Source organism: Ovis canadensis, chromosome 25, assembly GCF_042477335.2.
Source record: "Ovis canadensis isolate MfBH-ARS-UI-01 breed Bighorn chromosome 25, ARS-UI_OviCan_v2, whole genome shotgun sequence".
In the NCBI taxonomy this organism is placed as follows: domain Eukaryota; kingdom Metazoa; phylum Chordata; class Mammalia; order Artiodactyla; family Bovidae; genus Ovis; species Ovis canadensis.
Genome location: NC_091269.1, coordinates 45,469,007 through 45,609,296, shown reverse-complemented (window position 1 = coordinate 45,609,296; position 140,290 = coordinate 45,469,007). Strand labels below are relative to the sequence as shown.

The window sequence follows — 140,290 nt, the reverse complement described above, 5'->3', positions numbered from 1 at the left end:
GATCTCCTGGAGAAGGAAATGGCAACCCACTCCAGTACTCTTGCCTAGAAAATTCCATGGATGGAGGAGCCTGGTGGGCTACAGTCCATGGGGTCGCAAAGAGTCGGACACGACTGAGCGACTTCACTTTCTACATAGAAGAGCACTAAACTCAATGGAGACATCTGAGCTATGACTAGTAATAATCTTCAGGCTTGACTGCATTTATTCTCTCCCTGAAATCTCATATATACTGACTTCTGCCCTTCCCTCTTCAGAGCAGTCCCCCCAGAGCTTCTGAGAGGCTGTTTCCTGAGCTATAGTCTCCAGCAGGGTCCCCGAGTAAAACTGAAACCCACAGGGACTTCCCTGGCTGGCCGGTAGTTAAGACTCTGAGCTTCCAACTCAAGGAGCGTGGGTTCGATCCCTGGTTGGGGAACTAAGAGCCCACATGCCATCTGAAACTGAAACTCACAGTGTTACACTGTGAGTTTTTCTTTCGGTCCACATCACTTAAAAATGCATCGTGGGAAATTTCCCCTTGGCACGCGCAGGCTGCCTTGTTGCTTTTGATGGCAGCCTAGTGTTCCGTCCTACAGTTGTGCAGTTGCTGAATCAGGTTACTGGAGCCGGCCTGGTCCCGGGAGCAGCCTCCCGGATGGCCGAGAAGGGGATTTTGTGAGGTTTGTGACTCTGCCTCTTTTTAGCCAGAGCAGCTCTGCGTCCATGTGGGTCTTCCACTATGGCTGTGCAAGGAGCCGCCTGAAGCTTTTTACAACATTGAATTAGGGTCTCTAGGAATATACATTCTTTTCCATTATGGTTTATCTAAGAATATTGAACATCATTGCCTGTGCTATACAGTAGACCCTTGCTGTTTATCCTTCTGTATGTAATAGTCTGAGTGTCTGTTTCTGCTCCGTAGATTGCTTCATTAGTGTCTTTTATTAGATTCCACGTGTAAGTGAGATCATACGATATTCATCTCGATGACTTCCATTGGTATGATAGTCTCTAGCTGCATCCTGCTGCAAATGGCCTTATTTCGTTCATTTTTCATGACCGAGTAGTATTCTATTGTGTATACGTACCACTTCTTCTTTATCTGTTCGTCTGTCAGGGGACATTTAGGTTGCTTCCATGTATTGGAGATTATAAAGAGTGCTTCTGTGAATGTCGCGGCACGTGTATCTTTTTGAATTACAGCTTTCTCTGGGTATGTGCCCAGGAGTGGGATTGCTGTATCATATGGTAATGCTATTTTTAGTTTCCTGAGGAACCTCCATACTGTTTTCCATGGTGTAGAGCCAGAAGTTTTGCTGCACCCCACAGTGGTGCATTAAGCAGTCACTGGGGGTAAAAATAATGAGGCTAATCTGTGTACATGCACATGAAGAAATGAATGCATTATATTGCATGAAAAAAAGTAAGTTCCAAAACAGGGTTTATATATTGTCCCTTTTTTTGTGTTAAAGGAAATAATATGTATGCGTATTTGTGTATGTATCAGATGTTCAAGCTGGTTTTAGAAAAGGCAGAGGAACCAGAGATCAAATTGCCAACATCCGCTGGATCATGGAAAAAGCAAGAGAGTTCCAGAAAAACATCTATTTCTGCTTTATTGACTATGCCAAAGCCTTCAACTGTGTGGATCACAATAAACTGTGGAAAATTCTGAAAGAGATGGGAATACCAGACCACCTGACCTGCCTCTTGAGAAACCTGTATGCAGGTCAGGAAGCAACAGTCAGAACTGGACATGGAACAACAGACTGGTTCCAAATAGGAAAAAGAGTACGTCAAGGCTGTATATTGTCACCCTGCTTATTTAACTTCTATGCAGAGTACATCATGAGAAATGCTGGGCTGAATGAAGCACAAGCTGGAATCAAGATTGCTGGGAGAAATATCAATAACCTCAGATATGCAGATGATACCACCCTTATGGCAGAAAGTGAAGAGGAACTAAAGAGCCTCTTGATGAAAGTGAAAGAGGAGAGTGAAAAAGTTGGCTTAAAACTCAACATTCAGAAAACTAAGATCATGGCATCTGGTCCCATCACTTCATGGGAAATAGGTGGGGAAACAGTGGAACAATGGCTGACTTTATTTTTCCTGGCTCCAAAATCACTGCAGATAGTGATTGCAGCCATAAAATTAAAAGACGCTTACTCCTTGGAAGGAAAGTTATGACCAACCTAGACATCATATGAAAAAGCAGAGACATTATTTTGCCAACAAAGGTCTGCCGGGAGCCAGTGTGAGGAATCCCGTCCATGACAAGGTCATGAGGAAGGAAGCTGACATACGCAAGGCGTGCTCAGACTTCAGGGACCCCTCTGGAAATTCCTAAGCATGTACCCCAACAAAAATCTGCCGGTTTTTGTGCTCTGCTTTTCCACTCTTCTGACATTCTCTGGAAAAAGTCAATTCAGGGCTTTAGTCTTCTGCATTTGAAAGAGTGTTTCAATCCAAAAGCCCCTCTGATGGCTTTCTAGCCTGCCTGCAGGACTTGTACAGCTGCGCGTGTGATTGTTTGAGGCCTCCTGACTGCAGGAGGCGCAGGAAGCTTAAAACATCCTAGGAATGTAGGGGCTTCTGAGGAGTCAAAATCTTTAGAATAGGACTGATTAAAGGTTTCATTTGTTGAGCCAGTGCTTGCTGCCAAATTTTCATATCCTTTATTTTTAGATAGAGTTGGTATATAGAAAAACAAGTAGTAGGCCTGGTATTAGCAACATTAGATTTTTGAGTTAAGTACCTTCTTTGTTATAACCCACTGCGCCTTTGTTCTATAGAGATGTAACTTTAGCGCTTTAAGGAGATGTAGATTAAAGAAAAACACTTCAGGGGAAACGAAATTATCATTCATTGAGGAAGAGAGCCAAAAAGTGTTCACAAGCCTCTTGGCCAGAAGATAATGTAAATCACCTGAGACCTTTTGTATACAAAAAGATGTACAGAAAGAGTCTGGGCTGCGAAGGCTACATAATTTTGTATTACCCATTGATCTCCATGTTTTGTCAAAAGTATAAAAGGCCTTGAAGGACAATAGAAGGAGAGCCAGTCGCTGGACTGGTTTCCCCCGTGTCTCTTCTTTACTCTAATTTCAAGCTGATCCCTTGGAACGTGGAGGCTCACTATGCCTACTTACTTGCCCCAGCTTTTAAGATCCGTAAGAGAGAGAGCCCAAGGCAGGGCACCCTTCGATATTCAAACGGGCGCCGGTGGCCTAACGTAGATGGTGCAAGCTCCTTGTCTGGAATTTTATTGGCTTTCCACGTAACCCAAGTGAATCAACCTCTTCTCTCCACTTAATTTTCTTACTACACTATTTCTTCCTAATCTAATCTTATATTAATAAATAAATGAGTTTTCCTTGTGGACTCCATCCACCCTTCGAATTCCCTGGATCCACCGGGGCTAGACCCCGGCAAAGCTCCATCTAGTCAAGGCTATGGTTTTTCCAGTGGTTATGTATGGATGTGAGAGTTGGACTATAAAGAAAGCTGAGCGCCAAAGAATTGATGCTTTTGAACTGTGGTGTTGGAGAAGACTCTTGAGAGTCCCTTGGACTGCAAGGAGATCCAACCAGTCCATCCTAAAGAAAAACAGTCCTGAATATTCATTGGAAGTACTGATGTTGAAGCTGAAACTCCAATACTTTGGCCACCTGAGGGGAAGAGCTGACTCATTTGAAAAGACCCTGATGCTGGGAAAGATTGAGGGCAGGAGGAGAAGGGGATGACAGAGGATGAGATGGCTGGATGGCATCACCGACTCGATGGACATGAGTCTGAGTGAACTCCGGGAGTTGGTGATGGACAGGAAGGCCTGGCGTGCTACGGTTCATGGGGTCGCAAAGACTGAGCGACTGAACTGAACTGAACACATGCACCTGAGTATGTCTGTAGATAAGTGTGTATGTGTGTGTGACTAAGAGGATAGTAACTAATTTTTTACATATTTAATTAGTTGGCAGTGCCAGGTCTTAGTTGTGGCACGCAGGATCTTTAGCTGTGGCGCGTGAACTCAGTTGCGGCATATGGACTCCAGTTGCCTGACCAGGGATTGAACCCGGGGGCCCCTTGCACTTGGAGCCTGGACTCTTAGCCAGATATAATGTATCCTGTGAAATTACAAAGGTTCTTTCACTTTTTACTTTCTTTTTTTTTTGACCATACTGTGTAGCTTGCTGTATCTTAGTTGCTTCACCAGGGAGTGAACCCAGGCCCTTGGCAGTGAAAGCACGGAATCCTAACCACTGGAATGCCAGGAAATTGCCCACTTTTTACTTTCACACACATCTATATTAATATATATATTTTTTACCAACAGAAGGTATTAATTTATAACCAGGAAAATGTTTAAAATATTTTCCAATTTTTTAAAGAAGAGAGATACAACAAGCAGAATAAACAACCCAGGTTCCCTTGGTCTTGTCCCACAAAGTCCGCTGCAGTACCGCTTTGGCCTGTTTGCTTCCCATTTTTCTCCTGTGCCTTGTTTAGATATCAGTTGTCATTCGGCATACATAATTTCACATCCTCTTTTTTCTCTGCCTACACGTTAGTGTTAGCGTCCCCCCCCCCAACCATGAGAAAGCCCTCTCAAAGAACACTGTAACTGGCTGTGTAATAGTCTATGACTGCCTCAGTTTTCTTCATAATTTTCTTATCGCCAGCTATTTGGATCTTGTCCAGCCTCCTGCTCTTATGACTAATGCTGTGTAAACATCTTTGTCTGTAATGCTTTCCTGCACTGGGGGTTTAGAATCCATTCCCAGTAGTTGCATTCCTGGGCCAAGTGGAAAGAATGCCTTTAAGTCCCTGGCACTTCCTGCTGAATTGCCCATGAAGGAGAGGAGACTGTACCCACTGCCCTGCACCTCTCGGAGCCTGCCCTCAGGAGGTAGCTTTCTACTTCATTTTCTAAGAAGGCCAGTTTCTTGTCTGAATCTTCTCCCTGCAAACAGACTCCGTTTCCCCTACTCCTGTCCCCCTCTCCCCATAGTTTCATTGGCAGAACAGGCGACTGTGGGTTTTGAAATCGTGTCTGGCCCCGTGACCGACTATGACTTAATGAAATCACTTGACCTCCCTGGACTTTTATTTTCCTCTTTTAGTTCCTCCCTTCCTTCCCACTTGGCTTGAAAGATAACGCACCTGCCCTTGCCTTCCAGTGATCAGGTGGGGCTGGAGAGTATTCTCTGGAACTGCTCACACCTTCTCCCCAGGTGTCCTCCGGGGATCTGGCAGGGACAGCTCTCTTGCTTGTAAGGGGCACGTTCCGGTGTCTTTTGGGCACCCCAGCAATGACCTCATACTGAGAGGAAGGTGCCCTGTCTCCCTTTTCTAGATCCTTCTGCCCAAGGCCATCCTCTCCCAGGTGGGAGAGCAGGGGCTTGTTGGCTCACAGTTCTGTTTTTCCCTTTCTTGCAAACCAATATAGAGACACTGTAAGACGACCGAGGATGAGATGGCTGGATGGCATCACTGACTCAATGGACACGAGTCTGGGCGAACTCTGGGAGTTGGTGATGGACAGGGAGGCCTGGAATGCTGCGATTCGTGGGGTCGAAAAGAGTCGGACACGACTGAGCGACTGAACTGATCTGAACTGAACTGGCATGAAATATGATGGGCCCAGCTAAAGACCTGGGACCAAATCAGCCTGGAGATCTGGGTTCAGATCCTGTTGCTGCCACTTCCTAATGGGGCAAAAGGTGCTGAGCACCTCGTCATGCCGGACACTTCTGAGCCCTGGGAATCCAGTGACCATCACAGTGGACCCAGGCCCTGTTCTCACAGATTCTTCCTAGTTTTCACAACAATGGAGTCTGCAGTGAAGACTATGCCATGAATACGGATTATGACTCAAAATTCTCTTACCTGATGTTTGTTTTTTTCTTAAAAAAAGGTGGCTTGAAAAAGGATGAATTAAATTTTGTTTTAAAAAGTGATTTAAAAGATGTAGGCTGTATGGTCTTTGTCAAGACCATCAGAAGGGATGGCCTATGTAAAGTTGTTTGTGGTGGTGTTGGAGGGGACGATGAAGATGACAGTGATGTCTGAGATTTAGGAGGTCCCAGAGATGGGCACTTGGGGAGGTAGGACATCTCTTGGTGTGCATGGAGCCTCGATGGCCCCCTTCAGAATCTCTTGAGGACAGGGCTCCACTGTACCCTCCTCTTTGTCTATGCCCAGCACCCAGCCAGCCTGCCACGTGTATCAGGGTGAGCCAGGTGGAGGAAAGGACTATCTAATCCCATCAACCCACAGCTGATTCCTTTTCCAGGGAGAAGACCTGTCTTTAAAAAAACTTGGCTGTGCTGGGTCTTAGTTGAAGCATGTGGGATCTAGTTCCGTGACCAGGGATTGACCCTAACCCTAACCCTGCATTGGGAGGAAGAAGTCTCAGCCACTGGACCACCAGGGCAGTCCCAAGAAGACCTGTCTAGTCTCCCAGTGAGTCCTGTGTCTCTAAGCCCAGATAAAGCGGCCTTGAGATAGTGAGAGAATAGTGAGGGCTGTTGCAGGCCGAAGCACAGCCTTGGGCAGGGGTTGGCCTCTTTCTGGCCTCCTGTCCCACGCCTGAGGCCCCTTCCAGAACATCAGTGGACTGAGGCCTCTGGTTTTCTATGGGAGTCAGCCACCCCAAGGCCTCTCAGGAACTGATAACACTTATCTGCTGCTGCCCAGGCTGACAATGCTGTGTCATCAGGGACCCCATTGAGGTCAGTCCACACATCTTGGGACGCGCTCCCCCGTGGAACTGAAGAAGACTGCAACAAATCGGATAACGCTGGAGCTGGCTCAGAAGGACGTATTAGGCGTTTGTCAGACTGGGCAGAGTGTGGGATTCCAGGCACTCACATCCGAATTCCTCTGCTCCTTCATTTATTCACTCAGTCATTTCTCAGTGCAGTCATCCCTCGGTAGCCACAGGGTTTGGTTCCAGGACCTCCACGGACACCAGCATCCGAGGGTGCACACCTCCCTTATGTAGGATGGAGTAGTGCACTTGAGCCCAGAGCAGCGCAGGTTACAGCTGCGTGAGTCCACTTATACTCAGATTTTTTTTTCAATAATAAATACTGTAAGACTACATGACCCAGGGTTGCTTGAATCTTCGGATGCAGAGACACAAGTATGGAGGAGCTGCACACGTGGAGGGCTGACTAAAAGTTGTATGCAGATTTTCACCTGTGCAGAGGTCAACTGTATTTGCATATAACCGTATGCATATCCTGCCCTATGCTTCATATCATCTCTGCTTATAAAACCTAATGTTAATGCAATACAATGCTATAGGTATAGTTGCCGGTGTGCAGAAAATTCAGGTTTTGCTTTTTGGAACTTTCTAGAATCCCCCCCCCCCTTTTCAGAAAACATTTGATCCTCAGTTCAATTGGTTGCATCTGTCTATTTGAAAATTGCAGATGTGAAGGGCCAACTACAGTGATTATCTGTGGCCCAGACTGGATCTAAACTGTGCCCACTTCATCTAGAGAACGTCTGGAGCATGTTTCCAGAGCACTTAGTGTGTGCCAGGCCCTGACCTAGAGGCGGGAGATGCAGCAGGATTGAAAGGGGCCTCCCCCGTCACCATGCTTGCCCCCTGTTGTTGTTTTCTCTTGCCACCACCCGTGGCTTTCCAGCAGTGCGCTTGCTTTGCAGTGTACTTGAATGTAAGCGCCTTCCTTACACTTAGGACAGCAGGGCGACAGGTATGGTGAGTGTGGAGGCTCTGTTGGTTGGGCTGGTCAGGGAGCGGACTTGAGAGCGAAGGTCTAGGGGAGAGACGTTCTAGGGAAGGGAAGTACAAAGGGTCACAACCCCCACTCTGTGGGAAGGAGCTGGGTGCATTTGAGGAGGAACAGCTGCGAAACGCCACAGGGGACATCTCTGAGCAGGTAAAAATGATGGGCATTGGAAAAGACAGGGGTCTTCACAGTTTTTCTTCACAAGCACGCTTTAAAACACATTTGAGGTCTTTTTAATCGTACATTTAAACTTGCAAAATGATGCTTTTTGTGGCTTGCTGTATGCTTCAACGTTTTAAAAATATTTTTTTTTCACCCAAACTTGGGGCTGCAGCTTCAGTTCCTTTGATTAGAGAAGTTTATCTGTCTCATCAAACTATGTCATCGCAGTCAGCCAAGCAGACTTGCCTTGGTGTCAGAAAACATCTGACTTCAGTTTTTAAGTTCAAATAAGTTTGCATCCCCATGGCAACCTTTTTGCTTCAGAGTTCTAACTGCTGGGGGGTGGCAGAAAGTAGAGCCTTGTTGGGACCTGCCCTCATTGCTGTGCTCTGGGGCCTGGGCCTGCCTCGCGGCTCTCTGTCTCAAACTGCCCCTTCCCTGGGTGCCAGGAGGTGGTCATGGGGCGGTGCTCCCCAGAGGACTGGGGTTGGAGTTGGAGAAGGACACTCAGGAATGGGCACATGGGAAAGCTGGATGGGTGGCCTTGTCCGTGCTGATGTCTTTGTGTATCCCAGGAGCCTCTGTGGGCATGGATGGCTTTTAGGGAGGGTTCTGGCAAGGGCTTTCCTGGTGGCTCGGATGGTAAAGAATCTTCCTGCAATGCAGGGGACCCGGCTTTGATTCCTGGGTCAGGAAGACGCCCTGGAGAAGGAAATGGCTGCCCACCCCAGAATTCTTGCCTGGAGAATCCCATGGACAGAGGAGCCTGGTGGGCTGCAGTCCACGGGGTCACCAGAGTTGGACTTGACTGAGCGACTAACACCTTCACGCTTTCACTTTTGCCGTCTCTGCACTGATTCACCACACCCACATTCCTGGCATGCGTGCTGGAGAACAGGCGGTCAAGCGGGGAAACAGGAGACCCCCAGAGGCCTCTGAGGCCACGCTGGGAGGGTGGGATGTGGTCTGGACTAGGGCGACGGTGGTGAGAGGTGTTTTCATTCAGGAGATATCTGGCTGCCCCCGTGCCGTGTTCTGGAGCCCGACACACCTCTCTGGAGGGGCGACTGATCCTGGGCTTTGTATAAACAAAGGGACTCAAAGCCTAATCCTGCCACTAAGCAGCTGTGTGACCTTGATGAGGCCATTTCTCTGGGGCTTATTTGTCACTTAGGAAAGGTTTATCTGACCTTGCCTAACTCTCAGGGAGTGGTAATGGTGAGCTGGTGAGGGGGCGGGCTTTGGGAGGGCTCACCCCACTTTGTGCCTCCAGGGGTTAGGGTCCCAGAGACCCAAGGTTTCCAGGACCAGCACCAAGGAACCCAGCTTGGCTCTTCCTCCTGGCACTGTCTTGAGCTTTCTCGGCCCAAGCTCACCCCTCAAGGGCATTTCCCTAGTGAGTAACCTTGCTGGTTGTGATCTGAATGGCCCAATTCATAGGTCAGAGGAGAGGCAGAAAGGAAGGGTTTACCAGCAGGCCCCAGGATCCCTGGCCCAGCCTGGTTCCACCTGTCCCCTCTTCATGGTGGCACCTCTGGCGTCAGTTTCCCCTCTCGAGGCCCTGCTGTGTGCTGGGCTGACCTCTGAAGGCACAGCATGGAGGTTCTAATGGGGAGAGTTCAGACCTGTGCTGGATGCTAAGTCGCTTCAGTCATGTCTGACTCTTTCCGACCCTATGGACCGAGCCTGCCCAGGCTCCTCTTACCATGGAATTCTCCAGGCAAGAATACTGGAGTGGGTTGCCAAGATGCTAAACATCTATTTAGGTACCTAAACGTCTATTTCTGCTTTATTGACTCTGCCAAAGCCTTTGGCTATGTGGATCACAATAAACTGTGGAAAATTCTGAAAGACATGGGAATACCAGACCACCTGACCTGCCTCTTGAGAAACCTATATGCAGGTCAGGAAGCAACAGTTAGAACTGGACATGGAACAATAGACTGGTTCCAAATAGGAAAAGGAGTACATCAAGGCTGTATATTGTCACCTTGCAATATTTAACTTCTATGCAGAGTACCTCATGAGAAATGCTGGGCTGGAAGAAGCACAAACTGGAATCAAGATTGCCAGGAGAAATATCAATAACCTCAGATATGCAGATGACACCACCCTTATGGCAGAAAGTGAAGAGGAACTAAAATTCCTCTTGATGAAAGTGAAAGAGGAGAGTGAAAAAGTTGGCTTAAAGCTCAACATTCAGAAAACTAAGATCATGGAATCTGGTCTCATCACTTCATGGGAAATAGATGGGGAAACAGTGGAAACAGTGTCAGACTTTATTTTTGGGGGCTCCAAATCACTGCAGATGGTGACTGCAGCCATGAAATTAAAAGATGCTTACTCCTTGGAAGGAAAGTTATGACCAACCTAGATAGCATATTCAAAAGCAGAGGCATTACTTTGCCAACAAAGGTCCATCTAGTCAAGGCTATGGTTTTTCCAGTGGTCATGTATGGATGTGAGAGTTGGACTATAAAGAAAGCTGAGCACCAAAGAATTGATGCTTTTGAACTGTGGTGTTGGAGAAGACCCTTGAGAGTCCCTTGGACTGCAAGGAGATCCAACCAGCCCATCCTAAAGGAGATCAGTCCTGGGTGTTCATTGGAAGGACTGATGTTGAAGCTGAAACTCCAATACTTTGGCCACCTGATGCAAAGAGTTGACTCATTGGAAAAGACTCTGATGCTGGGAGAGATTGACGGCGGGAGGAGAAGGGGACGACAGAGGATGAGATGGCTGGATGGCATCACTGACTCGATGGGCATGAGTCTGAGTGAACTCTGGAAGTTGGTGATGGACAGGGAGGCCTGGTGTTCTGCGATTCATAGGGTCACAAAGAGTTGGGCATGACTGAGCAACTGAACTGAACTGAACTGAAAGCCCTCCTGTGTTCAGAACCTGCCTGCCTATGAAGACTGCAGGTCTGGGAGGCCACACACACAAAGGCACAGAGCAACCCAGGGTAAGAAACAGATTGCGAAACCCAGTGCCAGTCAGTGTCCAGGCCGTGCTGGGGGTGGAGTTCAGGTATCAGAGCTCTGACCAGCGCAGCGCGCTTTGGGCTGGAGCTGGATATTTGAATTTGAATTCTCCTGATCTCCTGGGGAGAGATCTCGAGCCAGGTGCTTGGCCTCATCAAGCTGCTGGTGTCCCAGTCCTGCATTACAGGGATACCCCAGACGGGCCTAGAGCTCTCAGGGGGGCTTTCAGCTCTGAATGATTTCAGTCCACCGTCCTAGGCCATGTGCTACTGTCCCCTGGGACTGAGACTTGGCAGGACAGGAGCTTCAGTTTCTATTTCCCACTGGGTGCACTTCCCTATGCCCAGGGGATCCTTAGCCCCTGTGTCAATTGACGCTCTAACCCACTGCGAAGCTCAGGACACTAGGTGGGTGGCGTGATCAATGACTGATCACTCACAAAAGCGTCCTAGTCAGGATGCGAACCTCAGTGGTGCTTCGACTGTGGGCTGTGGGATCCACCCATACCTCACCTTTGAAGCCTCCCAGAAGTCCTAAATGGGGAAGGGAGATTGAAGGAGCAGCATCAGATCCCCTGACTCATGGGGCACCACAGCGCCCAGCAAGCCTGTGGGCCCTGCCCTCCTGCAGAGAAAGCCTTTTCCATAAATACCAGCTGCTCCTGGCCAAGGGGCAAGGGCGGCTCATGTCCTTCTCAACCCTGTCACTTCCAGAATCATGTTTGATAATTAGTCCTCTTCTTTCCTTACACAGGCTTCCTTATGCCTTAGACATTAAGTGAACTTGCAGGTTGGTGTTTTTAGCAGAGTGTTTGCAGGACAAAAAGGCCAAAACTGCAGAGAAAGTGCCGTCCAGGGTGTCTGGAGACTTGGGGTTAGCCTCAGCTCTTGCTTTTCTTTGCGTGGTCTTGGAGGAATTCCCCATTTCTGGGTTTCAGTTTCTCTTTCTGTAGAATGAAGATCTTGACCTCGGGGGCTCTTGGGGGTACTGAAAATTCTGTCTTAACTGATGTTGGTGTCTCAGGGTCAGGGTCTCTGCCGAGCAGAGGAGAGCCTTGCCCCATGGGTCCCAGCCAGGGCTCCACTGCAGGCTTCACTCAGGGCCCAAGGGAGGAACCAAGGAGGAAGGGAGTACAGGTTGTCTGAAAGTGGTGACATTTGGTTTGGAGACTTTGGTCCCATATCTGTGGCTCTGCACGTGACCCCAGGCCTTCTCAGCCACCCAGTAGGTCCAGAAGGGGTGAGCCTGTGGCCGGGCTTCCTACCAGAGCATGTGACCCGGTGGCCGCGGGGTGTGACTAATAGTGAACTTCCTCAAGGCTGTGATTCCAGGCCGGGGTGGAAGAGGGCCTCTGAGGGTGGGGGCTGGTCACAGCTCCTTCTGGGCCCCTCTAAGTGAGGCCTTGCTCCAGGTGAACAAAGCTCCTCTCCCTTTTTACAGTCCTCAGGAGGTATGGTTGGGAAATGACATTTACCTCCCTCCTTGTGCTTTCCAGAACTTTCTTAATTATAGGCAGTGAACATACCTGCTTTGATAATCAGGGGAGAAGCCTGTTATTATTTTAAATCCCAGTCCTCAAGCTGTCAGCAGACATTCCCCTAATTCCTCCCAAGGTCAGAGAGGGCAGGTGCAAATGCCCAGTGATGTCAGGGACACACACACCCCCGAGACCCCTGGGCTTCTGGGTCACCGGGGACATGAGAACAGAATGGGGCCTGACAGCCTGTTCCTAGCCTCTCCCGGCCCATCAGTGACAGGGACAGCACACCCGGGGATGCATATGTGTCTCCCAAGGTCCTGCAGCTCTTACGATGAGTGGGAAACAGGAACCACGTCTCCCGGCTCCTCAGGGCCCCTTCTGTGGGCGACAAGCCCCTGGACCAGGAGAAGCTCTTTGGGGTGGCAGAAGGCAGGCTCCTACGTTCCTGAGTCCAAATGTTGTCAGACATTCTCCAAGCACCTGCTGGGTGGGCTGGGGTTGGGGTGTGGGGGGGCCTGCAGGAGCACCTGAGGGTTGTGGGCAGACCAGAGGAAGCAAGGGCCCCTGCCCACAGCCAGCAAGCAAGCTCACAGGCAGCTGGGCTGGGCAGGGTTGGTGGCGGGCGGCCAGGGATCTCTCTCCTTCCCCAGCATTGACGTCACCACCCCTCCAGTTCCTGCAGGCCCCCAGGGTGAGACGCCCATGGTGATGTGGCTGTAGGGTGCTCGGGCTTGGGGGGACTTAAGTCCTGGGATGACACAGGACTGTGGAGCAGAAACAGGGCCACAGCAGGGGTGTGGAACGGAGAACAACTGCCCCCTGGGATGCACAGGCTTTGGGGCAGTTCCCTACTTTCTTTGTCCACCTGAGGAGACCTTCTCCTCCTGCTCTTAAGTAGGAGAGAAGCAACCCCCCTCCCCCAGCGCCTATACCATCTTTTTGCTTAGGGTTCCCTTATGCAGTGCTGACAAACTGTCATTCGCCAGGCCTGCGCTGGGCTCTTTGAATACCTTGATCTCATCCAGTCCATGGTGCAGCGTTCTCCCCATTTTCTGGATGGGGACACTGAGGCTTGGTAACTTGCCCAGGATTTCACAGTTGGCACAGCAGGCGATTGAGTTAATCAGTTAATAGTTTTAACCTTCTTCATCTTTTTTGAAAATGGGTAGTGCCTTTTACATGATTTCTAAATGAATTCTAAAGGAAGTTCCGTAAAAAGGTTCCTTTCCACCTCCCCTAAGTATTTCAGAGATACTCTATGCAAATATGATAAAATATGTACTGTCCCTTTTCAAACACAGATGGAGCACAGTAGACAGCTTTCCTGCGCTTTGACTTTCCACTCGCTGTCATTACACAGCTCAGCATTGCTTTCATGCCATAGGAGTCACTGGGGGGTCCCAGTGTGACTGCAGGGTCATGACCCTTTAATATGTCTCAGGAGAGGCAGGATCGGTCAGAATCTGGGAAGGCCGTAGGTCTGGTTTCTGTGACAGGGTGTTTTTGTTTGTCTGCTGTGTGTGTGTGTCTTGTAGTTAGTAGACTTTATTTTTTTTAAGTAGTTGTCAGTTAGTCAGTCAGTTCAGTGGCTCAGTCGTGTCCAACTCTTTGCGACCCCATGAATCGCAGCACGCCAGGCCTCCCTGTCCATCACCAACTCCCGGAGTTCACCCAGACTCACGTCCATCGAGTCCGTGATGCCATCCAGCCATCTCATCCTCAGTCGTCCCCTCCTCCTCCTGCCCCCAATCCCTCCCAGCATCAGAGTCTTTTTCCAATGAGTCAACCCTTTGCATGAGGTGGCCAAAGTACTGCCGTTTCAGCTTTAGCAAGTAGTTGTAGGTCTGCAGAAAATTGAGCAATTAAGAGAGTTTTCATATGCCCTTCTCTCCCCTCCCCTGTTTCCCCTATTACAACCATATTGCATTTGTGTTGTGTGTTGGTTACAATTAGTGAACCATTTGATGCGTTATTATTATTTTTTTAAAATTTCATTTCTTTGGCTGCGCCGGGTCTTAGCTGCGGCGTGTGGGATCTAGTTCCCTGACCAGTGATCAAACCGGGCCTACGGCACTGGGAGTGCAGAGTCTCAGCGACTGGTCCACCAGGGAAGTCCCTTGATGCACTATTGTTACCTAAAGTCCATACTTTACATCGGCTCCCTCTTTGTGTTGTAGTTTTGACAATCACATAACGTCATGTACCCACCATTTCAGGATCACACAGAACAGTTTCAAATCCACCTACTCACATCCCTCCCGCTTTCCCCACCCCAGGCCACCACTTATCTTTTTACTGATTCTCTAGTTTTGTGTGCCAGGGTTTTTGAAGGGCATGCCTGCCCTCTTCATGGATGATGCTCCCAGCTCCAGGGAAGGACTGGAGGTCACTCAAGGGCTCAGATCAGGGGGTCTGTTGAAAGCTGTCAAATGATAAACCTAAAACAGTTTAGTCATGTTTGAAGTCCTTTATTCAAGGCAGCCCACAGCTTAGGGGGACACAGTGCCCCACAAGCAGAGGCGCACTCTTGCTGAGGAATTTGAGGCAGGGGCACATTTTCAGAGCATTAGCAGAGGCAGTTTGGAAACAGGACAGGATTGGCTAAAGCTGATGGGTTCTGTTTTCTAGGTCCGGTGAGCTGGCTAAGCTGCCGGCTGGAGGATCGGATGGTGTACGGCAACTTTCCTAGCCAGGGGTTTCCCATCAGTAAATTAAGTAAGGCTGACCTCAGTGTAGGTTTGTGACTTGGCAAGGGCAGTCCCCATTTTGTGAGTCCTGATACACACGTGAACTTTCTCAGAACTGCCCTTGCTGTACCCCAGAGGAGCCCATGAAGGAGTCAGGTGCTGCATGGGTCTCCTGGGGAAAGGATCTGGATCACGAAGAGCATACCTTCCTAATCCTCCATGGAGAGAGGGGAGAAGAGTTACTCAGAAATTGTCTCCTCTCAGACAGGGTGGGTGTTCATTTATCCATCTGCATTCCCACCTGGACTGCCACCTCCTGAGGACAGGAAGACATCTCCTGGCCAGGACTACACATTAGTTGAGCTCGTGGCTGAATGGGCAGATCTGAACTTGAAACAGACATATGCCTCCCAGGGTTACAGTGATCCCTTCCGTGGGCTCTGCTTTCTTCAGCTGAGTTCATAGGGTGTAACAACTGTGATGAAATGACTGTGGTCCAAGGACCTGAGTCTACCTGGCCCAGTGAGAACTTTAATGTCTTCAGAGCCCAGAGTTAATGAGCTTACACACCAACTGGCAAGTTCAGTATGAGAGCCAGATGAGCAGTCTTTACTCAAGGAATAGCCCTGTCTCCTGAACGGAATTATCTGCCCAGGCAAGCAGCAGTCTCCCCACTGTGATCAGGCTGGCCAGGCAAGTTACAGAGTCTGCTCTGGGCACGTGGAACCTGAAAAGGGAAAGGTGTTGTCTGATGGCATCAGGCGCTGCTGGCCCCTGTGCCTTGAGCATTAAGATGAGTGTCTCAGCTCTGTCACTCCTAGGCAATTCTGGGCATTCTCTTTCCTTTTTAAAAAAATATTTCTTTGGCTCTGCCAGTCTTGGTCGTGGCACACTGGTTCTTTACTTATGGCCTGTGGGATCTAGTTCCCTGACCAGGGATTCAACCTGGGGACCCTGCATTGGGAGCATGGAGTCTTAGCCACTGGGCCACCAGTGGCCGAAGTCCCTGGGCTTTCTCAGTGAAGGCTGTGTGGCATTGGCCTCGGCCCCAGATTGTCTTGGGCTTGAATCTTGGTTTTGCCAGGATCAGGGATATCCTAGGTAAATCAGCCTCATGAGACTCAGTTTCTCTGTCTATAAAATGGGCATGATCCTTGATTTAAAAATTTGAGCCCATGTATGTAGAGCAATCAGGAGGGAGCCTGGCAGGTAACAGCCTGTTGGTTAATGCCAGTTGTGGTTGTGGTTGCTGTTGGATAATGCCAGATTGCCTTTTTGATTCTTCTCTCCTGCCTCCTCTAAAATCCAAGTTCATTAGGAAGCTTCACTTGTTAAAGATATGCTAATGTACTCAATATGATTATTGAACAGTTCTTGCTTTCCTTTCAGGCTCAGGATCTAACTCTTAAGTCTAATCTTATCTTTGTTATTGTTCACCCTCCAAAACTGACCTGGAGCAAGGGCTTGTGGGTATTCTAGATGTCGGAGGAAGAGAATGATGCCCGAGGCTGGAGGGAACTGGGACACTTTCCAGGAGGTGAAAGGCAGGTGCTTGGGACTGAGATTAAAGTGTTCAACCAGGAGGACTGGAATGGTCTGGTCCCAGCTCCGTTCCCTACTGGCCTTGTGACTTGTCCTGTCACTTCCCTCTTTGGGTTTACTATAGTTCTCATTCTGACATTCACAGATGGACAGTGGAGGTCTGAGAATCTCCTGAAACGAGTGCAAAATGTTGTGTCTCAACATTTTTTTTTTGGCAGAGTGCTCCCAGCTTTCAGCAGATTCTCAAAAGGGTTCCAACCTCTTGGGCTGGCAGACTTTATCGTGGTGACTCAGCTGTCTCTCATGGGCTCCGATGCCCGCAGCTGACTCACCAATGTGAGCTCTTAGCAGCCCCCAGGCCAACTCCCCACAGAGCACCCAACTGGCTCAGCCAGGCACGGTCCACTAGACTATACCTGGGAGCAGAGCTCTGGGGCCAGGCTGCATCCTGGGGGCGGCCAGCCTCCAGAGCAGATTGGCTGCCTGGAACTGGGCTCATCTCCAGCCCAGAAGGTGGCAGAGCCCCAAGGTGCCAAATGGGACCTGTGCACCAGGAACCTTGAGAGAGCCATGCACCCAATGGGGCACTCTGGCTTTCCTGGAGAGCGTGAGATAACATCAGGCCCTAAGTGTGGCTTTTCCATTCAGTCTGTATCTTTCAGTTCAGCATCCACAGCCTCTGGTATATACTAGATGCTCAGTAAAAGTACTGCTGAAAATAACAAGACAGCTGCTTGAGGAGTGGATCAAGTACCGAAGGGGCAGGAGGGAGCCTTGGCCACCTCCTACAGCATAGAAAAGGCTTTCCTCTAGGAGTATCATTTTAACTGAGTTTTTTTTTTATTATTTTTTTTAATTTTAGTTTTTTATTTTTTAAATTTTAAAATCTTTAATTCTTACATGCATTCCCAAACATGAACCCCCCTCCCACCTCCCTCCCCATAACATCTTTCTGGGTCATCCCCATGCACCAGCCCCAAGCATGCTGCATCCCGCGTCAGACACAGACTGGCGATTCAATTCACATGATAGTATACATGTTAGAATGTCATTCTCCCAAATCATCCCACCCTCTCCCTCTCCCTCTGAGTCCAAAAGTTAACTGAGTTTTGAAGGTTAAATAAAAGTTCCCCAGGGAAAGAAGTAGAATAGGGAATTTGAGGTGAGGAAGTAGGTGTTACTGGGCACAAAGATGTGAAACCACACGGGTTATTCAGGTAACCCTCGGGGTGTGGGGCAGAGTGGCTGGGACCATGCGAGGGAGGGGCAAGGCTGGGATTTCAAGGGAGCAGATTGCAGAGCTGGGTTAGGGCCAAGGCTTGTGTTCTGAGAAGAAATGTCAGAAGGAAGAGGACACCCAGAGCAGGGGTGTGAGAGTGGCGCTGTGCACCCCTAGATCTCCCGTCAGGACCGAGGGACTGTTAAGCAAGCCCTGAATGGAGTCACTTGTGTTAATCCTGGTGGCTCCAGACTGAGACTTTATTACAGTATTGGATTTTCCAGAAACGGAATCTTTAACCAGTCATTCGGGAATCACCTAGTGAGCAATCAGCATTAGGTCAGGTCATCTGGCTGATAGACTCCTGACATCCCGTAAAGGAAAGTGACCTTGCCATAGCCAAGCTGCTTGTCTTCACTTAGGCAGACTTGACCTAGTATAACTTCTTTGTTCCTACTCCCTTCTGTTCATTAAAAGTGTTTCATTTTGTACAGCTCCTCCAAGCTCCTTCTCATCTGCCAGATTGGATGCTGTAACAATTCATGAATTGTTGAATAAAGCCAATAAGATCTTAAAAATCTACTCAATTGAATTTTGCTTTTTAACAGAACTCAGTTCCCTTTTGCCTGGAGTGCAGCCTGCTAAGGACTCACATCTGCAAACTGCTCCTCATCAGCTTGGGCTGCCACAGTGAAATAACACAGAGCAGGGGGCTTAAACAACAGACATTTATTTTCTCACAGTTGTGGAGGCCAGAAGTCTAAGAACAAGGTTTCTGCTGATTTGGTTTCTGGTGGAGACTCTCTTTCTGGCTTGCAGATGACTGCCTTCTTGGTACATGTTCACATGGCCTTTCCTAAGTGTGTGCAGTTGGGGTTGGGGGTATGAGGTACAGGGGGAGAGCAAGATCTCTGGTGTATCTTCTGATAAGGATGTTAATCCTGTGAGATCAGAGGCCCACCCTTATGATCTTATTGAACCTTCATTACTTCCTTAGGGGCCTCATCTCCAAATATAGTCACTGCATGGGGACTGAGCTTCAATGTATGAATTTTGGAGCAGGATACAAACATTCAGTCCATACTGACAGATGAAGTGAAAGTCGCTAAGTCGTGTCCAACTCTTTGCAACCCCCCAGGCCAGAACACTGGAGTGGGTTCAGTTCAGTTCAGTTCAGTCGCTCAGTCGTGTCCGACTCTTTGCGACCCCATGAATCGCAGCACGCCAGGCCTCCCTGTCCATCACCAACTCCCGGAGTTCACTCAGACTCGCGTCCATCGAGTCCGTGATGCCATCCAGCCATCTCATCCTCTGTCGTCCCCTTCTCCTCCTGCCCCCAATCCCTCCCAGCATCAAAGTCTTTTCCAATGAGTCAACTCTTCGCATGAGGTAGCCAAAGTACTGGAGTTTCAGCTTTAGCATCATTCCTTCCAAAGAAATCCCAGGGTTGATCTCCTTCAGAATGGACTGGTTGGATCTGCTTGCAGTCCAAGGGACTCTCAAGAGTCTTCTCCAACACCACAGTTCAAAAGCATTAATTCTTCGGCGCTCACCTTCTTCACAGTCCAACTCTCACATCCATACATGACTACTGGAAAAACCATAGCCTTGACTAGATGGACCTTAGTCGGCAAAGTAATGTCTCTGCTTTTTAATATACTATCTAGGCTGGTCATAACTTTTCTTCCAAGGAGTAAGCGTCTTTTAATTTCATGGCTGCAATTACCATCTGCAGTGATTTTGGAGCTCCAAAAAATAAAGTCTGACACTGTTTCCACTGTTTCTCCATCTATTTCCCATGGAGTGATGGGACGGGATGCCATGATCTTCGTTTTCTGAGTGTTGAGCTTTAAGCCAACTTTTTCACTCTCCTCTTTCACTTTCATCAAGAGGCTTTTTCCTTCCTCTTCTCTTTCTGCCATAAGGGTGGTGTCATCTGCATATCTGAGGTTATTGATATTTCTCCCGGCAGTCTTGATTCTAGCTTGTATTTCTTCCAGTCCAGTGTTTCTCATGATGTACTCTGCATATAAGTTAAATAAGCAGGGTGACAATATGCAGCCTTGATGTACTCCTTTTCCTATTTGGAACCAGTCTGTTGTTCCATGTCCAGTTCTAACTGTTGCTTCCTGGCCTGCATACAGATTTCTCAAGAGGCAGGTTAGGTGGTCTGGTATTCCCATCTCTTTCAGAATTTTCCATAGTTTATTGTGATCCACACAGTCAATAAAGCAGAAATAGATGTTTTTCTGGAACTCTCTTGCTTTTTCGATGATCCATCGGATGTTGGCAATTTGATCTCTGGTTCCTTTGCCTTTTCTAAAACCAGCTTGAACATCAGGGAATTCACGGTTCACGTATTGCTGAAGCCTGGCTTGGAGAATTTTGAGCATTACTTTACTAGCATGTGAGATGAGTGCAATTGTGTGGTAGTTTGAGCATTCTTTGGCATTTTTCCAGGGGATCTTCCCAACCCAGGTCTCCTGCATTGCAGGTGGATTCTTTACCAGTTGAGTCACAAGGGAAGCCCATACCGATGGATAGACCCTGTTCAGGAATTGCCCTCAGCCGAAGGGAGCCCCTGGCCCAAAGTTCTGCCCCTCCCCGGGATACTGTTATGCTGAGGTGCAAGGGCCATCCCTCTTGCACCTCAAGAATTGTCTTGAGGACAATTCTGCAGGGCCATCCCGACAACACGGGGGTGGGCTGAGGCCTCAGTGGCACCTTCACTGGAGTGTAGTTTCCCCCTCTGCCCTGTCTTGCTGCCCTCATTGCCTCACAGGTGTGATTCTGGGAGCATGTGCTGAAAATTCCTGCCCACACATCTCAGTCTCAGAGCCTGTTTCCCAGACATGTGAAGGATGGCAAGTACATGTCAATCCACAATCCAACTTTGATCAGCTGGTCCTAGCAGCTGGAGTACTGAGTTGAACAGGCTTCAAAGTCAAGTTCTTCTAGTGATGTCTGTCTTGGGTGAGGAAGCAGGCATGGGGACTTGTGTGCTGGATGTCCAGCATTCCGCGGAGAGCTGTGGTGTTACGGATGCCGAGTTGGGAGAGCTGTAGGAAGGAGGAACAGACCGACAGGGTCAGAGGCTAAAGGGAATGAGAAGGTGCTGTTGGACTTTGCATGTAGAGATTTACCATTTTACTTTCAAAAAGCCATTCCATGGAGCAGTGGGCAGGGTTATGGTCAGTCTGGAGGGCCAGTAGTAAACGATGTAGGTGACTTTCAAGGAGCAAGGAAGTGAAGGGAAGGTACGAGGAAGTAGCTGAAGTGAAAGTCAGGGGTGATATTTCTTTTAGGCTAGGAGAGCCTTGTGTATATTTATAGGCTGAGGGAGAAGAGTCAGTGGTGAGGGGGAAGACTGAAGATATTAAAAAGAACAGGACAGTTGATGGAGCAGAGCACTCAAGGGTTGAATAAGAAAAATATTCGACAACTGGTAAAGTATGAGGAACAAAGAGAATGAACACACCTAAAACTAATGTAATATTGTAAATCAACTATACTCTTAATTTTTAGAAAGGAAAAAATATATTAAATATAAAAAAGAATGGACAGGGTATCAGTTCTGCCTCATAGGGATCAGTCATAGGAGCTGATCAGCAAACACACAGGAGGGTTTAGCAGCTACAGTCTGGCCTCACAAAAAGAAGAAAGGGCATTTCCTTTTCAGAGATGGAGGGAAAGAGGTAAAAATAGGAATTGAGCATGAAGAAGACAAAGGTGCGGTTGGGACTTGAGCATTGTTGAAAAGATCAGGAAGATAATAAAAACTTGAGATAATGAAAACTTAAATGAGATATGGATGTGTTTACATAAGTAGTAAAGGTGGATAGTACTTTAGTGGAAGTGGTAAATAGTGGGGGATAGTAAATAGTGGAGGTGGATAATATAGAACAAATATAATTACCAGGGATCCAGGTTCTTGTTGTTTTGTCATCCATAGCAAGGCTTCTACTTCATGGCCCAGAATGGATGCTTGAGCTCCTGCCATTGTGTCTGCAATCCAACATAAGAAAGGAATTTGCAGCCACAGCTGACATTTAGCTGGTACAAATCAACAGCATTGTTTAGGAGTAAAATTACTGAAATACTTCTGTTGTTGTTTAGTCACTAAGTCATGTCAGACTCTCTTGTGACCCCATGGACTGTAGCCCACCAGGCTCCTCTGTCCGTGGGATTTCTTAGGCAAAAATACCAGAGTGGGTTGCCATTTCCTTCTCCAGGGGATCCTCCCAACCCAAGGATCAAACCTGCCTCCTGCATTGGTGGGTGGATTCTTTACCACTGAGCACTAGGGAAGCCCCAAATACTTCTGTTTTGTTGTTGTTCAGTTGCTAAGTCGTGTCTGACTCTGCGACCCCATGAACAGCAGCATGCCAGGCTTCCCCGTCCTTCACTATCTCCCAGAGTTTGCTCAAATTCATGTCCACTGAGTTGGTGATGCTATCTAACCATCTCATCCTTTGTTGCCCCCTTCTTCTTTTACCATCAATCTTTCCCAGCATCAAGGTCTTTTCCAATGATTTGGCTCTTCATATCAGATGGCCAAAATATTGGAGCTTTAGCTTCAGCATCAGTCCTTCCAATGAATATTCAGGGTTGATTTCCTTTAGGATTGACTGGTTTGGTCTCCTTGCTGCCCAAGGGACTCTCAAGAGTTCCCCAGCAACAAAATTTGAAAGCATCAGTTCTTCGGCGCTCAGTGTTTTTTTATGGTCCAACTCTCACCAACTTCTGTACCACCTGGTAAATAACTGCTGACTCCCTGATGCCCATTACTCTGCTTACTCACCCTCTGAGACCACCCACCCCTCCAGGACAACACCTTGGCTCAGCTGGGATCTTCCAAGACATTCCCCCAACAAAATGGTCAGTGTCCTGGCAGTGAAGGTGAAAGTTGTAGTCACTCAGATTTGTCAAATATTTGCACTGGCTGTTTCTCTTCCTTTTAAGAACAGGACCTTAAAGTCACAAAATTGGCACGCGTTCTTTTATTTCATTGGCCAGAATGAAGTCCTTTGGCTGCAAGGGAGGTTATGAAATCTCTTTTTTCTGGGTGGCCATATGTGCAGACAGAGGTAGGGAGTTTGATTACTAATTATCAAGATCAAGGGAAAAAGAGGTGAAGGATATTAGGAGACAGTAGTAGACTCGGCCACATGGGAGGGCCAAAAAGGTGCCACGTATTAATAGCACAGAGGAATTTGTGAGCCTCGCTGACACAGTTGATTTCTCCAGCAGTCCAGGGTTGGCGGGAAGAGAGGAGAAAGATATCAGAGGCTAGGAATTGGTCGGGGGGAGGTAGGGTGCTTTCAGGATGACGGGGACCCAGGGTGGAGCTTTGGTGCCAGACAGCTGAGCTGGGCCTTCCCAGTGGATGCCTCTGTTCTGTCAGCTGGCTTGGCCAAGGGCTGTTTCCATTGTAGAAACAGTGACACATGGATGCTGTCCAGGGCCGGAAGGGGAATTATTCATCTTATAGCTGGGAGTCTCACAGATCTTAGGCCCTAGAAGTGAGGCCTCATGAGGAACTGGGACCCAGAACTGGAAAGCCGTTAAGAGCCCCACCAGGATCTCCAGAATGGCTCACATTTCTGATGAAAAATATCTTTACAGTTTCTAAAAACTTGAGCTCATAGTAGGGAGGGAAAGAAGGGGATTTTCTTTTACCTTTTAAAATTTTCCCATACTGTTTAAAAAAAAGTATAAAATAAAATACGGACATGGCAATGAGTGAAATAATGTAATGATGGGTACAACCCAAAGTCAAGGCTCTTTCCACCTCTGATTCTCTGTTCCTCTCCTGAAAATGCTGCCACTTCTGAGAGAGAAGGGCATGCTCCTGCTCCTGCCTCATGCTTCAAAGCTGCTTCAAGTAACATTGTTTTGTCCAGGCCTATTTCCTTAGCTAGCCCATCATCTTTCAGCATTTGAAATCTTTCCAGTTTCCACTGTTACAAAGGGCCCTTCTGTGAACACTTTGGATAAAATACTTCTTAGCTCTGGATTATTTCTTTGAGAGGGGTACAAAGCTAGGAATGGTATTATAGGGTCAAGGGGTCCAAATAGCTTCATAGCTCTTGTTGCCTACGCACAGATGGTTAGGAAGGTATTTTAAGAGGATTTAAACATCTACTGATTTGGTAAAAAATGATCATAACCCACTTACTGCTTTTATATTCTTTATTAAAATCCTATCCTTACAGGGAAGAGGGTGGATTAAGGAACATATTACTCTTGTGTTCCAGGTGTGCAAATAAAAGGCATGAAAAGTTCATCGCAGAAACACTGACATATCCCTGTGGTTATCAGGGAGGTGGGGTATTAAAAAAGAGTTATGGTTGGTTCTGCTGCTGCTAAGTCGCTTCAGTTGTGTCTGACTCTGTGTGACCCCAGAGACGGCAGCCCACCAGGCTCCCCCATCCCTGGGATTCTCCAGGCAAGAACACTGGAGTGGGTGCCATTTCCTTCTCCAATGCATGAAAGTGACAAGTAAAAGTGAAGTCGCTCTGTCATGTCTGACTCTTCGAGATCCCATGGTCTGCAGCCTACCAGGCTCTTCCATCCATGGGATTTGCCAGGCAAGAGTACTGGAGTGGGGTGCCATGGTTGGTTCGGGCTCTGTGAGCGCAGTAACTCCAGCAAAGTGGGAGGCTGTGACCGGTCTCCAGGTTTCCTCTTGGCTTGGGGTCTTGTAACCTCTGCATGGAATGCTTTGCCTCCTTCACTGATGAGGAGCTGGGGACCAGGCTGTGTCCTGGGACCCCACATCCCTTGCCCTTATCTGGCTGTTTGGGTGATGTGCCCCATGCTGTGCCTGGACTTAGGAAGCCTGTGGATGGGGGCAGCCGTGCAACCTCCATCTTGCCACTGAGGCCAGTCAATGAGGCATCCAGTTTAGACCAAATCTCGTCCCAACTTTACTCAGCTCTTTCACATCACCCACTGCAGTGCTCACTTCCCCATCCCGCTCCCCAGTGGGAAGTAAGAGCCGAGGTGTGGGGGTGGCGGTGGAGGTGAGGCGGAGGAGGTGGGCCAAAGGCGCCGAGACCTCTGTCTGTGGCCTGTTCCTAAGATTGTCACAGATGGATGGGACCCTGGGTCTGCCCCTCCCTGGTCAAGTGTAACTTTGGATAAATGCCCTTCCCATTCCAGGTCTGAATTTCTCATTCGGTACGATGATGGAATGAGACTGAAAGATCTTTAAGGGTCTGCCCTAAAATTAGGCTGCGATTTCCTTCCCTTCCTTCCTTTGAACTTTCAGGTACTTGTCCTTTGGGGGATGGTGAGGTGAGGACCATCATCTCTGTGCTCAGAACCAGAGGGTCAAGCATGGGTAGAAGGCGAGGGGCTTTGTGGGCCACCCAGGCCTTTCTCATTCTGGAGTAAGATGACAGTCGAGCACTAGACAGGGGGGCGGGGGCTGCTTCCTTCTCCCACAAGGCCACTGGCTGATTTTTAGCCTGGTTCTCAATTCCCGCTTCACTTCTAGTTCCCTTCTCCAATGACTCATGCGTTTCCTATCCTCCCCCATCTCGCTCCTCAGTCCCTTTGCTCCACTCCCTCCAACTCCGGGACAGACCTTAGTAGGGCCTTGGGATGGAGTGTGTTTGTTGGGAAGGGGAAATTTTCCCTTCCCTTCTTTGGTTCGTTTTGATTGGTCAGATAATTAAAATGATGTAAGGCAGATTAACAGAAAGTAAAATTTAATTTCATATGTTCAGGAATCCCACAAACAGGAGCAGGTCAGAGACAAGTAAAATGAGATATATACCCCATCTTGAGATAAGAAACAGAGTAGGGACCTGGGGCTTCCAAGGACAGGAGGGTCACCCACAGGCAGATAAGAGTAGATTTTTTGGTAATTAGGGATCTGCCCTGCCATATAGATGGAGGTCATGTAGATAAAATGTGTCCCTGGTAATAACTCTCTGGGAAAATATTCCCAATTCATTTTATTTTTTAAATTTCCGATTTAAATTCTTCTAGGTAGTTAAGCAAGAAGCAGTAATTTCTCTCAAGTCCGCAGGGTCTCCATTGCCTTTAATTCGAAAGACAACTGTGTTTGTGCTCAGTTGTCTGACTCTTTGCGACCTCGTGGACTGTAGCCCGCCAGGCTCCTCTGTCCATGGAATTCTCCTGGCCAGAATACTGGAGTCGGTTGCCATTTCCTACTCCAGGGGATCTTCCCAACCCAGGGACAGAACCTGCATCTTCTGTGTCTCCTGCATTGGCAGGCAGATTCTTCGCCACTGCGCCACCTGGGAAGCCCCTTATTACCCATTGTATGTGCGTGTGCTAAATCGCTTCAGTCCAGTCCGACTCTGTGCCACCCCATGGACTGTAGCCCGGCAGACTCCTCTGTCCATGGAATTCTCCAGGCCAGAATACTGGAGTCACTTGTCATGCCCTCCTCCAGGGGATCTTCCACCCAATATCAGTTCTCATTCAGCCAACCATGTTTTACTTTGTTGACATGGTGACAGTCGCTAGTCAAAAATAGTTTAAGACCTAAGAGGGGAAAAATGAAATAGAAAACCACTGTATGGCATTTCTTAAACTAACACGTTGGGTGGGCAAAAGACTCACATGCCAAAGTGGCACATCTGAGACCTGCCGTGAAACCCTACAGATCTACTATCGTGAGTCACAGGGAGAAGGGATGGTGGATGGGAGATGTGAAGAGGGAAAATCAGGGACCAGAATGAAGCTACGCGCTAGCCCAGCCACTTAAAGACCATGAATGTCAATTCAGGAGACAGCTTTGGGTCAGGGGGTGAGTTTGAGTTCTGACTGTGAGAGCTTAGAAAAAAAAGTAAGAATTGAAACCTTTTCAATTTTCGGCTGAAAAATGGCCCTAATAACAGAAAATGGCACGTCAGAGAAAAAAGGTGAGGCTTGAAAGATATTTTATATAAATAATCCCTCCCGTCTTCAATGATGTATTCTTTTTTGATGACCCCTCCCTCCTTCCGCCCCGCCTCCCCTCCCCTCCGCGCAGGCGCCCTGTGTGGCGCTGAGTCAGGCTGCGGGGGGGGAGGCGGGAATTCGGACCCGCCCGGCGGGGATTGATCTTGCGCTTGCGCAGTGGGCGGCTCTGGGGCGGAGCAGGTTTATATTCGCCGAGAATCAGCTGACGCTCTGCATTGTAGACTGCGGAGTCCGGTGGCGCCATGTACTCGTTCTTCGTCCTGGCCAGCCTCCTCGGCGGGGGTAAGCCCTGGGAGCCCCACCCCCTCAGCCTGGGGTAGGGGTCCCCCGCAGAACGCGGCCCGCTGGTCCTGGAGCGGGCTGTACCGGGCCTCGCCCCTCCGCGCTCCGTAGGGATTGGCTCGGGGCGCGCACCGCGCAGGCGCGTGCGCAGCGCCTGGTAGCTGCTGAGCGGCGGAGGGGCTGCGGGAGGCCGTTGGAAACCTGGTTGCTAAGGGTCTGGGGTCCGGCGGGTGGGGCAGGGGAAGTAGCGTCTCCCTCAGGGCTTAAGTGGGCGTGGCTAGGACTCACTGGGGCCGTCCCTTAAACTCCGTCCTGCTCTCGGGGTGGGCTTGTAGGGTGACCCCCCTCCAGCAGCTGTGTTCTGCTTCTGCTGGGCGCACGTGATCGAGATGGACTGGAGCCTCAACTTCTGGACAGATTTCGGCCGTGGGCCTTTCTTGCCCCAGTTTTTAAAAGTATTGAAGTTGTAGGAAGCACAGTTTTATGAAGCTTCTGTGTTGATGCTTATCTTTGTATCCGTGTTTACTCTTCACCCTACATCTCGAAGATGGTATGAGGGTTTTGTTGGTCGCAATGGAGCCCTCCTTTCATCTTGCGTGGCCATTGGCCGGCTTTGGCAGTGGCCTTTATTTTGGTGAAAATGTAGGTACCTGAGAAGTTGGCGCTACACAGCAGTATTCTTAAACCCACAAATTGTCCTGAAGTAGTACTAATGGTTGTTAAAATCTCTACAGGGCCAAGCTTGAGAACTAGCTGCACTGCCTTCCTGGAATTAGAAAGAGCCCTATGCCCTCCCCACACCCTCAGCCTTTGTCTTCACATCTTAACCTCATTTAAATCATCGTGGCAAAGGGCACGGAGTGAGATAAATAGAGATTTTAATTTAAATACAGAGAGGTGCTTTCACAAATCCGGGTGTTTTCAGATAATAGCCCACTGAGGGAAATAAATCGGATCTTTACAGCCATTCCCAGTTTCTGTTTCTGGTGAACTGTAATTTAAGGGCTCGCTTCCATTTTAACTCATGCAGCAATCCAAGTTTAAATTAAACCATAGCAGAATGGATGACAGTTGATGGAAAAATCAAAGAAGTAAGTTACTTATAGGTGAGATAAATTTAAGGTGTATTTCCTCATGTTAGCTTTCAGCAACTTCCAGAAATGTGTCTTAACCTTAAACCAAGCTCCTAACCTTGTTTTACTTGTGGATTATGAAAGGCGATCAGTTTATAAAGATTTTTGGTTTATAATCACTGAAGAAACTTTTTCTTGCTGAGGTTGATACTGCTTGTTATTCCATGGTGTAGTCTCTAATTTATCTATACTGATTGAGAACAATTATTTCGTTTTTCAGTGTCCAATTTTTCTTAATGGCAGTGAGTCACTCCTCACAAGACCCTTAGGGGTTCTGAATCACACCACACAAAGAGGAAATGTAAAGTCCTCCTCTGGTACAGTATATATGGGAGTGTGGCTAGCCAGACAGTTAACCTAGACACCTTCTTCCCAGAGCACTTGGGAGATAGGAGTGTGTAATAATGTGCTCTAACCTTGCTGCCCAGCCTTCAGGATTACGGCAAGGTCATGCTCTGAACTGGAGAAGGAAATGGCAACCCATTCCAGTAGTCTTGCCTGGAAAATTCCATGGATGGAGGAGCCTGGTAGGCTACAGTCCATGGGGTCACAAAGTCAGACACGACTGAGCAACTTCACTGGTTCATACTCTGAACACAATGTGTGAATGCCTGCTTGCTTTGACAGTTCTGGCCTCAGTGTAGGTTTTTGAAAAGATAAAAAATGTTTAGGATTGATGTTGAGCTTGTTAATGTAGGTGCCTGGTGACGGCAGCCATCATCTGCTCCCTGAGAGCGTGTCATCTGGATCTGCAGAGGCTTTCTGCTTTGTGTTTCAATGATGTCCTGGTGGTAGAGATGTTTGCCTTTGAGTTACTTTTCCAATCATCCTGTTGCCTGTCCTTTTTCTCCACCTGGAAAAGAAATGGCAGTGATGGTATACTGAGAGAAATGGAGAGTGCCTCCTCTGACTGCTCAGAAATGAAGATACCGAGGCCCCCAGAAATGACTCCCCCAAACCGTAGGCCATTTACTGGGGAAGTCAGAATCAGAACCCAGGACTCCTGACAGTGCTTGCCCTTTGTCTGTCCTTCCATCAATGTGAACTGCTTAATTCTTTACAAATTTACTGGGCTGTAATTTACACCCAGAAAACATGCACATTTTAAGTGTACAAATTGAGGTATTGCTGCCCGTGAGCAAGCCCACTCCAGAAGCCCCTGTGCCTCCCATCTCTAACTTATCCCAAAGGAAACCACTCACTTAGCTTCTAGCACTTTGATGTAACAACCCAACTGCTGTTTTTGAGGTTTTTATACATGGGATCATAGAGTGAGGACATACTATTGGGTGATTCTTCTAGTGGAGAAAGGCAGGCCCAGCGTTAATGAGGTGAAAAGTATAAGACCTGTGGCTTGGCGTCTGGGAGGTGGTACATATTCCCTACAGCTTAGCTGCCTGTTACTGTCACTTGTGTGCAGGCTAGCCACCTGAACAGTTTGCCCAGCACTGAGGCAGGTAGCTCTCTAGGGATGCTTATGTATTATGTACAAACTTATATTCGTTTGATAGCTGCTCTAAAAATCTTTTTTCTTTATCGTTGGCCTTGCTGGGTCATCGTTGCTGTGCTCGCTTTCTCTAGTTACAGTGTGGGGGCTTCTCACTGTAGTGGAGCACGGGCTTTGGGTGTGGGAGGGCTCAGGAGCTGTGGCTCATGGGCTTAGTTTCCCCACGGCAGGTGGGATCTTAATCCCCAGGCCAGGGATTGAACCCATGTCACCTGCATTGGCAGGTGGATTCTTAACCACTGGACCACCAGGGAAGTCCCGTGACAGCTTATTTTTATTAAGATGTTGTGTGCGTGCATGCTCAGTCAAATCTGACTCTTTGTGACCCCACAGACTATAGCCCACCAGGCTCCTCTGACCATGGGATTTTCCCAGCATGGATACTGGAGTGGGTTGCCATTTCCTCCTCCAGGGGATCTTCCCGACCCAGGGATTGAACTCGCATCTCCTGCATTTTAGCAGGCAGATTGCCACTGAGCCACCTGGGAATCCACTTATTAAGATGCAAACGTGATTATGGGATGCCTGCTGAATATCATCAGTTCCAGTTTTCACCTGTCAGAAGGTGAAAGTGTTAGTCGCTCAGCTGTGTCCAACTCTTTGGGACCTTGCTGCCGGTTTCTTCTGCCTATGGGATTCTCCAGGCAAGAATACTGGATTGGGTAGCTATTCTCTTCTCCAGGGGATCTTCCTGGCCCAGGGATTGAACCTGGGTCTCCTGCATTGTAGGCAGATTCTTTACTGTCTGAGCCACCAGGGAAGTCAGTTCCAGTTCTCACCTGTCAGGAATTTGGACAGTTTCCCTGTTTATCAGTTTTTAGTCAGAATCAACATTCATAGTAATATGAATATAATTTGTGAAGGGGTTATTTGTATTAGCCAATCAAGGATTTAGTAATGCTATATTTAGTTGCATTTGACAAGGTGTATCCAGTACCACCAGTGATAGCCGAAGTGTATTGGATCAGGTCGTCTGAGTTTTCCTAAATGAGGAAGGGGAACTTGGTCCTACATTTTCTTGAGATGTGAAACCGTGGAATGGCTGGCCTGTGGCTTGACTGGATTGGGAAGAGGAAGGGCAAACAGGGAACTGCTGGCTGGGGAAAACACCTAGTAAGGCATGGGACATTCTCAAGACCAAGACCTTGCCTCGTTGGACCGGTGTGCGCTGCAGCTTCTGGAGGCAAGTCTTCTAGCATGCGCATTCTAAACCTAAGCCTTGGTCCTGACACCCATGATTTGGGTCTTCCTCCTGGATGGAGGGTCTGGATTTTTCTTGCGCTTTTTTTTTTTTTAATCCTTTAAAAACTGATGGTGAATACTGTAGTGATTGGGATGAAGCGTGCGTGATGGTGAATACTGTAGTGATTGGGATGAAGCGTGCGTGATGGTGAATACTGTAGTGATTGGGATGAAGCGTGCGTGATGGTGAATACTGTAGTGATTGGGATGAAGAGTGTGTTGGCAAAAGCACTCATTTCTTTACTTCTGTTTATTGAAGTTTCAGAAAATAACCCCTGAATTGTGACCTTGGGTAATGGCCTGTGCACTGAAGAATAATCTCTCCAAATTTCATGTTTTCTTGTGGAATGTGTAGTTCTTTAATATGGGAGTGAGGTGATACTGTGGAATTGAAGTTTTAACCAAGCACACCACTGCCTGTATGACCCTGGGCAGTTTTCTTAAACTGCCTCCTCATCTGTAAAGTAGGACTGGTAGTCATTCCTACCTAACTGGGCTGGAGTGACGCTTTCCTAGCTTGCTGAGGGACAGGGCCCAGGCACGGGGCGCTGTGAGCTTTGTTGTCACGCCATGTACGGAAGCAGTGCGTGTTTGGTAATGTCCTTGTTCTGCCGGCGCAGCGAACCCTCTCATCTCAGCCCTTGATTTTGTGATGTCTCGTGCCTCCTTTCATTTCAGAAGATGTTGTAAATTTAACAACAAACAAAATTACATTGACTTGTAAATGTGTGTGTTGGTCATAATGACTGGGTCAGAAAACAAACCAGGGTAGGTAGTCAGCCATTAGGAAGGAGGGGGGAAAGAGTTTGGCTCGGCAGCCAGACTCTCAGTTTATGGATCAGTCTTTAACAGAGCAGCCCAGCAGATCAGGTTGGCTCCTGGCAACCTGACTGCTCAGATTCTAGGCCCATCGTCACTAACCATGGTCCCCAGAGCCTGTTCCACACCCCCTCTGCGACCTCTCACCCCCAAGTCTGGTTCCCTGTCCATCAGTGGAGGTGAACTAATTAGGTAATAACTGCATATCACAGACAAAGGGCAGAGAGAAAAGTCTGTCTCCCTCCTACCACCTTCCCCCCCACCCCCACCCTCGGGCCTTTCCCAGACGCACCCTGGTACCAGCTTCTTTAGGAACCTCCCTGGTTACCTACAGGTGACTGGGTGTATAATTTCCCTTCTGTTTTTCTTTTTAACACAAATACATATTACACTGACTGTTTGCTCCTTGCTCTTTTTTTTTTCTTTTCCATCATGGAGCATCCTAGACATCCAGAAAAGTAGAAGAGTAATTATAATGAAGACCCGTGTATATTTGTTGTTGTTGAGTCACTAAGCTGTGTCCGACTATTTGTGACCCATGGACTTCTGCACTCCTGTCCTTCACCATCTCCCAGAGTTTGCTCAAACTCATGTCTGTTGAGTCAGTGATGCCATCCAACCATCTCATCCTCTGTCATCCCTTTCTCCTCCTGCCTTCAGTCTTCCCTGGCATCAGGATCTTTTCCAGTGAGTCAGCTTTTTGTATCAGGTGGCCCAAGTACTGGAGCTTCAGCTTCAGCATCAGTCCTTCCAATGAATATTCAGGGTTGATTTCCTTTAGGATTGACTGGTTTGATCTCCTTGCAGTCCAAGGGACTCTCAAGAGTCTTCTCCAACACCACAGTTCTAATCCCCTAGTTAAGATACAGAACAACCCACCTCCTTCCATAGATAACTGCCTTCCTGAGCTTGGTGTTTATCATCCCCCTGAAGGTCTATCTTTATACTTTCATGCATGTAAGTGTGATTTTCAGCAGGTATGAGTAGTATTGTTCTGGATATTTTAAACATTTTATAAATAATACGTATTCTTGGCGGTTTTTTTTTTTTTTTTTTTTTGGCTAGTGAGGTTCATTTTGAAAATTTAGGTCTGTTTCATTCATTTTCACTAAAGTAAAGTATTCCATTTATATGATACTTATTCTCCATTCTGTTGCTAGACATTCAGATTATTCCAGTTTTATTTTTATGTTGTAAATAACTGCTGTGCACATGAATAGACACCTCCTTACAGGATATACCTAGGAACATAATTGCTGAGTTGTAGAGTATATCTGGGCTTCCCTGATGGCTCAGATGGTAAAGAATCTGCCTGCAATGCAGGAAAATGGGACTTGATGCCTGGGTCAGGAGAATCCCCTGGAGAAGGGAAAGGCAATCCACTCTAGTATTTTTGCCCGGAGAATTTCATGGACAGGGGCGCCTGGCAGGCCAGAGTCTATGGGGTCATAAAGAGTTGGACAGTATCTATTTCCATCTTAATTAGAAATTGCTGAATTAATTTCTAAAATGATTTTAGGAATTTTTCCCACAGAATATGCAGTTTTTAGTTATGTTATTAACATTTGATGTCAAACTTGAAATTTTGCCATGATAAGAGTAAAAAAATGAGGTGGTTTTGTATTTCTATTTATATCTTTATATAATATCTTTATCTTTATATCGTTATATCTTTAGAGTATACAGATCTATACTAACCTTTCTAAATTTTTTTTTAAAATTTTGGAATAATCTTAGATTTACAGAAAAGTTGCAAAGCTAGTACAGTGAGTTTCTGTACAGCCTTCACCCTGTGTGCCCTGCTGTTACCATCTTGTGTAATCACTGTACACTTGTTAGAAGTAAGAAATTAAACTGTTAACTGGACTGCATGGGCGTCCCAGGTGGCTCAGTGGTAAAGAGTCTGCCTGCCAATGCTGAAGACTCGGATTCAATCCCTGGGTCAGGAAGAGCCCCTGGGGGAGGAAATGGCAGCCCCCTCCAGTCGTCTTGTCTGAAAAAGCTCATGGACAGAGGAGCCTGGTGGGCTACGGTCCACGCGGTCGCAGCATCGGAGACAACTGAGCGCTCATGCAGATTGCACACTTTATGTGGATTTTACCACTTTTCCCACTAAGCTCGTGTTTTTGTTCCAAGAGTGGATCCAGAGTACCACATTGCACTTCAGTTGTCCTGTCTTCTTAATCACTTTCTGCTTCCCAGCTGTTTAAAAAAGTAGCTGCAGCGTATTTTATTGTATAGATGGTTCGATTTGGTTAAACCTGTTGATGGACATCTGTGTCCCAGAAAAAGTGAGATGGGTTCTAAATTTTAAATTTTAAATTTAAATTCTAAATTCTAAATTTTAAATTTAAATTCTAAATTTTAAAGTTGAATTCTGGTCATATTTGGATAGATACTGCTTTTGAAAGGTAAATCTTTACATGACAGGAGATGTTATAGAAAGTTCTTTCGGCCAGTCTTTGTGATGTCACTTATTACAGTAAAAAAAAAAAAAAAAAAAAGATAAAAGCCAAAACGAAACTCCTGTAACAGCCATGCTGGGCTGCTGTCCTGCGTGTGCAGGCGCTGACGCCAGAGGGCCGTGTAGGGGGAAAACCTGCAGTTTATCGTGCGCGGTCACGTCTTCTGGTCCCCGGATACTCTGAAGGGTTCTTCTCCCTCTCCTGTCAGGTCAGGGCTGCTGAGTTACTGTTGCTCAAAATTTGTGCGTTTGTGTTCTACCGGTCTGGGACATCTTCCTTTTCAGATAATCGTGTGGTTGCTCTCTGCTGAGCTGTTGTCCATTGCTCTGTCTGAAGTGGCTGTGCCACCTGCCCTCGTCTTGCTTTTCCTTAGCTTCATTTCTCTTCGTAACGCTCAGCTCTGCCTGGCATCATGTGATGTGTGTGTGTTTGTTGTCTTGGTCACTTATGGATCTGCAGCATGTATAACGGTGTTCAGCACTTCGTAGGTGCCTCAGCACTGCTGGACTGTGGTGTGAGGCAGCGAAAGTAGATGTCAGCTCCGCAAACCTAAATGCTGGTAGCACCAGGTCTTTGTCACGATTAAGCAAAGCATTTTCTTTCATTAACTGAAACTAATTTTGAGACATCGTGTTTAGGAGTTGCCAAATCAGGAGTGACTTTGGATTCAGGTGATACTAGCTTGTGTCCAGACTAGAAACTGCCCGTCCCTTGTCCCCCAAGCTTGCTGGAGAGGATTTTGTGTAGGGACTAGGGACACCAGAGCCGAACATGACTTAGATACCCTTGGTGGCCCTGATAATTTCTGGAAGTTATTTCCCCTCCTTTTGGTTCCAGAACTTGATTGTTTATAAATGTTTTAACGCAGTGGTTCTCCAGCTTGTTGGTCTCAGGATCCGTGTGTATTCAGGAGACATTGAGAGACCCCCAAAGAACTTTTCTTAATGTGGATTATATCTGTTGATGTTTATCATCTTATAAATCGACACAATTTAAAAAATAATGCTTAAAAAAATAAATCCATTACATGTTAAAATACTGTGGTTTTAATGAAAAATAGTTCTTTTCCTAAACATAAACATACTTAGGGAAGGGAACAGTTTCTTTCACATTTTTGCAGTCTTTTTAACCTCTGGCTGGACTTTCAGTTGCTTCTGCATTCATTCTTTGCACTGTCACATGTCACATATTTCTGGAAAAATTCCGCTGCTCCTTTGTGGGTGAATGAGTGAACAAGGCAACTAGCATCTTCATATTACTCTTATTATGAGGATTTTGACCTCACAGACCCTCTGAAAGAATCTTTGAGACCCTCAGGGTTCCATAGACCATGCTTGGAGTGTGAACCACTGGTGTAGCTGATTTGCAGGAACTGCGGGTGTCAGAGTAGGTGACCCTTCCCGAGAGTTCACTGTGTGCCCAGCTCTCTTCAAGGAGCTTTTTGCTTAGAGTCGATTTTATCCTCCCAAGAGCCCTCACAGGTGAGAGCAAGTAAGTCAGAATGCTGGGGGCATTCTAGTGTCCTGCCCTCATCCATGCTGTGGTCTGAATTTTAGATTTCCGCATTTTCAGTGAAGGTGGTATTCTTCTTAAGTGTCAAGTAAGTGAAACTTGTAGACACACACGTGTCTGACACTTTTGTTTTATGTTACATTTAATTTATTTGGCTGCGCCAGGCCTTAGTTGCAGCCCGCAGGATCTTTAGTGGAGGCATGCGAACTCTCAGTTGCAGCGTGTGGAATCTGGTTCCCCACCCAGGAATCAAACCCAGGCCCCCTGTGTTGGTAGCGTGGAGTCTTAGCCACTGGAACACCAGGGAAGACCCTGGAACTTTCTAGTTAATAAACAATCAATGTGGGATAAGCCCGGAACACTCCTTTTTAGTGGAGTTTGCATGAAAATCTTTTTTTTTCTTTTAAAGAATATTTTCTTCTTCGGGGTGCCGAGACCACCTAGCTGATCAGCAGGGATGGGGTGGAGCCTGGACTGACTGCTGGCTGAATTGACTCCTGGGCCGTACTCTGGGCCACGTGGATGTGCATTTTTGACCCCTGCTTACACCCATCTACCTGGCTGGGTGTTAGGCAGTCCTGTCTGGCCCTGCGGCATAATCTTACCTAAGGTGATTTAAGTTCATCTCTGATCATTAACCTGATAGGTTGACATGTTGGAAGAGCTTTTGCTGATAGTTTATATTGCACTAGAGTGCTCTTTTTTTTTAAATCTCTTTATTGGAGTATAGTTGATTTGCAGTGTTGTGTTAGGACTGGAATGGTTTTAAATGAAGGAGATAGGAATTTCTCTTCCCCAAATTAAGTATGCCAAGTTGAATCGTTCTTGTACAATCTTAAGATCACCTTGCCCCTCAGTGTGTGTTGCCACACAGGGCCGTGTGCCCGAGCATCCTGTTGCTTTCTTCACGAGGATTAATTTCTTCCTAGAATGATCTGGCTTATGAGGAAAATTGAGAAACATGGCGGCAGCGCGAGAGGAGAAAGAAGGAAGAAAGAACCTTTGTCTTAAGAATCAGAAATAATAGCTTATCTGGGCCAGAGGTAACGGCATGTCAGCCTAGGGAGCTTGAAGGCTTTATTGCCGCAGATTGCTTTTGTGATAAGAGGAATATTTGGACCTTACTTCCTCCAGATCAAGGCAGGCTGCCTCTAAGCTAATGCCATTCTGAATGATTAAATGGGCAGTGTTTTTATTCAGCTCTGTGGAATGTTCTCCAAAAGCAAGATCCTATAAAGAAGAGACAAATGTTCTTTGCCATCGAAGTTATTTGTGACACCAGCTGTTTCATCGAGTAGTCAGGGTTGACTGCGTTGTATTATCTCCTTGCTCTTAGGGAATCTAAGTGCACAAACCTGAGGTAGATGCTGCCCCTCCTGGGGTTCATCTCTCTTGGTTTCCTAGCAACCTGCTTGTTGCCATGGCAGTGCATTACCCAGGCATCAGATCCACTGCCCTGTGGAATGTGTGCTGAGTGTTCTGATTATTGATACAGGGAGGCTGCTTGCATTTTCTGTAACACCCTCCCCCCCCCCTTTTTTAAAATAATCTCACTCGAACAGTATTTAGCATATGTTATCGGAAATATTTAAAAAGAAAAGATTTTATATGGCTAAAAAGACTGATTGTTGTAACCAATAGGGCATAAAATACACATTCTAGGAATAATTATCCCCTTCATTCTCAGGTTGTTTTTGAAAATCTTTGTCAATTATGTTGTGTACATGGATATTTAAATATCCTTAATGAAGTTAAGCCTTAGTAAAGACTTATCATTTGGAGACTATTTTGGTGAGTTAGGTAGATGATTAAGCTGCTATTAAAGTTAGCTGTCAGTTAACTGCAGGCAACAGAGACCTAGAATAATGATGGCTTAAATATTATTGAACTGTTCTTATCTATCATAGTAAGTTCAGGAGCCAGGCAGTCTAGGGCTGGTATAGTGTTTCTACTTCCAAAAGAATTCAGAGACCCACATTCTTCTAGGTTAATGTTCAGCATCCTTGAAGTTTAGCCCCTTTCTTTATGGCTCATCCTGGCTGCCAGAGTTCCTGCCATCACATTTGTCTGTAAAAGTTCAGTAACCTCTCCTCACATCCACCCCATCAGCCACAATATGGTTTCATGGCCAGATCTTGCTAAAAGGGGAACTGGGAAATGTGGCTTTTAATTTTGGCAGCCTTATATGTAGCTAAGAATTTGTAGTTCTGTCCCTTTGAAACAGGTGGAGAATAGATACAGGGAGCAACTTGTGGTCTTTGCCACACTGGGCGATAATTGTTCCCTATAACAGGTTGTAAGATTTAAGTTTTTTTCTGATTTTTAAAGGTAACATGAAAAAAGGTTAATTTATGCCAAAACATAAAAATTAGAATGTGACCGCCTCCCTTTGTCGTCTCCCCCTGGTTCACCATGAATAACAAGCTGGTTTATAATCAGCTGAGCTTCTTAGGCCCTAGGCACTGTCAGTGCCTCTTCTGCTTTCTCATTAGTCTTCACAGAATTCCTGAGAAGAGGGCACGCTTGTTTTCCATATTTTGCAGGTAATTGTGGCATTAGTGAGTGGTCTGAGGCTTGGCTATCATAGACAGCAGAGCAGGGGTTTCTTCAGGTCTGTCTACCCCTGATCACCAGGGCAGTGATCATGGTGCCACACTGCTTCCTGTCCTTCCAGAAAAGGAAAGGTTTTGAAAGGGCTTTTTAAAAAGGTGGGTTCCAAAAATATTTTGAACAGTGGCAGCTTTCTTGGGATTGGAGGGCAGTCAGCCTCTGGCTGCAATTACATGAATTGCGGAAAGCATTTCGCTGGTGCTCTTACCGGTATCTCGCTGGGCACCTCTCGTTTTTGTTCATGCAGGGCTTCTTGTTTAATCCCTAGATACGCAGTGTCTGCCCCTGGGCTCATTAACAGTATATTCTGTGCTTCGCTCTCCTTTTGATTTCTGGGTCTTAATTTAGCAACCAGCAACTTCTGAGGTTGTTGGGGTGCAGCTCTCCAGGTCGTTGAGGTGCCGTTTAATGACCTGATTAAATGTAGAGAAAGCATACTGAACAGCCTTGATTCAGCTGTTTGTGGAATGCTTGTTCTGGGCAGGATAGTGGACCTGAGAAAGATCTGGTTACTGCTATGGACAGTAATAGTAATGGTGCTCGTTGGACTTTCATAGCTTGCCAGCCCTGCACTAACTTTGTTTTACAAATAGATTAATTTTTACAAATCCCCTGAAGTAGGTACTCGTAAAAGGCCCATTTTGCAGATTGGAAGACTAAAATTCTGACAGTCATGTGACTGGAAGTAATAGAGCCAAGCTCTGAACCTTCACTGATTTCAGAGCCAGTCTGGTAGGGGATAAATTAAAGATTTATCTGTAGATAAAGATTCCAGAGAGATGATGGTAAGGAACAACGGTTGAGAGAGTAGCACTCTGGCAGTTGAAAGTGCATAGTTTTGTCATCCTGTTTCTCAAAACAACCCAGTAAAATCCTCACTTAACAGATGAAAAACAAACTCAGAAGGATAATGGTTTGCTTGAGGTCATTTGGACAGGTCTTGCAGGCAGATCTTATTTTCTTTTCAGTATACCACGTTTTAACTTAGACAGTGGATAAGTTGCTTTAGAAGCCTCATTCTAAACTCGGGATTTAGTTCCTTCTCACTTAAGAAGTCATAGTAAGAGCACCTGAAACATACATGGCTGTGGTGAGCTCTCACGACCCCCCCACCCCCACCCCCACCCCAGGCTCACTGAGGATTTTTGGTCAGAGTCTAGAGCTGCCACAAGCAAAGCCCATGGCTGACCGGCTCGTGGCAACTGTTCTCAAGACAGTAGAATTCCATTGCAACCCATCTTTGATGACTTACATGTGGAGTGGTTTAGAACACATCTGGTTATTTTCTTCTAAGCCTGGGGAGTAAAAAGGGAATAGCATACCCACCCCTTTCCTAAGGAAATAACAACTGAAGTCGTTGAAAAAAAGCAAAACCAAAACCCTGTTCTAATAAAATGGAACTTGCCTGTGGTGTTTAGTGACTCTGAGGCCATTGTTGGTCTGAATTCAGCCCACCAGTGCTTGTCACCAAGGGCTCAAATGCCAGGCCCTTGAACTAAGTGCTGGCCTCACCCTGAGCAGTGATCCTACTTAATATGACTGACTTAAATCAGAAATCTCCAGGGGGTCAGGCAGACATTCTAAGAACTTTCTTAGAGTTCAGCCTGTTGCCTCAGAGAAGGAAGTTGGTATTTGGGGGCAGTGTGGGAAGATCAAAATAGAGATGAAAGCTTTGCTGGGAACATGTTTTGAGAAATAACACCTAAGAAAGTAGTTTAGGGTAATTTGAACATTGGTTATATGTAGATACTGAATGTCATTTGCCTCGTTATTATGAGAGTGAAGACTTGAAGCCCTGAGAGGTCCTCCCCGCTCACCACTCAGGATCCCGCTTACGCAGAACCCCTCACAGGTTGGGCATTTCCTTTGCTTGGTTGCTCCTGCGCTTGGCTAGGTCATCATGTAATGAGCCAACCCACTCCCTTTTTACGTCCTGTGGATGTTAATGTTTCTTACCTTGAGCTGTGGTCTGCTTCCCTTCACCTCTCCCCACTGCCCTGAGGCCTGAGGCCTGGGGTCCGGACCCACTGCTCAGAGCAGGTCTGCCCCCGTGTCCAAGGTGGAAGGTGTCCTTGGCCTGTGGCGGTAACTGTGCACGTCCTGGAAACCTTCCGTTTCCCAGCTGAGCGCCTCCAGTCTCCCAGGGGCCTCACCTTCCCACCTGTGCGCCCCTCACTGTCCCAGGAAGTAGGCGCACACCCGTGTCCTGCCTGCCTGTGTACCCGGGTCCTGACCGCCACCTCTGTCCTCGTGCTGTTGGCTCTTGCTGCCCTGTTCTCTCTCCCAGCTGCACAGACTTCAGATTTAAACCTAACCCAGAGGGTTTTATTTGTCCAGCTGTCCCCCTCATTCCGTGCTGCCCCGCTCCCTGCTTGGTCTTTCTGGGTGGAGCCTTGCGCTCCATCAGGTGCCCGTCATCCGGATCTCCCACATCCCACCTGGTGGCACTAGCGTGTGCTGTCGCCCGCAGGATGACAAGGGTGCCAGCTGGGGTCCTTCCCAGTGGGCCTGAGGTCTGCTTCTGCCTGGCTCCTGAAAAGAGAAAGCCCGGTGCTTTCCCTTTATAAAGAGCACTGCCCTCCCCCCCCACCCCGCCCCCGCAAACACACACCCCGTCTCTCCTTAGATAGTCTTTGAGGTGCCACTTCATTTTTCAGTTTTGAAGAAGCCGCCCCTGGCTGCCGCAGGCAGTTTGGCATCCTCCTCGCTGCTCCCAGGCCTGCACTACAGTGTCTGTCCCTTCTGCTCTGGGGTCCAGGAGTCTGTCTGTCTTCGCCTTGACATCCCACCCAAGGGCCCTGTGCTTGTCTCGGTGGGGCTAATGATTACATCTTCATTTTAGTTGTCCCATTTCTGTGGAGAAAAACCATGCTTACCGCTAGAGCTGGCTCTGTGCACAGCTGTTGAGAGCCCCTTGAAGGGGTGTGAGGGTTTTGTGTACAAGAGCATTTTCTGGGGAAAGGATCTGTGTCCCAAAGTTGTTCTGACCCAGTGTTTGGTTCCAGGAGACCTGCTCCGGGAATAAGCTCTGAACCTCAGCAGGCAGCTTGCTGGCATCACCAGGCTTGTTTCAGCCTCGTTACCAACCTGAGAAAACGCAGCTGTTTCAGGTCATTTTAGGAAATCCCACCACAGGCCATTTTAATAATATGCTCCTTTGTAAATTTGGCTTTAGGTTGGAGGTAAATGGGGATGTCTAGCTGAGAACTGAATTTCTAGGAGCTGGGACTTCAGTTTTCATTTCTCAGTGTCCATGAAGTCTCTTAGGTGTGGATTGGGTGACCTCTTAGGTCTACCAAATGGGCTACCTTGCATCTTTTTTCTCTGTTTCTGAGGTGCAGGCTTTTTATTACTAACTGTTGGAATTGGGAAATGACCTTGGGTTCTTGGTAGCTTGACCAATATCAGATAAAGGGGGCTACTTTTTTAGTCTAGAATGGCTTGGCCGAAACAAGTAGGAAAGTCTTAAGAGCAGGTGGTTACTGCTTCAGGTTCCTAAGGGAGTAAACAAGTTCCAGAGCATTCCTGCTGCTCGGGCCTGTGATGGTGCATTGTGTCCCTGAAACCTGATAGATAGATTCCGGTCAGTTCCCAGCTGGGACAGTCGGGTGAAAGTTGTCCGGGACTGTGTGTGTGTTGGATGGAGAACGGTGGTCGGGCCCTGTGCAGGCAGTGCTGTTCACTGGCCCTGCTTTTATCTGCTGAGGTCCGTCCTGCTGCTTCCCTGGACCACTGTGTGTTCCTTTGCGCAGAGACTCCTTTTGCAGACTCCTGTTGGTAACTGGCGCTCCCTGTGTGGAGATGGAAGCAGGCCGTGTGTCTTGGTGGGTGCCGTTCAGGAGAACCCCGAGACCGGTGCCTGGGAGGAGCGTGGGAGGTGCTAGTGGTAGCCGCCAGGTCTGGGGGTGTCTCTGTGGCTTACTCACTGCTCGGAGCCCTTACCCTCGCGACCCTGCCCGCTCCGCCCGCCGCACCTGCAGCTGAGGGCCCAGCCCCGCTCGGCTCTGTTAGGGTTCACTGTCTGGGGAGTGCGGGGCTGTTGTGAACCTGGCACGTGTCTTCCCACAGAGACCAAACCAGGCCAGCAGCTTTTGGCATGCAGCCAGTTCTGTTGAGCTCATGAACTGGTTGCAGGTGGTGATGTTTTGCTCTGAAAGGTCAGAGAGGGCTGTAATCTGGCCCACAGATTGGGAATTCGTTCGTTGGTGTCGGCAGGGGCGCACGTCATCTGACTCGAGCTTTCTGGTAATGTGCGACTCCCATCTTGGCATGAATAGTTTGTGGAACTCTAACTAGGCTTGAATGCTAGTAAAGTGTTCGAGCAACGGCATTTCCTTTCTCCTGGAGGGAGGGCACCTGCCACCCTCATTGTGTGTAGCCCATGGTGGGAGGGTGGGTGTGTGAGACAGGTGTCTGTGGAACTTGCCGTGCCCTCCCTTGGGTTACTGGGTGAAGCAGCGTGATGCCTGAGGTGCTGAGTCTGTTTGTTTACTGGCTCTGGGGTTTTCTTCCCAGACCCCCCCCCCAAATGCTTTCTGTCTGCAGTATCAGTTAGCTCAGCCCTCTCATGACATATGCTGGAATTTGAGCCCTGGGCAGTCGTCCACCTACGGGCAGCCTGATATAACCTGTAGTTTCCTAGTGAGGTGTGAATGTGAGAGTTTTCTTGCTGTTTCTCAGTTACAGAATTAAGGAATACCATAGACCTGTTTTAAGAAAAACACACAAGTGCTCTCAGGCACTTTATAAAGTGTTGTTTAAAAATTACACACAACATGCCGTTGGGAATTAAATAATTTTGCCAACCACATTGTTTTATTTTCTGATTTTTGTAAAACCCCAGTATCATATTCTTTTTGAATTTTTTTCTGTTTGACATATGTTATCTTTATAAGTATATTTAGCAGCTGCATATTTTGGTAAGAATATCACTAGTTTCCCCCGATTTTTTGACCATTCGGCTTACATCTGCCTTTTTTTTAATATCGTAAATTTTACTTAATATGTATACTTATGCGTGTCATATTTTACCTGTTAAGTTACTGTATTTCCCGACAGTGTCTTATTAGAAGTGGACATTTGAAGAGGAATTTTTCTCTCCAGTTCTTAAAATACATTAATACATTTTGAGAAGTGCTTACCAGTCACACTGCTGTCAGCCTTATAATAGTGCATTTTCACCACAAATTTGTCACTGGTTTTTGACCAGGTTTTTGTTGCCCCTTAGCTGTTCGGAAACATGGTACCTTCTCGCTTTAACCTGCATTTCTTTGGTCCCAGGTGACCGTCTTTTTTTTTTTGCTAATCCCATTTCCGTGGCTGTGACTTCCACGGATTACTTCCCTTGTTTCCCCATAGACGAAACTCCGCGCGTGCGACTGGCTTCAGGTGGACACACGTGCACTTTGTGGTATCTCAGTGGCTATGCAGTCTTGTTTTTTGCTAGTTGATTTGTTTATATGCAGAAACTCACCCAGTTGATTTATAAAGGGTCTTGTCTACTACAACCACATTCAGTTCAGTCGCTTAATCGTGTCTGACTCTTAATTGTGTCTGACTCTTTGTGACCCCCTGGGCTGCAGCACGCCAGGCTTCCCTGTCCATCACCAACTCCCGGAGCTTGCTCAAACTCATGTCCATTGAGTCGGTGATGCCATCCAACCATCTCATCCTCTGTCGTCCCCTTCTCCTGCCTTCAATCTTTCCCAGCATCAGGGTCTTTTCCAATGAGTCAGTTCTTCGCATCAGGTGGCCAAAAATATCGGCATCAGTCCTTCCGATGATGCAAGAGCCGTTGTTTTATAGGCTATGAATCTTGGTGGTCTCATTACAGTTTTTTAAGCTTTGGCTATTTTTCATTCTGTAGAAGTTTGAATCTTGTTTTTAAACCTGCCAGTCTTTTATTTTTTGATTTTCTTTTTACACTTTGTGGAAGTTTATAAAGATTAAAATGACTGGTCTGTTGCCTGATACTGTCCTAAAAATAGTGGTAGAGGAAAACCGTTATTGAACCAGTGAACCAGATGGGTGGTCCCTCCCCCTGGGGACACAGGTGGCAATGCAGCTCCTTGGCTATGTGACTCGCGCCTCCTGTAGCTGGTGAGGGGCGGCCGAGTGTCCCCACAGAGTGCCAGGGCCCTATCCCGGGGCAGCGAGGGAGGCGGGCCTCGTGGGAGCGGGCCGCATGCTCACGCCGGTTCTGCTTGCAGCTCTCGCCAGCCCCGTCCTGGGCCTGAGGGAATGTACCAGAGGCTCGGCCGTTTGGTGCCAGAATGTGAAGACGGCGGCCGACTGCGGGGCCGTGCAGCACTGCCTGCAGACCGTCTGGAGCAAGCCTACTGTGGTGAGTGTCTTCTGGAACTGCCGCCCTCCACGAGGCGCTCTCTCCTGCTTCCTCTTGTTTGCTCCTCCTGATGACCCTGGGGAGGCAGGACCTGTTTGTGGTGGGGCGCAGATACCCTCAGGGAGGCCCCGCTCCAGTCACCCAGTGTCTTCATGCGCAGACAGGGCGGGCGGCCTCCGCTGTGTGCTCCACTCTGTCCTCTCTGCCCCAGATAAGGTGTGGCTGCTGTTCCCGGGGCTGCACCCATGGGTACAGCTCTGCCCTTGCCACTCACGCAAAGTAGATGCTAAGCTTTTGAAAATCTTTTCCCCTTCTTTTGGTATTTTCTCTCTCTGCCTCTCAAACAGGCACATCATTGATTCAGACCCTAGAGCTTGGTACCTGTCGAGAATTTTATTTCCAGCTATAGCCAACCTGGAAAAGATGCCACTGATTTTTCCTCTGAGCAGTGGTAAATATATAGCACATTAATGTGGGAAAACTCTTGAGATGTGACAGACCTCAAGTGCGCACTCCACGCAGTCTGAACCTTCTTGGGAGACGCCCAAGCTCTGCTGGCTGAGTCAGCCGACTCCGGGAAGTGCTTCCACCCATGGTACAAGCCGCGTTTGACTGTGTGGAGCTTGAAGTCTTAAAACTTGTCAGTGGCTCCTAGTACTTCACATAGAGAAGAACTAATTAAATAAGACTGCTCTTTAAGTTTCTGAATTCACTCTTGACCTGCCGTCTGTGGCCAGAATTTCAGATTTGTTTCTCATTTGCTTCTGGTCTTGTTTTTAATACTGCTTCCTCTTTTGAAGGTCAGTGTGTCATGGGGGGAGCTTTTTAGATATCTCTCTCTCGACAGGACAGTCTTGTGGACACCTGAACCTCGCGGGCACTCATTCGGGATGCCCGAGTGGCCCCATGCATGGGATTAGCGTGATTAGGCCCGAAGGTTCAAGGCGGTTTCTCTAAGTGCAGCTGGATTCACAGGTGTTCCTTTATCTCACCTGTGTCAGTTGAGACATGTCAGTTCCTTCTTCATGGGTCGAGAATCCGTTAACATACAGAAGGGAACACGGCACAAACTTTGAGGACTGGCTAGACTTTCCATGGTCCTGGGCCACGGAGGGATGCCAGGTTTTCCGTCTCTGAGCTCTGCAGTGGTGACACGTGGCCCCTACTGGCGTGCAGCACGGCCCAGGAGGTGGAAAGCAGGTGAAGGACTGGCAGTGGCGCCGGTGTGAGTGTGCAGAGGGTCTGGCTGGGCCTGTTTCCCTGCCTTCCCCTCCTTTCTCTGCATCACAGTACCAATTTTCTCTGACTTTTGCTACTCTGATTTCCAGTTGGGTTTTAAAAATAGTTGTCTACTTAGGCTTCCCTTGTGGTTCAGCTGGTGAAAGAATCCGCCTGCAATGCAGGAGACCAGTGCAGGAGACTGGGTTCAATCCCTGGGTTGGGAAGATCCCCTGGAGAAGGGAAAGGCTACCCACTCTAGTATTCTGGCCTGAAGAATTCCAGGGGCTGTATAGTCCATGCAGTCACAAAGCGTCGGACACGACTGAGTGACTTTCACTTCACTTAGCCAGGTCTTAGTTGCAGCAAGCAGGATCTTCAGTGGACGCGTGCAAACTCTTGGTTGTGGCATGTGGGATGTGGTGCCCTGACCAGGGGTCAAACCCAGGCCCCCCTGCATTGGGAGCATGGAGTCTGAGCCACTGGACCACCGGGGAAGTGCCTCCAGCTGGTAGATTTCGAGCCTCAGTTTCCTCACAGACCTGCTGTGAGCAGGTATATGAAATGTGGCTGGCTCCAGGTGCACTGAGCGAGGTGCCGAGGGGTGGGGGGCACTCTGTACTTCCTGCAGGAGCACGGAGTAGTGATCGGCCACACTGATCCTCCCCTGCGGTGTCCAATGCTTCTCACCTAGGTTGGGGACTGGCCCGTGCCGGTGTGTCAGAGGTGGCCCTGGCTAGATGGAATGAGAAAGAAGGCCGCGGTGATTTTCACCCGTGAGCGATGTGAGTTTTGTCCTACAAATACGGATCTCTCTTGTGTTCTTTCCTCTTAGAAATCCCTTCCCTGCGACATATGCAAAGATGTCATCACTGCAGCTGGTAACCTGTTGAAAGACAACGCCACCGAGGTGAGCCGCCACCAGCGTGTGTGACCGTGTGTGAGTGGCGGCTGTGTGGCCGTGCATCGGGTCCTCACAGAGCTGTGATTCTGGGGTCCAACTAGGAATGGTCCAGGCCCAGGTGGGAAATAATTGTCCCATGGGCCACAGACTGTTTCTGTCACGTAATCCCCCCACCCCGGTCCTTTAGAAATGTAAGAACCTTTCTTAGCCGCAGGCTGTACAAAAACAAGCTGTGTGTGGTAGTTTGCTGACTCCTGAGCTCAGCATTAAATGCCCACGGTTGACAGGGATTTTGTATCACATGCTGTTAACCTTTAGGTTCATTTTTGGTGATTTCTGCTCAGAGTTCCCTGTGCCTGTGAGACTGCAGGTCCAAACATCTCTATTTTGAATAGTGCTTGCATCTGCTTTCTGCCTCGTTGTTCTAACGGAGCCACGGCTCCTCACTGGCCCTCTCCCATGTCCTTTTCCCTGAGGGCCGCTGGAGCTGGAGGCCTCTTGCGTTCAGTCTGTTGGTGGAGAAGAAGTCCATTCTGGTCTGACTCTTGCCTCTGTCCTCTCTAGCAAGAGATCCTCGTGTACTTGGAGAGGACCTGTGACTGGCTCCCTAAGCCGAACATGTCTGCCTCCTGCAAGGAGATCGTCGACTCATACCTCCCAGTCATCCTGGACATGATTAAAGGACAGATGGTACATGATGGAGAAGAGCCTCTTTTTTTAGGGCACCTCTGGAGCCAGGGGAAGTTCCCGATCAGATTATAATGACCACGATGGAGAGTTCATTGATAGATTGGGATTTTGTCAACAGATCTTTTCTACAGTTGTAACATCCAGAATGGCTTTGGCACAGCAGGCCGCTCAGCTTGTAATGTTCAGGGGTTGGGGTGGGGGGAGTATAGGAAATATGGGAACTCATAGAATTATTGAGGGAATCTAAACTGGTGTAGCAGTTACAGGTGTTGATTTGATAACTTACGTCAGCCATAAGGATGCTCGACTTTCAGTTAAGTATCTGTTATGCATAAACCAGACGTCATAGGTTGGGTTTTCAGCAAGGAACAAGGAGCCAAGTTTGTGAATTTGGAAAGACTAAAAACCTCTAGTGGGGCAGGGGTGTCCTGGGCGGGGGTCACCACAAGACCTCGGGCCATGTTCCAGCATTGCCAGTGCAGTGGGGAGCCCGGGGAGGGGTTCATGGGCGAAGCGGCAGGATCCCTGTTCAGAGGGGTTGGTCTGGGTCCCACCAGTGGGGAGCTGCAAGAGGGGAAGCTGGCAGGACGGTCAGGTATGAGATGGGAGGCGGGTAGGGGAGGCGGAGAGCTGCACATTGTCTTAGAAGATAAACGGACTAGGCTTGCTGGCGGATGAGACTGCAGGCAACGGAAGAGTTAGTCATGCCTTCCAGGTTTGTGGCCTGTGCCTCTGGGAGGATGGTGGTAGAACCATTTGTTAAAATGGAGCTGCGGAGGGTTGAGTGGTTTAGTTTGAGGTGCCTGTGAGCTGGGCACGGGCACGTGAGTCAAGCCAGGAGATAAGGAAAGGGATAATTCTGAGGCTCCAGGTGGCCTGTTTGCTTCTGGGGCAAGGGTTTCCATTTGGGCCTCTTTCCCCCCAGAGCCATCCCGGGGAGGTATGCTCCGCTCTCAACCTCTGCGAGTCTCTTCAGAAGCACCTGGCGGAGCTGAATCACCAGAAACAGCTCGAGTCCAATCAGATCCCAGAGCTGGATATGGCGGAGGTGGTGGCTCCCTTCATGGCCAACATTCCCCTCCTCCTGTACCCTCAGGACGGCTCCCACAGCAAGCCCCAGCCCAAGAAGGTGAGGCGACGGGCCAGGCTGCCCAAGGCCCTGTTTGGGGGTGGGGTGGAACCAGAGCTGAGACACAGAAGGGGCAGTGTGTACAGTTCTGAAACTGGGGCCTCATTCCTCCACCTGACTCCACAGTCACACCAGCCACCTTTCAAATGGTTGAGCCACGGAGATTCTGAAGAACTGGGATGTTTCACCCGCCCCCTTTCCTGTTAAGTTTCACTGTAATAAATGCCCATGTGATTTTAAACTTCAGTCTCTTTAGCACCTATAAAAGCACATCAGGAACTGTTCAGGGACTCACTGCTGGTACTATAGTATGAGCATGTAGGAGTCTGAATACCCTGAGCTGTTCGAGGAGGGTGTATAGCCTAACCACCCGTCTGTCTAGGCTAACGGGAACGTCTGCCAAGACTGCATTCAGATGGTAACCGACGTCCAGGAAGCTCTGAGGACCAACTCCACCTTTGTCGAGGCCTTGGTGGACCACGCCAAGGAGGAATGTGACCGCCTGGGGCCCGGCATGTCTGACATGGTGAGCCTTGCCTCCTGCATCGCAGGATGTTCTGGGCCAGGGAGCTGGGCTCTGGAGACAGGAGTGGGGCAGCCAGGAGAGCTCACTTCCGGGGTACCACTTCAGGTTCCACCTAAGGGCCCCGAGGAAGAGAGTTTTCTTCTTTTCTCTCAGTTGCCACGTGTGTGAGGAACAAGAATAGAACCACGTAGAACCCTGGTTTGAAAGGTTGGGCTGTTGTATGTTCATAATTTTAACTGCTGTCCCTGCCACCAGCAGGGCGGTTCCCTGGGGGAAGCTCAGGCCCCTGGCTGGCAGGAGGCTCGCCCGGCACCCCTTCTTTAACTCTGGAGGATGTTGGTCCTGTGGACTCAGAAATTCTGTTAGCTCCACGAAGGTTTTATTTCTTGGACCCTGCTCACATTAACCACACTCAGGAGATTGACATCTAAAACCAAATGCTGTTTAATGCCCGGCAACTGGGAAACTAAACCTCTGTTAGACCTGGGCTCCCGGGTCTGGGTTCTAAAAGCACCTTTCTAGGTGGAGCTCTGGAAGCCAGAGGTCCCTTTCTGTCCACTAAAACCTGGGACTCTCTTAGCCTCATTGAAGAGTCTTTGTGTATTTGCTATGTCAGTTGGCTTCCCCAGGCTAACCTCTCTGAGGGCTGTTATATCACCCTCCGTTTTCACACTTATAGACACTTCACAGTCATGACCAGAGGGTCTGCAAGAAATACCTAGATATTTATGAAAATCATTATAACTTAACTGGATTATACTAGATTTAAACTTTATAATCCTAAGAATGTGTTAAATAAATTTGGGAAGTAATCTCAAATTGATCGTGTATCTCACACTTAGCCTGAATTGCCCCTGAGTAGTTGCTGTGTGACCTTGGGGAAAGCAAGGGCCATAAAAGGAGATTGGAGGACCTCATCTCTAAGGGCCTTTGGAAAACATTTTCAAAACACTGTGGCATTTTTTGTCTTATTGAGGCTGCCCAGAACAGACATTGATAGGATTCTGCTCTTGGAAAGTTGCCTTGATATTTGCATATTGACACTGTCGGAAAGGCTGGGGTGTTGGTGTATTGCTGTAGCAGTTTCACTAAACGTCTGTTCCTGTCTCCCCAGTGCAAGAACTACATCAACCAGTATTCGGAAATCGCTGTCCAAATGGTGATGCATATGGTAGGTGCTGGGGGAAGCTCCTTGTTGGTGTTCCTCTTTGTCTCAGGTGGTGATTTCTAGGATTTTGAAAATTGTGCAGTTTATTTTCCCTTTTTTACCTTTGAGTACTGAATTAAACCGAAAGGAGCCCTCTTTGAGCACCTGCAGTTGAGTACCGCCCCTCGCGTTCCCCGGGCTGGAGAAAGGCGGAAGCAGCCTGACCCTCAGGAGTGCCACGATGGCTTCCTGGCAGTTTGTCTGCCTCTGTGTCGTGAGCCGGCCATGAGATTTCTGGTATCTCGCTTTCATTCTGGGACCCATGGGAATAGTCTGCTCTGTAGCTCGGCCAGCCTGAGGATTGCTCTGTTGTAGCCTGAGTTCTCAGCGAGGAGAATCCGCCTCCCATGGTTGGTCCTCACTCTGCAGCAGTGTTGGCTGTGGCTGCTGCTTGAGCCAGTAACCGCTGCCCTTGCTTCTGATACATCCACGTGGTTGGGGCTGGTCCTCCACTATTAGAGGCAGAAAACATCCATTGCGTGGAGGGAAGCCAGCTAGCTCCATGCAGGGAATGGTACAGAGCAGGGTGGTCTGAAGGCCTCCTCACACAGGGAAGATGCCCTGGCCTCCTAGGATCTGATCTGTAGCGGGTGAGGGGTGGGTTGTATTCAATACCGCATTTCTCTCTGTCATGCTAACTTCCTAACTGCGTTGAGATTGGCCTACAGTTCTCAAGTTTGTTTTCTAACCAGGGATCAGAAAGCTATGGCCCAGTAGTTTTATTAGAATATAGTAATGCCCATATTTGCACTAAAATAGTAGGGTTGAGCAGTTAAGAACTTAGGGCCTGTAAAGCCTAAGTGAGTTACTTTCTGGTCTGATCTGACCACTCAGGGATTCCATCAGGCACAAAAGAATTTTTGTGGAAATATTACTCACACCCTGCCTTGTTGTAAAAATAGTTTAAAGGCAAAAGGCTTTTGCACACAAAGACGTGCTGCTAAAGCCGGAAAAAATAAGCCTTTGATGTGACGTCTAGTTAAGTGCTTCGTCATAGCTAACAATATTTTTATTATTTTTAAAACTCATGCTACATAGACATACTTGGAAATAGGGATAATTACCCATATTTTTGCATTTTTGTCTAAACTTGTCTTGGTCGTTAGATATTCTGCATGTACAATTGTTAAACGGCTGCATAATATTCCATTGTATAGATAAAATTCCTTATGGCTGGTGTTGAGATTATTTTCAGGTTTGCTCTTAGGATAAAAAGTATGATGAACATAGAGAGCCAAAGAGATAGACATGCTCATCCCTGTTTTTTTTCCCTCAAGATAGGTAAATGGTAAGTGAGACTGGAAATGCTGAATAAAGGGCAAGGCTCTTGGTTCACAGGTTTGCCTCAAAGATGCCACAGGTTTAGTTTTAGACCACTGCAGTACAGTGAATCATATCACAATAGAGTGAGTCAAACGAATAATTTTGGCTTTCAAAAAAATGTCATTTGAAATTTAATATGAAAGTTAGGTTTGTACCATACTCTGAAGTAAGAAACAATGTATATACCTTAAATAAAAATACTTTATTGCTAAAAAATACTATCATTGAAGCCTTTGGTGAGTCATAGTAGTAACATTAAAGATTATTGATCACACAGATCACCTTGACTAACTAGTAAGATAAAAAAGTTGAAATGCTGCAGGAATTACCAAAATATGACACAGACATGCAGTGAGCAGGTGTAACAGGGGGGTCAGTAGACTTGCTTGAAGCGGGGTTGCCCCAAACCTTCAATTTGTGTGATCTGTGAAGCTCAACAAACTGAGGCATGCCTGCATTGTCAGACCAGCCTTCTAGGCTGGCATTTGGCTGCCTGGGGGCAGTCTGCCCTGAGACCTGGGCCAGGGCTCTGTGACCTCTCTGGGTGTATTTGATGTTCTAAGACGGTGCTCTTATTTGAGCAGCCCTATGTCTTGTTCCCAGCTGCGAGGGCCTTGCAGGTGAGGTGGGCTTGGCTTCTGAGCGAGAAGAGCCCTTCATAACTGGTGCTTTCCGGGGACTTGCTGCTCAGGGTTCTGATTTGGTGTCAGGGACAAGGGGACGGTGCACAGACAGGCTGGACAGTGTGGTCTGACTCGAAGGGAGAGCAGCTTTCAGGCCCCCATGTGCAGGCAGTAGTAGGAGCAAGATAGGTTGTTGAGAAGATGCCTGAAAGGGCATTTCCCCTAAACTGCTGGTGACAGACGTTTTTACACCTAGTTAACTGCTTGATTATTGTTTTAATTTTTTCTTAACTGTTGTGTCCTTTCCTTTCTCTTATTTTCATCTCCGATTTCCTGTTTGTTTTTTGTTCAACAGCAGGATCAGGTATGTGATGGGAATTTGCTTGTAGTAGTGGTTTGCTGCTGCTTGTAGTTATTTCGCTCATCTTTTTTTGTATGGCGTAATTAGCTCTGACAGATACAAGGGATGATTGTGACAGGTAGGCTCCCTCTCTCTGTTAATAAATCGGCTTGCAGGGGGAGAGTCTCCATCTCTCCTGTGTGATTCAGCACTGGAGGGGTCAGGGGTTTCGTTTCCCCTGCAGGGGGACCAGAAAATGAAGCCTGCAGAGCCTTATGCCCTGGTCAGATGAGGGAGTAGCCGGCCACGTGCAGGCCACCCGTGGGTGGGGAACCGTGGCTGGCCTCTGGCCCCTGCTTTCTGCAGTGCAGGCCTGACTCCAGTGGGACACCTTGTTTCTGTCAGGCCTCGGGGGAGCATTGCATGTCACAGTCGTGTTTTTCATCAGCCCGGAAATGCTTCTGCTGCATGAGTGAGTCATTTGCAAATAGTGAGCAGACTGTTCCCCTGTCTGTCGGATCCAGAGAATTGGAAACAATCTCTTGATTATAGCTTCTGCCTCTCCGGGTGATGGGGTCCTTTGGGTTCTGGAGCCCCATGAGATAGCTTGAGAGCAAGGCCACTGGTGGCAAAACCTGGGGACCGAGCCCCCCGACTGGACTTACTGAACCAGTGCCCTTTCAGGGTTGTACTGAGCACTGCCCTCATCTAGTTCCAGAATTCCAAGATTTTCAAAGGTATTGTGAAGTCTAATAGGAGAACACCTTGGTTGAAATAGCTGAATTTTCACCTAGACCTCCTTGAGGAGTTAGTATAGCAAAACTGGTCAGAGACAAAGCAGCCACACCTCCTGATCTTGGTCTTTTTTCTAAAAAGCTTGCTCTGTCTCCAGCCCTTTTCTGATTTTTTTTCCCCCCATTCTTAAAGCCTGTCAGAGATAGGATACCATGAGCCATGGCAGTGGGCTCGCTGTCTCCCATTAACAGGGCTTGTTTCTGTAATCCTCTTCTCGCTGCTTTATGGTTTGGTGGTGGGAGGAAGACGCCATCAGGCTAGAGCAAGGTGCTGAGCGCATGTGTTTACAAAGTATACCCAGCACGTATACTTTACTTGCTCCTGGCCACCTTCATAGGGAAATGGTTAAGGTGTTGTCCAAACTCTAGTTCTCTGTGGTTTGGTGACTGGAGGGGAAGGGGATCAATCTGTGCATCTTCTGACTTGAACAGCTTCATCACTTGGGGAGACTGGACTTTGGTGTGTGCTGTGTGTGTGCCATTATGAACAGACTGATTTTATAAAAAGTCAGTGTTTCCCCTTAATGCATCATTTTTAACGGTCCTGCCACTGAAAGATCTGGTATGGTTTTATTTGTAACACTTGGGGCTTTGTTAAGTCATGGGCATGCTGGTTCTTCCTCCAAAAAGAACATATAGCTTACGTCCTCCTGAGAGCGTGCCAGCTCAGTGGGAAAACAGGTTCTAGAAGAGACCAGGTGGCCTTGGAGAGGATTCGCTTGCCAGTGAAATGTGCCAGAGGTCGTGCTTCCCTGGGTGCTCCCTGGCTGGAGCGACATTGGTTGCTGATCTCCCTCTAAAGCTTTGCATGGCCTCCTTGGTACATCTGTATCTGCACAAGCCCCTTAGATTTAATATGAGTCTTTGTCTGACCAAGCTTTGACACTGGGTCTATGATGTTCCTCTGGTACCCTGACCTTTGTGTGTAAAGCGTGGAACAGTGTGTGTGGGGAACGCGTGCCTGCTTCTTAACAGCTGCTTCTGTGCTCTTTTCAGCAACCCAAGGAGATCTGTGTGCTGGTCGGCTTCTGTGACGAGGTGAAGGAGATGCCCATGAAGACCCTGGTCCCTGCTGAGGTGGTCTCGGAGAACGTCATCCCTGCCCTAGAGCTGGTGGAGCCCATCAAGGTACCTGGTGCCACTGGTTTATGGTGCCCGGCCACCCCACGTGGTCACGCCCAGCACGGCACACACGCCTGTGGTTCCCTGCTCGGTTTCTAAGGTTACTTGAGTTTGAGACCATTAGTTCACAGCATTCCCCTAAACTCATGCAGCACCCTCATTGCCATATGTTTCTTTCCACCAGGGAGTTACACTCCCTGGTGCTCATGGGATCAAGTCTGCGTTTTTAACACACCATTCGAGGCCACTTTGCAGGCCTGGCTCCAGCCAGACCTTTCTGATGTGCTTTCTGTGGCCGCTCCCACATCCTTCCCCACGCTGTAGCTGGGGTCCCAGCTCTATGTTCCCAGAACACTCTCGGGGTCGGTGCAGGAGCTTCTCTGGGTGTTGCTGCTTCTGTTGTGTTATTTCCTTAGCATCCTCCACTTGGTGAAGATCTCCTTCCTTCCATAACTGACTTCTGTTCAGCCCTTCTTATGGGCGAGGCAGTGTTTTAGAGATTGAGGCCTACAGTAGTCCGTCAGCAGTGAACAGAATCATCCTTGTGTTCAAGGAGCACCCAGGCGTGTGTGCACACGGTGTGTCTCACCACACGGCACGTGTGTGCACTTCTTGTTCTGGAACTTTCCGCGTCAGTGTCGCTTGACCGTTGGTGGTCTTGTCTCCTCCTGCAAGCTTCTCAGCATACGTATGCCCTGCGTGGACCACCCACGGGTGAGGCGTCTGACTGCCCTTCCGCCTCCATGGTTACGCTGGCCACATTTCAGGTGCTCAGTAGACACACATGGCCAGTGGCTGCTGCACTGGATGGTACAACTAGAGAAGGTTGTCGTAGAAAGGTCTGTTCAACACTGTTTTATCAAAGATCGGCTCTAGAAAAGCAATCTCAGGTGCTGAGACTTGAAAGTCAAGAGACGATCTCAGATGGGTTTAAAATAGTAAAATAGTGGATCCTCTGTTCCTACTGCCTCGTTCATCTCCCCAGAATGAATGCTGAATGATGAGGTGACTGGAACCAAACAGATGTTGAATGGACAGCGCTCTAGGGTTGGGGGACAGTTCCTGCTTCTCTTCCTAGTTTTGGGCGGGAGGTGGAGCATGAGGGAAAGGGCCGGGTTTCCCACTGTACAGGAACAGCAGGGCCCAGGGCTCAGACATGAGGAGGAAGCCACACCCTGTTTGGAAAGCAGCAGAAAGTGGCTTCTGGGCGACGCTAGCCCGTCCTGGGCGCGGCCCCCTTTTAGAGGAGCAGGACCAGGGGTGAGGTGAGGCTCTGGGTGGCAGTGTTCTTCTCCTGCCCTTTTAACAGAAGGACCCAGCCCCCGCAAAGGCTGACATTTACTGCGAGGTGTGCGAGTATGTGGTGAAGGAGGTGGTCAAGCTGATTGACAACAACAGGACTGAGGTACGTGGATCTGGGGCGTCTGCCGTGGCAGAGGGACAGCTTCTCCTGGCCCTGGAGCCAGAACGGCCTCGTGGGAGGGCCCGTGGGCTTGGCCCTGGCGGGTGAGGGGCACCAGCCGGGAGGTCGGAACACCCACTCCCCACCAGCAGGTCCCTCTGGGCTAGGGCTGGAGGCGGCACCTCCCTGCTCTGAGCTCTGACCTTCGAGGGAGAAAACAGCACTTTGCTTGTTGGCAGGTTTCCTGGTCCCATCAGCATTTTGAGTCTCTTCACCCCCATACAGCCTCCCATCTTTTCACTGAGCCTCTCTCGTGTTTCAGGAAGAGATAATTCACGCTTTGGACAAAGTGTGCTCGAAGCTGCCCACGTCCTTAGCTGAGCAGTGCCAGGAGGTGGTGGACACCTACGGCAGTGCCATCTTGTCGATCCTACTGCAGGAGGCGAGCCCTGAGCTGGTGTGCAGCATGCTGCACCTCTGCTCCAGCCAGGGGCTGCCGGCCGCGACGGGTGAGCCCTGGGGCGGGTGGGGCTGGCCAGCCCTCCTGGGTGAGGCGGGGCCTCGCCAGCTCTGAGCCTGGGCTCTCTCGTGTAGTCCGCGTGATGCCGAGGAAGGACGGTGGCTTCTGCGAGGTGTGCAAGAAGCTCGTGGGCTATTTGGACCGCAACCTGGAGAAGAACAGCACCAAGGAGCAGATCCTGGCTGCCCTCGAGAAAGGCTGCAGCTTCCTGCCGGACCAGTACCGGAAGCAGGTACGCCGTGGGCTGCTTTCAGCCCAAACGTCAGCACCTGCTGGGCGCTCACTGACTGTACCTCTGGGTGAAGTTGTGCCATTTCTGCCTCTGGCATGGAGTCCACTGAGGTTTTCTTAAAGGTGCTCTGTTGGCTCCAGTGGAGCCACCGGGAGGAAAATGAGCAGGTGTGGGTCGGTAGTTCACCTGGGCAGGGAGGCTGGCAGGGCCAGGAGTTGTGGCAGAAGAGCCTGTTGAGCGCCCCTCGCCTGCCCGCGCTCTGCTTACACTCACCCAGACCCACTGCCGTTTCCCTAACAGTGTGACCAGTTTGTGACGGAGTATGAGCCGGTGCTGATAGAAATCCTGGTGGAGGTGATGGACCCTTCCTTCGTGTGCTTGGTAAGTCGTGTGCTAGGCTGGTAGTTTCCTGGGCAGTGCCACCTGGCAGGGGAGTGCTGTGTGGACCCTGGAAGGGTTCCTCTCAGATCTGGGGCTGGAGGCAGAGTCTGGGGACAGTATGTGAGAGAACCAGGCTTCCAGGTCCCACCACTTTACCGAGCAGCCTTGCCTTTTTGGGAAAGTGCTTATTAGAGCTCTGATTCTAGTTGCTCCTAGCAGCTGATCATCTCAGTTTTGAAAAGGATTAGCTGAGCAGACCTAATACTTTCTGCTCCTCTTGACCATATAGAAGATTGGAGCCTGCCCAGCAGCCCGCAAGCCGCTTTTGGGAACTGAGAAGTGTGTCTGGGGCCCGAGCTACTGGTGCCAGGACATGGAGTCGGCAGCCCTGTGCAACGTGAGTGACTGCTCTGTGGGCGCGCCTGCCAGGCCCGTGCCTGCGCTCCGGCGGAGCGTGTGGCGCCGAGGAGAGGGAGGCTCTGCTCTAGCAGGCGCCTCGGCGCTCAGCTCTCTACTTTGTCTTTGGGGTTAGGATGGGGGCACAGTAAGGCTTACGTGCGGTCACCAGCAAAGGAGGGCTCCCTGCGTGCTCGTCTCTGAGGAGCGATGGGTGGCGGGGGATGGTCTCCAGTGCTCTTTGCTTCTGCTTTCTTGCTTTTGCCTTCGGTTCCCTTGTGACAGGGTCGGGTTCATAGGAAGTCGGTCACCCGAGGGATTGCACAAGGCCTGCTGGATTCTTGCACAAGGCCTCGTGTCCCTTGGCTCCCTCTTGCCCTGACTGGAGCCTGGCCTGGTTCTTCACCAGGGCCTGGCAGAGCTCTTCTCGACCCACCCTGGGCGCTGGCTCCCAGCTGGGCAGCCACTCCTGGGTGACTCGGGCTGCTTTCCTGGGTGGGGACGTGTGTCTCAACTTCTGTTACCTGGTGTTTCTTTGCACAACTTTCTCTTCCTCATGGGGATTCTTTCAGTGAGCCAGTGTTGGGGGCGTTGCATCACCTTGGACCACGGCAGGGAGCGTGTGAGGCCCCCCCACCTCAAGCCCCTTGCCCCAGTACCCTGCCTTGGCAGCAGTCAGCGGTGGAGTAGGATCCCCTGCTCTCCTGGGTACCTGGGCCAATTCTGAGCTGGTGTGAGCGCTGACTGTTGGCTGAGTTTTGCCTTGGAGCCCTCTGTGCAGTCAGAGGGAGGAGTCCTGGCCCTACCTGCAGGGGCGCTGTTCACCCAGTGTTCTGGACTCTTGCCTTATGAGTCTTAGAACCCCACCACATACTATGCCTGGGTTTAAGGGAGATAATGACCTGGGTTTTCAGCATGTGGTGCCCTCCGGCTGATCTGGGCCAGGGTATCGGGTCCCCTTTCTAGGTGGAAGTCGGTCTTGAGTCTGTCCCTGTGTGCGGTTATGCAGAGGAGAGGGGCCTCTGGCTGGGGGTGTGAGCCGAAGCCTCCGGACAGAGGTGGTCCGTCCTCCTAGCTGGGCTTTGGGTGCTGAGGCCTCTGCCTACTCTAATGAAGAAGTAGAGTCACCATCCCCTTTTGCGGGCCTGCTGGGTGCTAAGGGGCTGCGGGTGGAGTGTGTCAGCTGCAGACTAAACTGTCCCCTCTCTCCTGTCAGGCCGTTGAGCACTGCAAGCGTCACGTGTGGAACTAGAGGCACGTTCCATCCTGGAGAAGCTGCAGCGTCTTTCCCTGCTCATGTCTGGGGAAACGAACACAGATCTGTTGACTTTGTTATAGAAATAGGACCCCTCTCCCTGAGTCCCTCTCTTCTCTCCCTCGTTGTGGCATTGCTGTCGGTGGCATGCTGACGTCGCTGCTTCAGTGTCCCTTTCTCTCTGCTAGACAGATGCCGACATACACTGGAGGTCTTCTGAGTCTGTCCCTGCGTGCAGTTATGCGGAAGAGGGGGGGACTCTGGCTGGGGGCGTGAGCTGGAGCCTCCGGACAGAGGTGGTCCGTCCTCCTAGCTGGGCTTTGGGTGCTGAGGCCTCTGCCTACTCTAATGAAGAAGTAGAGTCACCATCCCCGTTTGCAGGCCTGCTGACTGCAAAACAAAGGCAGTTTTATATGACAGATGAGCGACTCTGAATAATGAGGCTTTTTAAACAATGCGGTTCTCACTGTAATAGAGCTGGTGGGGCGGGGCTCGCTATCGCTGGGTCAACCTTCAGTTCGGCTTTTTTGTCTTTGCTGATGGATGTGGTGTTTGGAGTTCTCTGATTCTGGGTGGGAGGGGAAAAAACCAGTTCACCTGAATGTACCCTGCTAGCTCTTTGTGGAGGTCCTGTGGGCCTGCTTGTGTGCGTGTGTGCCCCCTGGTGACGCCTTCTGCCTGCTCTTGTGTCCACCCTGCTCTGGGCAGGACAGCCCCTCCCCTGCGACCCCCATCTTGTAGATGTTCTTTTTGACCTGTCAATAAATGTGGATGACAAGCTCCTAAGCCTCTGGCTTCCAGGTAGAAAAGGTCTGCTGGGTGTGCCGTCCCGGGGCCTCGGCTGCCGCCCTGCCTTCTTCTCTCCCGTTTGGCTGCATCTTCTGTTCCACTTCCGGTTGCCAGGAGAGAGCAAGACATGCGGTTGCTATTAAATGAACTTAATGATTTTTTGGTTTGTTTTGCACTAAAATTTCTGTGATTTAACAATAAAGTCTGTCAACCAGAGCCTGAGTGTGTGTGATACCTCAGCCAGAAGAGTTTGCCTTCTGAAGGGCTCCTGAGGCTCTGAACCTGTAAGTGCCCAGCAGTCCTCAGGCCCCGTTTGGCCACAGGAATGAAGTCCCATCTCTGGTTCTCCATGGCAGCCAGTGGTCAGGGAGTGCCCCCGAAGACGGGTCCAGCTCTGGCCCGTGCTCACCCCCACCGCCCCCCTGCCCCAGCCCAGTCCCGCGGGTAAGTTTACCAGAGCAACATGCCGGTTCCTTGTGAGTTGCTTTTCTTTTTAAAATTCAGACCATTCCAGAGACGTTCAGTGCGTACCAATTGAACAAAACCAAGGGTAAAATATTGAGGGAATAACTTAGTTTAAAAGGGGGATACACACGAACATTCTACATTCAGAACCCAAGGGAGCATCAGTCATTTTCTCTTTATGAGCCAGGGACGTTTGGGAAGCCAGTGAAATGGAGAGAGTGCTGTTTGCTGGCGTTGACTGTGTCCGTGTAGGGAGACAGGGAGGACTCCCTGCCCCCACCTGCATGTCCAGTCAGGGCTGTGGCAGAAATGTGCTGGGACTGAACTGGAGTCCAAGAGTCGAGGCCGGGCAGGGCATGCCTGCGCTGGGCTCCTGTGCAGTGGGGCTAGGGTTGGGGGGACAGGGCTGGGGGGGGAGAGGGGAGAGGGCCGGCTTGGCCTCTTTCAGCTCAGCCTAGGCCAAGTTGGATCAGACTCCTGGGCTCTTGGTGACCCTCCTTATCTCATCCTTAGATGCTTACCATTTGTTTGGTTTTCTTAAAAAAATAACATTTTATGAAGGTAGAGATCAGATGCCGCATGAGCGTCTGGCAGAAGTGGAATCCGAGCAGCTGAGGCAGGCCCTGCTGCTGGGCCAGCCCAAGGCTGTGTGCCCATAGCTGCCCCCAGAGGGGCCTGCACCCTGGAGGTCCTGCCCCTGCTCTGGCCCTGGGGGGCGCTGCGCTGCTCATACCAGGTGGGCTCCCTGCATCTAGTCAGAGCTCCGTGATCTCCAGGGGGCTCTCCATGATCACGTCGCGAAGCTTGTGCAGGGGTGTGGATTTGGCGGACTCTGTGCGGGCGTTGCGCTCGAAGGCGCTGGCCTCAGCTGTCGTCAGCGTCTCCAGGGAGCGGCCCAGGCCCTTCTGGTCATCCTCGGGCAGGCTGTTGAGGTCAGTGGCCAGCAGCGTGCCCGTGCTCCCGTGCATCACATGGATCCCGTCTGGCCCTCTGAGCTCGGTAGGCGGCTTGTGGCAGAAACGCAGGCTGCCCTGGCCAGGGCTGCGCTCCCCTGGCTCCTCTTCCAGCTCGGTCTGGATCAGCTGCAAGAGGCGGGACCCCCACATGCTCAGGGCCTGCCCGTGTGCAGGTCGATGGCCCCAGAGTCCTACCTGCTACGGGCTTGTTTTCTCCCTACCGCACACAAGGAACCCTGGGGCTTGAGTCACGGAAGCCTGCGCAGCCTATGACCATGTTGCTCAAACGGTACAAAGGAGAACCATAGATGCGTCTGGTGCTACAGGTGTGTTTCTGCAGAGCATGGGGTTCCTGTGAGAATCTGTGTAAGTTCCTGTATTCACTCTGAGGCCTATGAAGATCCTGTGACTGCAACTCCGGAACCTGGGCTTGTTAGTGGGCTGGCCTCAAGCAGGATCAGCTCTCACTGTGGCAGGTGGGAAGTGTCCACAGTGGAACCTGGAGGGGACTGGTAAGGTCGAGCAGAGACAGCGAATGGTGCTTCTGTCCTGTGTAGAGCGTTTCTGTTTTCACCTCTGGCAGTGGGGAATACTGGCCCAGCTGGGAGTCTGACTTTTTCAGATAAAGTCTGACTGTTTAAAGTGATTGGCATGGCACTGCAGTCAGTTTCTGAAACTGACATCATCTCTCAAGGATGCCTTCTTGGGGTTTCTCAGATCTGAGAAACACTGCCTCAGCACCCACCCATCCCTGGGAAAGCCCACTGCAGGGTCCAGAGAGCAGAACCCAACTGTCTTGACGCCCTGGACCCCCACCCACTGCAGTCTTGGGTCCTAGCTGCATCTCAGAGACTCCGAGGAGGATGAAAGAGAGGGAGGGAGAGAGCACCCCCAGGGCTGGGGCACAGCACACAGCTCCCAGCCCACCCGCTACCTCGGAGATGGAGGAATGGCAGGAGGAGGCTTTTTGCACCATCCGCTGTGCAAAGAGCTTTTTGAGCCGCAGGTAATCCTCCAGGACCACCTTCAGCAGCGAGCCCTGGGGGAGGGAGAGGGTTAACCCCCACCAAGGCCCTCCCCTTCCTGCCCCACCCCCCACTCTCTCTCCCCTGACAGGTGGGGGTAATGGAAGGTGACTCTGGGCGTCTGATCCTAGGGTAGAGGGTGGGAGCAGAGCCTGCTGACAGCGGCCAGCTGGACCCATTGTCACCGGAGTCCTGGCCTTGAGGCCACTGGGGCTGAAGCAGCTCATCAGCCCAGGGCTGCTCTCTGTTCTAGACCCCCAGAGAGTGGATCTAGCTGAGGCCCCAGAGGTGGAGGAAGCTGTTTCCCAGGACCCTTCCCTGTCCCTGCATCCTCTGGAGTCCAAGCCCAGCCAGGGGTCTGGGTGCAGGAGGCTGCTAGGACGACTCACCTTGATGGGCCCCTCCCGAATGATCTGGCCCAGCTTGGCAATGTTATCATACTCCTGGATGGCAGCCCGCAGGTACCGCTCGTCGTCAGGCTTGACTGCTGCTGGTTCTCGCCCGAAAGTTCCCTGGGGAGAGGAGGCGTTCGCTGGAGCAGGAGTAGGCGGCACGCACACGTGTCCATGCGTACGCACACGTGTCCATGTGTGCACACGCGCATGCCCCTGCCCGCTCTGGCCCAGGCTCACATGGGTGCGGGTAGGGCTGTTCCACAGGTCAGCGACCTCACTCAGGTTCTCCGGCAGGTCATCCTCGTGCTCAGCCTGGGCGGCCAGCTCCAGGTTCCGGCAGAAAGGATCCAGCCACACAGGGTTGGCCCTGCAGATGGAGTGGGGTTGGGGGAAGGCTGAGAGAGGAAGGCTGGAGTGGACGGACACTTTTGATGGCCCCCACTGTTTCCTCAGCAATATCTTGTCACAGGACTGGGGGTTGAGGGTGGTAAGAAATGCCCCTTGCCTGTGGCACCTGTGGGTGCATCCTCCCCTCAAAGATCCCACAAGAACCAGGACAACATCCCCATCTGGATCGGCTTTGGTGTGGAGGCCTCCTCTTGCACCCGGTACCCATGCCTCCCTGGAACTTGTGGCCCAAGCAGGTTGGGGAGCCCAAGTCAGGGTGGAGAGAGGGGTGTTTGGGCCAGCAGGGGGCACCCACACTCCAGGTTTCAGCCAGTCCATGATGCCCTCAGGGCCTGAGAGGCAGTAGAGACTTTACCCCAGTTTGGTCCAGGGTGGGGATGGAGTTTCCCTAAAGTGCACCCAGCAGGGTTCAGGGACCCCACTCACCCATCGAAGGAATACTTGTTGGTGTTGGGCATGTCCATGATGTCAATGAAGCCACGATTCCCTGTAGGAGAAGGGTTGGGGTGTGGGGTAGAGGGGTACACCCTGCTGGGGCTGGGGAGCTGGGCCTGAGCCAGCCTTGTGAGGCCCTGGCGGTCACTCTAGGCCCTCAGGGGCCCCTCCTATCTCCCCACCCATCACAGCCCTCTCTTACCTGCAGAGCCAGCCACGATGGCTTTGAGCTTCCTCTTGTGTCTAGAAAGAAGCAGAGGGGCTGGTGAAGGAAGCTGGGGCTGGACTGGCACCTTAGGGCCTAATGGCCCTGCCTGCCTCCGTGACTGTCTGCGGTCAGCCTGTCTCAGGGCAGGGCAGTAGGGGTCACTCACACGGTCCTGTAGTACCAGTTCATGAGGATGAAGAGCATGGCAGCCAGGAAGAGGAGAATGGCCAGGACAATGATCGCCATCTAGGGGAGCAGGGTCGGGCCTGAGTGGGTGAGAGCACCCAGGGCAGCACGGGGAATGTGGGGGTGGTTGTCACCTGGGGTACCTGCAGGGCGGACATGTCATCGGGCAGGCGGACAGAGATGGCGGGCTGCACGTCCAGGACGTTGTAGTTCCGGAACAGATTCCTTAGTTGCTCCTTGTTTTCGTCGATCATCTGGATCACCCTGGGCGAGGGGGCAGAGGCATCAGCCATTCCTCGAGAGCTCGTCCCACTCAGGCCAGTCTGCCCCCAAATTCACCCCCCACCAAGCCTTGTGAGATTCAGGCCCACCCAGCTTGGATAACCTTGTATTTTACAGCTTCACCATCCCTTCACATAAGATCCTGCTTGATCCTCACAATTGCTGTAATAGTCCCATTTCACACATGGGAAGAGTAAGGCTCAGGGGGTGGATCTCTGTTCACACACCTTCTCTCTACCTGCCCTGCCCACCCCTGGGTGAGAGCCTCCTATACAGCAGGCATGATGGTGTTACCCTGCTCCCAAACTCCAGGGTCAGGGCAGGCTGACAGACCCAACTCCAGGGCAGGGAGCAGACAGACAGCTGAGCACAGACGCACACCCACCGGTCCACATCCAGGATGCGGTTGGTGTCGCGGTTCACCACGTGGATGAGCAGCTCCGTCTGTGCAAAGTTCACCCGGCCCTTCTTGTCCACGTGGAACTGGGTGAGAAGGGCATCATGGGAGGCGTGGCAGGAGCAAGGCATGGGAGGGGCAGGCCTCTTCCAGCAGCCCCTCCTGCCCTGCCCTGCCCAAACCCCAGCACTACTGAATGCTCACCAACGGTCAAGCTCGAGGCTGACCACTGAACTGCACTGGGCCAGACACTATTATTAGCCCCAGTTTATAGAGGGGGAAACAGGCCCAGAGAGCTGTAAGGACCATGCTCAGGCAGCTAAGAAATGACTGATCCCTTTCATACACCCCAATCTCTCTGCACTGCTCTGTCCCTGTCCTGGCCCCTCTTCTTGCTCCACTGCCCCTAGACCCAGAGCAGGTTCCTCAGGGTACCTGCACGTCATCGGTGTTGACGATAGCACCGGTGATGTTGGAGAGCAGGCGGATGAACTCCTCCTCAAAGCCACGCACACGGTCGGGGATCTCGTTAATGACAATCTTGACCCGCTGGTCGTCCCTCAGGATGTAGATGCCGATGACAGCTGTGTCATTGTGGCCTGCCAAGTCCCGGGCCACGATGTCCACCACAAAGTAACCGGGGCTGTAGGCCATGAAGAGGTCGAAGGTGCGCAGGATGCCATCCACGCTCCCTGCAGGGAGAGCCCATGGCTGGTGCACTTTCTCTAGAGAATTCTGTTTTATTTAAACACGTGGCATACTAAAAACACAACTTGGGCTGCACTGGCCCAAGGATGACAAGCTGGACCCTGCCATCCCACGCTGGGAGGCTGCGGAGCACTTCTGAGCACCCGCGTGTCTGTTTCTCACACATAACACATGCGCCTTGGAATTTCACAACCACAGCAGAGAGATGACCGGCGGTGGTACGGCACAGTCTTCTCTTAAAAGACTGGATTCAGAGACTTAGATCTGGGTTCAACGTCTGCCACTTTGTAGCTTTGTGACCTGTAGCAAGCTGCTTATTAGTTTAAGAGCAGTGGGAACTCGGAGGACAAAGCGATGTTGTCCGGTGGTGTGGCTGGAGGTGGCGGCATGTGAACTAGACCTTAGAGGGTGGTGAGGGGAGCATCCTGAAGGCAGAGATGAAGGTCAGGATGGTGTTCCAGGAAGTGAACACAAAGGGATCCAAGGCCCAGGCAGGATGGTGTGAAGCAGGCTGAAGGAATGGTGAGTAGTTCAGCCTGAGTGGGAGCCGTGCCCTTAAGGGTAAAAAGGGCTGTGGAACCAGAAAGTGGGATTAGAAGGAGGAGCTGATGAGCCTAGAAAGCCAGGTCAAAGAACCTGAATTGATTGCTGTGGGCAGCAAAGTGCAGGGAAGGGGCTGGAGCTGGAGGTTTGATTGGGACACCCACTGGGACACCTTCTGGAACCTAACCCAGAGATGCTCAGCTCTCCACACAGGCAGATGCACAAGCAACCATGCACACTTTTAGGCTGAAGTGTGCCTTTTGAATTCTGGCTCCCCAGTTCGTACCTAGTACAACGCCTGATGCAGGGGAGAGTGAGGTGCACAAATGGAAAGATAGGAGGATATATGGAAAGGCGAATGGGGAGATGGATGGGCAGACGAATGAATGAAGATGAATGAATGGATGCATGGGTGGATGGATGAGGAGCTGGGAAGAAGAGAAGAAAGTGGGTGGGTAGGTATAGAGATGGATAGGTGGATAGCTGGATGGGTGAATAGAAGGACTGATGTGGCTGACTGGCCACCTACACCCTGTGGTACCCCCACAGACCCTATTTCGTCCAGACCTACAGGCCATGAAGTGGCTGGAGCCCTTACCCATCGTGAAGACCTGGCCCACGTCCTCAGAGTCATTGGCCAGGGCCTGGAAGTAGTGGATGGCCAGGATGCTATAGAAGACAAGGCTGTTGTTGCCAATGTCTGCGTCCAGGGCCAGCACCTGGATCAGCTCCGAGCCCACTTTGGCGTCAGTGGCCACTCCTGCAGGATATAGGCAGACGAGTGTGAGCAGCAGGGGAGAGGCCACCCCACACCCTTGGCCCAGGCTCTGGCCCCTGCACCTGCGGTGTACTCAGCCTTGGTGAAGCGTGGCGGCTGATCGTTGATGTCCTCCAGCACGACACGCACTTCCTGCAGGGTGAGGTCAGAGACCAGGTCAAAGGCTGGGGAGGGCCTGCGGGGAGGTGTCCAGCTGCGATTGCTTGAGGCCTTGACGATGAAGGAGAAGACGGCTTCGCGCTCCCTGTCCAGGTCCTTCAGCACCAGCAGACGCCCGTCGGGCTGCAGCTGGAAGTTCTTCTCTTCGTTGCCGGCTGAAGGGGACCGTGGCACAGCATGAGGGGCCGGGAGGGGCACATGTGGGTCGTCTCCAGCCCCAGCGTCGGTCGGGAGGCACCACCCTGCCAGGCCCCACCTGCGATGAAGTAGTACACGATGGCGTTGGAGCCCTCGTCTGCATCCACAGCGCCTGTCACGTTGCCCACAAGAGTGCCACGTGGTGAGTGCTCGGGCATCGTCAGCAACTGGTACTGGGGGCTGCCTTTCTGCAGGGGGAGAGGGAGGTCATGGGAGGCCAAGGGAAGGCCTGAGCCTCTGCTCCTGCCAGAGGGCACTGGGCAGTGCCTTCCTGGGTGCTGAGGGAATTTCCTGCCCAGGCCTAGAGAAACTACTGTAACCTTAAGGGAGCAAGCGTTGGGCTGGAGAGACCCCTGCTCTGCCCTGAGGGAGTGTCACCCACGACTTCCTCCAGGAGGGCAGGGCTGGCTGGGCACATTCTCCAAGGTCTCCTAGGAGCTGATGGATGTTTGAACAAGGGGGCTTGCATGTGCACACATACACACTCTCACACACATACATGCAATCTCCAGGAAACATCACACCGTGTGCACACAAGATGAGAAAACCGCCAAGTTAGAGAGTCTGAGTCCACACGGAGAGGCTCAGCCTCAGCTCACTAGAGCAGAACTGATTTTCAGGCTCCTTTTGTGAGCGTGTATGCAGACATGGGGACGTCAGCTCCAGGAGTCAGGCATTTCTGCGTGCATTTTGACTGCTGGGTAGTGCCTTGGCATAGTAGCTGCTCAGACAATATCTGTTCTGTGAAATAACGGGCAGTTTCCACATGTAACCACGTGTGTCTACAGCAGTGTGCAGTGTGACCAGCGCAGGGGAGGGGTAGGCTCACTGGCGGCCTCACGAAGAGGGGTTCATTGTCGTCGATGTCCTCCAGAGCCACCTGCAGCGGCTGCATGGTCTCATAGGGCACCGGCTGGCCCAAGTCACTGGCCACCAGGATGAGCTGGGGGAGGAGAAGTTCCGTCAGAGCGGACGAAGGGCCCCAGGCGGGCGTCCCCGGAAGACAGGTCACTACCCTCGCAGACATTCTAGGTGGGGACGTAGTGGTCCTGCGCCCGTAAGAAAGTCTCTTTCTCGGCCGGCCCCGCCCCCGGTACTGGGCCCCGCCCCTCTGCCAGGCCCCGCCCCCTTACGCTGTACACCGCCTGCTTCTCCCGGTCCAGGCGCTGCGCGGTCTGGATGAGGCCACTGATTGGGTCGATGGTGAAGTATTCCCAGTCCCGGTTGCCTGTCGTCTTCAGGAAGCTGTAGCGCACGGCCCCATTGAGGCCCTCGTCCTTGTCCGTGGCGTAGACCTCGTACACGTTGGAACGTAGTGGGATCTCCTACAGGGGGTACAGATGGAGGCATCCTGAGAGAATCCCAGCTCCCAGAGCAGAACGTCCTTGCCACCTTTCAGCATTCCTAGGAAATGCCTGTCGGCTTGGCTGGACTCTCCCGGAGTTTGAGCACCTGCTAGAATGTTCTTCACCCCCAACCCCAGCCAAGGCCACTGCCCACAGACAGTCCAGCCTTGGAGCCACCATGTTCCAGACTCTTGGGGTGACCACCCTTCCAGGGCTATCCCATCCCTCCATCCCACTGCATGCTGAGGTTTAGAAGACCCTCAGAGCCACCCTCTGTTTCTGGGCTTACTTCCCCAATCACAGGAGCTCTAGGTATCCCCAGAGAACACATCCACCCAATGGGGTCCCTGAAAATGGGGAGGGCATGCAGGGAGGGTGATTTGGGGGCTAGAGATTGGACATTTGGGTCCAAGGCTGTTACTAATTCACTCTGTGACCTGGACATGCCACTTCTCTTCTCTGGCCCTCAGGCTCCCAAGTCCCATAAGTCTGAGCTATCAAAAAACCTAATAGACATCAACATTGGCCCATGAAAAGGTTGCCAAGGGCACAAGAACAAGTTTTTGGCTTTCAGTGAAAAAAGCATCAGCTGAGCATGATTTCACTGTTTATCTCCTTGATCATGACAATCAGAAACTCCAACTGGCAGTTACCTCTAGATTGAAAGGGGGATGACAGAGGTAATTACTTAACAAATGCTGGGTGTTCGAGAAACATGAATCTTTCAGATATGGACCCCTTGAAGGAAAAAAAAAAAAACTTTGTAAAAGGGGCCCTTTGGTGTGGAAAAGAACTATGCTCAGTTGCTCAGTTGTGTCTCTTTGTGAGTCCATGAACTGTAGCCCACCAGGCTCTGCTGTCCATGGGATTTTCTAGGCAAGAATACTGGAGTGGGTTGCCATTTTCTTCTCCAGGGGATCTTCTGCACCCAGGGATTGAACCTGGGTCTCCTGCATTGCAGGCAGATTCTTTACCATCTGAGCCACCAGGGAAGTTACAAAGAACTAGATTATTATTAATTTATACGCTGCCTCATTCTGTAAAGAAGATTTGAGGTAGTGGACAAGAATGTACAAACTATAGTAAGAGTGAATGGGTTAAAAAAATCAGAGAAAAAAATGATTGGCAGGAAGATGGAAACAGGGATGGGAGGGAAGGCGTGAACACTAACATGTACATCAATCAAGGTGGGCTGACCGCTCTGAGCTCTCTAGTGAACAAAGAAAAGAGGGCCGCTGTATCACTGCAGTAGACACGGGTTAAAACAGCAAATCACAAGGTAAAAGTGTAGTGTTTCCTAGAGCTCAGCCCTGGGAGAAATTCATCCTGTGGGACCTCAAGTGAAACAGAGCGACAGTGAGGACTTAACACTAACATTCGGAGATGTGGAGAGATGCTGAGCCCACTGGCTGATTTTCATCTGGGGAGAAAAGAACAAGTGGGGGACACCCCAAGTATTCTTTCAAGGAGCATTTTGGGCTTTGGTGCTGAGAGGAAGGAGGGGAAGGGCAGGAGTCCTTCCCTATCTTTATAAGACATTTGAGAACAAGGCATGAAAGAAGAATTGGAAATAGACGCTCAGCCACTTCCCCTTGTTTCTTATTTTGATGATCCTCCTCAGGTCCCAGGCTGTCTCCAACACTGGTATCAGCAGGAACAACAGACAGACAGAAGGGGCTGCGTGTTTATTTTGAGACAAGTATGGGGGAAGTGACTTGTGGGGAGACTGTCCTTGGCAGACATTTAGGAGCGAGAGATGGGACACCTACTATTATTAGTCCCACTCTGCAGACGAAAAAAAAAACCTCAGAGAAGTCACTTGCTCAAGGTCATCTGGCTGGTAAGTGAGAGAGTCAGATGTGGATCCAAGAGCTTTGGCTGGCACAGCCCTTCTTACTAACCACTGTTCAGCACTGCCCTGTGTGGCACTGAGCCGGCTGGCTCCCTACTCTGGCCTCAGTTTCCCTGCATTAGCAGTGGGGGCCCCTTCAGCCTCAGGCTGCAGAATATAGAAGCAGGCTGGATCCAGGAAGGGGCTGCAGGTGGCAGGGGGCCCTGGGGACAGCAGTACCTCTCTGATGTGGAGGACAGTGCCATTGGGTGGGCGCACAAAGGTGGGGCGGTTGTCATTGACGTCGATGACCTCTACCAGGAGCACGGTGGTGCCCCAGAGCGGGGGCTGCCCGCCGTCTGTGGCCACTACGGTCAGGCTGAAACTCTCGTAGGACTGCAGTGGCCGCTTTGTGGTCACCAGGCCCGAGTCCATGTCCACGTGGAAGGCCTCTGGCAGGTGGGGTAGGAGAGCAGGGCATGTGTCTGCTACCCTTTCCATCCCTCCTCCACCCCCTACCTTCTGCCTGGTCTGGGGCCGCAGCCCCTAAAGCACCCTGGGAGCGGGGAGCAGGCTACGTACCCACGCCGGGGCCCTCAAGTGAGTAGGCCAGCTCTGCATTGGAGCCCTCATCCTGGTCGGTGGCCATCATGGTGATGACGGAGGTGCCTGCTGGCTCATTCTCGTACACGCTCGTGCTGAATTGGAGCTTGGAGAACTGTGGCCGGCAGTCATTGACGTCTAGCACCTGGATCACCACCTGGAGGGGGGTTGTGGTCAAAGGTCAGGAGCATAGTGGGGCCTGCTTCAGGTGACCCGGTCACACAAGAGTAAGCTGGGGTGGATAGTGCCCACTGTTTAGTCTGACCTCAAAATATGTCCTTAATCCCTTGAGCCTTGGTTTTCTTATGTGTACGTTGGGGACAAGGAGATCTCACCTCTCAGGGCTTGTGAGGCTCGTCTGTGATGGTGCACGCACAGTGCCTGGCCTGAATAAATACTCAGCAGCTAGCACTGTGGTTAGCAGGTGGTCTGGAGTCTGGGTCCTGCAGCAGGGACCCCTCCCCGCCGACCTTCTACTCTGTCCTTCGTCCCTTCCCACAGTGGCCCCATACATCTGCCTCTGATCTCTGGACCTTAATGCAGGACTGTGCTGCCTACACTCCTGAGGGCCCCTCTTGACTGGTGTTTGTGTCTGGCCTGGGACTTGGCTCTGTCCGCTGACCCCACAGCCCAGGGCAGGTCCTTTAGCTACACCAGGAGGCCTTTTTTCCCCTCCTGGCTGCTGTGGCCCTGCCTGACTGCACCTGTATCAGAGCTCTTCATAGCCTTGACACCAAGAACCTCTTTCAGTGCACAGAGCACTTTTCTACCTCCCGTCTCCTTGTCCCGGCGCCCCTCTGGGAGGGAGGCCTCCCCACGGCCGTCCCTGCCGCTCCTTCCCTGCATTGCTGACAGCAGAGGCTCAGAGAGGTTACATGCAGTGTGCTGCTAGCTAGACTCCTGACTACAGATACGTGTTCTCCCCACTGCAGCACCTGCCTATGTGACAGGCAAGAATGACGGGATGTGTGAGTGCTCCCAGCCCTGCCCCCTACCTGCTAAGGAGAATTTTCCTTTGCCAACCCAGCTTCTTACCTCCCGACCATTCAGGAGACTTTTCTTTGGATGGTTAGGTTACTATTGAGAAGTGGAAGAAGTGAATACAGAAAGACAGGACTGGAAAGGCCAGAAAGAACAGCCAGAAAGAAAAGAAAGCAGAGTCTTGAGGAGAAGGACTCTGGATCGAAATGGGGACAGAGCGAAGGTGGGATGCTGGCCCCCCCAGAGCAACTGTGTGGACGCTAGACCTGGACTGGGAATGGGGTTATGAATTCGACCCCTCATTCATGTTCTCTGAGACATTAAGTAAATATAAATGCTTTATAATTATGTTTGGTTGCTGGACTGTGTTTCTTTCAATGGGACACCATGGAGACACTGGGCCATGTCGAGCCCCAGGCTTTACTTGGTTTACACCCAGGTATGTTGGGGCTTCCTTGATGGCTCAGATGGTGAAGAATTTGCCTGCAATGCAGGGGACCTGGGTTTGATCCCTGGGTCAGGAAGATCCCCTGGAGGAGGAAATGGCAACCTACTCCAGTATTGTTGCCTGGAGAATCCCATGGATTCTCCATGGATAGAGGAGCCTGGCAGGCTACAGTCCATGGGATCACAGAGCTGGAAATGACTAAGCAACTAACTCTTACTTGCATGTATGTTTAGCTGCCTTAGTAGGGCTCTGACACAAGCAGTCTCTCCTGCAGAGCGCCCGTCTCCCTGAGCCACAGCCACTGTGAACCCCGGCGAAGCTCCTGCGTCTCCCTCCTGCCACCACAGCTCTCGGGGGCCAAGGCGGCCCCGCTTCTGCCCTGCAGCACCCATCCTATAAAGGCTTTGCCTGCTGCCTCCACAACCACATCCTTAGTGTCCACGCCAAGGTCCCTCACCTGCACCGAATTTTCTCGACGGTTGCTGGCCACGTCCCCAGGGTTGTCTTTGGCCAAGGCAGTCAGGATATAGTGGTCCTTCTTCTCCCGGTCCAGAGGGGACAGCACGTAGATGTCACCCTAGGAGGGGGAGGGTGGAGTCAGGTCCTTCGTCAGTTCGGCAGGTATTTATTGAGCGTCTGTGAGTGCCGACACTGTTCCGGGCTCTGGAGATACAGCACTGAAGAGACAACAGCCCCGGCCCTGCGGAGCTCTTGTTCTAGCGGCTCTCCTTGCCTTCACTACTCCAGAGTCTACCTGGAGGTGGGGTAAACAGCCCAGGCTGGAGCTCACTACCTGGCCAGGTACCTAGTAATGCCCCCCCAAGTATTCACAGTCATAGTGCCAGGCTGGGAGTACGTCTTATTGTTCACACCGAGAGGAGGGAGAGAAACCCGGCTGAAAGGGCAGAACGCAGCGGGATGTGGGCAGGCAGTGGGAGGGAAAGTCCAGCTTCAGCCTCACAAGTGGGGAAGGCTCCGCCTGGCCAGCCAGCCCCAGGCCACAGGGCTCTTTCCCTCCCTCCTGTGTACTGAAATGGCACATTTGAATCAGTTTGCCGACACTCAAAATCTTGAGCTTCTTCATTCCCACAAGACTCATGGGAACATGAGGGCTGTGTGGTGGGCACTTCTTCCCTCTCCCAGCACTGAGAATAGGGCCATGTATACAATAGGTGCTCAGCTACTGTGCCCACTGTCTACAGAGCTTCCTATGCCTCTCTTGGGCAGTTTCAAAAAGCAGTCTCATGGACTTGAATCAAGTCTTCTAGTCTGGTGGAGACAAATCTCAGATTCTGTCCCACAAGGGGCAACTTCCAAAAGACTGCCCACTTCCTTCCAGGTCTGCTGGGACAGAAAGGCCGCAGTCTAAGGATGTCTGGGACTCTGAGAACAGTGCTTGCAAACTTGACTGGAAGACCTCTAAGGCTACAGATGTCCAGGTGGCAGGACCCAGAAACAGAGGGCTGACTGCAATACTTCTGGTGGCTTCTCAGCCTATGACCCTGGGCCCTTCCCATTTCCCATTCCCCAAACCCAGGCCCTCCATTGCCCACTTACTGTGGTGGGGCTGATGGCAAACTTGCCCTCACCATCCACAAGGCTGTACTCAATGAGGGCGAAGCTGCCTGAGTCAGCATCAGTAGCAGTGACTGTCAGGATGACTGTGCCCACAGGAACATCCTCAAAGACAGCTTCCTGGAGCCCAGTGGGCAGAGAGAAAGCATATGCCATGGTTAATCTAGGGTCTCTGCCCTTGCCCAAGAAACTCACTGATGCAGACAACCCGGAGCATCAAGCTACTCATGGATGGTCATCCCCACAGGACTTGAAGGCCAGCAGGGTGGGAGTGGAAGGTGCCCAAAGGTCCCAAGGAATGGGCATGGGTCCCAGACCCAGTGTCTGGCCACCCACCTGGTAGGACAGCTGGTCAAAGATGGGGTTGTTGTCATTGATGTCCACAATCTCCAGGTAGACAGGGATCTCAGCTGCCCGGGGTGGGGACCCATTGTCTGAGGCCCTCACGGTGAAGTTGAGCCAGTGCACTTCCTCATAGTCCACTGTCTGGTTGGCAATGACCTTCCCTAAGACACAGAGACTCTCACTGCCATCCTGGCCACCCCTCACTCGTGGAAGCTCTCTGAAGTGGGAAGAGAAGGATCTGGGGCTCTGAGGATGAGCACGGTTCACTGAGGGAGAAGGATGGCTAGGCATCACTGCCCAGCGGCTGGCCAGAGGGCAGAGAATAACTGGTGTCTAGCTCTTCTCCTCACTGGAAGGGCGAGAGAGCTTTTCACAAGGCAGAGAGGAACTTCCCTGATGGTCCAGTGGTTAAGAAACCGCCTGCCTATGCAGGGGATATGGATTCAATCCCTGCCAAAGACAGGGGATATGGGTCTGCTAAGATCCCACGTGCTGTGGAGCAACTGAGCCTTGCACCGCAACTCCTGAGGCATACTTCGAGCCTGTGCTCTAAAGAAAGCCACTGCAACGAGAAGCCTTAGCACTGTAACTAGAGAGAGTCCACGCACACCGACCAGGACCCAGTGCAGTCAGAAAGAGGAAAAGAGGGAATAGTTTAAAAAAACCGTGTGTGGGGGGGATGTACAAAAACAAGTTGAGGACACTTCTCTCTTGGCCTACTTGTCCCCTGAGTGATACTAATTGTGGAGCTTGAGTGGTAGAGAGGGTGAGGGACTATTCCAGGTTTCCAGCAGATGCTGAAGGGGGCTTCCATTCTAAGTGAGAGCGAGGCACCCCAGCCTTCCTCTGGCAGACCTTCCCATCTACCTGCTGAGGAGTCTTCCAGCTGGACATAGCCCGGGGGCATCAGGTTCAGCAGGGTATAGGTGATCAGCCCATTGAGACCCTTGTCGGGATCCACAGCTGCCACAGCGATGAGTGTGGTCCCTGGGGTGGCCCCCTCCAGGATCCGCTCTGTGTAGTAGGTGATCCCGAAGGGCTTGAACTGGGGTGTGTTGTCATTGACGTCCAGGATGTTGACCGTCAGCTTGGCTGGAGTGGAGGCAGCAGGTGAGAGTGGCATGAGGGGGCCGCGGTGTGGCTGGGCCAGGCCTTCCTAAGTCTCGGCCGAGCCCAGAGAGCATGGCAGCATCGTATAGACCTCCCGGGGCTCCCTGAAGCTCGGCCCTAGCCTCGGGCGGTGGTCTGTGCCCCCGGACTCTGGTCAGGCCGCTCACTGTTCCATAGGGAGAGGGGCTTGGGTTCTGCCAACTGACTGGTAACCTTGGTGGAAGCCCTGGCCATCACTGTTGCTGTTTCCTAACTTGTCCCAGGAGACAGAACTCGGATGATCTGTAAGACCCTTTTCCATGATTCAACCTTTTGTTTCCCTCTGAGTTGTTCCCTTTGCATAACCAGCCTGGGCCCTTTGCTCTCTGAGCCTGGGACAAGTAGCAGATGACTAGGTCCACCCTTCCTGAAAACTAGGGCTTCTGGGCTATAAAGATAAGCAGCCAGTATCTGCCAAGCCCCAGCCAGTATCTCCTCCACTCCAGGGGTCTCCGCCTCATGGCAGAGGCCACGCCATCCATAAATCCCCCTCCACGCTCCCTGCTTGGCAAGGTTCAGTGCCTCTGGCAGCCCCTCCTGGCTCATGCCGCAGGCAGGACAGCCTGTGCCCAGCCACAGAGGGCAGCCTGCATGCCCTTCTCTTCTCCGCTGTGGTGTCTGTGGCTTCAAGTCACCTTGCCTTTTTCTTTGCTGCCTCTGGCCTGACCATGTGGCCTCTTAGCAGATCTGAAGTTCCTGTCTCACATCCCAGCTATACCCTGGTTACCAGTTCTGACAATGGGATTTTGATCTAAGTCTCCATCAACCCATCCTTTTCTCAGTCCCCTTCCAGTGTCTACCATGCCTCCTTCCCACTCTGAGGCTTAGAGTTCAAGATCACACACAGCTCTGGGCTTCTGGATCTGCCACTGCTGAGCTCTGCCTAACAGTGGGGACACAGGGCCACCCCTAGCCCCGCGGTAGCTGCCACTTTCCCCGGCCGCCACCCCTCCTCATGCAGCCTGACTACTGGCAGCCCCTGTAGCCGGTCCCCTGCTCCCTCCCAGGACCAGGCCTGCCTCTCTATGGGACCATGTGGGAGAGGCCTTACCATTTGGCACACTGACGGAGTGCTCTGGTAGGTCGCTGGCATTGTCAATCACAGAGAGAGTGACCTCATAGGTGGCAACCAGCTCCCGGTTCAGAGGGGATTTCACCATTACAGACCCTGTAGACCAGACCAAGTCAGGTTCAGCCCCAGGGGAACCCCTTAAAATCTAGGCATTCCAGGGGTGCTCCTGGCCAACCCTCCCAACCCCCACCATGGGCAGTGGGCCCTAGTGGATCTGGAACTTGCTGGTTTCCTCTGGCTGGGTGAGACCATAGCCACCTGCAAGCTGGGGCACGTCACTCTGTCCCTCACTCAGCGCTCGCCAGCCTGGCAATTATCTAACCTCTCTGCACACCTGTGTCCTCATTTGTGAAATGAGGACAATTACTGTACCTACCGCAGGGGGCTATTTGGAAGATTATAACAATTAAATGAATTTAATATATTTGTAAAGGGCTTAGAACAGGGCTTGGCATATAGAAAGTGCTATGTAATTGTTTGTTTAAAAAAATGCTTGTTGGAATTTCCTGGTGGTCCAGTGGTTAGGACTCCATGCGTTCACTGCCGAGGGCCTGGGTTTGATCCCTGGTTTGGGAACTAAGAGCCCACAAGCCACACTGCATGGCCAAAACAACAACAACAAAAAAAGCACCCTGTATTCCACAATGACATGAATAAACTGAACCACTGAACTTACAGTTAAAAATGGTTACGATGGTAACTTTTATATGTATTTTATAACTTAAAAAACACTTGTGTTCTAGGGAGATCAAGCATAAAGGAAGGGCAATGCATTGAAAATCCCTTATGGGGGTCCCTGGAAGGGACAGCAGTGGCACAGTTGGACAGTAAGGCCCACCCCCTTGTCATGATAACGGGGTCAGGGGGCAGGGCATGGCCGCCCGAGAAAGGAGCTGTACAACAAAGAGCTGTTTCCTTCCCTCCTACCCTCTGCCCCCAAGCCCTAGCCTGCTCCTGATTCACAGAGGAGCCCTCCAGAAGTTTGGGCTTGACCTGGACAGACTGAGTTTTGCCAATCTCAGGCCTGGCTCTGTTGGGACCTCTCTTCTTCCTGCCAGTGTGAGGGCCTGGTGGCTCTTCCTCCCATTGGCCTCATCCTAGGGTGAAACCTCCTCTCTCTCCCAGCACCCTCTCAGGCACTGGGGTGTCTGGGACTCCCTTCCCCCTTGGCAGACTCCCCCTGCTGAACTCCTGTCCTCCGCGGGTCCCCCACGGTGGGGCAGTCACTTACCCTGGGCCGCTGCCTCCTCCTCCTCCTCCTCTTCCTACTCTCGCTCCCCGTCCCCGAGGCTGGGGAGCGAGGATGGGGAGAGGGTGGCTGCATTCAGTCTGCAAAGGCTGGGCCACGGCCTTGGCCCAGGTCCCACGGGATGGGAAGGGTGGTGGGGGTGCGGTGGGTATGGAGGAAGGCGATGGGGTGAAGCAGAGAAGAGATGAGGTGAGAAGTGACAGAGAAACAGAGCTCAAACCTGTGGGCCTGCCAGCCATGAGGAAGAGAGAAGAGGGTTAACACCAGTTAGTTCAGGGTGCAGAGGGGATAGAGCAGAGTAGGGCATGGGGGACTGAAGGGCTCAGCGCTGACCAGGGCAGGAGGTTTGGGAAGGATGGGGTGGATGGGAAGAGGCAGAGGGGCAGGGAGCTAGGGGAGCAAGGGGGAGCCTAGTAGGAGAGGAGCACCCAGCGGGCTGAGGCTCTAGCAAGGAGAGAGGTGAGCAAGGGAGGAGGAAAGCATGAGAGAGAGGGGCAGAGAAGACGCTGGAAAGGAAAACAGAGAGAAGAGAGTCAGCTGGAGAGAGAACAGGAAAAAATGGTAGAGGCAACAGTATGCATACAGCTGGGCGGGGGCACGGGGCAGCTCTCCATGGTCCTGAGAAACCACTGCAGTGGGAATTTGGCTAACCTGACTCAGGACCAAGGCATCTAATTCCTCCTAGTGGCTCATGGTTTTCCTGTCTTCTTTTTTCCTTTGGGCCTCAGAGGCATATTGAGTTAATCATACTCTTTAGTTGTTTGCACATGCTGGTCACTGGCATCACTCTTGTTTCATATATGTTATCTTTTCCCTTCTGTTCTCACATTCCTCTCCCCGTCTCTCCTCCCCTTGGGCAGTGTATTAAAGCGTATTTATTGAAAGTGTTCCTGCAAATCATGTATTGTTTTTGTATATGTATTTTATATTTATGCAATGGGATGTGAGTTTATATTTATGTATATAACCCATTCTGTTTCTTATCATTTTCACTAAGTACTTGATTTTACGGTTCCCCGCCCTCCACCTCATGTTTCTCTGTGTGAGCCTAATCTATTGCTTCTAAGCTGCCTGGTATCCCATGATGTGCACCCACCACAGTTTACTCTCCAATATCCCAGGGATGGATGCCTTGGTTGCCTCCAAGCTCCTGTCACCAATAACACTGCAGTAAACATCCTCAAATAGTCTCATGATCAACCTGAGAGCTTCCTCGGGACATATGTCTAGGAGCAGAATTGCTGGGTCATTGGGTATTGCTGGACTGCTGTCTAGATATGAAATTAGTCAAAATTCCTGCGTAGTGTATGATGTTCCCACATTGTCACCAATACTCAATACTGTCAAGCATCCTAATGTCTGCCGATCACATATGGAAAACCAATATCTCACTGCTGTCTTACTATGCATTTCTCTGAATAACAATGATTTTTAGCATTTCTGTCACTTCTCTGGGCCATCCAAGGAGTATACCTGTAAGTTAGTCCTATGTCTACTCCTTAACTCCCCTCAGAGGCAAAAATGCTGAACTTTTGGAAAAATAATGAAATTAAAGTCAAAGTTATAAGCTGCAGAAATTGTAATAGACAAGCCACAGTTCCCCTTTGTTTTGTGATAGTGTAAAAAAAATCATTAAGGGTATACATACACACACATATAACATAGAAATACATATGTGTGTGTACCTATATATATGTGTGTGTGTGTGTGAAACTTAGAAAGAAGTTAAATGGCCTGGATACATATGAAGAAAGTGTTCAGCTACTCAGTTATTAAAGAAATGCATATTCAAAAATGCAATTTTCCTATAATATTTAATGCTATCACGGGTGTGGTGAGATGGGCACCCTCATACAATACTGGTAGAGTAAGATAACTAGGGAGCTGGTCAAGGGAGAAAGAAGAAGAGAAGGGAGAAAGGAAAAGAGCCAGGGGAGAGATAGCAAAGAGAGGGAAGGCCGTGGTGTCAGTAGGAGGGAGAAGAGAGGAGGAAGGAGCAGCTGACGGGTAGGGAGGAGCAGAGGAGGGGAGCAGCAAGGAGGAGGGTAAGGGAGAAAGCAGAGAGCCAGCAGACTGGGCAGGGAGTCCGGAGGAGGGCCGGAGGGAGCAGGCCTTTGTACCTGTGTTGATATTCACGGCAAAGGCGTCCTCCTGGTCAGGCACCAGGCGGTCAGTGTCATCCTTGGCCACGATGCCGATGATGCGGTACTCCAGCTTAGGATTGAGGTCACGGTCAATGGCGGTGACATTGGCAATGATAGTGCCTGGCTCAGCTGACTCCAGCACGCTCACCGTCTGGATGGGGTTGAGGAACTCGGGGCGGGAGTCATTGATGTCATCGATAAGGACAGTGATGATGGCTGTGCCCGAGAGAGGGACGGTGCCCCGGTCGGTGGCCACTACTGTTAGCCTATACGATTCCTGCTCCTCCCTGTCGATGGTGGCATTGCCGACGCGGATGATGCCGGTGACTGGGTGGAGGATGAAGCGGTCCTGAGCCCCAGCTTCTATTCGGTAGATCAGCTCCCCATTGAGGCCACTGTCCTCATCTGTGGCTGTGATCTGAAGGACTGAGAATCCTGTGGGGGTGGGAATGGGGAGCAGCTGAACAGTTACCTTTTATATAAAAACATTACACTGAGATACTTTCCTTGGGGGTCACAAGGGCCTCTTCCCACAATAGCCTTGCTAGCACCTATCTTTGTTATATATTTATTTTTAATTGAAGTATAGTTGATTTACAATGTTGTACTAGTTTCAGATGTACAGCAAAGTGATTCAGTTATATATACATAATATATATTCTTTTATATTATAGGTTATTGCAGGAATATTAAATATAGTTCCCAGTGCTATACAGTAGGTCCTTGTTATCTGTTTTATACATATTCGTGTGTATCTGTTAATCCAGAGCTCCTAATTTATCCCTCCACCCCCAGCTTCTTTTGGTAACCATAAATTTGTTTTCAAAGTCTGTGAGTCTAATTCTATTTTGCAAATAAGCATCCATCTTTTATGCATTTTTTCATCTGCAATTTTCTAGGAAAATGGTGTCCTATTTTATTTTGCTTATTTATTTTGATTTTGTCCTATTTATTTTGATGATTTGAGACTGAACAATTTTTTAATAATTCAATGATTAGTTGTATCTTCTCTTCTGCAAAGTGTCAGTTTTGGTCCTTTGCCCATTTTTGGTCAATTTATACAAATTATATAATTATAATAACTTGTGATAAACATCTTTTGTTCTCAGTTTTTAGTTCACCTTTTGATACTGGTTATATGATGTAAAGAAGTTGAAATGGTTCATATGTACCAGAACTTAATATTTTTCCCTTTTTTATGTTCTTCTGTTTCTTAAATGCTTAGAACCTTATCTCTAAAGCAGATAAATATTCACCTGAAGTGTCTTCTCTTATTTTTGCATGTTTTATACTCTTTTGTATTTTCTTTAGGGTGTCTTTGGGTTTCTTTCTGGTGTCTGATATGGGATGAGAATCTACACTAAATAGGAACAAATGTTTTGCACACTAAACGGTTTTCACTACCGGTTTCATCGTTTCCTATATGACATAGTGTTACATTTCTTAATCTACCCATCACTGTTGCTGGGCTACTTTGTCTCAGAGTCCTGTGTTCTTATCATGTGGTTTGAAATACTGGTAATATGTTGTAAAACCTGGTAAGACAAATCTAGCTTTATTACACTTATTTTTCAAAATGCTCTTTAGAATCAAACTTGTCTCCCAAATCATATTTGATTTTGATGGAAATCATGTTAATCCTGTTTTGACTTTGAAACAATCAGTCTTTCCATGTAGGAACATGGAGGGAACATATCTTAATAATCTTGTTTTGTACACAAGACACTGTAGGTCTGAGAAAAGAAGAGAGGGGGACTCGGGTCTCCTGACACCCTCTCTGCCCACCCTGCTGCCCATCCTTCTCCCCACTGGAGGTGACTTCTGCCTCCAAACTGTGAGGCTCCAATCCCCACACACGACCAGCTCCCATGTGGGGGCTGGGGACTGGGGCCTGACCCCTGCCTACCTGGTGGGCAGTTCTCCAGCAGGTGGACGGTGACAGCGGCAGGGCTAAAGGTGGGCCAGTTGTCATTGTCGTCCAGGATGGTGACAAGCAGGTCGGCGGTGCCATTGAGCAGCCCGATGTCCTCAGCCAGCAGCAGCAGCTCCAGGACGGGGGGTGAGAAGGCCTCCCGGTCAATGACGATACCTGACCTCACTGTCACCACACCTGGTACCCAGCACCACCAGCCAGGGAGATACAAAGGATAAGGGATGTGGTGGGGAAACCGAGCAAGAACCAACCCGGGGGCGGGGGGGGGGGACAGAAAAAGGTAAGGCGTGATGGCAACAGAAATGAAAGAGTTCTCCACAATGACTTTCTTCTGCCAAGGTTCAACGACCAATGTTTAGGGAGGCCCCCTCCCCAGGTGTCCTTGGCAATTCTCCAGAGCTCTGCCTGAGATGAGCCTCAGGCTGGAGGGCTGAGCAGCTCTTCTGAGAGAGGCGCCAGCACATCCCTCCTTGCCCCTGCCACCACACTGGCCAGGCCCAGACTGACGCAACACAGGAATTTTGAGTCTGGCTTGAGGATGGTTTGCTTCCTCTGGAAGACTAGGGGCCCCATCCTCCAGGCGGGGGAGGAGAGAAGAGGGAGTGGGTTTTGGGGGCTCTTTACTGAGGCTGAGTTTATGCGTCTGCAGGTCACTTCTGTTGACCCCGAGCCTCTTTCTGGTTCTTCCTCGCTGGCCCCTGGGTGGCCTAATCCAGCTGTAAGATGGGGGCTGTGAGGAACGGGGTCCCTCTGGAGAGCCTGGACCCAGCACTGAGAAAGGAGACCCTAGCTCTAGTGGTGGAGACTGGAAGAAGGAAGCCTTGGAGCTGGGCTGGGAGAGCTGGGGGCGCGTGCAGAGGCCTCACCGGTGCTGTTGTCAATATCAAAGAGCCCGCTCTGGGCGCCCAGCAGCTGGTAGGTCACCACAGCGTAGACATCCAGGTCTGCATCCAGGGCCAGGATGGGCCCGTTGAGCACCGTCAGGGAGGTCCCTAGGCCGGGGGAGAGGGGTCACTGCAGGGCCAACTTGAGCCCCCGCCCACCCCTCCCCCGCCCCGCCCCGGTGAGCCATGGCTGACAATGGATGAGAGGAGGGGAGGTGAGGCGGACAGGTTGGGGGGCCCTGGGCCGGGCTGCGGCAGCCTTGGCAGACTGACGCAGATGCTTGGGGAGCGGCCTCAAAGCCCTGCTGGGGAGAAAACACAACAGCGGTGAGCAAGCCCCTCCGGCCCGCCCGGAGCACGCCGGCCTTCCCAGCAGCCTTTGAGGCTGGCCACCGCGGGAGGGTCTGGGGGCTCCCTGACGTCCCCTCCCCGTGTGGGGGCCCTGTCTAGGTATGCACCCCCAGCCCAGTCTGCCCACGCGTGTGTGTACACAATGCTCCCAACAGCTGCCTGACCACTCAAGGCTAGGAACCCACATGTGTGCCCCGGACTCTGTGTTTACACAGCCATGAGCACTCACTCTCTAACGCTCACAGGCCTGGGAGGCCCCTGGCTGTGCATTCTGCCCCCGCAGGCGGTTATATCCGCACATGGAGTGCATCGTGCAGGCACCCCTGTGTATCTCTGCACACGTGTAAGCTGCACACATGCCTCACATGGGCGTGCACTGGCACATGTGTGAGCATATACACAGGTAGGTTTAAGATTCATATCCCTACAGGGGAGACAGCCAGCCAGAGACAGGGAGTATCCCAGCTCACCTCTTCCCAACTTAAGACTCCAAGCCCTGGGGGCTGGGGAGGCTGGAGAGGGAGTGAGAGGATGTCCTCGGGGAGGCAGTGAAGAGGAGACGCAGTGCACGTGTGTGGGGGGAGAGCCACACCGATCTGTGAGGGGCCTGGCCCCCCTTCTGATTTCAGATGCTCCCTGAGCTCTCAGAAGCCTCCCGGAGGCCCTATGCTCCTGGAGCTGGGGGAGCACGAAGAGTGGGCTTACTCCCCTCCTGGGTAGCTTTATGGCTAAATGCCCCTCGAGGAGGGCAAGTGGGGCTCTTCTCAGTCTTGGGGACCAATGACTGCCTCCAACCAGACCTGTGGCCTCCTTGGTGGCCTCTAGGAGCCTGGCAGCCCTGGTCCTCCAGCCCTTCAGAGCGACACTCGCTTCTCCCACCACACCCTTCTGCACTTGCCAGCTCTGTGTTCAGCCAGGCCTCAGCTGGGCCCCCGAGCAGGCACAGGAAGTCCTCGGCATCTGAGCTCAGGGGGTGCCTGGTAGCAGCAGGGGTTCCCAGGCGGGCCCAGCACCTACCAGCAGGAGAGTTCTCCATCACCTCCGCCAGGTAGGTGCTCTCAGTAAAGAGGGGGTGGTTGTCATTCTCATCCGCAAGAAAGATAAGCAGCAAGTCAAAATCCTGTGGGAGGCACAATGGGAGGACAGGCTGTAGGCCATGTTCTGGTTCTGGCAAAGTGCTCCAGGGGAGGAAGACTGGGAAGTGGGGTGGGAGGAAGGTCAAGGAAGAGAGGTAGATGATTAAAGAGCCCACACCATGGGTCCAGAGACCTGGGTTCAAGCCCCAGCTATGCTAGCAGCTCACAGGGTGGCCTTGGGCAAATCTTTTCCCTTCTCTGGGACTCAGTTTTCCAATCTGATGAATGGGGATCTTAACTCCTTTTCACAGAGATGTGTGAAGTTCACAGGAGAATGGATGTAAATGGTATTGAGTCATGTTCCATCTCATGATAAGGAAGAACTTCGGCCAGGAAGATGAACCTTAGTTTCCAGATCCTCCTAGCTGGCTTCATACCCTGGTCAGAGTTCAATCTGGTACTGCACTTCACACCTTTCAAAAACCACAGGTACAATCCTTATCTCTCGGAACCTCCCAGTACCCTAGAAGCTTCTTCACCATAGACATGGGGGAACCAGAGAGGGCAGTGACTACTCAAAGCTGCATGGCAAGTTAGCAGCAGGATGGGGCCCAGCAGCCTCCAAGCTTCCTTCCCTTCACTCCGTGCTGTTCCTCTCCGGCACGCCCCAGGCCCTCCTAAGAGGGTAGGTGTCTGTGGGGGAGGAGGAGGGCGTGACAGCAGGAGGAAAAGGTAGGCGTGAGAGGAGGAAGGAAGAAAGGGAAGGCACATGGGATGAGAATGCTGGCGGTCAGCAAGGACCTCCAGCCTTAAGGCTCCTCAGCCCGTACAGACACGAAAACGAAGGCCCAGAAAGGGCTGAGCCATCAACTAGTCAGAAGCAGAGCTGAGATGAGCCAGACCCTAGGACTCATGTCCAGGACCCAGACCTCATGGACAGGGAAGAGGGCTGACCCTACCCCTGAATGCACCGTTTGCTTTGCAATACCCATCTCCTCTTAGTAAAGAGAGACAACTCTTTGGCTTTTGAGGGAAAGTGAAGTGAAAGTTGCTTAGTCATGTCCGACTCTTTGCGACCCCATGGACTGTAGCCTGCCAGGGTCCTCTGTCCATGGAGTTTTCTAGGCCAGAAAACTGGAGTAGGTAGCTATTCCCTTCTTCAGGCTCAGGGAATCAAACCCAGGTTTCTCAGCTCAGGAATTGAACCCATGTCTCCCACATTACAGGCAGATTCTTTACCATCTGAGCCACCAGGGAAGCCCTTTGAAGGAAAGGCCACCTGGAAAATGTAACCCTTTTGGAATCCCAGAGTACATGCTGTGAGTACATGTACCCCCCTGCCCTGCCCGCACCCTCCCCCTACCCTCAGTCCTGTGTGCCCAAGTATCAGTGGTTTGAGGAGAAAAGATGATAGCTGGTGTTTACTGAGTGTTTGCCATGTGCCAGGCACTGTGCCAAGGACTTTACAGATACTGGCTCCTTCAAGACCGTGATTTTGGTGTGTGTTCATTTAGCAGAAGAGAAAGTAGAGGCTAAGGAAAACTGACTTGCCAAAGCCACACACCCACTGATAGGCGGAAATGGGATTTGAACTGAGCACTTGCTTACTGTAATTGCAGTGCATCTAAGCCTGGGCCATGCCACCTGGATAAATCCAGCAGAGCCGTGCCCGCCCCCCCCCCTGCAGTCTCACCCTCCTGGCTATGCGTGGGTTCTCTGGGTTGTCCTTCACGGAGATGGTCAGCCTGTATTCTGGGATCTGCTCGCGGTCCAGGGGCCGGTTCACCGTGATGATCCCTGTCTGGGATGTAGAGACTGGTGAGTTGAGGGGTGACTTGTCCTCCACTTCGGGCTCTGGCTCACCGAGGCCCAACTGCTCTGCCTGCAGGAGTGACTGTGGATGACCTCCCTAAATTGCTAAAGATACGGTCTGGACAACCACAGTGGGTGAGCAGGGTCCCGCTAGGACAAGAGTGCCCCCCTTCCTGAAAGGGATGGTCCTTTGGAGGATTCCACAGGGTCAGCAGCTAGTAACACTCCAAGAGGCCATGTGAGGACTTCTTGGTGCACCCTGATGCAAACAAGGGGCACCAAAGCTCTGGTCCCATCCCTGCACGTGACAAGCCTTGGGGTGATGGGGGTCCCAGAAGTGGCTCACTTAGGAATCCAAGATTCCAAGCTTTCCAGAGACCCCCAAGTGCCAATGGAGGGCAGAGACTTCAGGAGTAAGTGGAACCAGCAGAAACCCAGACAGCAGAGTAGAAAAGCCCCTAGGGCAAGGTCCTCTCTTTTAGCAAAAATCCTGGGGGCTTCCCTGGGGTCAGACTTGGCCCTACCGTGGCATTGATGGAGAAGGCCCGCTCTCGATTGCCTGCAGTGATGTTGAAGGTGAGGAGGGCGTTGCACCCGCTGTCAGCATCGCTGGCCAGGATATGAGCGACGAAGCTGGAGACGGGGCTGTTCTCACTGATGGTGACGTTCATGGGCAGGTTGAGCAGCACAGGGTCATTGTCGTTAATGTCCAGCACCCGGATCCCCACCAGCATCTGAGGCAGGTCAAGGGGGAGGAGGAGGTGAAGGAGGAGGACCAGGAGAGAAGGGGGCCTGGGGGAGATGGAGGGAGGGAGAGGAGGAAGAGAAAGGGACGGTGGACACGGTGGCCAAGGAGACAGCGGAGGTGGGGGCAGGGGGGCAAGATGGCAAAGAGGGGGCCCCTGAAGAGGGAGAGGCGCATCTGGCCACGGGGAAGAAAGAGGAAGACAGGGAGGTGATGACACAGGGGGCAAGCGGATGCCAGTGAGGATGGGAGGGAGGCAGGAAGGTACAGAGGCAGAGGCAGGAGGCAAACAGCAGAGAGACAGGTGCAGAGGCCTGGCTGACGGCAAAGTCTCCCCCGGGAGCGCCGAGCGGCCACCACAGGTGAGCCCAAGGACTCGAAGGTCTGTTAGGGGCCCTGACGGCCTGGACTGGCTCTAGGGCAGCCTGAGGCCGCTCTGGGCCTGAGGGTGGCAGTGTTTAGAGGAGTCTCTGCGGAGAATTCGGGGGTGGGGAGGTGAAGCCAGTGGAGCAGGGCCCCCAGACTCACCGTGGAGCTGAGTGGGGGCACGCCTCTGTCTCGGGCACAGACGGTCAGGTTGTAGAAAGCAATGGCCTCCCGGTCCAGCTCCACATCCTTCCGGACCCGCAGCACCCCCTCCACGGGAGAGATCAGAAACTCCCCTGGGAGTCGCCCAGGAGAGGCTGGAGTCAGCAGAGAATGGCCGGGAGTGGTGGGGAGCCCAGGCCTCTTTCCGCTTCCTCCAGTGAGCCTTACAGTCAAGGCAAGGGGCCTTCAGCGCCCCCAGCTTCAGGACCTGCCAAAGGCTGGGACACGCAGGCAGAGGGAGCAGATAACTGCTAGGGTACAAGCAGACAGGGGCCACTCAGGCCCTGGCAGCCCTGACCACCTGGGGTATGATGGTTATGCTGAAAAAGTGGGGGCTCCCTTTCTACACAGGCATCCGCTTTCTCTCCACCCTTGATCAGAAATCAATGAATGAAGGTATCGGAAACTTCGTAATATGCTATTCTTTCCAGATAGCTCATCTTGCAAAACAGGATATTGGGGAAGGGCAAAGCTGACCACAGAGGAGCACCCTGCCAGTGGTGAGGCACCAGGGAGGATGGAGTGGGAGGGACTGAGGACAGGGAAGCCCCCAGCTGCCTTCCATTCAGCCCTGGTACTGAGCCAGGTGGCGCGCAGCCAGGGTTCTCCTGGGCCTGTGGCCACCCCTCAGGCCCTGGCTGGCCCTGACTTCCTTTCTCTGAGGTTTCTGAGGACCCTCAGCTGGCCCTGTGGCCTCAGTCCTTGTCTTGGCCTGGCTGAGGGGCCAGATGTCTGGAAATGCCTAGAGTAAGAACCTCAGATTCTCAGGCTCTGAATGGGAAGAGACCTCAGACACCATCCGGTGTCCTTTGGCAAACGAAATGGGAAAGAAGGCTGATGGTTGGTTTAAGCTCCCACTGCCAGTTAAAAACAGCACCCGGACTCAAACCCAGTGCTCTGCATCTCAGCTCACTGCACACGGGACGGAGCACTCAGAGCTGGCCAGAGTGGGAGGGGTCAGATCAGGGAGGGAGGGGAGGAGAAGAGCAGGGTGGGGGAATGCCAGGGGCGTGAGTGGGGTCCCAGCTGGATGGGAGAGCTCAGGGGGCTGACAGTGAGAGAAGATGAACAAGGGAGGAGCAGCAGAGACCGTGAGGAAGAGGGGCTCCTCTCCATGCACTCCCCCAGGAAATGGGGACAGGGAGAAAGTTACTTCCTTCACTTTCCCTTTTGACATTTAGGGGCAGAGGCTCAGGGTGGGGCACTGACTTGTTCAGACACACAGCCTCAGGGTGCGGTAAGGACAGAGCCCCAAGCTTCCCAACACGTTGCTCTGCCTGCTCCTCCACATCCTACCTCATAACTCTCTGCCCCCAGCTCCCACTGCTCTGATTCACCAAAACAGCCCGTCTGAGGCCCACCTGCAGCTGGGAGTTCCCACCAGCCCTTCCGCTCCCAGTGGCCCTATGGGCTACACCCTGCTTAGGGGGGCAGAAGCTGCTTGAAGCAGGATTTCCTGAGCCTGATAGTCCGAGGTCTCCAGAGGACTGGGGATTCCCTTTATAGGGGTTTCCCAGCCCTGTCTCAGCCCCTGGCCATGTGCGAGCAGACGGCCAGCTGCCTTCTTTCCAAAGACAGCAACCCTCTGGAAGAAAGGGAAGAGGTTCTGAAGCTCAGGGGAGCAGGCTTGAGGTGATGGGCGCTGGGCCCAAGCTAGAGCCGCACAAGGGGAGCTCAGTGAGGCAGTGGGGAGGTCAAAGGCCCCCCACATTGCAAGTTGCCCTCCTCACAGCTTGCCCTGGGGCCTGAACTCCCCATCACTCCACTGCTTCTGGAGACAGAGGTTTAAAAGCAGAGGCTTTCCAACAGTCATATCCAGGTATGCATGCTGACTCACTCCTATGTGCCCTTGGGCACACGATTAAATCTCACCTTCATGTTCTCATCTGAAAAATGGGCTAATAAGGACATGCCATTGCAGGGTGGTGCTGGTGCTGGACAAGGCCCAGTTCACCCTGTGTGTCTTGGACCCATGGCAGCTCTTTATATCATTAGGGGAACCCTGAAAGGGAGCCCAGGCATCCCTGTGAAGAAGCTGGGGGCTTACACAGAAGATGAAGATGTATGAAAAGGGTCCCAGGAGTGGACCTACCACAAGGGGTAGATGCAGGTTCTGAGAAGGCTGGGGCTGGTGGCAGAGGCACAAGTGATATGGCCTCTTTCCCAAGTGCTCTTTGACCACGTGTCTCCTTGCAGCTTAGTGGGGCTCGAAGAGCTCAGGCAGCCTCCAGTCTCCCCCCAGCAGGAGCCCCCTCCACGCTCAGACTGCAGTGGTGGGAAGGTGACCTTGAAGCTTGGTGGCCTGGAGAGCATCCCTTCACCCACAGTGTCGCTAAACCTGCTCTCTGCGTAAAATAGCACCCACCCCCCGATTTACCAACATGGTGTCAGTGAACCCAGAGGTGAGGTGAGAGATGGGGAGGGGATGTCGTGACCTGTGCCAGCTGCTCCAGCAGGGCACTGTCAGCCTCCCCACCCCTCCCAGCCTCTGCTCACCTCCTCTGGAGTGGGGGCTGTGTTCAGTGACTCCCCCAAGTTATCTTTGGGCTCTGAATGTCTACTCTTGGCCTGCCTCCATGAGGCCCCAAGTTCCTGGGTTGGCCCCAGGGAACAGTTTGCTGGCCATGTGTGTGAGCCCTGCACCCTAGAGGTGGGTGCAGAGAGGGCCCCTGCCTGGGAGGGGGCGCAGCTGCCCACCCAACACCCACCTGTCAAGCAGGCTCTGGCAGCCTCCTGAACAGGAGCAGGACTCCTGTTAAGTGACAGCACCTCTGTGTGTGGCAATAGCAGAGAGAGGCCCAGGCTCTGCTGGCTGCAAAGCAGGAAGGCACAGTGCTTGGCCAGACAAAGGACTTTTTGGGACATGACAGAGTGACATATCAGAACCGAGTGACCCATCACAAGCTCTGGACAGAGGGGCTGCAAGTCTGGCCCTACAGAAGTAGATTTGCTTTTATGGTCTCTTAATTGAAAATTCATCCCAGGCTCTATTCTCCTCTGTCAGCCATCTCAATGCACTCCTCTCATCTCATGCCTTCATTTATCTCTGGGGTGACTACTCCCAAATACCTCTCTCAACAGCAGACTTCTTTCCTGAACTCCTGGTTTGTATACCCAAGCCCTATCTGACATTATATCTGCTACTGTGGGCAAGAATCCTTTAGAAGAAATGGAGTAGCCCACAGAGTCAACAAGAGTCTGAAATTCAGTACTTGGATGCAATCTCAAAAACAACAGAATGATCTCAGTTTGTTTCCAAAGCAAACCATTCAGTATCACAGTAATCCAAGTCTATGCCTCAACCACTAACATCAAAGAAGATGAAGTTGAACTGTTCTGTGAAGACCTACAAGACCTTCTAGAATTAACACCAAAAAAAGATGCCCTTTTCATCATAGGGGACTGAAATGCAAAAGTAGGAAGTCAAGACATACCTGGAGTAACAGGCAAGTTTGGCCTTAGAGTACAAAATGAAGCAGGGCAAAGGTTAACAGAGTTTTGCCAAGAGAACGTGCTGGTCATAGCAAAAACCCTCTTCTAACAACACAAAAGATAACTCTACACATGGACATCACCAGATGGTCAATACCAAAATCAGATTGATTATATTCTTTGCAGCCAAAGATGGAGAAGCTCTACAGAGTTAGCAAAAAAAAAAAAAAAAGACCTGGAGCTGACTGTGATTCAGATCATCAGCTCCTTACTGCAAAATTCAGGTTCAACTTGAAAAAAAATAGGGAAAACCTTTAGGCCATTCAGGTATGATCTAAATCAAATCCCTTATGATTATACAGTGGAGGTGACAAATAGATTCAAGGGATTAGATCTGGTAGGCAGAGTGCCTGAAAAACCATGGATAGAAGTTCATGACAGTGTACAGGGGGTGGTAACCAAATCCATCCCCAAGAACAAGAAATGCAAGAAGGCAAAGTGGTTGTGTGAGGAGGCCTTACAAATACCTGAGAAAAGAAGAGAAGTGAAAGGCAAAGGAGAAAGGGAAAGATATACCCAACTGAATGCAGATTCCCAGAGAATATCAAGGAGAGATAGAAAGCCTTCTTAAGTGAATAATGAAGAGAAATAGAGGAAAACAACAGAACAGGAAAGACTAGAGATCTCTCCAAGAAAACTGGAGATACCAAGGGAACACTTCATGCAAAGATGGGCACAATAAAGGACAGAAATGGCAAGGACTTCACAGAAGCAGAAGAGATTAAGAAGAGATGGCAAGAATACACAAATAACTGAATCAGTTCAGTTCAGTCTCTCAGTCATGCCTGACTCTCTGCGACCCCATGAACCGCAGCATACCAGGCTTCTCTGTCCATCACCAACTCCTGGAGTTTACCCAAATTCATGTCCATTCAGTTGGTGATGCCATCCAACCATCTCAACTTCTGTTGTCCCCTTCTCCTGTCCCCAATCCCTCCCAGCATCAGGGTCTTTTCAAAAGAGTCAGCTCTTTGCATCAGGTGGCCAAAGTATTGGAGTTTCAGCTTCAACATCAGTCCTTCCAATGAACACCCAGGACTGATCTCCTTTAAGATGGACTGGTTGGATCTTCTTGCAGTCCAAGGGACTCTCAAGAGTCTTCTCCAATACCACAGTTTAAAAGCATCAATTCTTCGGCATTCAGCTTTCCTTATAGTCCAACTCTCACATCCATACATGACGCCTGGAAAAACCATAACCTTGACTAGATGGACCTTTGTTGACAAAGTAATGTCTCTCGCTTTTTAATATGCTGTCTAGGTTGGTCATAACTTTCCTTCCAAGGAGTAAGCGTCTTTTAATTTCATGGCTGCAATAACCATCTGCAGTGATTATGGAGCCCCTAAAAAATAAAGTCAGCCACTGTTTCCCCATCTATTTGCCATGAAGTGATGAGACCAGATGCCATGATCTTCGTTTTCTGAATGTTGAGCTTTAAGCCAACTTTTTCACTCTCCTCTTACACTTTCATCAAGAGGCTCTTTAGTTCTTCTTCACTTTCTGCCATAAGGGTGGTGCCATCTGCATATCTGAGGTTATTGATATTTCTCCCAGCAATCTTGATTCCAGCTTGTGCTTCTTCCAGCCCAGCATTTCTAATGATGTACTCTGCATATAAGCTAAATAAGCAGGGTGACAATATACAGCTTTGACGTACTCCTTTTCCTATTTGGAACCAGTCTGTTGTTCCATGTCCAGTTCTAACTGTTGCTTCCTGACCTGCATATAGGTTTCTTAAGAGGCAGGTCAGGTAGTCTGGTATTCCCATCTCTTTCAGAATTTTCCACAGTTTATTGTGATCCACACAGTCAAAGGCTTTGGCATAGTCAATAAAGCAAAAAGAGATGTTTTTCTGGAACTCTCTTGCTTTTTCGATGATCTATTGGATGTTGGCAATTTGATCTCTGGTTCCTCTGCCTTTTCTAAAACCAGCTTGAACATCTGGAAGTTCATGGTTCACGTATTGCTGAAGCCTGGCTTGGAGAATTTTGAGCATTACTTTACTAGCTTGTGAGATGAATGCAATTGTGTGGTAGTTTGAACTTTCTTTGGCATTGCTTTCTTTGGGATTGGAATGAAAACTGACCTTTTCCAGTCCTGTGGCCACTGCTGAGTATTTGCTGACATACTGAGGGTAGCACTTTCACAGCATCATCTTCTAGGATTTGAAATAGCTCAACTGGAATTCCACTTGCACGTAAAGGTAAGAGAACCCCAAGTAAGACGGTAGGTGCAGAGAGAGGGCATCAGAGGGCAGACACACTGAAACCACAATCACAGACAACTAGCCAATCTAATCACATGGACCACAGCCTGGTCTAACTCAATGAAACTAAGCCATGCCGTGTGGGGCCACCCAAGATGGATGGGTCATGGTGGAGAAGTCTGACAGAATGTGGTCCACTGGAGAAGGGAATGGCAAACCACTTCAGTATTCTTGCCTTGAGAACCCCATGAACAGTATGAAAAGGCAAAAAGATAGGACACTGAAAGATGAACTCCCCAGGTCGGTAGGTACCCAATTTCCTCACTGGAGATCAGTGAAGAAATAACTCCAGAAAGAATGAAGGGATGGAGCCAAAGCAAAAACAACACCCAGTTGGGGATGTGACTGGTGAGAGAAGCAAGGTCCGATGCTATAAAGAGCAATATCGCATAGGAACCTGGAATGTTAGGTCCATGAATCAAGGCAAATTGGAAGTGGTCAAACAGGAGATGGCAAGAGTGAACGTCGACATTCTAGGAATCAGTGAACTAAGATGGACTGGCATGGGTGAATTCAACTCAGATGACCATTATATCTACTACTGTGGGCAGGAATCCCTTAGAAGAAATGGAGTAGCCATCATGGTCAACAAAAGAGTCCAAAATGCAGTACTTGGATGCAATCTCAAAAACGACAGAATGATCTCTGTTCATTTCCAAGGCAAACCATACAATATCATGGTAATTGAAGTCTATGCCCCGACCAGTAACGCTGAAGAAGCTGAAGGTGAACAGTTCTATGAAGACCTACAAGATCTTTTAGAACTAACACCCAAAAAAGATGTCCTTTTCATTAGAGGGGACTGTAAAAGTAGGAAGGGAATGCAAAAGTAGGAAGTCAAGAAACACCTGGAGTAACAGGCAAATTTGGCCTTGGAGTAAGAATGAAGCAGGGCAAGGGCTAAACAGAGTTTTGCCAAGAGAACGCACTGGTCATAGCAAACACCCTCTTCCAACAACACAAGAGAAGACTCTACACATGGACATCACCAGATGGTCAACATCGAAATCAGATTGATTATATTCTTTGCAGCCAAAGATGGAAAAGCTCTATAAAGTCAACAAAAACAAGACCGGGAGCTGACTGTGCCTCAGATCATGAACTCCTTATTGCCAAATTCAGACTTAAATGGAAGAAAGTGGGGAAACCACTAGACCATTCAGGTATGACCTAAATCAAATCCCTTATGATTATACAGTGGAAGTGAGAAATAGATTTAAGGGACTAGATCTGATAGACAGTGTCTGATGAACTATGGATGGAGGTTCATGACACTGTACAGGAGACAGGGATCAAGACCATCCCCATGGAAAAGAAATGCAAAAAAGCAAAATGGCTGTCTGGGGAGGCCTTATAAATAGCTGTGAAAAGAAGAGAAGCGAAAAGCAAAGGAGAAAAGGAAAGATATAAGCATCTGAATGCAGAGTTCCAAAGAATAGCAAGGAGAGATAAGAAAGCCTTCTTCAGCCATCAATACAAAGGAAGAGAGGAAAACAATAGAATGGGAAAGACAAAACATCTCTTCAGGAAAATTAGAGATACCAAGGGAACATTTCATGCAAAGATAGGCTCAATAAAGGACAGAAATGGTATGGATCTAACAGAAGCATAAGCTATTAAGAAGAGGTTGCAAGAATACACAGAAGAACTGTACAAAAAAGATCTTCATGACCCAGATAATCACAATGGCACAATCACTCACCTAGCGCCAGACATCCTGGAATGTGAAGTCAAGTGGGCCTTAGGAAGCATCACTATGTGCAAAGCTAGTGGAGGTGATGGAATTCCAGTGGAGCTATTTCAAAAAACTGTATAAAAAAGGTCTTAATGACCCGGATAAACATGATGGTGTGGTCACTCACCTAGAGGCAGACATCCTAGAGTGTGAAGTCAAGTGGGCCTTAGGAGCATTACTACAAACAAAGCTAGAGGAGGTGGTGGAACTCCAGCTGAGCTATTTCAAACCCTTAAAGTTAATGCTGTGAAAGTGCTATACTCAATATGCCAGCAAATCTGGAAAGCTCAGTAGTGGCCACAGGACTGGAAAAGATGTTTTCATTGTAATCCCTAAGAAAGGTAATGCCAAAGAATGTTCAAATTATCGTACAATTGTACTTATTTCACATGCTAGGAAGATTATGCTCAAAATCTCTCAAGCTAGGCTTCAGCAGTGTGTGAACTGAGAACTTCCAGATATACAAGCTGGATTTAGAAAAGGCAGAGGAACCAGGTATCAAATTGCCAACATCCATTGGATCATAGAAAAAGAAAATTCCAGAAAAAGACTAAAGCCTCTGATTGTCTGGATCACAACAAACTGTGGAAAATTCTTAAAGAGATGGGAATACCAAACCACCCAACCTGTCTCCTGAGAAACCTGTATGCAGGACAAGAAGCAACAGTTAGAACTGGACATGGAACAATGGACTGATTCAAAATTGGGAATGGAGTATGTCAAGGCTGTATACTGTCACCCTGCTTATTTAACTTATATGCAGACTATATCATGCGAAATGCCAGCCTGGATTTATCACAAGCTGTAATCAAGATTGCTAGAAGAAATATTGACAACCACAGATATGCAGATGATACTACTTTAATGGCAGGAGGTGAAGAGGAACTAAAGAGCTTCTTGATGAAGGTGAAAGAGGAGAGTGAAAAAGCTGACTTAAAACTCAGCATTCAAAAAACTAAGATCATGGTATTCAGTCCCATCATTTCATGGCAAATAGATGGGGAAACATTAGAAACAGTGAGAAACTTTATTTTCTTGGGCTCCAAAATCACTGTGGACAGTGACTACAGACATGAAATTAAAAGACGTTTGCTCCTTGGAAGAAAGGGCAAAGAAATGACAAACCCAGACAGCATATTCAAAAGCATAGACATCACTTTGCTGACAAAGGTCTGTATACTCAAAGCTATGCTTTTTCCAGTAGTTATGTGCAGATGTGAGAGTTGGACCATAAAGAAGGCTAAGCACCAAAGAACTGATGTTTTCGAACTGTGGTTCTGGAGAAGACTCTTGAGAGTCCCTTGGACAGCAAGGAGATCAAACCAGTCAATCCTAAAGGAAATTAACATTGAATATTCATTGGGAGGACTGATGCTGAAGCTCCAATACTTGGGCCACCTGCTACACAGAGCCAACTCACTGGAAAAGACCCTGATGCTGGGAAAGATTGAGGGCAGGAGGAGAAGGGGGCGACAGAGGACGGGATGGTTGAATGGCATCACTCACTCAATAGACATGAGTTCTAGCAAATTCCAGGAGATGGTGAAGGACAGGGAAGCCTGTTGTGGTGTAGTCCATGGGGTCACAAAGTCGGACATGACTTAGCAACTGAACAACAATCTGACATCTCAAACCTAACCTCACCTTTCCCATTCCCCCAACCCACCTTCCCTGCTCCTCCTGCAGTCTTCCCATCTGCTGAGAGCACAGTTGCTCAGGCCCCACTCTTAGTGTCGTCCTTGAGTTACATCTCACATCCTGTTGGCTGTCTATGAAATATACTAGAGTTCGCACCATCTCCAATGCCGCCTCCCTGGTTCTAGCTTCACATCTCTAGCCCGAGTGACTGCAAGCGGCTCGTATCAGTCATTCCTTAACCTCTTTCCTCTGTTCTGAGCTCAGGAACTGGAGTGCTCCTATTGAAATTCAGGTCAAATCATATCCCTCTGGTGCTCAAAGCTCTCTTCTGCTTCCCACGTCACTTGGAGAAGAAGACAAGTCCTCACAATGGCCTGCAGGACCCAACAACATCTGGCTCTGTTACCTCTCTGATCTCATCTCTTCCTACTCTTTCCCTTGCTGGCTTCATGCCCATCACTGGGCCTTTTTGCTCCTCTGTGAATAAGCTAGGCACACCCCAACCTGAGAGCCTTTACACTTGCTGCTCTCTCTGTCTCCCATGCTCTTCCCTGGATATCCACACGACCCATTCATCACCTCCTTCAGGTTTTTGCTCAAATGTCACCTCCTTGCACAGGTCTTCCTTGAGCATTCTCTCTAAAACTGTAGCCGTTACCCTCAGTTCAGTTCAGTCGCTTAGCTGTGTCCGACTCTTTGCGACCCCATGAATCGCAGCATGCCAGGCCTCCCTGTTCATCACCAACTCCTGGAGGTCACTCAGACTCACATCCATCGAGTCAGTGATGCCATCCAGCCATCTCATCCTCTGTCGTCCCCTTCTCCTGCCTCCAATCCCTCCCAGCATCAGAGTCTTTTCCAATGAGTCAACTCTTCACATGAGGTGGCCAAAGTATTGGAGTTTCAGCTTCAGCATCATTCCCTCCAAAGAAATCCCAGGACTGATCTCCTTCAGAATGGACTGGTTGGATCTCCTTGCTGTCCAAGGGACTCTCAAGAGTCTTCTCCAACACCACAGTTCAAAAGCATCAATTCTTCGGTGCTCAGCCTTCTTCACAGTCCAACTCTCACATCCATACATGACGACTGGAAAAACCACAGCCTTGACTAGACGGACCTTTGTTGGCAAAGTAATGTCTCTGCTTTTCAACATGCTATCTAGGTTGGTCATAACTTTTCTTCCAAGCAGTAAGCGTCTGTTAATTTCATGGCTGCAGTCACCATCTGCAGTGATTTTGGAGCCCAAAAATCCCATTACCCTGGCACTCCCCATTCTCCTGGATTTATGTTTCTCCATAGCACTTAGCACCTCCCAATAGACAAAGTCATCTACTTAATCAGTTATGTTCATGGCCTATATCTTCCAACCAGAACACATGTTCTATAAAGGTAGGGATTTGTGTCTGATTTTTTTTTTTTTACCATTATGTATACTCAGCATCTGGAATGTGATCAGCAAATATGGTCAATAAATATTTATTGAGTAATCAATTAAAAATTAGGATATTTCACAACAATTTGGATTTCCATCATTTCTTTTTAAAAACGGGAAGTCCTCACCCCTGGGTCTGCATTTCAATCTGACCACCATTGGCTGCCACAGCCCTCTGGTTCCCTATTCTCTAGCCCAGACCTTTCCCCCGATGTATGCTTCCTGTATTGCCCCAGTAGCCCTTGAGTTTGGGATTCCTACTCCACAAAAGTGAGTAAAAACTATCTTGAGAAACTGCTCTGGCCAGGCAAACACTGCTCTTCAACTGAGGGGATCAGCCAAGGCAGCTGTGAAGGCTATTAGGGGATGATGATGAGGTGTGCAGAGAAGTCTGGGTGCTCCCTCAGGTGTGCATTTGGGGGGTCCTGAAGGCCTGGGCAAGCATGCTTTTCTTTCCTTCTTTCCTCTTCCCTGGAGCCTTTACTCTGGGTATGACCCAGGGTGTTTTCTATCAGATTCTCAAAGGAGACTGTGACCTTCCAAGGCTACCAGCCTCTGCTCCCAGATTTCAGGGTGTTCGCACCATATTCCTGGGATGAGTTTATTTCCATTATCTTATGGATGGGGAAACTGAGGCCCAGAGAGTGCAAGATCACACAATGCGGGGAAAACTACCATTAGCAATTAGAAAGACCTCCTTTCTCATCCAGTTCCTGAGTGGGGTCAGGGAGAGGCCCACTGGGTCATGCCACCCTCATCACCAAGCTCAAGCCCACTCACCCAGAGGGTCTCCATCCACGATGCTGTACTCCACCTGCCCATTGGGGCCTGAGTCTTGGTCACGGGCTAGGAAGGTCCACACTCTAGGTCCTGGCTGGCCCTCAGTGACATCAAATGGCCCCTCGTAGTCTCTGGGGAAGGTGGGCACGTTGTCGTTGATGTCATTCACGTTCACAAGCACCTGAGATGACGGGCGAGCTTAGTCAGGGCCGGACCCCAGGCAGCCCTGTTTATCTGTAAACTAGACCTGACAATTCTGCTTCCCAGGCTGATGTAAGGATTGTATTGGTTAATGGGTGTGGGAGGGTCTTTGAAGCTATACATGTAGATAAATTATTGTCATTGTCAAAGTCTTTCTATGGGCAGAATAATATTATGAATAATAATGCTATGAACTTCTACTTATTGCTGTACTATTATCATTTTACCTGGTCTTATTTTCTCCTCCCATACTCTGAAACAGTGTATATTATCCCCCATTTACAGAGGAGGAAAGTGAAGCTCAGAGAGGTTGAGTGACTTGCCCAGAGTCACACAGGAGGTAGAAGACCAGGAACATGAACCTCTGTGGCTTGAGCAGAGTCTGTGCTCTCCCCAGGAAGGGGAGAAGGCAGGCATAATCGCCTGTCTCACAGCTGCAGCCACAGAGAGGTGCAGTCATCTCACAGCCACAGTCCAAGTTTGGGTGAGTTGCAGAGGCCAGGACAGGGCTTGTGGATGGAGGTGTTTCTCCTGAATGATCTTTCCCTACCCTGTTTGCCCATGGAGCTGCCCAGGCTGGGGCTGTGTGCCACCCACCCATCCACCCACCGTGGTGGTAGAAGTGAGGCGATGTGACAGGAGGGGGCACTGGTCCGTGGCAGTGACAAGCAGGGTGTAGTGCCCATGGCTGATCTCATAGTCCAGCTCCTTGGCAGCACGGATGACGCCCTGTGGGACGTGGAGAAGGACAACGGTGGGTCAATGGGTGGCGGGTCTGGGGTGCCCTCTGGCCACCCTAGGAGCTAGGCCCTGACACCCTGGCTGTGACAAGGAGCCCCTGCTATCCCTGCCTTTTCATCCTCCTGCACACGCTGCCGTCCTGTTTTCCTCCTGGACTCCATCTTTGCTCTGCCCCCACCCCCACGATCTTGCTGAACTTCCCTCCAGTCCCTTTAGCCAGTATACCCTCTTCCTGGCCCCTTCCACCAGCTGCTGACCGTGTGTCTGTTGATATGAAAGGTGTTGATGATGTTGCCTGCCACGATGGTGTAGGTAACTGTGCCATTGGGCCCTTCATCTAGGTCCAGGGCCTGGATGGTGATGAGGCTGGTGTTGACTGTGTCCGGGCCCTCATCCAGTAAGATCTCGTAGTGAGGCTGCTGGAACACGGGCGCGTTATCGTTCTCATCCACGATGGTCACGTACACGTGGGTGGTGGCCTGTGGAGAAGAGCGTGATTAGGTTCCTCGGTCAGCTGGCTGGGGGGTGTGAGGTGGAGCTAGCTGGACGCGTTCCTAGGCTGAACTTCCTCAATGTGATCCAACATGGTGAGGTAAAGAGAGAAGGATGAGAGGGAGTGAAGTCACAGGCTGATCGAGGAAATCACAGAGGCTCCACTGAGAGCCAAGCTAGGTAACTGCTTTGGTCCAAGATGGTGCTTGCACCACCACTCAAGTCCATGTCAGTGGCAGACATCACTAATCAACCATTGCACTGCTGAGGCCAGATGCAACCTCAGGATCCTTGTCAGAACATTGATCTAGTGATTGACACTGGCACGTGAGATGAACCCCAATAACTGCCTTCAGCCCAGAGCTTTGACTGGGCCAGGGCCTTACTTACCCTGGACCTCCTTGTAGATCACAAAAGGCAAGAATGTAACGTGTACAGTCCAGGCATTTTAAACTTCACCCACTGTTCAGGTCAACGGAAGAAATGCCTATTTTCAGCACTTTTGAGAGGCAGGACCTTGGGTTTGGGGCAGTTCCATGGACAGAATTTGTAGAGTTGTGAAAAACAAAGCTAACAGCATATGACTTCAGTGCAAGAACAATTTCACACCATACTCTCCAGTGACTGGCCATTTTTGATGGATGTTTGGTCCAATCAGACCACAGGTAATAATTAGCCAATCAAAACTCAGCAAGCAGCACCCAAGAACCACTGAGAAGTGGTTGATGTGGCACTTCACAAGCAGAAGCGGTAAGCGGAAGAAAGAAATTAGCCATGCACTGGTGTTCTCTGTCCCACGGCATCCCTCCTCCCTTTTCTGCTTCTCCACCTGGAGCATGTCCTCTGTGGACTGCCTTACCTGGGCTCCCTTGCCATCTGGCTTTCACATGGTTTGGCCCATGGGAGGCCCAGGCAGAAGATGGGGAGCGGGCGGGGGCGTTTCTATTCCCTTTCCTTCGCTGCAGTTCTGCCACAGGCAGTGCTTCTGCTGGGTGGCCCCTCTTCCATGGCTCTGGCCCTCACTGGGCTCCGAATGCCTTGTCCCCCTCTTGCCTTCTGCACCCATGGGTGGAAATGGCTTCCTGCAGTGTTTAGCGTACAGGTGCTTTACCGGCCCTCTGTAGACAGTCCCTCCATTAAGCTCTCTTCAGTTGAGCCCTTTCTGAGCGGGCCATCTGTTTTCTTCCAGTACCCTGACTCATACAAACTATAAGTAGTGACTAATATAAAATACAATAATAAGGTTATAACCACTTTCAAAACATCTGGCTAGAGAGAATGTGACCAGGCAATTGTCAAGGGCAGGGAGTACAAAAAGCTGGATATAGACAACTCATGTGCACCTTTATTGAGGGTTGAGTTGGTTCTGGAATCACCTGTGGAAGGACAGATGGACAGGAGACCTGCATCCAAGAAGATGTCACTGCCCCTGGGGAGGCAGGGACAGCTGCAGCTCTGGATCTTGGCAGGGGTTGGGTGGGGTGTGTTAGGCGGTTGCTAGAACTGTTTCCAAAGCAGGTAGTGTTGGAAACCTGGAGATGGGGCTCGGTGACCTTGGACATGTCACAGAGATCCTTTCTGGACCGTTTCTGTCTGTTAGTGAAGGACCCGACTTGTTCTTTAACATCCCTTCTGGTTCAGACATTCCAAGGAGCTGATCTGGCACCATCAGTCTGAACCCCTGCTCCATCAGAGAGATACTCTTTTGGGTCTTAGAGTCTCAATGACTCTTCATAAAAATTACAATCACACAGTGAAGGAAAATGCACTGTTTTGACATTTCTCAGACTTTCTCACCAGAGTGGAACGGGGACTTGCACTGAACTGGGAAACACCCCTGAAGCATTTATCCCAAGAATGAAATATCTTTGAAATCTCTCCCATTGAAAGCTCATGTAAGTTTCACACTTTTTATCCCCAGAAGGTGTTTGTTAGTTTCCATTAAAAATGGTGGTGGAGGGCCCAAATCTTTGAGTAAAGATAACTGTCAAGGAAGGATACGGTGTGATCTGTGGCTCCGCACACAGATGCAGCTGCGAGCGCTCACCACCAGCGAGGAGCCTGGCCCCTCATCCTTCTGAGCCCCTTTTGCCACAAGACATGCCAGCGCCACCCTGCAGCCTCACCAAGAGGGTGGTGGTACTGACATTGCCCATTTTCCCAGACTCCTGGAAGTGGCTCTAACCAGTGCAGGACTGAGAGTCAGGGGGGGCTCTCACAGAGCTCCTCTGTGGTCCCCTTCTCTCTAAGACCAGGCCGGAGCTTGGAGGGGGAGGTGGGTCTGACTTCCCCTGGCCTCTAGTGTGAGGAGGAAGTCGGTGCCCCCAAAGGCCCTCTCAGCCAAGTTCTTCTGCCCTGATACTGCAGAAACAGTGCCTGAGGTTTCTGGACCATGCCCACACCTTGGGCAATGCCTCTGTGTCTCACCCTGATGCAAACCTAGAAGGCTCACTGGGGTAGGGGGGAGTGTGGTGGGGAGGAAGCAAGTGGAGGGCAGGGGGACTGGGCCCAGCTCAGGTGTTCTCGCCCTCTAGGTAAGGGGTTGGCAGAGCAGTTGCTCCTCTCCCCCAATCCCAGCCTCCTCACACCCACCTTCTAGGTCCTGGGGCAGAGGGAGTCTGGTTTCAAGGGTGGTCAGGGCCAGGCCAAGCCAGGAAGGGAGGAGGGGAGGGAGAGCAGGTGCTCCAGGGTCTCACCCTACAGTGACCCCACCTCACTTCCACCGGACGATGGCCAGGGTGGGAAGGGCGCCTGGTACCCACCTGGTTTCAGTTGGCTTTGTAACTTCCCTGGGTGGAAGAACTCACACTCTGACAGGAAGAAGGGCCCAGGCTGTCCCCTAAAGTAGGGTCACAAGATCAGGACTGTGACCAAGAACTTGGATTATGTCCTGGAAATCACTGGGACTCCCATCCCAGGGGGAGTCCCTGGCTTCAGGGAGACTAGGCCTATGCCAGTTCACATAGTAATAGCATGATGCCCACCCTTCCTCTGTTGCAGCTCTCCCTACCCTGGGAGTGAGGGCTGGAAGCATTCAGAGAATCTCTGACTTGGACTAGTCTGCCCATGGGATACCCAGAGTTCCTGGCTTTCCTTGAGTCTCACCATCCTGACCCACACAGACTCTGACTGTACTTTGTCTTTCAGCCTGGGTGTTGCTTGTGAGGTCAAGACCCTTAACAGGTCGGCAAAGCCTTTGGAAGCTTCACCTAGGCGGGGGTAAACAGAGTACAGTGCTGGGCTCTCCCTCTCCCCTGATCCCTGGCCCTTACCATTGTCACCTCCACTTCTATTTGGGAAATCACTACTCACTCACACATCAACTTATCCATTCAGAGAAGTGTGTATCAAACATCTCCCCTATGCCCAGTTTTGTGCCAGGGACTCGGAAACATCAGAGACAGACCCTGGTTTCCAAAAGCTCATAGTCTAGCCCAGGAGGGCAAATGAGCCTGGGGGGAGGCCAGATATTTGGTAACACCAGGCTTGGTGTGGTAGACAAAGGGGTTGTAGACTGTTTGGAGACCTTCAGGGGAGATTCAGGGTGCTTTGTAAAAGGAAAGAGCCTGAGTTGAGCCCTGAGCGATAAGAAGAACCTGGAAGAAAGGAGAGAGACATTGCCAGGAGCGCCAGTACTGGGTGTGGTGCAAGAGCAGAGGGCTAGAGGTGGGCACGTGTGAGAGCGTCCTGCAGACATCTGAGGTACAGGGAGTAAGAGAGGCTGCAAGGTGGGAGGTGATGCTGCGGCCTGGGCCAGGGGAGTGCTGGTGATTTTCTATGGGACACACTACCCAATGTTGTGTGCACACCCCCCCCCCCCCCACAAGTGTCCCAGTGTAGGGGTGTGCCAAGCCTGCACCTATGCATGGGTACATACATGTGCACAAGAGTGTTGCAGGCTCTGGAACCTACAGTCGAGCCTGCTCCAACTCACCCAGCTCTTTACAAAAGTTAGATCCCATCCATCCATTCCACTACTGGGAGTGCCTACTACATATCAGGACCTGGGCTGGGTTGGAGGGTGATCGGTTCAAGCCCCTGCTGGTGGGTGAGGGCTGATACAATCTATGATGAGGATGCTAAGTTAGACGTAGATGTACTTCTCAGGCTTTGCACCAATACTAATCCTCTGCAAACAGGAATAGAGGAGAGAAGAAAAGGCTTGAAACTAGCAATCAAGCTGCGCTGCTGACTCTCTGGGATACTGCCTGGCTCCCCCACCTTACAGGGCCAGGCCGTGCGGGACAGCGGGAAGTCCCTCCCGTGGAGCCTTGGAGAGGCAGTGCCCTCCATGGCCGCCCGGGGGTGCTGTGGGGCCCCCGGAGTGGGCGGCCGTCTGCGCTCACTTGTTCGACACTCACTCGCCTGGAGGTTTCCCCGCCGGCCGCGTCCCGTCCGCTCGCTGCGAACCAGGAGTACCCTCTGCGCGCCCCTGGGCTCCGCTCTGGCCCCGCTGCGCCAGACGCAGCTCTGCCCGACGGCGACATGGGTTTTCCCCCAGTCCCGGAGGCTGGCAGCCGGCGCTGGAGGCCTGTGCTCCTCGCCTTCTTCCTGGCTGCCTCCCGAGGTAAGGTTGGCGAGCCTGGGTGCGGGGGAGGAGCACCGGGAGAACACAGCGGGCAGGGTAGGGATCACAGGTCAGACGGGGGTGCCCTGGGAGCCCCCTTCAGCCGCCTGTGACCCACCGCACCCCCCGCGGCAGAGAGGCTGCTAGGACTACTTGGCAGCGGGCAGCAGCTCTCTGCCAAGTGCCCTGGCTGGGTGATGGGCACATCTGTTTGCTGACAGCTGCCTAAGCGGCTGCCTGTCCAAGCCTTCCCAGCCCAGAGAGCCCAGGGCACGAGCACCTTCTGCCGAACAGGAGGTGGACCCGGTGGAGACAACCCAGTGTGTTCTAGTGAATGCCCCTAGCATTTGACACCTGCGGCATCTCCCTGCCCCGCCTTAGGGCTCCAGGATCTCACACGGTAGGGGAGTTGTATACTCACAGCCACTGTCCTATACCCTGGTGACACTCACGGTTGACTCTTGGTGGGCACTGGTCAGTGTGGCCACTGGTCTACTGCTGGACATGCACACCCCTCTGAGGGTCTGAGTGCTGAGCGGTTAGCCGATTCCCGGCATTCTAGCAAAGCTGCCCCCGGGGGGACTGGGGAGAACATGGGGGCATTTCCCAGCTCAGTTATGAGCCCCTTCTAGGTCTTTGGATAACTTATAGCATCTTTCGGGCCTCAGTTTCCTTAGCTCAAACACAGAAGCCATACACGGGAAGGTGTCACTTTCCTCTTCCAAAGTCCAGACTTTCACAGCTCTAAGTGGTATGCTGGTCAGGACACAGGGGCTCCCTGAGTTGGGGGGTGGGCAAAGGAGGTCCTGGCACCCATAGTCTGGCCGACAGTTCTTGTCTGTCTAGGATTGGAGAAATTGCATCGTGAGGGAGGAGGGGACCAGCAGGCAGCCTATGGAACTCAACTTTTAAACTTTTTCCCTGGGAAGGCGGAGGGAAAGTGTGAGTCATGCAGGGAGTCGGAGGAGGCAGGAGGGAGCTGGGGAGCTTGGCATGGGACCCAGTGGGCGAGTCGGAAGAAGAGGAGGGAGCGGATGACAGGGTAAGAGCAAGAGGAGGAGCCTGAGAGAACCTGGAGAACACCTCAGAAACTGAGGGCAGGCAGGCTCATGCCATCTCAGCGCTGGGAGGCTGGCCTGGCCTCCTATGAGGGGGAGGGAGCCCACACCCCGCAGACATGGCTGCCTAAGCCCTCGACTGGGTGCTCCCCAGGAAGAGTCCAAGCGGGTGGGGGAGCAGTCTCAGCACCAAGGCCATGGCTCGTGGCAGACATGGTTTCCCAGAGGAGCAGGGGATGGTGGCAGGCAGGAAGGCCAGCAGCCCGCTGGCTACAGAGCCCTGCCCTGTCCCAGCCTCTCCAAGTGACCCTGAGAGGCCGTCAGTTCTCTTAGCCCTGCCCTGGGTCCTCCTCTGGCTGGTCTGCTCTCTGCTCAGCAGCCCCAGTTTGGGAAACTGAACTCCAGAGGAGGAGCGCACAGAGCACTGGCTCACGAGCAGCCAGCAGCACGGAGGCTCGGAGCCCCTCGCTTCGTGTTGTCTACACAGCCCGGAGACTTCCCAGAGACAGCTGGGTACTCCATCTCTTCCTGGGCCCAGCTCAGGGCGATAATTAGGGTTTGAAGCAGTCTTCCACTGAAAGGAGCCACGAGAATTCTCTTAGGTTTGAACTAGTCTGGGACTCAGTATTCCTAACTGTAATATGGGTGTGCTAATGAGTATTCATGCTGCTACCTAGTAGAGTGTGCAACAAGGGGGCTAAGAGATGGGCAGGCCTAATTGCAGGCATGGTCCAGAGGGTCTGTGAACTGAATAGACCTGCTTACCAGCCCGCTAGGTTCCTGCCCTGGGCAGGTTTGATGCTTACCAGCCCGCTGAGGTGCTGGGTTGCCCTGGGCAGGATTGATGCTTTGGGAAGGTGAGGTGGGGTGGCTGGTGCAGACCTGCTCTCTAGCTCTTGGGGCCAGGCCAGCACCGTGGAGAATGGTGGTGGTGAGCCTGATGCTTAGGAGCCCAGGAGAAGTTGCAGATACCCCTTTCCTGGACCTGACTCAGGGTGAGATGGGTGGAGGGAGGTACCTAGGAGGCCAGGACCCAGAAGACCCCAAGGATGGCAGAGCCTCTTCTTCCTCTTTGGCATCCCTAGGGCCTATGGAAGTTATTGACCTTGCCATGACCTCACAGGCTGACCCAGGAGTCTCCAACTCTGGGTCTAGTCCATGGAGGTGCACTGGGGAAGGAGGAGCCCATCCTTCCCTGTATGGTAAGCAGTGTTGCAGGCCCTTGTTGAGTAACCCAATGGTGCAAGCCTCTGACACAGCAAAGACTAGTCTTAGGAAATCCACAATCCTCTGCCCAGAAGCCCTGGGGTGGAGAGAAGCAGCCTTGAGGCCATGGAAGGGGTCCCCAGCTATATTGGGGAGCCCCTGGCTGGGCTGGTTGCTCTCTTTTTCTCCCAAATGGGGCAAAGGTTCCCTGCTTGGGTCTGACCTCCAGGGACAGGGTGGCCCCAGTGGGAGGTACACTGCTGAGGGGTGACCTCCCTATATGCAACACACACAGGGGGTCTTAGGGCCAAGCAGACTGAGGGAAAGAAGAGAGGGAGGAAAGGGTCCTCAGTGCCCATCGGATATACTGGCAGTGACCCCTCAACCAGCACTGACCAAGTCCCAAAGACTGAGTTTGAGGCTCCAGGTTTTAAGTCAGCTGTTCATCCAGGAGTAGTCTGGCCTCACCAGGGGAGGGGGACCAGGAGCAGCGGGACAGCTTCTGATAGAGCCTGGGGACCCCTCAGTAGCAGTGCTGGCACATGCAAGGCCTTCCTGATGCCACCATGTGTGAGAATGGAGAATCTAGGGACTTGGAGTCGTGTGCGCTGCCTGCCAGGGTTTCTTGTACAACCCGTTACTTAACAGTCCAGCTCGGGGAGGCAATGAGCCCTCCATTCACCTCTCAAGATGGCCTTGTACTGCTCTGTGATTTTGTGCATTGCTCAGCATGCTTGAGCAGGTTCTATCATCTCTCCAAGAGGCACGATGACAGTGCCTCCCCCAGAGGCTGTGGCGAAGGGTACACACACAATATAGCACCTGGCACCTGCTTCTGGCTGTGTGGTATGATTCTGTCTCCTGGCTTTTGACGGCTGCATGCCACTGGCTTACTGTCTTAGCTCCTTGCTGCCTTAGCTCTTAGCTAAGCTCCTTAGCGCTCTTGCTGTCCAACAGAGTGCCCAGAGCATGGGAAGGCACTGACTGGCTTCCCTGGGGCAGGGCTCTCTAGAATCCTGGAGGTCTGGGGTGCTGAGTCCAGCCCTTTGTGCCACCTCTATGCACTTTGAGTCTGAAATGCCCATGCAGGTACCTGTAGAGGCTCCTCTTAAGGTTCCCTGGAGATGGGGACTCTGCAATTTCAAGGCAAGCCAGGGTTTGCTTGCCTTCTTAGGGTCTTGTAACTGAGCTTAATGTTCAGCCTATTTTACTTTGGCTGACCATCCCCAGGGAGAAAAACAATGGCCACCTTTGTGCACACCAATAATTCAGTAATGAAGCTGCTCTGCTCCTTGGCAAGCCAGTCTAGTCTCTTAACCCTTCTACATAGGATCTTACTTCTCATGGGGACCAGGGGGTCAAGTCCTGCCTCTGCTGTTCACTTACTATGGGACCACAAACACACACTCCCTCTTTATCTGAGCCCTGAGTAGGCTGGGTAACAGGGTCTCAGCAAAGCTGAAGACATGCTTCTGAAGGGTAATTCCATGATGGTGTTTCCTGACCTTCAGTCCATTTTCTTCACCACCTTGGGGATTTCTACAGTGTCTGCCTATTACCATATGTACTTTAAAAAATCTACTCATTTCTTTTACTTAGGTAAATAGATTTTAAAAGGAAACTGTATATCACTTGCCATAAATGGAAAGCCAGTGTCACTTGCCATAAATAGAACAAAATCATAAAAGTGTGTAATAGGAAAACCAAATATGGTAAATTCTGATTGGAAACTATAGCCTGGAGAAGGCTCCAAGCCTGCTGTACCTTGCAAGGAAAAAAAGACGACGAGCTTAGCATATAATAGAGATGTTTTGGAGATACACTGGTATCAAACTAGGACTTTCTCTTTGATGTAATCAGGACTGAAAGAGAATTGAAAAGGGAATAGCCTTCTCTCTATGTGATTCAATGTTATTTAATGCCATCAAACTGAAAGTAAAACTCCTTATGCTGATGCCGTGAGCGCCTCTCCACTGCAAAAGAAAACTCCCCACTGTGCAGAGTGGCAGCTGGTGGCAGGGGCCAGTTTAGCTCTCCTGGAAGAAGGGAGGGAGGGCAGTTTCCCATCCTAAGAGGCCAGGACAGGGTCAGCAGGCCAATCTGGGCTTCTTCCAGACCCCAATTCTCCCCGCCCCCCCCCAACCCATTGCCTTCTCCAAATAAATACAGTGGCTCTAGCTGGGTCCTCTTCTCATGCTGGGACCAGCTGGCTGTCCCAAGAGGGAGCTGGCAGCCCCACTGGCCAGGTCACACTGTACGTCTGTAGGAAGGAGGTGGGGACTGTGGTTAATCCTCGGCTACTTCTACACTGCAGATCTCAGGAGCCAGATGATCTGGGCTCAAATCCTGGCACCACCAACTACTATTTGTGAAACTCTGTACAAGTTACTTAGCCTCTCTGTGCTTCAGTTTCCTCATTGGTAAAGTGGAGATGGTCACAGTCCTACCTCACAGAGAGCGGGGATTCAATAAGTGAACCAATGTAAAAGTGATCAGAATGATGCCTGGCACAGAGTAAGCACCTGCTGCTGCCATGACCACCAACCCTCCTGCACTGAGGGGCAGGCACAACGAGATATGAACCTGAACCTCAGGATGTCCTCAAAGCACAGGATCTTGAGGGGAGCTTGCTGGAGCTGGCAATCTGGGCTACACAGAGCCGTCCTCAGGGAAGGCCTGGGAGAGCTGAGGAAGGAGCCATCCAGAGGAGTGGTCACCGGCGCAGCTCTGGCCAGCCCCAGGCTCTCCCTGGGGAGGTGTGCTGGCCAGCAGCCTCCAGCCCCAGAGGCAGCGATGCTTTCCCAAGGTGCTGGAAATGCCACTTCCTCCCATAGAGCCTGGCTTCCCCTTCCTAGACTCCTTGGTCTGATGTGAATGGACATTTCCTGCAGGAGGAGGTATCAATAAACACATCTGAGATGCCCTTTGTCCTCACCGGCTACGGAGGCCCATGGGCGGACCTGCCAGCTTTGGGCCCTCAGCCCCTTGCCCTGGAGCTACTTCCTGGAGCTTAGCGCTGGAATCAGGACCAGTCCTGATTGGTCCTTACCTCTGTTGCCCTCTGTGCTCGGCATCTTGATAAAGACAGAGCCTGGCCTTTCCTTACGCCCTCATGGACTGCCCTGGCAGGGTCCATTTGGGGTCCGCTGTGAGGACCTGGCCTTTTGCATCTAGCACAGGGCCAGCAATAGCAGGCCATGAGTAACTGTTTACTTACAGCCCCTAGCAGCTAGACAGAGTCTAGCTGTTTGGGTGGGGCCTTCTAGGCCTGACTAATTGAACCAGGGACCCACCTCCAAAGGCCAGGGTGTTGCCTTGGTGACTGTGGGCTAAGTTCATGCCTGGTCAGGGAAAATACACACGCCTGTTTACATGCCCTCCCCCCCACCCCCACACCCATCCCATGCACACCCAAAGGGTTTCACGAGGTGCCTGCTTGCGGGGGAAAGGGGTCACAAAAACTAGCATCTTGGGATGAAGCCAAACAAGAACTTTCTCTTAGACTAGAGTAGAAGCTTTTACAAGAGGCTCAGCCCCTCTGTGGCTGAGGGTCCCATTGCTAGAAAGTGGCAGAAGCAGGACTGAATTCTGAGTGGAAGTTCCTTAAGGAACTCTGCACCCCCATGGCCTCTCTGCATTGGGCCTGGCTCAAGTTTGGACCTTAGTAAATATTTGTGGAATGAAAGAATGATGTTTTTGCTTTGGGTCTGAGGCAGAGCAAGGATGATTGCATGGAGAGCGCAGAAGTCAACTGGAGGTCAGTTCACTCTGAGTAGCTAGAGGATGAAGTGTTAGCTCCACCCGCTGGAGGGGTGGAGGGCTCTTCCTGTCTGCAGCGTTGGCTTGTCCAAGGTGTGGGCCTCTGTTCAGCCACATAGGGCTGTGTGGCCTTGGGCAAATCGCTTCACCTCTCTAGTTCTATTTCTTCCTCTTTAAAATGGGGATAATAAGAGCTACATCAGAGGTTATGAGAATTAAATGAGTGCCAAGTGCTCAGCAAGTCCTAACATGTAAGAAGTGCTCATAAATGCCTGTGGTCATCTTCGTATTGTTGCCCATTCTTGTCACCCTTCTCTGCCCTGAAGAAAGACAGCCTTTCTCACCTGCCACAGGGTTTCAGAATTGGAAGGTGGCTAGGAATGTGGGGAGTCTCTCAAGATAGGATAAAGCAAGGGAAACCCAGAGAAGGATGGGACCTGCCCAAGGCGCACAGTAAGGGCATGGCTAAGTGGGGACTGGGGCCCAGGGATCTGCCCACCCAGGCTAGAGTTTTAATCCTAGACCTAGAATTACCCCAGGGTCACAACATTCTTCCTGCATGTGCTTCTGCAAACTCACCCAGCAGCAGGGTGGTGGGGGTGGGGGGTGGGGCTGGGCCCTAAAAACAGCACAGTGATGGATGGTTCCCACACAGGCACAGGCTCAGCCTAGGGCCTGGGGCCTTTTCCTGTTCCACATGCTCTCGGCCACCCTGGAGCCAGGGGCCTTCCTCCCCAGTCTCCGACAATGCCCCAGGTGTCCAAAAGGATCTGCTGCTTACAATAAGCAACATCCTCTGACCAAATAATTATAATTCCAGCTGGGCTATTTATAACCCCTGATAACACACATGTGTATGTGCAGTCGTGGAAGGCATGGGGCACGTGTGTAGTTTTCCCTAACACCGTGCCCTTGCGAGTCCACCTAAGGACAGGCTGCCCCTAGCCTTATTCTGGTTGGAGTCTCAGACACAACAAACAAGATGTTTTCTCTCCCCCAGGACAAGTCCTGTGGACATCTGGCCCACACCGTCCAGTCCGTTTGCTGGAACTGAATACTCTCTCCCACACCCAAACCTAAAGCCCAGTGTAGCTTCTCCTTTTTCTAAAAGGGGAAGAGGGCCTTCTGGGGTGCTTGGGGTGTCAGGAATTGAGCAATGACCCTCCCCAGCTCTGTCTCTGAACCCCACTTCTGTGTTCCCCCGTGAATCTGCAAAGAAACTGCCTCTTGGGCTGAAAAGCACGTCCCCACTGCTTTTCTGGGGAATTCTGTGGTCCCTAGCATCACTGCTTGGACCAGGGAGGCCCTGGGCTGGTGCCCCATTGGAGGCCCTGCTGCTTGCTCCCACCCTGCCCCGTCACCCTGTGCTCACAGACACTTATCCTGCCCACAAGCTAGCCTCATCTTGCCTACATATTCGCCCCACCCCATCCACACCTCTGTCCACTTGACAGTCCCCACCCTGCTCGGCTCTGAGCTCCACTTCTTGCTTCTGCCTCCACTCACCCAGACCTGCGGCCCTGGCCTCCACTGAGCCAGCCTTCCCCTGGCCCCCGGGTGTGCATGCTCCTGCCAGTACTGCTGGATCTGGATTCGGCTCACACCCTTGGGGGTAGTTCTGGGGCTAAAGATAATGTTGGGGAAAGGGAAAATGGGGTATCAGTTGGGAGAAGTGCTGGTGGGAGCTGTCACATGGCTGGCTGGGGAAAAGGGGGAGCACAGGGCAGAGCTAATCCAGGTCCACTCTTTGGGTGGGTTTTTGTTCTTCCTCAGAGGGCCCTTTCTGTGACTACTTCCCACTGTCATTTATTGGCACAGCCATGACTCAGTAGCTCGGTTTCCACTGGGGGCCTTGGGTGGATCACTTTCTCCCTGAGCCTGACTGTTATATCTGTAGGACAGTGGGCTTGGGGAGTGGAATGCCTCCCTGGTTAGAAACCAAGGAGCCCACTCACGGACCAGAAACTCAAATGTCTGTGGGACACTGATGGGAAGAGAGTGAAGCAGACTAGGGGGAAACATTAGGGAGAGGTGGGGACTGCGGCCAGCTAGAGCACCAGGGCCCCATGGGAAGAGGAGGCTGCTGCTCAGTTTCAGTTGACAAGTGCCTCACAGGAAAGCTGTGTGTGCTTGCGCTCAGCTGTGTCCAGCTCTTTGTGACCCCATGGACTGTAGCCCACTATGCTCCTCTGTTTGTGGAATTTTCCAGGCAAGAGTACTGAAGCGGGTTGCCATTTCCTCCTCCAGAGGATCTTCCTGATCCAGGGATCAAGCCCAGGTCTCTTGTGTCTCCTGCATTAGCAGACAGATTCTTTACCACTGGTACCATCTGGAAAGCTGGGTTTAGTGTTAATGTTCTGATTTTCAAAGAGAAGCTGGAAGTCAGAATTTTCGTATCAAATTCTTGGTCTTTAAATTTTGGCAATCTCAAAAAAAAAATGTAAAATACTTTGAGGTTCAAGTAAAATATATTTGAAGGCTGAATATGGCCTGTGGGCTGCCAAATTCTGAATTTTTTTCTTTTAGTACAGTGTCTAAGTGCTTGAGTTTAATTCTGACTCTGGTATTTTCTCTGTGAACTTCAGTGAGTTACTTAACATCTCTGTGCCTCAGTTTCCTCATTGGTGAGACAGGAATAAAAATAACACCTGCCTTACTGGGTTGTTGGCCATGCCCATCCTACTTATTATTCTTCTAGTCCTAACTAGATCCTTCTTTACCTGAAGCCCCCATGCTTCAGGTTCTGAGTTTATACCCTCCAGAACTTCAGGCAAACCACTTTCCCTTTCTTGACATCTACATTTCTCCCTGAAAAGGAGATGAGCATCTTGACTAAAGTTCTGACGTTTTTGCTCACCTTGGCAATGACTTCCCAAAAATCTGAGATTCCTAGACATGGCTCCCTCTCACATGCAGGTGCCAGGAGTGGGAGGCTCTGGTGTGTATCTGTCCTTTTTACCCTCTGGGGCTTAAAACTCCACCCTTGCAGACATATTCTTTGGGGGAAATGTCTTTCTGCCTCCTCACACTCTGCTTTAAATATGTAAGCATGCCAAGGCTGGGCCACAGCTGTTATCAGTCATTCACACTTTGGTGAGAAAGGATTCAAAGCAGGCTTCTCTGTTCTATTTTCACTCCTAAGAAATGTCTTTTGAATTGCAGAAATGACTTAGAGACCTATCTAGCTCCCAGGTATCAAGCCCCAACTTTCAGAGCATTTCACATAAATTATCTGTAGTTTTGCCTCAACTCTGGCAGGGAGCTGTTCCACTTCTGTGTTTTACAGCGAGGCATCTGAGGCTAAGAGTCTATGTAACTCCCAGCTATTCGACTCCTTTGCAGGCTAAGCCCATTCCAAAGCTACGGCGGCTGCCTCTCTCCTGACTGGGCCAGGCTTTCAGCTCCTCTGGGGAGGGGTAAGGAGACAGGCTGTAAAACAGGGAGAGGGCGTCTGGAAAGAAGTGGCATTATTATCTTGGGTTTAGGCAATGGCAACAGAAGGGGCATATCCATTTGCATCTTGTACATATTTCCAAACCCTCCTTCCCTGTCGGCCCACAACAACCCCTGAGATGCCAAATAAAATGAAAACATCGCTAATGTCTAGTAACTATAGCTATCGCTCCGCTGTCTGCAGAGGGCATGAGAGCTCACATAGCGTGTTCTCCACTTTCCCTCATTCTGTCCTCTCACAACCCCACTGTAGCTAATATTTTCCTTCCTGCGCACATGAGGAAACTGAGGCTCACAGCTAGACAGAATTTTCTGTTAAAGGGCCAGTGCTTTGGGGGGTCAACATGGTTACATGCTGGGAGACGGAGGTAGGGTCAAGAGGACCCTTCATTTGCTTATTGAAGCAAAATGAATGAGAAAATGTGTCTAAGAAGACCAGGTGGCAGGCAGGCACCTGGATGAGATGACCTTTTCTTCACACCTGTCCTTGTCCCTGAGACACCTTGGGTATTTCTGCTTTACTGCCTCCCAAGTGCTGGGCTCCTGTCTGTCCATCAACCCCAAAGATTCTCCTTCCTTTAAGAAGTCTCCTGACTATCCCCAGGAAGGTCATGTCCTCTTTCCTTCAAGTGCCCCGAAGGCTGGTGCGGCTTTGCCCTTTGTCCTGTGGGGTTACTTTTTCAGGATGTAGGACCTGTCTAGCCAGCTAGGCCATAAGCTCTCACGGGAGCCTCTGTCTTCAGCATCCAGGTGAGATAGAGCCCCTGGCATAGGCCTCACATGGGCAGATGCTGCCTTAGTGCTCACTGATGAGGGGGGTGTGGGGCAGGCTGGCCCCAGGAGTGGCAATAGATGCCAATGGCCCCCAGAGGGGTGGTCCAGGGCAAGGGGCTGCTGTTCCCAAACTGCCTTCTGCTTCTCCCACCTGATATGTTGAGCACGGGAACTGCAAGTGCCAGGGGCCAGGTCTGGGCAGAGCTATGGTGCCTGCAGTGAGGGGACGGGAGCTGGGGTCAGCACACGTCCCTGGAAGAGGGACACTGGGGGCCCGGCCCACCCTGCTGCCTGCCTGGTGTTTCGCCTATGCCTCATCCAGCTTTACCTGGGGAGGCTCCTGTGGCTCCTCCCACACAGCCTGGAGGGAGCCGGGTTCACGAGCAAAAGAAGAAGCTGAGGCTTGAGGAGGTCAGCTGACTGGCCCTGAGCTTGTGGCTGGGGAACCCATATCTTTGAAGCCCCAGGCTGAGGTTCTTCCCTACTCGGGTGGGTACTGGGAGTGTTGCCGGCTCAGGTGGGTGACGGGCTCTCGTCTCTCTGAGCAGGCCTGGTGACAGCGTTCAAGATTGCCACGCCCTATTCCCTGTACGTGTGTCCCGAGGGGCAGAACGTCACCCTCACCTGCAGGCTCTTGGGCCCCCTGGCCAAAGGGCACGATGTGACCTTCTACAAGACCTGGTACCGCAGCTCGCGGGGCGAGGTGCAGGTCTGCTCAGAGCGCCGGCCCATCCGCAACCTCACGTTCCAGGACCTCCACCTGCACCACAGCAGCCACCAGGCCAACAGCAGCCAGGATCTGGCCCAGCGCTACGGGCTGGAGTCGGCCTCCGACCACCACGGCAACTTCACCATCACCATGCGCAACCTGACGCTGCTGGACGGCGGCCTCTACTGCTGCCTGGTGGTGGAGATCAGGCACCACCACTCGGAGCAGCGGCTCTTTGGGGCCATGGAGCTGCAGGTGCAGAGAGGTGAGCCCCTCCTCTGCGGGGTGGCCGGGGGCGGCTGTCACTGTGGGGATGGTGTCTGAGCTTGTCTGGGAGGATGAGCAGAGGACCGAGTGACTGGTAGGGGGTGGCGCGCGCTGTCTGGTGGTGTGACACTGTGCCGGGGGTGTCTGATTCTGTATGGGTGGCGCTGGTACTCCAGGGGTGGTGGACGGGGTGTGAGGATGTGGAGCTGTGAACACCTCTTTCTGGGTCGCTGGGTGTGATGGAGAGGAAGGGCATACAGGACTCTGTTTAAGACAGTGGGGTTTTTTGATGGGAGAGAGTATAGGAACTAGTGGAGAAGGAAACGGGAACCCACTGCAGTATTCCTGCCTGGGAGATCCTATGGACAGAGGAGCCCGGCGGGCTGCAGTCCATGGGGTCGCAAAGAGTAGGACACGAATGAGTGACTAAGCACATGAACTTGGGCTGGGAGTGTGTCTGCTCACGACAATTCCAGGGCTGTGATATATGACCTGCTGTGTGAGTTAGGGGGTGGGGTGGGGGGTGGGGTGTGTGTGTGTGTGTGAAGACAAGGGGCAGTAGACTAGACAGAGGTGTGGGTGTGGGCAGGTAGCCACACATCCATGGGGGTGTCATGGCGATGGGCAGGGCTTGCCTGGCTGTGCAGTGAAAATATGCCTCTGTGTGTGTGTGTGCAGCTGGGCCAGCGCTGCCAAGGGGACACGAGCAAAGGTATCTGTGACAGGAGCAGGGCACACCAGCCTGGACAAGTCTTCCTGGCCGCCAGGGTCTGACGCCCACTTAATGACCCTTCTCTCTGCTCCCACAGGCGAAGAAACACTATCCAAGTGCATCGCGTACCCACCCTCCTCCAATGAGAGTGAAAGTAAGGAACCACCTCTTGGCTCCTCTGGAGTCTCTGTTCTTCTCTGTCCTTACCCTGGACCCAGACCTCATTCTGAACTCTGACCTCATCACCCCAAGCCCACGGAACCCCATTCCTCCTCTGTTGCTGCCGCCCCTCCCTTTTGCTTCCTCCTTCACCTGAGCCATTGGGCTGCAGCCCCCAGAAGCCCACGCCCCTTCTAAGGCTTGAAGTTTGAGGAAGCTGGCTTCTGAGTCCTACCCCTGACTCTTGGGTGAGGCTGTGCCCTGGCAGTGACCTTGGGCCAAGTGCCCCCATGATAGATACTGGGTGCCACAGGCTGCCGAGCTTGTTTTCAGTGGGGACCACTCCTCTGCCACATGGGAAGGAGGGCGGTGTGTGTGTGGGTCCTCCTGGCTTGGACTCAACCTTGTTCCATGTGTGTGGAGAGGGCGGAGGGAGAGGCTGAGGCAGGGGAACAGAACAACCTTTCCTAAAGCTCCTACTATATCTCAGGCAGTGTGCCAAGTCCTTCTAAGTATTGGTATCTCAATGGCTTCTTACAAGAACCCTGTGAAGTAGGTGTCACCAACTTCATGGCACACTCATGGAAACAGAGGCCCAGAGAGGTGACATTGCTGGCCTCAATTCACGCATCTCACAAGGAAAGCACAGCTGGCACTGTGCTCACCCCGCCTTCTGGAGGTGAGGTGCGCACAGCTGGGGAAGGAGATTGGATGCACAGGGCGGTGGGTGGCAGTCAGCCCCCTGGTGTTTGGCCAGAGGTGCCCATGGAGGGCAGGGGCATTACTCCGAGGGATGCCTGGGCACTAGCAGTCCAGGTGAGAATACCCAGCAGCTTGGAGACAGCAAAGGGGAGATGTCTTAGGGGTGCCCTCTCTTCTGACAGGAGGGGTTCTTGGCTTCCTCAGCCTTCTCTCCATTAGTATTTATTTGGCATCCAGTCCGGACCAGTTCCTGCCTAGGTCCTGAGACACGAAAGTGCAGGTCTTCTCCCTGCCCTCCAGGAGGACATCCATCACAGCTGAAGCCAGGAAGCTCAGCCAAAGCCAACCCCCCAATCAAAGGCCATGGTGACTTTCTATTCAAACTACTCTTTTTTTTTTTTTTTTGAAACAACAAACAGACTAGCCAGGAATAAAATTAGAACACACTTTTGGTCTGAGCCAGACCCACATGGAACTAAGAAACTAAGAACAAGCCTCTTCGCCTGCACACCACAGAGCTCATGTGTGGCCTCGCACCAAGCTGCTGCCTTCCTCACTTCCTCCACTGGTGGCTCCCTGGGGAGGGTGGAGAGCCCCCCCCCCCTCACACCCACCCTCGGCAGCCCCTTCCTGCCCATGCAGCAGCCTCACAACTATGTGTGCACACACGTGCTGTGCACAGGACAGGGTAAGCCTCACCTGGTGGGTCCCTGAGTGTTCACTTCCCCATCACCCCTTCTACTATGAGCAACCCCCCAGTCCCACTTCTGCCTCCAGGGGCTCCTGCAGAACAACTCTGCCACTGCTCCCATTTCACAGATGGAGAAACTGAGGTTCAGATGGATGAAGTGAGTGGTTCTTAGTCTCCCAGAGCCAAGAGGAGAAGCCAGAGCAACCTGGTTCTCAGTGTGCAAACCCTGCCGGAGTACTGGGGCCCTCCCCTCTGAAAGTCATTCATTTTCAGAAAAGCACTCATTTTCTGAAAGTCAGCTGTCTTGGAGACAGTGACAAGAGATGCCAGAGGGGACAGTGTCAGAGAGACCAGGTGTGAAATGGAGAGGGAGTGGCGATCTGGGTCATTTTTCTTGCTCTAGACTCGAGAGCAGCAGCTGCTGGAGTTAAGGGAACAGAAGTCACCTGGGGAGTTCCAGGAGTCTGACTGATAAGAGCCCAAGGGTGAGGCAGAACTTGATTGCTGAGAGAAGGTCAGGCTTCCTTTGCTGGGCACCTTGGCTCTCAGGATTTGACATATTCCTTCCTCTCCAAGTCATGGGATGTGCAGCCTCACTCGGCTCCCTGCTTCCCTGAACTACTGTCTGCAGGGAATTGGCTTCTTAATGGCCACAGGCACACGTTCGCTTCTGTCCCAGTTGTCAAGGGCAGGGGTAAAGTGTCAATCTGAAAGCTTCTTAAAGGCTGGAGTCCCCTTTCAGAGTCTGGGTTCTGGCGGTCTGGAGACGACAGCTGTGAGGAGTCTTGGCACTAAGGTGGAAGTGGTCTCAGATGAAAGGAAACCCAGCTATGCTCTGGGGTGGGGTGTGGGTGCTTTGACAGTGCTTCTCTTCTCTGGGTACCATGTGTCCACTGAGCAGCGGGAGCACGCGTGTCCCTTTCCAACTTGCAGGGAGGCAGCCCATGTTATCAAAGGTGCTGAGTCAGGGGTCCAAGACTGAATGCTCACAGGGCCAGGGAGCTTGTGGGGAGGACAGTACGGAGCAGCAGAGACTGGTGAAAACCCAGCTGCCAGTTTGTACGTGCAGTTCCAACTGTCACACGCCAGGAGAGGGGCCCAGGGTTGCCAGAGTCACTAAATTTTCAAGCAAAGTCAGAAGTCCAGATTTTACTTGAGCTCTCAATTTTAAACTGTTGGCAACTAATAAAAGAAAAAAAAAGCTAAGTACTGCTGCTGCTAAGTCACTTCAGTCGTGTCCGATTCTGTGCGACCCCATAGAAGGCAGCCCACCAGGCTCCCCCGTCCCTGGGATTCTCCAGGCAAGAACACTGGAGTGGGTTGCCATTTCCTTCTCCAGTGCATGAAACTGAAAAGTGAAAGTGAAGTCGCTCAGTCGTATCCGACTCTTAGCGACCCCATGGACTGCAGCCTACCAGGCTCCTCTGTTCATAGGCTTTTCCAGGCAAGAGTACTGGAGTGGGGTGCCACTGCCTTCTCCGAAGCTAAGTACTAAGCTGGCCATATTTGCAACTTGAGTCTATTCTAATGAAAGGTAGTGTGGTGAAGTGGTTAAGAGCACAGATCCTAAAATCAGTCAAGTTGCTGAACCTCCCTGTGCCTTGGTTTTTTCGTCTGTAAAATGGAGATCATGGTTGTATGTATACTTTTAAGGTTGTTCTGAGGCTAAAATGAGGTACTCTGTGTAAAGAAAGCACTAAGAACCATGCCTGGCACAGAGTAAGTGCTGTGTATGTGTTGGCTATTATTACTTCTAATGTGCAGTTCTAGGCCTGGCTTCCCAAATCATCTCATCCATTCCCCTGTACCAAGGCAGGATGGCAAGTAGATGGCAGGTGGACGCATATCCTGTTTTCTAACAGTGTGAAACATTCGCCTGGTGATCCATGTGCTTAGGAGGTCCCAGGGCTGACTGCTGGGTCCTGCCCTCTGCTGCACTTATGTTTGGAAAGACCCCAGTCCCTGCTATAAAGACAGGGGCTCCACAGCCAGCCTTGGTACCAGATCAGTTAATGATGCTTCCAGCCAAGAAGCTCTTCAGTTTCCCTTCTCTAAGTGCAGTCCGTGGGGTTGCAAAGAGCTGGACGTGACTTAGCAACTGAACAGTAACGACAGCAGCAAACTGCAGCCCCAATTTCCTAATATCTTGGGGGAGGAGGAAGGTAGCTGGTGCATGAAATCCCCATATCAGCTTGAGGCGGCAGGGGAGGTGATAAGAGAGGAGTGGGATGAGGAAGCCGGTACCGAAGGAGCCCAGGAGCCCCGAGCTGCTGAGGGGCTGTGGTTTTTCACTGAACCTGCGCCAGGAGGCTGGACAGCCCATCTCCCCGAGAAGCAACCTCTCCACCCCGCAGCACAGCAGATGTATGCTTTCATCCAGCCCCCTCCCCGGAACCAGGCAGTCCTGCTGAACTCCTTCCTCCGTAAACACCCTTGGGTACTGACAGGCCCTGGACAAAGCCTCGCTGAGCAGGCTGAGCCCCTTCTATCCCACCCCGCTCTGTGAGGGACTGGCACACTGCTTGGTGCTGGCTGGGCAGCTGCCTCTGCCAGTGCCCGATCACCTTCTCGGCATGAGCCTGCCTCTGGATGACTACAGGACCAGACACCTCCCCAACTCTGCCCCAGGTACTGGCCACACATGGGGGGCGGGGTGGGGAGCTGCGGCGAGGCTGTGCTCTGCAGAGGAGCCCATGGTCTCAGAGGGCAGCTGGCCCACAAAACTCCAGCCAAACCCTGCTCCCTGGGCCTAGCCTCAACTCCCAGCCCAGGCTATAAGGAAACCAAGACCCGATCCCCTAGAGGGGCCAAAGAGAGGGAGTCTTTGCTTGGGGACCGCAGTCAGGAGAGAGGTTGGGCCAAGATGCTCAGTGGTCACCAACTGGCTACACCGTATGCTGCTTAACGCCAGTCTGGAGGACACCTGCTTTGATGACCAGAGAAGGGTGCTTTGCAGCCGTTTTCTCAGTGCCCACAATAAGGTCCTGTGATGGAGTTCGGAGGTACTCAGATGTCTGAATTATAAAATGTTTTACTTTCAGTACTCTGCATCAAAGTGCAGCCTTGCTAAGATACGTGGGGAGCCTGCTTTAATGTGGAGCTGAACTTGCTTTGTAACAACAGAGCAACTGTCCCTGTACCAGCGGGTACTTCTAACGCACCTGAAAACAGCTTTTTCTCTTCCGAGGTCTGAACAAACCCTCTGAAAGCTTGTTTACACTGTGGGGTTGTTCAGTAATACAATGAGATAAAAAACAAGCCTTTATACCCAAATAAGTAGTGCAAAGGCAACAATGAGCCCGTTCACCTCCCCAAAGCTCCCAGGGTCAAGCTGACGCTGTGACAAGGTATTCTACCCCATTGTTTTTTTGTCAGAGGGAAGGGCTAAAATTGGGAAGGAAAAGCACTTACGCTGGTTGTGGTTCTGAGGGCACGTCTGTTCCCAGCTAAACTCCTAGAGTCAGCAGATGGACTCAAATAAAACCTCCCATGCTGTGGATGGGACCATGAAGTGGTACAACTATTTTTTTTTTTTACAAGACAATTTAGCAATAGCCTAAAAAAAAAAAAATACACATACTCTTTGGCTCAGCACTTTCACTACTAGGTTTTATATAGTGATGTACTTGTCTGAGTGAGCAAAGATGCCTATACAAGTTCATTGCTACATTATTAGTTATGCTGAGAAATGGAAGCAACCTACATATGCACCAGTAGGGGACTGTTTCAATAAACTTAGGTGAGCCCCGTGATAAGCCCTAGGCGGAATGAGCTAGATCTCTGTGCCAATACAGCTAGATCTCGGTGTCCAAGCTGTGCTAAGTGGGAAAACCAGTTGTCACATGATCCCATATATGCTGTACATGCGGAGAATGTATCTAGATTATGTCTCTGGAGGGGGCCCAGGTACAGGTGGAGAAAGAAAATGTTGAATTAAAAAAAAAAACTTGTAAATTTGTGTGCGTGTAATTTCAAAAGCTTAAAAACATTTAAATTGGACAAGGATTCACATTTCCCTAGTTCCTGCTCCAAGATGTTTCCCTGTGAACTGTACATGTGAGATCACTTTTAGAGGCCCTGTCCTGGAGCCAAGGGGTCTCTCAGGGGATAAACAGGGCTTTTCATTCATTCATTTTTCATTGTGATAGAACATACACAACATAAAATTGCCATTTTAACCATTTTTAAGAGTACGGCTCAACGGCACTCATTACGTTCTCGTTGTGTAGTCATCGCCACTCATCTGTTTGCACAAGTTTTTTATCTCTCGGGCTTCCTTCAACCTTGAGCTCTGTGACATGGGGCCTGTGAAGGGCCTGCTCTCCTCTGTAGGGAGCAACCACCTGCCCCAGGTGGTTGAGATGTTTCCTGCAGGCTGTGAGGAGGTCCCTTCTCTTTCTCCCCTGTAGCTGCTTCAGCCGTAAGCGCCTGGCCTGAGCCCTGGGTACTCTGGCCCTCTTGGGGTTCCCACGCCTTCCACGCCTCTGCAGGTCACTGCGGGTCTAGCTGTGGGGCCTGGGTGAAGGCGGGCCCCCATCCTGCTGGGCCTTCCCTCTCTGGGACTCAGTTTCCCTCAGGAGGAGTAACGGGACTGGGGCCTCACTTGGCTGCCTCTCTGTTCATTCAGGCATCACGGCTGCTGCTCTGGCTACGAGCGCCTGCATTGTGGGTATTCTCTGCCTCCCCCTCATCCTGCTCCTGGTCTACAAGCAAAGGCAGGTGGCCTCCAACCGCCGTGAGTATCCCCGTCTGCCTGGGCTAGGTGGGGTGTGAGTGACCTGCCCCAGTGTCCCGCTCAGCCACAGGGAAGAGCCAAGGCAAAAGGCTGACCCAGTTCTGCTCTTCAAGAGATAAGAGCTGGGCTCCGTGCTGGCGAAGAGGGGACCCACTGGCCCCTGGCAGTGCTGGCTTGATACTCAACAGGGACCTGTTGAATGAATGAGCAGTCTTAAGGAGTAGCTGAAACTTGTTTATGAAAGTGGTGTCACTCGGAGATTGTTGGGGGACCTGCTTTAACATATAGGTGGGTTTGTCTCTGTAGCAACAGTTGGGACAAAATGACCTTTGGATTATCAGAACTGGGAGGGATCTTCGAGATAACTCGATTCAACTCTTTCCTTTTACAGGTCACAAACCTAAGATCAGCAGGGTTAAATAACTAACCAAATGTTATAAAACTTAGTAAGACTCAGACTCAAAGCTTTTCAACTCAGTGGTTTTCAGGGAGCATAGTTCCACCGCATAATAAAAACACTCCGCATGAGCATCGTAGCTGAGGACCCCTAACTAGCAGGATTGCTGTGCCAGGTACCATGTCCAGTCTGCTATGTACATTCTCTCGTGTGCTCCTCCTAACAGAGTCTAGTCTTACTACTGGCTCCGTTTTAAAGCTGGGCAAACTGAGGCACAGAACAGCTAAGGAGCTCCCTCAAGGAACCACTTATGAGCACGTGGTGGAGCCAGGTTTCCAGCTGTGATGCCTTTTCACTTGTCTCTTTGGGTGACAGTGCCCTTTGCCCTTCCTTCGACTCCTCCCACAAGCCTTGGCCAGCCTCAGTCCTCCTAGAGCAGGAGGGGGGGGGCCTTGCCTGGCCTCCCCCATCTCTTCCCGCACCGCCTCCCACCCCTGCTGTCTGCAGCAGGAGGTAGCTGAGGGGGGCCCTGGCTGGACTGGAACAACTGGATATCCCTCTGTCCCTCTTCAGTGGGTCACTCTCCCCCACCCCTCAGGAGGCCCTATTCCTCTCACAAAGCCTACCACAGTTGATCTACACAGACACCCCAGGGTTGGGGAAGGTGAAGAGATCTGGAGCAGAAAGAGGAACCCAGCAGATGAACCAGGCAGAGGCGTGGCTACAGAGCCGCCCTCAGCTCCTGCTCTTCTGTGGAGTGCTTCCATGGAGGTGGGGAAGGGATGAGGAGGGGCCGTGCTCAGGCAGGCTTGGCTCCCAGCAAAAGAGGTACTTTCTGTCCCCTCTTACTCCAGACCGTAGGTCCGCCTCCATCAGGGAACAGGAAACTGAAAGTGAAGCTGCTTAGTCGTCTCCGACTCTTTGTGACCCCACGGATTGTGGCCCACCAGGCTTCTCTGTCCATGGGGTTTTCCAGGCAAGAATCCTGGAGTGGGTTGCCATTTTCTTCTCTAGAGGATCTTTCTGACCCAGGAACTGAACCCAGGTCTCCCGCATTGCTTTACCCTCTGAGCCACCAGGAAGCCCCCAGGAACTGGGAAAACAAATTCCCGGCAGAGGCGGGCACGGGGCAGGGGAGGGGCACTGCTGATCCTCACGGGGGCCCCCAGGGGTTGGGCCAGGGCTCTGCCTGTGTCCCAGGCAGGAGGATGGAAAACCAGAGAGGGGACACCCCCAGGCCGGAACGCTGTGGCCGTGTCCTGAGGACACGGGCAGCCTGGGGTCAGCCCCCAGTATCTCCTGCTGCAGGTACTGGGAGACCTACAGACTGAGGGCTTCACAGAGAAGGGACAGATGAGCTGGGCGCTGAAAACCTGCAGTGAAAGAAAGCTCGAGGGGGTGCGGTGGGCCAGCCAGGGCTATGCCATGACCAATGACGAGCACGCCTTCAGAAACTCTAAACAAATTCCATTTTCACGATGGACGACGACTTCATAGCATCTTATCCCCAGATTTAATACATGCAGTAACAGGAAGGTATCAGTCATTTATCTCCTAATAAATATTTTTGAGGCCAGTCCTCTGTCCTCTCCAAAAAAAGACTTATGTGGTTGAAGGTTTAGAGACAGACACACGTGATGCCAGAGGGGACGATTCTAGAAAAACCAGGTATGAAATGGAGAGCAAGTGGAGATTCGGGTCATTTTTCTTGATCCAGATTTTACAGAAGCAGCTGATGGAATTATGGCAGCAGAAGTCACCTGGGACACAGCAGGAGTGTGGCCCCAGGGTAGAGGCTGAGTGGCCTGGAGCACAGGTGGTGGCTCAGAGATGGAATGGATAGGACTGTGTGTGGTGTGCTCCAGGCAGGGTGCTGCCACAGAGCTGGGCATGGAGGGAGTGCTTGGGAGTAAGCCACACTCAGAAAGAAGAGAAAGAGCAAGGCTTGGGAAATTAAATTAAATTAAAAGATGCTTGCTCCTTGGAAGAAAAGCTATAACGAACCTAGACAGCGTATTAAGAAGCAGAGATACTGCTTTGCCGACAAACGTCCGTCTAGTCAAAGCTATGGTTTTTCCAGTAGTCGTGTATGGATGTGAGAGCTGGACCATAAAGAGGGCTGAGCGTCAAAAAATTGATGCTTTTGAGCTGTGGTGCTGGAGAAGACTCTTGAGAGTCCCTTGGAGTGCAAGGAGATCCAACCAGTCCATCCTAAAGGAAATCAATCCTGACTACTCATTGGAAGGACTGATGCTGAAGCTGAAGCTCCAATACTTTGGCCATCTGATGCGAAGGACTTACTCACTGGAAAAGACCCTGATGCTGGGGAAGATTGAAGGCAGGAGAAGACGACAGAGGATGAGACGGATGGCATCACTGACTCGATGGACGTGATTTTGAGCAAGCTCTGGGAGATAGTGAAGGACAGGGAAGCCTGGCGAGCTGCAGCCCATGGGGTCGCAGAGTCGGATGTGGCTGAGGACTGAGCAACAGCAACAAAGTGCTGGGGGCACTGAGGCAGGCAGGGTGCCACAGAGGCCCACGGGCCCGGCAGCCTCCCTACCATCAGGCAGACTTGGTTTCTTCAAGGGCAGAGGAGAGGATGAGCTCAGGGAAGGCAGAGGCCTGCAGGAAGCTCCACAGAGTCGCCCTGGTAAACAAGCAGCCATGATTCCGATACCACGAGATTTCAGGAACTTGTATGCAACTTCCCACACAGAATCGCCCTGGTAAACAAGCAGCCATGATTCCGATACCGCGGGATTTCAGGAACTTGTATGCAACTTCCCGTGGGTACTCTGTTGTTGCGCCCCTCCCCCACCACTTGTTTCCCCATCGTAATGCGCAGCAAAACTCTTCAAAAAAAAACAAGAAGGGTCTGTGGGAGTACGTGGGGAGCTGCCAGAAAGAGGGAAGTTGGGGTAGCTGCATCTGGTTGGTGGCCGGTTTGTGGGATGGGGAACCTCCACAGCGGGGCCGGGTGGCAGCAGCTTGACTGCAGGGTAGAGAGTGGTAGCCCGGCTGAGAACTGATGAAGTCTCAGGCCCTCTAGGGTTCCTCTGAGAGATGTTGACCCTATTAGGCAATGCAGAGGACAGAACAGAGGGGACCAGGAACTCTTAATTAGGAACTGACCTTGCAACACTCCTGCCCAGTAAATCATGGCTGACGACCAGAACGTGACAAATGGCCACACAGGAAACAACAGTTCAGGAGCCAGGCCTCTGGTTGATCCTGAGTGCCTAACATCACCACCGCTGCCTTTGGTTTCCTAGCTGCCCCACACGCTTGTCAAATGCATCCCAAGCTTAATTTATCATGGGTCAACACGGGCCGCTGAGCAAGGCCCCACCTGCTGGGTAGACACACAACACTGACCTCCTGGCTTCGTGAGGGAGCAGAAGTGGGATCCGGGGCTGAGCACGGCCCTGCCCAGGTTCACTCCCATTCCCGAGGGGTGTCCGCCAGCGAGGGCCAGGATGCTGTCTGGGAAAGCCTTCCCTCTGTGACCAGCTGCTCTGTCTGTCCCTAGGTGCCCAGGAACTGGTGCGGATGGACAGGTAAGGCCCATGGAGACCTTCCTGCGGACACTTGCCACAACTGTGCCATCCCAGTCAAAGTCTGGCAGCCTCTCTCCTTGCCTTCCCTGGGCTGTGGTCTCTGCTGGGCGGTATCTATCTACACCCAGCTTCTTATACAGCAGTTAATGCGGAAGGGGTTGGGGGAACTTTATAGCCAGGACAGACTGATTCTCCTGACTCCACTAGGTTCTTTCCCCTCTCCTCTCTGGTCACTGCTTATATCACAATGGGGCTGAGAACACAGACATGGACTTCCTGGTCCTCCCTGAGCTCTGGGCCAGCTGTCAGGAAGGAGGTATGTCCGTGCAGTAGGGCCCCGGTTTAGCTGCCTGGCACAACTGGTTAGAAGAGCATTTGCCTGCCATCTGCCATCTGTGCCGACTGGCTGTTTGCCCTGCCACCCCTCACCCAGCTGGCTGGCTCCAACGCTGCTTGGATGAGCAATGCACCTACCTTTGGGCCTCAGTGGTCAGCTGGGGTGGGGAAGGGGAGGAAGCAGCTGAACCCAGGCAGACCCTGAAACATGCAAAGGAGGTCAGCACATGTGGAGTTGAGGCCCCAAGGAGTGCAGGGCACCCCAAGGAGAAAGCAGTCAAGCCACAAGGGCAGAGGCTGACCTAGCTCAGACGTCGTGGTGGTGGGAGGGCAGCTTGGGGATGGAGTGGATGGGGAGTGTGTGTGGTGTGCCCTGGGCAGGAAGCTGGCATTGCGCCTGGCATGGAGGGCATCCTTGGGAACAGGACATGCTCAGAAACTTGGCCCCAGTACACGTAACACCAAATTCAGAGCTCCTCCCTGGTGTCTGAAAGGGATGATATTTAAGACAGGTCACAGGAAGTCCTAGCTAGATCCTGCTAGCAGCTCAGAATTAGAGCGGTCCTCAGAGGTTGTCCCACTCCTAGGGAGGAAAAAGGTCTCCCTTTAGCTCAAGACAAGCTGTGGGGACAATCAGTCCTAAGGCCATTAATTCTACTGACCAAAGAGAGACTTGTCCCCTGATTCAAGAAGCCAGAGTCCTAGAGCTGCTCTTACCTGGGGCTTCTTTCCTGGGCCTGGGGACAGATGGTCAAATGCCCTCAGCTCAGGGCAGGTGGGGAGTGCAGCCCAGCTTTTCCTCCCTGGCCCTGGAGCCTCTCTTCCTGCTAGGAGATGCTTCCGAGGCCTAGGGTGGGAAGGCAGGTGAGGGGAAGGGTGGGGAGGTGAGGGGAGAGAAGTGAGGCAGGCCAGGTGGGAGGTCAGAGGCCTAGCCCAGGCAGCACGCATGACCTCCTATCCTGCTTCTCCAGCAACAACATTCAAGGAATTGAAAACCCCGGCTTTGAGACCTCTCCACCTTCCCATGGGATGCTGGAGGCCAAGCCCAGGCAGCCCCTGTCCTACATGGCCCAGCGGCAGCCTTCTGAGTCTGGGCGGCACCTGCTGTCTGAGCCCAACACTCCTCTGTCTCCACCGGGCCCTGGGGATGTCTTCTTCCCCTCCCTAGGTGAGTGCTTCTCTTCCCTAACAGCACTGTGACCAGCAGTGTACCGGCCACACTCCCCACCTTCCTGGGAATCCTCACAGCCTCAGAGTGTGGGATTGCGGCAGGGGTGGGAGGGGGGAATGACAGATAGAGGAGCCCCCCTTCACTCTGCTTTTCCTTTCTTTTGCAGACCCTGTCCCTGACTCCCCAAATTCTGAGGCCGTCTAAACCAGCTGGGGGCCCGTGGGTAGTTGTGGCTGGGCCTGGGGCAGGGGCATTTGAGCCAGGGCTGGCCCTCGTGCTGGTCCCTTTGGCCCTGGTTTCTTCCCTCCAAGCTGTAAGCTCAGACTCTTTGAAATACTCCTGACGGCCAGATCTTCCACCTCTCTGGATGGCAGAAGGGAGAAGGTGCTGGACAGTCCAGCCCCTCTCTCAAGGATGGTGAGAGGCTTGGATCCCACCCCAGGGACCTGAAATTCACCAGCTACTGATGCCAGATGACCTCTGTTCTCAAAGCCCCAGGACTGCCAGCTCCCGTGGCAGCCTCTCTCTCTGGGACATAAGCCCTGAGACCTGAGAGTACAGATGCGCACTGGGCAGACCTCCCAGTGCCACGCTCCAGGCCCGAGACACAAGATGTGCAGAGACTCTTCCCACTGCGGTGGGCCTGGCTCCCCATTCCCGCCTGAGACTGCTCATCCATCAGACTCACTCTCTGTAATCATGAGGCTCTGGGGCTAGGCCTGCCTGACCTGGCTGCCTTCTAACCAGCAGACTCTCTGAGGGGCTATCAACTGGTTAAACAAATCTGGGGTTCCCGCTGCCTGTACTCTGGGTCCCCAGAATGCACTGGCCGGAAGCCCCAAAACAGGAAGTACACCCTGGGGCACGGTGACCACTGTGAGCCAACTGGCATCTTGGGCAATGGGAGCCAGGTCAGAGGTTGTACTGCCGCCCGCCATAGTGGTGAGTGGAGGGAGAGTGGGCTGGCGGGGGGCGTGGGCCTGCTGGGAAGGTTCAGAGGAGAGGGCTCCTCCCCCTCTCCCTGTGTTCAGGAGAGCTGGTGACCACATAATGTACTGCCCAAACTATGATGACTTTTCAGTGTGAAGAGGGGGTGCTATTAAAAACTACGTGGGTGACAGTGTAAAAACCCCATGGACAGATTGTAAGAGCTGGGTTGAAATCCCTACTCTGCTTCTGAGGTGCCTGAGGCCCAGGGAGCCCTCCACCGCCACCCCCAGTCTTCGAGGACCTCTGTTCCAGTCACTCTCCACTGAGCCATCAGGGCAGCGGGACCCTGTTGGGTGGGAGGAGCGGGCGTGTCCACAGAAAGTCTGGGCCTGCTCTGCCCTAGACCCTCTGCTCCCATCTCCTGCTTCAGGCATGACCCGGGTTTGTCTTTATATACAAATAGGAGGGGGAATCCTTTGTGGAATTTCAATTAAAGAGTTTTCAAGCGCGGAGAGGAGTGGGGAGGGAATCTCTGTGCCCTGTGGGGTGAAAGTGGGTGGTGGGGTCATTTGAACTAGACAGGCACCCCGGGCACTGCCCTGTGGAGCGTGTCATTTCAACTGGGCATTCGTCTGCCAGCAGCCTACGCTGGCTCTGCTGAGCCGGGCCTGGGTGCTGAGAGCCCGGGCTTCTGGCCAGGATAAGGGCCCAGCAGGCAGGGAGATGCTCCCCCTGGCCGGGATGGGGATGGGAGAGGAGCAGCAGCAATGAGCCCCGGGCCTGCACCTGGAGCCACGGAGCTCCCTTCTCAGGTCCAAGGCTGTGGGCCAGTGTGGGCCCTGAGCTGTACAGGGGGCTTGGGCCTCAAGACTGCACTGACGCCTCCAGTGGCCAGAACACTGAACCCTGGCTCCTGCTTTGTCCCTGGAGTCCACTCCTCTGTTTTCTTTGCTGCTGTGGACACTCAGTGCCAGCTGCCACAAAGAGAGGGTGCTCTCTTCACAGCTTGTGGAGTCCCAGGGGCAGGGATGGGCAGGGTAATACTTGCTCAAGGCAGGGCCAGTCTACCCCTGGGGTTGAAGGACAAGCCCACAGACTAGACTCCTCATCCCCCAGTTCAGAAAGAATGTTCCTGCCTGGTGGGGAGGCTGGCCTGGCCCAAACCTCATCTCTGACCTCAAGGCAGAGACAACTTCTAAGAATTTGGCTGCCAGACCCCAGGCCCACCTGCCGCTGTGTGGAGAAGGGAGGAGGCCCTGGAGAGAAAGACACCACACTTCCTCCCCAGCTTCCTCCTGCGTGGCCTCGAGCTCGTCTCTGGACACTTACTAGTGAACGTATAGCTTCGTGGTTTCCTGTTTTCAGCGAAATTTACTCTGAGCTCCAGCCTCCATCTTCATCCACGACAACACATCCTGTCCCTAGCAACCCTAAAAGCACTCCCCGCTACCCCAATGCTGTGGGGAAAGGCAGGGTACCCGGGTTGTCCCTCTGTGCTCGCCTCGGGTGGCAGTGCCTCTGGAGATGCCTGTGGGCTGAAGGGGTGGGGAACAGAATGGGGGAGCCAGAGCACGGTGCCTGCCTTTAGGGAGCTGGGAGGAGCCCTGGGAGGGAAATTTGTTTTTAGGCACTAAGTCATTGTTAAGAGACGTATCAAGAATTATGGGGCCTGTAACCTCTTTCTCGATGTTCACATTTAGTAAAGATCTCCTGCCTATATTTCCTGCAAGTGAGAGACGAAGGGAATGAGACTGACCCTCTCTGAAAACACACTGCAGAGACCACTGGAGATGCTGCTGTTGGATCAGGGGCACCCTGCCTGGGAGTCTGTGGTGTTAGACTAGGGTGGGTATGCAGGAACCCCCGGGGGCCCTTCTCAGAAGACCAGCCCTGGGGACACTCTGGCTCCTGCCAGGCCAGAGCTCCCTCCTACACGTAGCAACCTGGGACAGAGGAGCTAACGCATCACCTTCTTCAGGGAGTGCTCTGTGGTGCAGGAATCGGGGGCTGCAGAGGCCTTGTCACCCTCCACCCTGGCTGGGGCACTGGTGCCCTGCCTCCTGGAAGAGGCCTTCCAGGTGTCAGCTCGAGCTGACAGGGCTGGCCTAATTGTGCTGGGGGCTGGGCTAAGATTTGCTCAGGGAACTCAAAGGGAATAACAGTGGCGGAAAGAGGAACTGGGGATGGCAGCCAGGCTGCTAGGTGCAAAGGGCACTTGAGAAGCTGACACTCACAGCTCAGATGAACTTCTGTCCCAGTCCATCAGAAGCGTTGCCCATCCAGTCCTCCAGTGGGACCGTACCCGCTGCGTGGCTGCCTCTCCTGCATGGCCCCTGTGTTTCCCTAACTGTTTTGGAGGTTAGGGAACTGTTCTGCAGTTCTAGGGCAGGGGTCCCATAACAGCCTGCCCTTTGGACCCTGTTGCAGAGCTCATGACCGAAATATAGCCACTGGGTGATGGGCTGAAGCAGGATGCCAGGGTTCCATTCTCTGGACCACTCAGAGTCGGCAGGGCAACCTCTGACTCTTGACTGGCTCTAGTTTCCTGCAGCTTCGTCTGGGCCTCATGGAAATCTCCTCAACAGCAATGGTGCCCTGAGCATTTGCAGGCCAAGGGACATGGGTTTTACTTTGTTTTGCAATTCTCATCTCTTGGTATGGCTTCCTGGGATTCTCAAGTATCAATATAGTTCAATAGGAAAGTGCTGACATCCGCTACCGATGCCTGCCTTGGCCCAGGATAGGGAAGGGCAGTATGTGTTCTGTATCTTTGCTCTTCTGTGATAATACTCTGGGTTTTCCAAAACACTTTCTCAGGTGTTATGACTTCTTTGGTTTCTACTCACTCCCTGCTCCCACAGAAAACCCTGGAAGGTTTTATTGTTCCATTTAATGCACAGGAAAACTGAGGTTCCAAAAGGTTTGTGTCATGTCACAACTGAATGTGGAACCAGGACTGAAGTCTGCGTCTCCTGCTTCCCAGTCCTGTGCTCCTTTCTCTGCACCGAAGCAAGTCGCCTTACAGGCCAGGACTTGGACTTGCTTACTGTGCATACCAGGCCCGGGGGATGAGCCTGTGCCCACAAGCCCATGGCTCCACTCCTTCCACATCAGTCTTTTCTCTCCCCTTCCTGTCTGGCAGCCCTGAAGCCACAGGACTCCCAGGGGGCATGGCAGCCTGTGCACCCACTTGCTCGTGGGCGGGGAATGGGGAAGGTAGGAATTTGTCTACCCACAGAGCCTCAGGGTCTCCGGGAGGAACTGAGCCAGTTGCTTGTGTAGCATTTGGGCAACTGCAGAACATTCTCGAGAAGCAGGGCTACAGGAAGGGCCTGGCTTGAATCAGGCTGGGCCAGAGAAGGCTGGCTTACTTGGCGTGCAGCACGGGGAAGGGGCTGGGTTGGTGTTTTCCTGAGCCTGAGCAAAGGGAAGCAGGCTTCATAAACAGCAGCAGGATCCAAGTTTAATAAACAGAGGCACCCTGGGCCTTAAAAATACGAGGTGAGCTGACAAGAGCAGCATTCCCCACTCACAGACTTTTGCGGGGCCATTGCTGGCAGCTCTCGTACCAGAAGTGGTGGGAGATGTCCTGTCTTTCTGCCTAAACAGGTGTCTTCTGCAGGTCCCCACCAGCCTGAGAAGCCAGGGCTGGTTATCTGGGACTGTCTGACCGCTGGCTGTGATTCGTACAGCAGGAAGGTCCCCTTGGAACCTCCCTCTCCCCATCCCCCTGCCAACGTGCCATTGTGGCTGGGGCTCAGCTTCTGACCTCCCAGTTGCCTCCCGTCCTTCCTCCCCGGCCCAGCCCTTCCTCTCGCAGAGGCCTCCTGACAGCCACTCAGATCCCTCCCCCAAGCCTGGCTGGCCTGCCTGTGGCCTGGAGCAAGGCTGGGGACTGAGGCTGTACGACGACTTCTCTTGCTGGGTGGTACACCATTGTGTGACCGGCCTGGGCTGGCCCGGATGCCCCTTGCAGCCCAGCTGTTCTGAGCTCTGGATGATACGGGGCTGAGAGCGGGGTGGGGATGGCCTTGGCTGTTTGTAGGAAAGCTCTGCTCTCAGGAAACGGGTGGAGGAGCGCCCAGGGAGAAAAGAAGAGACGGGAGGGCTTGCATATAGGATTTCTCTTGGTTTTAGGGAGACTTTGTAGCCAAATCCCACCTTCCTGCTTAGGAAGCCTTATCCTTTAAGACATGGAGGCAAATGCCTTGTCCAGCGCCTTCCATGACTCCTGTCTCTGAACTTCCAGCACTCTGTCACATCTGAGGGTTGTCAGCTCTCTGTTGCGTGTCCATTTCCCCCCACTAACTGTAAGCTCTGTGAGGGCAGAGCTGTGTCCAACCCATCTCTGACTTATCGGCCTGGCACATGTTTAGTGTTGAATGAACGAATGAAATAATGAATTAATAACTCTAACTTGCTCTTGTCCATCAGGAAGGTTGGTCCTGTGCTACCTCTGAGGGCTGATAATTTTAGGTGGGAACGAGAGGACCGCATGTGGTCTGATGGGTGTCTTTAGACAGATGTATGTACCCTGCTAAACCATGGTGGCCTTTCCTGAAACTTTGAGATGGCTGGTCCGAGGCTTCTTGGGGCTCTGGTTGGCCTAGGAGAGGCTGGAATGATCCTAACTCTCCTCCAGAGAAATCTGCACAATAGCAGAGAAGGCCCCTTCACTGGTCACCTTTGGCTTGGGGGCACTCCTGACCCTGGCAGGTTCATAGTCCAGACGTGACAGTCTGGTCAGTGGCAGCAAATCTTCAAGGGTCCAGCACTCCTTGGAGACAAATGCCAATTCTGGGGAGCTGGGGGCAGTGGCTGTAGGGTTCTAACTTAGCTGGGGCAGGAGGGCGTGAAGGGGATGTCTGAGAAAGCATTGGCACCAGCCCTTGGGGCCTGCCGCAGACACATCATGGGGAGAATATGTAGACAGAGAGCCCTGCTCTGGGCTCTGAATGCTGCCCTGGGTCGAGACCACCTGCGGCTCCCTGGACCCGCCCTGGATTATCACTTGCTCTGAGGCCTTTGTTCGGGTTGATGCCCAGATCCAGAATATGCTTCCCCCCTTTGTTGTGCTAACTGTGACCGTCAGACTAGACAGCCCAGGTGTCACCTGCCCCCAGGAAGCCTTCCCCAAGGCCCCACCTACACCTTGGCCTCACTGTCTCCCTTACTCGCTGCACTTCACTGTGGCACACTGGCTTCGTCTCTGTATCTCTGGGGCCTGGCACAGAGTGGGTATTCAGGGAATGCCGGCTGGCTGAATAGCTGAGCAAACATGGTCCAGGGCTAAGTTCTCAACAATGCTCCTGCGATCCCTGCATTTCTTTACTGTGGTGTTGCCCAAAAAATATCAAGTCAAAAGTGATCTCTTCGCAACATGAAGAAGCGGAAAAAAACTTGAAGGGATGGATTCATTTTGACTTAAAAGTTTTCTCCTAGAAATGTTTCCCCAGCTGGTACTTGATGCTGTTTGGCTATTACGATATTGGCCCAGGAGCCATATACACACATGTACATACACCCCATCCCTGATCTTGGTCATCCTGAAGGTGTTTTCTGGGAGCAGAGTTGACCAGGATGAGGAGGGTAGACAAAAGGAGCCTGCATTTCTCACCACCCAAATTCCCACACTCCTACCAGGGAGCTGGAACAGGCTGAGACCTGCTTCAAGGAGGGCCAGAATGCTCTGTGTGTCTGAGGAGGCAGTGCCTGTGGGTCTCCACTGGGCTCGGATGGATCTCTACAGAGGGTATGGTCAACAGATGAAACTTCTGACCATGGGGACCAGCCCCAAGTTCTGTGGGGACTGCTTGGGGAGTAGCCCACTCATTTTGGGTGGTTAAATGTGGCTAGGGTGATTTCACATTTCTCAAATTCTCATTTCTTCCTGGGACCAAAAGGAAACCAGATATTGCCTCCCCAACTCAGGGTCTTAGAATATTATGGGTCTCACCTACTGCCTCCCCAGGAAACTCTAGGACTGTGGGGTGTGGGGAAGCATGGGGAGTGGGCATGAGAGTGGTGTGTGCACTGGCCTAGGTCAGGATGAAGAAGAGCAGCGTGGCAAATGCTGAGCTGCCCATCTCCTTCTTGCGAACAGAGCCCTACTTTTATTTGAGACAGTGTTATATGTGGCCTCCAAGTAATAAGCCAATCCCAACAATCCTGTCCCTCATTTTTTCCAACCTCCTTACAGCTAGGGCGCCCCTGAGTACCACTTCTGGCAAATGAGTCACAAGAGAACTCTGGAGAATAGTTTCAGAAAATTTTGTGCTTTCCTGATAAAAAGGCAGAAATTGCTTGCACGGCTCTTTGTTTTTTTTTTTTTTTTTTTTTTTGTTATTTTATGCCTTGAATGCTGACATGATGGCTGGAGCTATAGCAACCATGTTGCAACCATAAGGGAAACAGTAGCTCTGACATCACTGAGCACAAAATCAAAGTTTGTAATTCTCTGCAGAATTGCTATGTGATAAAAATGTATTCTCACTTACTTATGAATCCATATTCGAGCTTCTGTTACTTGTAATCAAACACATCTTTAAATGCTATTGGAGAGATGACCAAGAAGATGATTCACTCTGAAGCTAGGTGCAGGTACAGAGGGGTTGCCACATAAAAAAAACTGAGTCCCTCTGTGTCGCCACAACAAATGATACCCTACCTGTCCTGCCCTTAGTAGTTAGTTATATGTGTTCTGTAAATATGTTTCTGTTTGGCTTACTAGGTATGATTGCTTGAAGTGATTACTATCATCCTGGGGTCTTCAGGATGTGGTTTCCTTGGATTGGCCCAATTCCACCATCCTCCCCAGAGAAACTCCACATAAAAAGCCCAGCCCAGACCTGCTATGACCCCACAGTCCATAGTGCTACTGCCAAGGAGAGGGGTCTAACAGAGTCACCTTTGAGGGGCAGAAGGATGGAGCTGGGGTCTCATTTACAATCAGGGTGCTTAGGATAAACAGATTACACAAATGTCCCAATGGTTACACCTCTCTGTATCTACGCTCTGTGCAATGTGCCTTTGAAGTTCATTCCTTCAAGAGATCAAGTTTATTTCCCCACATCTTGAACCTGGGCTGGTCTTCTGACTTGCTGTGGCAAACAGAAATGTGGGAGAAGCAACCGTGTTCAGCTCCAAGCCTGGGCCTTACGAGGCCTTGCATGCTTCTGCTCTTTCCCCTGGACCTTTTCTGGCTCCACATGAACCAGCATGGACTAGCCTTCTAGGAGAGAGAGAGAGGTGGCCCAGTTGCCCTGGTATCCCAGCTGATTGGCAACCAACCCCCAAAAGAACAGCTATCCAACTGACACACACAGCTGCCCACACACACATCTGGGAGCACAGCTGGCAGCAGAACCACCCTCCAGCTAAGCCAGGTCTCCACTGCCAGCCTGCAGAACTGGAGCTAAGTCAATGGTTGTTTAATGCCTCTTTGGTTTGGTTTTGAATGCAGGAATATTGTGGTGATAAGATAGCTGATACACTTCTCTTCCTCATGGCTTACCAAGCGCTTTCACAGACAAGAACTAAATTCCCCACATACCACCTATGAAGCAGATATTATCTCTCTTTTATAGGTGATAAAACCAATATTCAGAGAGGTCCTGACTTGCTCACGATCATGCAGCCAGCTCACAGTAGAAATCACACCCCAGCCCATCGCCCCACATGGCATCACCATCCAGCCCCACCTCCTCCTCCAACTCTGCAGACTTTGCACACTGCCTTGGGCAGCGGCCCCACCCATTCACGCACCAGGCTGGATCACAGACATGAGCCCCGTGACCCAGAAATGTTGCCACAGCAGGTTACACCAACACGACGCAGAGGAAGAGGCCAGAGGGCACCTTTTCCCGTTTGGCACAGAGGCCCATGGATACGCAGCACACTTGGCCGGCGGAGTGTAGGCTGGCCAGACCCCGAGGTACAGGTTCACTCTGCATGGTCTCCTAGCACTGCCCTGGGTGAGCAAACATGGCTAAATCAAGGCTCAGAGTGGCTGCAGAAGCAAGTGAACCGACACCCTAGCTTGGCACACACAGGCCCTCCATAAAGTACTCACAGGCTGAGGGATTCAAGGCATGATAAAGCAGTTGTTGCATCCTCACTGGTGCGTGGCATTCCACTCCTATCCATCTCGTCCCGTGGCACAGAGCGCAGAGCTGCCCTCCGCCACCCTCCTCTCCAGCGGCCGCCCCTGATCACTCACCGATAGGGTAGGGGTGCCCTCGTCCTCCACGGTGACCACCAGGTGGTAGAAGCTCTGACGCTCGCGGTCTGGTGGGGCGGGGCGAGTGGCGATCTCGCCACTGATGCGGTCCATGCGGAAGGCCATGTCCTCATTGCCCCCAGTGATATAGTAGGACAGGACGCTGTTGATGCCGATGTCACGGTCGGTGGCTCTCACCTGGACCACAGCAGTGCCCCCGCCCACGTTCTGGGGGGAAAGCAAGAAAGTGGTCATTCCGGGTTCAAGGCCTTTGGGGCACAGTCTAGCTCCTGCTCCTGTTCGGGAGCCCAAGACTTGGACCTCTAGAAAGCTCTGCTCTGATGACCCTGGGACAATGATGAGGCAGATAAAGATGATGGTGGCGAACATCCTGTGGGTACCTACTACATGCCTCGGCCTTCGTGAACACATCCAATCCTCTTACAGTGCTATAGATTAGGTCACCCTATTTACAGATGCAAAAACTGAGGTTCAGGAAAGGAATGTGTGCAAATCACACAGCCAGTCAGTGGCAGAGCCAGGATCTGAATTGAGGGAGGTCTTCATGAATGTCCAACCTGACATACCCACTAGTGCCTGGGCAAAACTTTTCCTGGAGTGGCATAATCTCACGACTGAATAATAAATGAATTGTTTATACAGATATCAAAAACAAACTTACGGTTACCAAAGGGGAAATGGGGTGAGGGGTGGGTATAAATCAGGAGTTTAGGAGGAACATACACAGCCTACTATACATAAGATAGATAATCAGCAGGGATCTATAGCACCATGGGTTTGGGTGGACTCTGGGAGTTGGTGATGGACAGGGAGGCCTGGCGTGCTGCAGTCCATGGGTCGCAAAGAGTCAGACATGGCTGAGCAACTGAACTGAACTGAACTGCATAGCTCAGGGAACTCTACTCAATATTCTGTGATAACCTATACGAGAAAAGAATCTGAAAAAGAATGAGTATATGTGTAACTGAATCACTTTGTTGTATACCTGAAACTATCACAATATTGTAAATCAACTATAGTCCAATAAATATATTTTTTTAAATGAACAGTTTTATTTAAAGGCAGCTCTCCCAGGTAAACCTCAGTTTCCTGTTGGTGGGGAAGTGCCACTTTCTTCTTTCCCTTTGTTTCCAGGACCCGGCCCAGGTATTAGGGATTGAACCATGAAAGAGTAAGCTATATCCCCACCCCCATGATCTGAGAGACTAGTGGGCCAGGCAGATATTTAAGCAGGTGCTTCACAGCTGGCTATACCCACTCTTCATTCTGGACAGCTCTATGGGCCCCAGGGCCGCCCTCACCTCATTGACGCTGACGTTGTATCCAAAGGGGCTCTCGATCACTGGAGGGTTGTCATTGATGTCCAGGATGGTCACCTGTAGGATGTGGTCCTTCTTTCGTGGAGGGGTGCCACGGTCGGACGCCACAATCTGCAAGGAGGGGGAAGACTGGAGTCAGGGTTAAAAGGTGGGGGCTGGATGAGGAGGAGTCCAGATGGGCTGTCTGCTCAGTGGGGAGGACTGCGAGGTCAGAGAGACTTGCTGGCCCATCCCGGCCCCCTGGCCCTTCGACTCTCCCCAAGGTTTGCACCTTCTGCCCCATGCTGCAAACAATTGTTGCCCAATTCTTGTCTGTTTGGTGACCTGTCTTTGCAATCGACACTGATGTGTTTAGTCTTTACCTCCCTATTCTGGTCCCGACTGTAACCTTGGGCCTACAACCAGACCCATGGCTCCTGTGTTTAGCTTCTATGCCTCTGTTCCATGCACTCAGATCTGCTCTCTGGCAAATAGAGAAAGAGCTTCAAATCATCTTTTCAGGAGTGAGCGAGAATCCTCAGGCTCATAGACTGAGCCTGTCCCTAGGAGCCTTGATATTTTCTGGAGGCCTACAGTGTGCTAGAGCTCAGATCGCTGCAGAAGCACGGCTCTGGGGTCCCTAGAGACCCCTCAGGAAACACAGTGGATACGTGCGTGCTACGTCACTTCAGCCTTGTCCGACTCTGTGATGCTATGGACTGTAGCCCGCCAGGCTCCTCTGTCCATGGGGATTTTCCAGCCAAGAATACTGGAGTGGGTTGCCATGCCCTCCTCCAGGGGATCCACCCAACCCAGGGATTGAACCCACATCTCCTGCGACTCCTGTGTTGGTAGGCGAGGTGTTTACCACCAGAGCCACCTGGGAAGCCCCAGGAAACACGGTAGCCGGAGCAGTTCAGCAATAATGGAGGCCTTCGGGATTCCTCACCTGCATTTATGTCTCCCCTCAGCAGAGGAAGTCAGGTCTTTCTGCCCTTTGCATAAGAGGGGAAACTGAGGCCCAGACAGAGTAGACCACTTGCCCTGCTCACAGTGTGCCTGTGGGAGAGCCAGTGCTCTGTCAGCTGCCAGGCTTTCTCTCCTGGCTCTTACAGCAGGGACGACCACCCCTCCTGCTTCCTACTCTGGGTCCAGGGACCCCTTCCAGCACATCTTTTTTCCCAGGTCAGCCTTGCTCATGCTCTTGGCCCTAAGGGGTGCTGCCTGCCCCACGGTACTTGGTGATGCGGGAAGCTGACCGCCAGGGCGTGCTAATGGGCTGAGCTCTCTTGGGATGGAAGGGGTTGCTGCCCACCTTGAGGATGTACTGGTCCAGCTCTTCTCTGTCCAGGGGTCTGGCCACAAATATTTCGCCAATGGAGTCATTGGTGGTGATGATCTCAAAGGCCCCGGCGATGTTACCAGAGGCCAGAGAAAAGACCACCTGTCAGGGAAGAGAGAGGGTGAGGGGTGAGGGTGAAGAAGTGGAGAGGACGAGAAGCTGGCCAAGCCAAGGTGTGCTCCCCTGCCCACCAGGGCCCTCTGCTCAGCCTGGGCAATTGAGAAGAATGTGTTTTATGCAGAAGTGATTATATCCCTCAAAATGGGGTCCACTGAGGGGGCTCCAGGGGATGGGGAATGATGTGAGCATACTGGCCTGGGGCCAGAAAGGCAGGTGTGAGTCCCACTACAGGTGACTTCCCAAGGTGGGGGGCAGGGAAGCACTGAGCCCCCTGCAAGGAGAGGCACAGCCCTGGTGTCACAGGGCTCTGTTCGGCTCTCACAACAGGCCTGATAAAGGAGCTGTCCTCCTCAGCTCAGAGAGGAGGCGCAGGAACAAGCAGCTGCTGGCAAGGTCACACAGCTCGCAAGTGTCCAAGAGGACAAGGATTTGAACCCACAGGCTTCTGACTCTAGAGCCTCCTAGAGGTGTCCAGGCATTTAAAAAATGGTGGAAACCTCCTCCAACACAGCTCAATTTGTAGGACAGATC

General features: G+C 51.4%; 3 protein-coding genes across 5 annotated transcripts; 2 read left to right on the top strand and 1 right to left on the bottom strand.

The window, feature by feature from the left end:
- The first annotated feature begins 26,806 nt into the window (after positions 1-26,806).
- PSAP (prosaposin) lies at positions 26,807-59,738 on the top strand. 2 transcript variants are annotated; one of them, XM_069572002.1, is made up of 14 exons: positions 26,807-27,040; positions 44,538-44,671; positions 46,725-46,799; positions 47,358-47,483; positions 48,409-48,612; positions 48,995-49,138; positions 50,253-50,309; positions 54,422-54,553; positions 55,857-55,952; positions 56,272-56,458; positions 56,544-56,701; positions 57,002-57,082; positions 57,372-57,479; positions 58,695-59,738. In XM_069572002.1, exons 1-14 carry the CDS (start codon positions 27,001-27,003, stop codon positions 58,728-58,730), a joined length of 1,578 nt encoding a protein of 525 aa, XP_069428103.1. In that variant the 5' UTR covers positions 26,807-27,000; the 3' UTR covers positions 58,731-59,738. The 2 variants fall into 2 exon arrangements, with proteins under 2 accessions (XP_069428103.1, XP_069428104.1); XM_069572003.1 differs by having other exon boundaries at positions 26,843-27,040; positions 56,389-56,458.
- A 254-nt stretch (positions 59,739-59,992) lies between these two features.
- CDH23 (cadherin related 23) lies at positions 59,993-138,039 on the bottom strand. 2 transcript variants are annotated; one of them, XM_069572000.1, is made up of 33 exons: positions 136,979-138,039; positions 99,340-99,561; positions 98,951-99,070; positions 98,141-98,321; positions 86,738-86,871; positions 85,989-86,198; positions 85,346-85,453; positions 83,594-83,696; positions 82,208-82,333; positions 81,315-81,518; positions 79,385-79,843; positions 75,995-76,111; positions 74,662-74,886; positions 73,786-73,955; positions 73,432-73,569; positions 72,332-72,451; positions 70,425-70,602; positions 70,083-70,294; positions 67,799-67,990; positions 67,495-67,608; positions 66,724-66,853; positions 66,371-66,622; positions 66,129-66,290; positions 64,715-64,971; positions 64,268-64,365; positions 63,744-63,864; positions 63,581-63,660; positions 63,409-63,449; positions 63,198-63,258; positions 62,601-62,730; positions 62,358-62,480; positions 61,878-61,982; positions 59,993-61,069 (listed from the first exon to the last, which is right to left on the bottom strand). In XM_069572000.1, the coding sequence occupies exons 1-33, from the start codon at positions 137,408-137,410 to the stop codon at positions 60,743-60,745; spliced, it is 5,652 nt and encodes a 1,883-aa protein (XP_069428101.1). In that variant the 5' UTR covers positions 137,411-138,039; the 3' UTR covers positions 59,993-60,742. The 2 variants fall into 2 exon arrangements, with proteins under 2 accessions (XP_069428101.1, XP_069428102.1); XM_069572001.1 differs by lacking the exon at positions 61,878-61,982.
- On the top strand, positions 103,720-129,270 carry VSIR (V-set immunoregulatory receptor). Its single transcript, XM_069572004.1, has 7 exons — positions 103,720-104,141; positions 114,940-115,365; positions 116,177-116,233; positions 122,259-122,366; positions 126,296-126,323; positions 127,631-127,827; positions 127,997-129,270. The coding sequence occupies exons 1-7, from the start codon at positions 104,060-104,062 to the stop codon at positions 128,032-128,034; spliced, it is 936 nt and encodes a 311-aa protein (XP_069428105.1). The 5' UTR covers positions 103,720-104,059; the 3' UTR covers positions 128,035-129,270.
- Positions 138,040-140,290: the final 2,251 nt, after the last annotated feature.

Bases quoted from the DNA above. Each gene is read 5' to 3' on its own strand.
- CDH23 (XM_069572000.1), bottom strand. From the start codon at position 137,410: ATGTGTTCACGAAGGCCGAGGCATGTAGTAGGTACCCACAGGATGTTC. The intron at 82,334-83,593 runs GTAGGTGCTGGG...CCCCCGGCCTAG, and splicing joins GATGGAGAACTCTCCTGCTG to GGACCTCCCTGACGGTGCTC. The intron at 70,603-72,331 runs GTGAGGGACCTT...ACCCCCCTCCAG, and splicing joins GTCGAGAAAATTCGGTGCAG to GTGGTGATCCAGGTGCTAGA.
- VSIR (XM_069572004.1), top strand. From the start codon at position 104,060: ATGGGTTTTCCCCCAGTCCCGGAGGCTGGCAGCCGGCGCTGGAGGCCT. The intron at 104,142-114,939 runs GTAAGGTTGGCG...CTCTCTGAGCAG, and splicing joins CTTCCTGGCTGCCTCCCGAG to GCCTGGTGACAGCGTTCAAG. The intron at 127,828-127,996 runs GTGAGTGCTTCT...TTTCTTTTGCAG, and splicing joins TGTCTTCTTCCCCTCCCTAG to ACCCTGTCCCTGACTCCCCA.
- PSAP (XM_069572002.1), top strand. From the start codon at position 27,001: ATGTACTCGTTCTTCGTCCTGGCCAGCCTCCTCGGCGGGG. The intron at 27,041-44,537 runs GTAAGCCCTGGG...TTCTGCTTGCAG, and splicing joins GGCCAGCCTCCTCGGCGGGG to CTCTCGCCAGCCCCGTCCTG. The intron at 55,953-56,271 runs GTACGTGGATCT...CTCGTGTTTCAG, and splicing joins TTGACAACAACAGGACTGAG to GAAGAGATAATTCACGCTTT.